The following is a 142,706-nucleotide window of genomic DNA, read 5'->3' as shown; positions in this document are numbered from 1 at the left end:
GAAAATGACATGTATTCATAACTTAAGAAGGGCCTTCTTGTGTAGGGGTAAAGGAACATAAATGACCCACATGAATTATGGCAAAATTGATGAGACCAAATTGTACCAACTACCCCGATTTAATGCATTCCTAAACGTAGGTACCGTTTTTTAATGTGTAAATCGTTGTTGAGATTCCATATCTGGATGAAAGGACGGAACCCCACAATTCAATCTTGAATATTTTTACTAGATATGGAGATTGGTTTCTGAAATGGGCCATAGCAAAATGTGGTAAACCTTTATTGGATGCTTGAAACGTACTCGTTCATTTAATTTTAGTCACTTCACTTAGAATTTGTCTTTTGTCTCAAAACATTGTCACTTCGATTTTGTAAACCAATTTTCCTCACGAGAAAATATTTATAGCGAGTTTTATATAACAAGGCATCAGTTACTATAGCGAATCACTACCAATCAATCATGGGTCACTATTAGAATGATTTCATGCTACAAAAAATTCAAAATCAGAGAGTGAAAATCGTATCAAAATATGAAACTACGGACGGTCTCCTTAATTTTTCCTTATGAATGTTATCTAATGTATGATGAATGGAATTGGAGCAATGTAAGGGATGCAATGAGAGAGGAAGCACTAGGTTTTCAAAACGTTTTAACATGTTTTATGACACTACATTAGACAACTGTGTTTTTTCCAAATACAAACTCTCAAGCATTCTCGGTTCATCGGGTCTCAATTTTGGTCTAAAACAGCAAATACAGAAGATTGAAAGCTTGCAAAAATGGAGAACAAGTAAAAATTACCCTCAAGTCGACCGATCTTCATCAATCCTAGTGCACCAACTTTAATTTATGTTTCAGTCAGTTTCTCTTCCAAAACTAGTCAAAATGTTTTCTTTTTGCTTCCATTGAACACCCTTTTGTCCAATCTTTTCATGCCAAATCGCAGCAGGCCTTGATGCTTGTGAAAGATTCTGGTTTCTGCATGTTTTGGTGAAGGAGACTCGTTCTCTAGTTCGAAGAGCTTCCTAGATGGAAAGAGACATTTGACCAAATTTTACCATATCTTCAGGATGAGAGTGACAATAATGTCAAAGCACTAATTTTTGGTGAGAGTAGAGAAAAAACTGGGCATGTTGAAGTCATGCTCTAATTCTCAATACTGATTAATTCCATGGTGCTGCTCAAGTAATGATTTTGAGCATACTTGTTGTGAGTATTAAAATCAGAATGCTGACTGATTCAGAGAAAAATCTCCAACAATGCAGGCTAACAATAACATTCAAGATGCCATAACTTTTCACAGAAGATGGACAAGAATAGAACGATTCTGAAAGATCCAAAGCATGAATTTGGCACAGAATAGACCAGACGAAGTTAAATTAGTTGGTTGATGGTAATCAAGTACTTCGATTGACCGATGGCCTTTTCCATCTAGTCGAACTCAACCCGTTGTTTTGTTTGCTGCATCTGCTCGAGGGAGAGGAGGGAAAATGAGAGTCACCTAATAGCAGATGCTAGCTAGTGTATCCTGAGGTCTATGTCAAAATTCATCCTTCAAGGATTTATCCTTTGTGATGGAAGATGCAGTGATTCCTCTGATCTTGCAGGTAGACGAGAAAGGCGAAAACCCGTTATGGAAAGCAATTGGGTATCAAGTAGACGATGAGGAGGGAATGTCGAAACCCGAAAAGGGAAGGCCACTTGAGGAGGGAATCATAGAAACCATTTACTGTACAGATCCGGACCTCCTCCAATCTCTCAAGCAAAAAGGCCTGGAAGTCACACAGGATCCCAAAAACAAGGTTTACAGGATCAAGTGCGATGCTGTCATCGTGGGCTCCGGCTGTGGTGGCGGTGTTGCAGCAGCAGTCCTGGCAGGTTCTGGTTACAAGGTGGTGGTTCTAGAGAAAGGGAACTACTACACCCAAAAGGACTACTCTTCCCTGGAAGGCCCCTCCATGGAACAACTCTATGAATCAGGAGGCGTACTAGCCACTTCCACTGGGAACGTGCTGATTCTAGCAGGGTCCACGGTCGGAGGTGGATCCGCCGTCAATTGGTCTGCATCCATTAGGACGCCCGACGCTGTCCTTCGAGATTGGGCTGAGACTCATGGGATCGAGCTCTTCAGGAGCAAAGAGTATGCCTCTGCCATGGACATTGTGTCCAAGAGGATTGGAGTGACAGATCAGTGCGTGGAAGAGGGCTTTCAAAATAAGGTCCTCCGAGAGGGATGTGAGAAGCTTGGCCTTGAGATCAACGCGGTGCCACGGAATTCCTCTGAGGGCCACTTTTGCGGCTCTTGTGGCTATGGCTGCAGGAGGGGAGACAAGCAAGGCACCGACAGCACCTGGCTGGTGGATGCGGTGAACCACGGCACGGTGATCCTATCAGGATGCAAAGCTGAGCAGCTCATCTTTGAGATGAACATTCCTGGTAGAGTGCGAAGAGAAGAAATGTATTGGAGTGAGGGCGAAATCAATGAACAGCTATATTGAAAATGTCCTGCAGTTAGAGGCCAAGGTAACAGTTTCGGCGTGCGGGGCTCTGCTCACACCGCCTCTCCTGATCGCGAGTGGACTGAAGAACAGGCATATTGGCCGCAACCTCCGTCTCCACCCAGTGGCAATGGCCTGGGGGCATTTCCCTCAGGACACAAGCTCGCAGCTCAGCGGCAGATCCTACCAGGGTGGGATAATCACGTCAGTCCACAAGGTCGTCGCAGGAAATTCAACTTCTAATGTGCAGGCCATCATCGAGACCCCCTCACTTGGGCCCTCATCGTTTGCGGTGATGTGCCCTTGGGAGTCGGGCCTCGACATAAAGGACCGGATGATCAAGTATGCGAGGACCTCTCACTTCATCACAATAGTCCGGGACAGGGGGCGTGGGGAAGTGACAAGGGAGGGAAGGATAAGCTATAAGCTCGATTCGATGGACAAGGAGAATCTCAAGGCAGGCCTGCAGCGATCAATCAGGATCTTGATTGCCGCGGGGGCAGACGAGGTGGGGATCCACCGGAGCGATGGCCTCAGGATGAAGTGTGGGGGAGGGACTGCCAGTGAGGACCAAGTGGAGGAGTTTTTGGGCAGAGTCAGTGTAGAGGATGGCCCATTGGCCTTAGGTGAGAAGTGGGGACTGTGCTCTTCTGCCCATCAGATGGGGAGTTGCAGGATGGGAATCAATGAGAAGGAAGGTGCAGTGGATGAGAACGGGGAGAGTTGGGAAGCTGAAGGTCTGTTTGTGTGTGATGCTAGCGTTCTGCCCACCGCCGTCGGTGTCAACCCAATGGTCACCATCGAGTCCACAGCTTATTGTATCGCCAAGAGAATAGCTGGGTATTTGTCTGCGCAGGGATTGCTGAAATTGCCCTATTCGAGGAATGACAATTCGATGAATGGCAAGTGAGTTTTGGGCAGCCGAGATGTACAAACCATTCATAAGTTATATAATTTGTTAAGCTTATGTATGTAAGTCCAGGTGTTGCAGACAACTTAAGGTTTCATAGGAGTCGAATAAAGAAGGCGAGTATAGAACCCGAATTGTGGATCGAGCTTTACGAGATTCTATGTAAACTTGTTCGGTACATCACACTCAATGTGAAATTGCACGATGGTCTCGCAAGATCAAGTGATTTTCTGTTTGCTCCTGCTTACTGGATTTGTTCACTCTCTTTCTTGGAACTGCTTTATGCTTCAGGAAAACATCTCATGGCTTGCCTCTGAATGGAAGTGAAGTATGACAGCTTAGCCTTAGTCTAGGCTTAACTCAGTCATCCGAGTCCGTCTCTCTAAATGGTAAAGGAACCGTCTTCACTGCTCGGAACCTCCCGACATTGTTCAAATGTTCATTCTCCAATCTGCACGTTCATTTTCCATGAGAGTTAGTGGCAGATGTTTAACAAAAATGACATTGAAATTTCTGGCTAAATCTTTGCAGACGGCCTAGGACAATGATCTCCCTGAAGTACAAGAGGAGGAGAAGGTAGCTGAAATGTACCTGTAGAAGTTCCAGTGTCCTCGACGAATCACTTCCAACGAAGCCATGAACAAATCGAGCAAACGCGACTCGACGACTCCCACTCGGAACCGCAGAACTGTCTCTACCCAAGCAAACCTCAGAACAATGTTCAAAGCCTACAGCAGCAAGAGCGACGTCTCAGTACTCGTCGAGTGTCATCACTGAGCATTTCTTTTAGTAAGGAACCTACGATGGAAATGAAATAAATGCATTTGTTCTTGAGGATTAGATCATCTCGGAGCCAAGGGTTCTTGGATCTTCGGTTGAGGACACCCCAATCTTTGATGAAATCCCAATAGAGCTGATAAAACACAGCTGCTGTTGAGGTCACCAAGACTACAACCAGCCACAGCATCCTCTCCTGATGGGCGTATACGATCCTCGCTCCGGCTGCTGCCATCGCTGAGACATACTTCCCCATGTTCGCCAGATGGTTCACATCGCCCTCATCAAACCATCTTCTCACGCACTGAGTGTCGACAAGAAATGCCAATATCTCAGCTAATACATTTGAAATTGAGCTCATATCATTTGATGACCATTTGCAGATGGATGTAGATTACCTGCATGGCACGCCAATAGTACGGCAAGAATGAGATCACGTACGCGAGTTCTCCATAGAATCGCCCTGATTTACCAGTCCTGTATTGGTGTGTTCCGAAGCTTCCAGCAAGAAAATAGCAGGCTGTCGACTCCATGTGCCTCAGTAATGGGATCTGCAGTGACAAAGGAACAAAATGTCTAGAGATTTCCAATGAACATAAGAGAACAAAACTGACTATATGATAGTGTTATTGCAGAAAAACAACGCTGACGAAAGTCACAGGATGAAGTTTATTGTACCTGACTGGTTAGTTGGTCAGCCATGAAGAAGTCTACCATCAAAACCTGCATTCAGTTGTGTCAACTTCAAACCAATCTAGAGAGAATGTGATTAAGTTGTCTATTGCAAAGTTCTTCCATGCATTTGAAGGAGCAAACAATGTACCTTAACAAAAGGAGAGCAGATAATGTTACGTATGACCCGAATGAAACAGTACCGAGTCGGACGATAGAAGACACAGAACGGACATACCAGCAACAATATGTAAATCTGCAACGGAAGGTAGAAAAATTGAGACAAAATTCTTTTAATATGTCTAAACACAACTTAGTCCTAGCAATGAAATCAGGTGAAGTTTTTGAACCAGAAGGAGGACTCCCGGAATGGCGTTGACCCTGCTCAATGGGAAACCGTTGGTGAGCAGGAGGAGGTGAATGACCATCGCACCCACCACAGTCATCATGGAGGCGATGCAGATGAGGAATGCATCTCGGTACTTGAGCGCCGTGGTGGGCGAGAATTCGCATATGAAGTTGTAGTTGATTCTAGTCCGCTTCCACATGAAGAGGTTGCATCCATACATGAACAGGTGCAAGCTGAACAATGCAAAGACACTGCACAAAAACACAGCTTGTCAGTCATATTTGTGTGAGAAATCAGTGCCGTGTACTTAATGAAATGTAACATCACACTATAGGTGCACTGAATCATCAAGTTTTGACAGAAGCTGATTAGAAACTCTTAAGCAAGACACGACGAAATGATAGAAGTCTGTACCTGAACAGAGGGTACACAATTTCCACGTAATAAGGGTAGGAGGAAATGCCGGTTAGGTGTGCTAGTATTGCGTATAAGCTAAACAAGGTGACGAAACATCCGGTGAGTAATCCTGCAGACAGAGGGTGGATCAGCAGCTTTAACGACATTGGACTTACTCCCGGTCTATTGAACTTCCGGTTATTCAAGATTTACTCAGATAAACTCTAATTATTCCACTATTCACAGCATTATCAAAACTTGAGAGAGAGTTCGCAACTCGGGAGAGATCGTTACCGACGAAGAAGGTGACCATGTGAGAATCTCTCTGCTTTTGTGGTCTTAAGAACTTCATGGCCTTTTTCCTGTCATTGTTGGTGAATTGCTCGGTGAACATGGACTCCACCTCGTCCATTAGTCTAATAACCTTGCGGAATCACATGATAACTCCATTAGTAATTCTCAGGATAACCCCAATCACCTTCAGGTTGAAGTGCTTTAGAAATTTCCCTTGTTTACTCAATCTTTGGAAAATTCTTGAAAATTCTCGATAGGATATTCAAGTTAGAGAAACCCATTTGACAGATTGAGGTTAGAATCTGGAACTGGAGCACTCTCTTATGCACGGCATGAAATAAAACATAAGAACAATTGAAGAAGAATTTTGTGGAAGAAAAGAGAAACAGAGAAAGTGGGATTTCTTCAGTTTATTGCAGATGTCTTGAATCCGCTACCCATTACCAATAGCAAAAATCTGAGACCAGGTACCTTGTCTGAGCTGACAAAGTGGGATTTCTTCACTTCTTTTAGATAATTTGTGGATGCTTGTGGACCTGCAACCTGTTCATTCAGAAATTGAAAATCGCCAATTTGGTATTGTTCTCCAGGTTTATGTTGAGTATCATGCATTGCTATAAATGGCAAAAAAGATTTTGATATAGCTCTAAATTCTTAACTGTGCTAACTCTGATTTCTACTCATATTTAATGAAATCAGAAATACAGTATAATCGCTCTAGAATATTCAACTAAGTAATTACTTATGCCAATTGTCGTTCTACAGATTATATTAAAAAGTAATTACATTATATGTTATATACAAATAACTGTTTTATTAAGTAATTTATTTACAAATATGATTAAGTATGCTTATATGATATCTAATCATATCAATGTTTTTAATACCAATATTTGAATAAAAACGGAATATTTTCGTAATACATCATAATCATGTTGATTATTGGTAATTCTAAGATATATTTAACATTAAGAGGAGCACTTTGGAGATAGCTATTACAGTTTTTGTTGCACTAGCTATTTTACATTATCCATAATACAACCCGATTATGTCATAGCTATTATAATTTATTACAGCTATCATAACATATATGTAATCGCAAGAAAACATTGTAATGGTAATAAAACTACAACAGAGATGTTTGACGTTGTAATGCGGTAGGTTGCTTCCACATATGTGCAGACAAACACATATTATATACGTGATTGGAAATTATCTCTATCTATCTTCTCTTACTCTTAATATTTTCGACATTTAAAGGGTTAAACGATCTCCGATAATACTCTGATAATAAGTCGAAAATCTAATGGTTACCTTGTGGAATTTCTTCAAGATCTTTGTGAAAGCCATCAAGTTTAATGAGCTGCCAAAATTACCGAAAATAATAGCATTTATGGACTATAATTTTCCCGGCTTTTTTACTGAAGGGAAAATATGTGGTAAAGCATCTGCAACAGATGAAAGGGGTGAAATTATCGAATAAACCTGTAATTTTTCAGCAGACAAAGCCCTCTGTAGAGCTCCACAAAAGCACCTCTGATCATCTTCTCAGCACACTGGATCTTCTTCTTGCCGGTGCCAGAATCTCCGGCGCCATCCTTTCCCGTGCTCTTGCTGTCGGCAAGGTCGTCCTGCAGCATCGACGTGAGAGCCGCGAAGGCGCCTGCTGGTGTTGCTGTGCTTGGGATCCTCTTCTTCGCCATGCCCATCCTGGGCTTCCCTCTTAGCTTTGACTTTGATGATGACCTTGTCACTGAGCTCACGTAGCTCACCCCATTTGTCTCTAGGGTGGCAACCCCATGACCTTCCTCTAAGGCTTCTTCCATGGAGCTCTTATTGAGGGGTTCGCCAAAGCTCTCTATGGATTTTAGTCAATAACACAGTGTATATGAGGAATTGTCGTCCAAAGTTGGGAAAACCTAGCTAATCACTTACTAAAGATAAGCTAATAGTCCGATTGTGGCACTGCTGTGTTTGGCGCAGCTTTGGAAATTGGCTTTGGGACTGTGAAGGCATTTGTGCCAAAGTTAAGGTATTGGCAAGTGAATTTCAAAGGCCTTTAAGCCAAAACTAGCATTTCCAAAGGCCCTCAATGCAAGTCCCACCCAGCTTTGACATTGAGCACTTTCGAAGTGCTAATTTTTCTCTTCCAACTTTATATTCACTAAACTACTAAATTCCAGTTTTCCCCTCACCAGTTTTACTACGCATGTATCGCTCAACGTCGCTTGTAAGCCCAAATTTGAATGCCAACGAGCCTCGTCAACGGAGGTCGCACAACCTCTGAGTGCTTGGCGCCTGAGGTGGGTGGCATGAGCCGCAGCTTTTAGGCACTTGAGCTGGGGTTCCTTTTTGTAACGTATATTATGATAGTTGCTTAGATTGGATGTAATTAGCCTAAAGTCTTGTACAATTACATAAAGTCATTTCCCAAATGCTGTCACAAACACACTCAAACTCAAAGTAGCTTTTGGCCTGTCCGTAAATTTCAGCCGCCAATAATATTCGAAGATTGATTATCCTATTTGGTTCAAAATCCATATTACTATAATCGATAGCTATTGTTCACATGATTCTTACATTTTTATCGAAAATTTTTCATCTATCTATCAGATAATATCTTTCTCTAGCCATTAGTTATTTTCCTTGACAAATTTATGTTGGCATCGGTGGTCGCAATAAGATGACTCAACTCTATGATCGTTGCGTATCTAGAAGTTGTGTATGTGTGTGTTATGTGATGTCTCAATTCGTGAGCTCTTGTCCTTTTGTAGTTGTACTTGTCCACATCAATGTTTACAGGTTGAGATTCACCCACTTTCTGCGACGGACCCATGCAGCTTCCTCTCTCTCTCTCTCTCTCTCTAGGCTCCACGTGGCATGACACGTGGCCATCTATATTTTCCCAGGTAGAACGACCCTTTTTGACAACTTTTTATCTAAATAAAAGAATGGGTTTCCGAAAATGTCATCCCGCCGGAAAAATCACACTTTTGACATCCAAGACTATCTGCTAGAATCTATAAAATTGTCAACTTGTTTATGAGGTGGATAAATTCCTCCCAAAGTATGGAAAAACAATGTTCCATGTTTGTTGAGTTGAAGAAAAGTAAAATAAATTACTTATAACCAGCAGGAAAATCGCACTATATTTTCAAAAAATAAAAGATAAAGAGTTTGAATCTCACCTGATGATAAATCATGATCACGGTGAGAAGAAGGCCATGATCCCGAGAGGCTCCCCTCACGATTACTATTTGCCTTTAGCGACAACGAATTCCGGCGCCGACTCTCGCTTGGTATACTCTTGAGTTCTTGCAAGGTCTGTAGCTGCTTATTGAGCTCCTCTCCCCTGTCCAGAAACTCTTTCTCCCTGCTCTCGTAAAAACGGTTCACCTTATTCAACTCCTCCTCCACTGCCTCACAGAACGCTCTCACCTGAAAAAAAAAAAATACTCAAATAATCTCATAAACATAATAGAAAAATTCAACTTTTATTATGTTATATTTTATGTATTTATATAATACTATTGTGCAGCAAATTGATTTTATTGTTCTTATTGGTATACCTCGTGTTCTTCATTGAATAGCTTAGTGAGTTCGGTTTCATACGCTTCGTCCTCAACCTGTCCATTCTCCACGTTGTCACTCGTCACCTGCAACCAAACCCTAACGAAAAATAAATTTGACAGAAAAGACAAGAAAATGGCAAGAAAACGGGCCTTTACTCAACAACTTCATTTGTCTTTTGGTGTCATTTTCCTTCTCTTTTTCGGTGCTCCACTCACATTAGCTTCGTGACACAAAGAGAGACCTACCTGTGCAAGCGTTCCTTATTGTTTCTCTTTTTTTCCTTTTTATGGCAAGCAACATATATTAATCAGAAAAACACAAAGAAAAATTGGCTTTTTTCCCCGGGATTTTTGCCCTCAAGTCCCACCTAAAACAGAAAAAATTGTAGCACACAAGCCCGGCTCAGAAGATGATCTCAAAGCGGAACAGCCATTAGATCATGTGGGTCGACAACATATGAAGAGCAGTTGTAGGAACCCGATTCCATGCGAATATTGCTCTGCTCGAAGGAGTGAATGTGAAAATTGAAGTCTCAAAAAGGGTATTTATCTCTTTTCGTGTTTACTTGATGGACTCAAAGTCGTCAATTTATGGTGTAACTTGGACTACTCTCCTTACTAAACAAAAACTTCATACGAAGCTATAGCTTTATCGCCCATTAATTAATGAAGATTCTTCTATTGAGCTATTTCAAGTAATTTCCAAAGGTCCGACGGTTTTGCCGGTTAGTGGACACAAATTATGTAAGAAGTAGAGGTAAGGGCATGCATCCAAAGGGAGCTCACTACGTTGAGAACATGTAAGATTCGCTATTATCTTGAAAGCTTGATGAGATTCGAAATGGATACCATTTTTGGGCCAAATGACAAAGAAAATGCACAACATTTTATCACTATGACAAATTTATCAAGACCTTTGAAACACATTAAAAAAAAAACACAATCTTTTACCTATTGAGATAAATGTAACACGACCTTCCAAAATTACCAAAAAAAAACTATTTAACTTTTTGCCAGCGTGAAAAAGAAAAAAACGTGTTTGGAACTTTAGGCAATAGGCCCTATTCTAGAACAAAAAAAAAAATTGTTGGGCTTTTTGCTCACCGAGGTGGAATTTTTTTTTTTTATACGCATGTTTGGAGAAAAATAATGTGATTCCAGTGTCGAGGAGAAACTATGAAATTATATTAACTGAAAGTGGACCGTACTTAGGGATTTTTCACCGGGTGCATGGTGGTGCGTCATCTTGGCAGTTTTGAAAGATGGTAGTGGATTTGTCATAGCGCTACAAGCTTTCGAGATTTTATGGACACCTCAAATTTTGGACGTTGGACCATCGAGACTCAACTACGAGTGATTGGAAGAATTATTATATCTCAGCGGTCTTGAATAGTTTATCATTATTCATTTATCCGGAAAATAACCGAGATCATCTTAACATACGCCTTTAAAACACTTAATTACACATATTTAACAAAGAAACGTATTTATTTTCAAAATATTAATAAAATTGCCTCGTTAATAAGTGTTTTGTTGGTTAATTAAGAACGTATATTAAAATACTTTGAAATATGGAAAAGTAAACATTTAGGACAAACTACTTATATCAAATGGGAAAATTCACATATTAGAAAAAAAAAAAAACACCGGAATCACTAGTACTCTTTAATACCCAACAAAAGAGAAATGGGCATAAAGTGACGAGGAACGTAAATCAAGGAACTAGGAATGTTGTAGCCCTTAGTGGAGTCCCAACACAACAGAAAAAAGACAACAAAAAAAAAAAACTTAAAATAGATTATTTTGCTTGCGGAAATAATAGAAAAATCAACATTAATAAAGTAGAAGTATTTTCCAATTGGCGATTACAGTAATAGTAATCTAAATTAATTTACTCGTACATTATAAAATTTTATAATTACTGCAACTAAACATGTGGTAGTGTAAGTGCTTAACTAATGAACATCCTATCCTATCAACTTTTTTTTTACAGATAAGAATCCCACCATCCATGATAATGGAACACATGACAAGCTTTCCCTATGTCGTCTGCAGATTTTTCCTTAAAGTTTCAGCACTTCTCTGCACGCATCTTATGTTTTATGGCAAATTAGAGCTGGCCAAACCTATTTGATAAAGATCATCTTAACGCAGTATAATTACATGCACAAATGAAAAGAGAAGGACAAAAGGAAAGGCAAGAGAAAATGAAAATGAAGACTCTTTCTCTCACACGCTGAAGTGGATTTACGCGACCAAACATACCGTGATCACTGCTTGAGCGACGCTGTTTTTGTCATTGTCTGAGCCACGAAACCTGTCTGCGAATTTCTCCGCTGCCGATCGAACAGGGTCGAGGAGAATGGAGCACGCGAGACCCCATCTGATCAGCGCATGCGGATGAGGGGTTTTGGTGGGCTTTCTGGAGAGCTTGATCTTCTTGACGTGCTTCTTCAGTTGCCAGTAATTGACGAAGGCCTCTTTCCATTCCGGAATCAGTTGAGCTTCAAGCTCCTTCGAGAACTTCACCATTTTCCGGTCTTCTTCTTCTTTTCGATTATTCTTCTGCAAATGATCGCCGTAAAGAAGAAGGAAGAAGTCTGTTTGGCCCAAAAACGAGAAGAGAAGAAGGAAGGAGGAGGGAGAAGCGTGAAGATGATTTTGATTTCCATGGTGAGGTTATTTATAGAAAGAGCAAGAGAGACGTGGAGGCAGAAAAAGGGAGGATGTTGCTTGTTGCTCATGGATCTTCTTTCTTTTTTTCGTCCATTTTTTATTTTTATTTTCCTTTTCTTCCTTCTTTTTTTCCCTCATTTTTTTTAAATAATTTTTTTTTGGGTGGGTTTTGCTGTTGTATTAATTTCAAAATAGGGTTTCTGAAATAGTAGATGAACTGGTTTGACGTCGCACCAAAAGAAGAAGCAGAACTCTGTTCACTTTATTTCTGTGATTCAAGCATTCGTTCATCCCTTTGGTGAGTTAGTCATTTGGCGAGAGATGATAGTTACTAATAATCTGTTAGGGATCGTCTATCATAGACAACCCTACTGTTATTGCACATTTCATTCATCAGAAGGCGACACGTTTTCATTTCACGTGTATTTTAGAGACCAAAAACAACGGACACCAACTAGAGTAGATCGAGAAATTGTCCATCCACTGATGTGATGAATGCAATACACATATCCCAAAAAAATATGTCTTAACTTTCGAAAATTAGGGTATGAACATAATGATCCAAAAACATGATTCGATGTATCGGGACTTTGATTTTCTAGTCAATTGAACTGAAAATAGGCAAGATGTTGAGCAATGATCTCTTTAAAGATCAAATAGGCAGCATATTTTTGCTCTCGTATTTGGAGGTCTCGATTCTCAAAGGTAAGTTGATAGATGCATAATTAGAATGACAATACATATCAACCAACTATTTTTGGTATTAGAAGAATGTGTAGGTTTCGATACTTATCAAAATTTATAAAGTTGGATTCAACCATTTCCTGAAACAATATATCTAGATAAAAAATTATTGTTATAACCCTAACCAAGAAAAAGTAGTATAAGAACTATAAAACGAGCATATTCAAAATTAAGCTTTTTGTTGCAGGATTCCCACTAGCTCTCTCATGTGGCACATGTTATTGAGATGTATAAATTAATATGGCAAATCTTAATTAAGTATAATTAATAATGATGTGACAAAGAAACATGTAGATTCTTGTCGGAAAGGGGTCAAATGTGGGTCTTCCCCACGTACTCGTCTTTTGTCTCGTGGAAGTCAACTTGGTGAAATGGGTAGCACAGAGATCGCATTGGCCGCCAGACTCTCCTTAATTCCTGTTTTTTTTTTCCTTTTTCTTAGTTTGTGTTTTTTTTTTTTAACTTTTTCTAAATTCTAATAGAATAAGAACAATATGGAGTAAAAAAATAGAAAAACAGGATAGGTGTGAATTAGTTTTTAAACAAGCGGTTTAGATTCTAATACCTGCATAAAAGAATTTCCATATCATTATGTATGTAAAATCCACCATATCAATTAGATTCAAATCTGTCCAAAAAAAAAATACATTCAAATTGCCACCACCATCAATTTTATTTGGCATATTGAAAAATCTTATTATTGGGATGAAAAAATTCTTTCGCTCAAGACAAATTTTATATGTATTGACATCTTTAGTGGATACTTTTTGTTAAGTGTATTCAATTAATATATGGAATAGATCAACATCAATATTAACATCACATTCATCCCAAACTAGTTGGAATCGGTGGTCGATGAACTCAAAAATAAATAAAATAAAAGTAAGACCAATTGAGGAAAAAGAAATAATTATATAAAAATAAAATATATAAATATATAAATTTATATAGGGAAAAAGGTCTAACAAGGACAGTATGGAACATAGGAATTCTGCCCCTCTATAATTTTAATAGCTTTCTTCCACTCCGTCCTAAAATAAATTGTACGTCAATTTATTTCCCATTTCATTAAATCTTGTTTTACCACTTTCCTCCAAGTAAGTTTCGGCAGACCTCTTCCTTTCTTCATATCATGCTCTCGGTAACAAACTTCCGCTCTTCTTGGAGCATCTAGGGATTTTCGAAGAATATGCCCAAACCATCTCAATTTATGTTCTCTCATCTTTTCTAACACCGATACTAATCCAACTTTTCGTCGAATATCTTCATTTCTTATCTTATCTATTCTTGTATGACCACACATCCACCTTAACATCCTCATTTTTGCTACTCCCATTTTATACTCATGTTGCCTCTATGCTGGCCAACATTCAGCTCCATGTAGCATTACATGCCTTACTTCTGTTATATAAAATTTTCCTTTTAGCTTAAGAGGGATTTTGTAATCACACAAAAATGCTTATGCACTGTACTATTTCATCTAACTTGCTCTGATCTATGACTTACATCCTCATCAATATCTCTCCCCTTTTGCAATATTGATCCTAGATATCTAAAAGCATCTTTCAATTAATATATGGAATAGATCAATTTTTCAAAAACACACGCATTGCGAATAAAGTCAACGCGTTAAAAATTCGTAAAATTAACTTCTTAATTAGTGTCCTCATTTTTCTTAATAAAGCCCACGCCAAGCAATTCTTCTCCCAAATGATCGTGATTGACCTAGCGAATTAGTGGTTATTATTTTATAATTGCTGATCCGACGGATGAAATAATTGTCGGCAAACTTTTTCACTTATATCCAATATTATTAAGCATATTTATTGTTGTACATGGGACTGGTAATTCTCGTCCATAAGCATTTTCAACTTTGCTCATTTGCCAGATGGGATTTAATTTTGTGCGAACGGTCATTGTAATATAAGAAATGGTCATTAGATTTACTAGGGAAAAATATCAAAAAAGTTCTAAAACTATTATAATTGTGTCTAATCAGTCCTAATTTTTTCTTTACCTATTTATTATAAACTTTTTGCAATTGCACCAATTCATTTCATCCGGCTAGCGCTGAAATATTTTTTAAAAGTTAGTTTTTTATTTTATTTTTCCTTTTTTTATTCCTCTTCCCTCTTCTTCCTCCAGCCACTCTCCGAACCTCGACGACGACTAGAGGGTCGCCCGGCCTCTCTAGGGCCGGCAAGGGTGAGCCTCGCCATGGCTGATCGAGCCTCGGCCTCGCCGGTCGTCCATATGGCTAGTTGTTAGACCTCGGGGACCGGCTAAAAGAAGAAGAAGTAAGGGAAAAAAATAAAATAAAAAAAATAAAATAAAAAATAAAAATATATTAAAATATCATGCCGCAGCTAGCAATAATTCGTCGGATGGACTGAATTGACACAATTGCTAAAGGTTTAAGACTGAATGGGAAAAATATACAAGTTTATGACGGAATTAGCATAATTGCAATAAGTCTAGGACCTTTTTGGTACTTTTCTCGATGTACTATGGTCTAAAACAAACCATCCAACCCTTACCCAAAAAAATAAAATAAAATAAAACCATCCAAAGTGCGCAACGTGTGTCAAATTCAAAAAGAAAATTAAAAAAAAAAACAACAACAGAAAATGTTGTATTAGACTACGATATGCCTATATATAACACCTATTACATATTAAATATACATATATAATATTTATTACATCCGCATCACCTTGCCAAGTGTCGTCGAACTGGAATTGAAGGGCTCGAAGACATCTTTCGATTTAGCGGGACGATTCTGCAAAATTCCTCTCTTTTTTTCTTTTTCTTTTTCTTTTTTTGCTTTTTTTAGGAGCTTAGTGGATTCTGATTTCTCAATTCTACTGTTATTGCATATGAAGCCACATTTGATCATTTCTGGATTCTAGTGTGAAGGATGTCAGCCCACGTACTTGCCACTAACAATCTGGAAGGGTTAGAAAATTTCGTAATTAAACATCCTTTTAGTATTTTAGCAATATCAATGTTCAAATTAAGGACATCTTTGTTAACATCGCCATGTGTTGCCAATGTTAATTTTTAGGACTTAAAGGTGTTCCTCGCATGGGAGATCAATTTTTAGGGACATGTTCATCGATCGATTTAAGTAAGAAATTGTTTAATTGCTTGGCATTAAAATAGCAACCGATTGGTGCAAAAAAGACTTGGATTTTGTGCTGGAACTGGGTTGGGGTGGACTAGGGGTGATGGTGGCAGAGGCGACAACGACGGTGCCGCCAGCAGTGCCACTATTGGATTTGGCGCCGGTGGTACAGTGATTGAAGTGGCATAAGTACAAATTACGGTGATGGGGAAAGAGTGGTAGTATTGCTACTATGGTGGCGAAGGCTTATGTGACAACGGCCTAGCGATATGAAAGGATGGCTCCGATTGTCAAAGGCAATTTGGCTGTAGAATTACTTACTATGATAGCTATACATACTACAAGGTTAAGGTGAAGGTACATGTCTATTTTTCATCCTAAATCTATTGTACAATGGCAACCAATTCAGTTATAGATGTTTCAATCATGTCAATTTAGTCATAAATGTCTGATGTTTTGTCAAATCATAAAGTTTTTAATTGTGCCAACTCATTCATAAACTTTTTCATAATTTGTTAATTTAACACCAAACCTTTTAATGATTTGGCAATGTAATCATTTTGGCCAATTACCCAAATAATAGGTTTATGATTAAATTGGCAAATCATCAAAAGACCTAGGATTAAATCTGCACAATTAAAAGGTTTAGGACTAAATTGGTGGCCGTACAATAGGTTTATAACTTTTTGGATAATTATTCTTAAGTTTATATGCGACTTACTTATAAACCGGCTAAAAAGTCAAGTGGTAGAAATTTCCCCTAATTAGAGATCGTCGATACGGATCGATACTTTGGAGGATATTTCAATGAGAATATCGCAATTTGGCATAATTTGGTGGAGAAGAGGATAACATGAGTGAACTTTTGAGTATTCTATGGGGTGATAGAACTAGCGTATTGATCTTGATTTTGAGATGTCTCGGTGCAATTCATTGCATGACTTTGCACTAATGTGAGTCGACCTAACTCGATGGACTCGCAGTTCTATTGGAAGGTTTATCTCAACTTAATTAAAATCCAAGTGTGAGGGAGTCAGAGAACCCCATCTTAAATTATTTAATTTAACTTGAAAAAAAAACAGATTAGTGGAGATGCAAAACACTAAAAAAAGTTCCAAATCTACACTTTCTCTTCAGTGGCTTATCATGATTGAATCCCAAAAAAGTGTGAACCTGCGGTCGCAGTTAATTCATATTTTTCATAATATTAATTTATCAAACAATTTATTTATTAATTAATTTGTTTGGAGTTGTGCTATAATCACCGTCCAAATCTCGAAGACGCCTTTTTTTTTTAGGGATATGCTTATTGAAAGTCCAAAAACTTGTCGCGAAAATGTAATTAAGTTTTAAAAATTGTCAAATTGATGCAATCGATTCCTTCCATTAACTCCATCCAACTTAGTTAAAGAAAAATCTAATGTGGATTTTTTTAATGTTTTATCTCTCCTACGTGACGATGACGTGATTAAAACAATATTATTTTGGTCCAAAGATGATTTTTAATATGTTTTTTTTATTTACAAGCTAAAATTAAAGTTAAAAAAGAAAAAAATTTTAGAACCATGTGGCGAGGGCTCCGCCCCGCCACTACGAGGAAGGTCGTATAATGGTGGGGGAATTGTCGGCGGCCCTCGCCAACCGACAAGCGAGGATTCCAGCCTGCGGCCGGATCTAAGCGAGGGCTTGTTGGCGCGTCACTAGTGGTCGATGACGAACCCACCGACCATTCCCCCTCCATTCTCGGCCCTTCCCAACAATGGTGGGGTGGCAACATCGAGAGCTGGTTCTAGCCTTTTTTAAATAAATATTTTAGCACTTTTTTCATTTAATTTAAGTAAAAATTATATTATAAATTATATTTGGATCATAATGACATCGTTTTAGCCTTAAATTTTGAACCAATTCGATAAGTTTTAGGCTTGATTACAATTTTTACAAGTATTACAATTCAATTATATTTTTGTGATAAGTTTTAGAACTTCCAAACGCGCACACGCATATATATAAGTTTCTAAATACATTGACTCTATGAGATTTTCCGAAAAGTCGTCTCATGCTATGTCAGCTTTCCATTAAGGCTTTACTTAATCTAATTTTGTAACCAACCAAAATTAAATAAAAACAAAAAAGCTTAAATCTTCCACTGACACGATCACTTCCTTTAATCTTCCACTAATTCATTACTGGTCATTTTTTAATCTGGCCAATTTTGTGTCTCGTTTATTGAGATTACTTGAACGTGGTGGACACCTAGTTTTCTCATCATCATTATCGAAATTTGCAAAAAATATCCAAACAAATATATATATATATATATGAATTATATAGAAAAGCACTAGATGGAGTCGAATTCAGTACGTAATTATATAGACATCTATAGTAATGTTTTCTTATCAAACTAGATAGAGAGCCGAAGAAAAGATATCAATTCCGAATTTGCTACCTTGGGCAGAACTTTCTCCGTAGAAGATATGATGTGATTCTCCACAATGAGAATGGAGGGTTCGTAATCATAAGCAATTCCAATTGGCTAAAACAACTTAATAGTTAATATGATTTGTATTGGCAAAACGACATATGATACACGTACGTACATGATTTTCAAGAAAGCTTCCGTCTCCTTCGTGTCTATTTCATCGTATTTTTGGGAAACAAATGTTGTTATGGAGTGAAACGATTTATATACGCTTAAAGCACGTGTGGTGCTGTGCTCACGCAAAATTAATTTAGTAATCAATTACTTGTTCCATATATTTTCAAAGGATATGTTCACTGGAAATCTTATAACTTGTCATGAAAGTGCAATTGAGTTTTAAAACTTGTCAAATTTGTGAAATCGAGTTCTTCCATTAATTTGGTCCAGCTTGGTAACGGAAAATGCTGACGTAGTTTTGTTTAGTGTTTTCCCTCCTACGTGGCGATGACATGGCTAAAACGACGATATTTTGGTTCAAATCCGATTTTTAAAATTTCTATTTAAATTAATTTAGAAATTAGCTAAAAATGAAAAAAAAAAAAGTCCAGAAGAAGAACTTGCGTCCACCATCTCCGGAAAGGGCCAGCAATGTATGTATGTATGTATGTATGTATGTATTCCTAGAAAAGAGCGTGACAGTCAAGCAGTTTGGAAGTTTAGAGGTATGACAGGTAAGAGGGTTTTAAGAAAGAAAATCAGTTAATAAGACCATAACCTTAATTCAGTGAAATGGATTGACAACGCACTGCGTACTAGTGCTTTACTCATCTGCCAATTATAAATATTAAAAAAAACAATTCTTAACCAAGATTTTCAGTGGTTTAAGTTAAGTTCTTAACTTGGTTTTGCTCGAAACTGTGAGGTTTGATGAGGATAAGTCCAGGTTGGCTTCTCCACGAAGCATTGCAAAGCCAATGAATGGTTGTCCTTACCCTCAGAACTGAACCTATCTCCCTTAAACCAATAAACAAAACTCAAAAGGAGATTTGTTGTTACTAGTCGGCCCTGCCCTGTTGCAATGTGATACGAAGCACCTCTTGGCCGCTAATGAGAAGTAGCCTTCTATTGGTCCTCATCCTATGCCGATTCGAGGGTCTCCACAGGCTCGGACCACCAATCCGACCCGATCCATTTGCATAAACCCGTCATATCCTGAGAATCCGCAGATCAAGTAGGAACAATGTCGAATACTGAATGTTAGGCGATCTCAAGATGCCGCGAGAATTGTGAGGTTGTCATTCGCAGAGAGGGTTATGAGCTGGGCAAGGGTCGTCGGCTCCTTGCCTGGGCTCGGCAACCCCTGTCGAACACTTCCGCACCATCACCGACTGTTTCTGAAGGTGGTGGGGTGGCGGCATGGCCGCTGGTTTTTCTCCTGGGTTGGGTTTTTTCTTTTCTATTGTAGCTAGTTTTTAAATTAATTTAAACAGAAATTATATCTAATATTGATTTGGATCAAAACCACATCGTTATAGCAACGTTATCGCCACATAAGAGACAGAAATATTAAACAAAGCTGCGCCAGTATTTTCCGTTACCAAGTTGGATGGAATTAGCGGAATAACTCGATTTCGTTAATTTAACAAGTCTTATAACTCGATTGTACTTTTTGTAAGTTTGAATATTCAATTATGCTTTCGTAACAAGTTTTAAAACTTCCAATAAGCATGCCCCTATTTCCAATAGTCGATTAGTGGTATAACATGTCCATTTGATCGAGGCTTGCACCATGTAAGAACTCTTCGACTAATGCATGCAAATTGGACAGTGAATTACGCCTCTCGAGGACGCCTCTGTCTCGTCCAACAATAGTAATATATCGTGTCGCAATATCTATTGCATTACTTGCTGTCAAAATCTTATCAACCGTCTTAAACCCCAGAGACATGATCATTCACGAATGTTTCTGTGTATACAATGATACCAACGACATAGGAAGGCTACTAAATAAGGGTTCGTTTATTTCTCGAAAAAACGAATGATTTGTTACCGATAATAATTTTCGTTTAATTATTTTTGTAAACGATGAAAATAATTTTGGTTCGTTCATTTTCGTAAGCATTTTAAATGATCATTGCCGAGAAACGTGCAACTTTTTTATTTTTTTCCTGTTTCGATTATCGCCATTAGGCGAGAAATGCTGGTTCGATGCTGATGGTGGAGGACTATTGCATGTGCTGCTAAAAACGACCATCCACGCGCAAAACGATCTCTGGACGCCGGCGACATCTCTTCATATGAGTGCGTTATCTGAACTTCAAAGATTAGGGTTTAAGCTTGATATGAGGAAAAATCTCAAATTAATATATATAAAATAAATTTATTTCAAATTAATATTTTAATTTATCAAAAATCTCAAAGTGATAGATTTTCCCCAAATTAATTTTTGAATTACTAAAAACCTCAAATTGATACACATATGACAAATTTATCTCATACTGATATAGATTTTCACGTGGATTTGTCATGCCAACTAAGTTATTGCCATATATCATCCAGCTCAGCAATTTCAAAGTAAAATTTGACAAAGCTAATAGAGGTAAATATCTCATGAGCGTATCGGTTTGGAGTTTTTGGTGACCCAAGAATTAACTTAGGTTAAATTTGTCATTGGTGTATCGGTTTGAGGTTTTTCGGTGATATTAACACTAAGGCTTCGTTGATTTGAAGTATTTGCTTCTTGCATCCATTGGACAGTTCGATACAATGGCTATTTCAAGAGCCTTTTCGGGCGGACGGTGAGCCCAGTCGTCGGCATTGCGACGGATCCACCTGATGCTCCAAGCCGGGGCAGCGAAGTAGCAGGCGTCCGATATCAGAGATGAACGCTGCGACAAGCCGCAGAGGCGAGCTATCTTCAGAGCTAATAGATGACTATGAAAGTCGATCAAGTATACCATATCGACCGAAGAAGAATGAATGTCCAATGCGTAAAACTCAAGTTAGCATGAATAGGTTTCTAGGCTGACTTCAGATTTAGAAGAGGGGAACACGTCTAGATGGATGATAGTGGGCTTGGAGTTGGACTATTGCTTGGCCTGGCCCGGCCCAATTTCCAATGACGAAGACCTCTCATTACTTACGTTTTATATATTGCTCTAGACTCGCGCGAGCCACATGCCATTCGTAAATAAATTTGAACATTTTTTTTTTTTATCTTTTGGGGGTAGTGTGTAATTTTTTGCTCACGACGGTTTTACGATCCTAGCCTTCGAAAGAGCTTTTTTTCTAAGAATTAAATTAGAAGATTAAAACGAGACATTTAGTTAAGCATACTTTTTTGGAATATCAAAAGAATTTACATACCAAAATATAAGGTTCGGATTTCGTATAGTCTGCTACTAGCAGTACATGCATATTTTGCATATTAATCCTCAAATTTTGTATCGTCTTTACTTTTAATTCTTGTCGCAAGGAAAACAAAAGAGAGGCCAAAGGCTTATTTGGTAACAATTTTGATTCTTAAATTCAACTATGATGAGAATTGGTTTTTTTCGATTCTGTACCCTAGACGAGTTTTAGAGAGTCAAAACACGTTTAGTAACTGTACAAAATTTATGTTCCCAAAATAGAAATGCGTTTGGTAACCGCACATAATTTCTGTTCTCAAGAACGATTTATTTTTCCAAATTTTTTCATTTAAGTCAAATAATTACATCACTACAAAATCAACATATATAGCGTCATCAATAAAATGAATACAAATCATGCATAATCTATAATTAGTCTATTTATTTCGTAAAGCATAAAGACATACGCAAGATCCTTAAGAAAGAATATAAGCTCAATAGGCAATTTACACTTGAATTTTCTCCATGAATTTCAACTTAGACACTTCTATATTTAACTAAGCCCACACTCAACCCAACCCGTATTACTTAAACTAATTTTTAAAAAAAATTATTTGTTTTTTTTTGATAAAATATATATTTTAAATAATTAATTTTAAATTAAATTATTTTACTATTATCAAAATATTATTTTTTTTATTACTAAAAAATTTTCATCAAATCAATCAAGTTTGTAGTTGAAGTATGTTCTCAAGATGCACCCACTGAGACTATGATTGTCGGAGAGGACTTTGTAAAAGCATTGATTGTGTTCAATCGGCCACTCATTTTATTTTTATTTTCTATTTTATTTTCCTTTTTCTCCAATGACCAGCCGCGGTTTTCGACAAACAGCAACAAACGGAATGTCTTATTTCTCAAAAGTAATTATGGAACAAAGAATTAACTTTTTTTTTCATTCTTATTTATGCTCCAGAAGTGTTATGAGAATATAACCAGAAAATTCTAGGATCAAAATTATTTACGTTACCAAACAGGTTTATCATCTTTTTGTTTGTTTTAGGGAATATAATCAAAGAATCGAAATTGTTGCCAAACATGCCCCAAAACCTCAAGACTCTCTCATAGGATCTATGTCCCTTGCACACTTAGGAAATTCCCCAAAATTATAACAGGATGGAAAACCTATACATCGTTCTTCGACTAAGGTTTAAGTTTGAGTATTTTTTTTATATGATTTATGTAGGAGTAGGAAAGACACGTCAAGCATATTGGGATGGGAGGCGGGGTTCTAGAGAGATTTTCTCTTCATATATCTTTAAAATTTTTAACGTGGTTACGCATTTTTTTTTAATGTAGGACGATAAAGGCTAGATGCATTCGAACATGATAAGTACCGATGAAGGGAGCAATCGACATCCTTACTGAGTAACGAACGAAGAAGAACCAACCTATTTCGAGACTTCTGATTTGGCCGTCCGCACGATTATTTATCGCAGAATTTAAACAAAATGGAGGAAGAAGATGGGCCGGTTGGTAGTCTTTTCACGTGGATATTGCATGGTGATCTTGGGACAAGTACACAGAAATTGCAGAGGAGGACTTTGAGTCAACTCACAATCGACCCGAATTGATTGCACTTGCCTTTCGAACCGTCTTCTTTACTCTTATCTTTATTTCCCATCTAACCAGAGGAAACCTCCCAGAATGTTAGTTAAAAACCCAACCCATGTATATTCAACATAGTCATCATAAAGCACATTAACAAAGCTTTTTTTTTTTTTTTTTTGAAAAGTGCAATAAAAATTCTAAAATTTGTTACCAATGTGCAATTGAGTTTTAAAGTTTTTGAAATGTACAATCAATTTCTAAAATTTGTCAAATTGACTCAATCAAATTCTTATGTTAATTTCATCTAACTAGGCTAATTGAAAATGCGGACGGATCTTATTTCATTACTATTTTAAGACACATGGCGTAGTGTGACGCCCACCAAGTGCCACTTAAGTCAAATACTCAAAAATAAAAAGATACAAACTTACTTAGATTAAAAAAAATACAAAAGTTAAAAGTTAAAAAGAAAGAAACTCAAGCAAAAAGAAGACTCACACAAACGTCTTAACCAAGCCCTTGTAGGTGATTGTCGTCACAGCCACTCGGATGGGCTAGCGGAGGTTGCCTGGGCCTTCTTGAAGTCCGGCGTCACCGGCCCCGAGTGAGGCTTGGCTACCACCCGACGAGGGCCTAGTGACCTAGATTTAAGGGTAGGCACGACCCCTGCCAAGGGCGAGTGACCCGGGTGAGGCCTTAAAAGCTCCCGTCGGCTCCAGGTAAAGGCCGGTGACCCTCATTTAGATTTGGGACAAGGCCAATAGGCCCTTGCCAAGGGCCAGTTAGGCCTCGCCTTGGGCCGACGGTGGTAGCCGAGCTTCAAGAAGGCCCAAGTAACCTCCGCTGGCTCTTCCTGGTAGCTATTGCAATGGCCACTAGCAAGGGCAAGACCAAGCCGTCTATCTGAGTCTTTTTTTCTTCATTTTTTTTTTTTTTTAGCTTTTTTTAAATCTAATTCAATTTGTATATTTGCTTAAAAAAAGTTTTGATGTGGCACTTGATAGGTGCTACATCACTACCACTTACTTTACAATAATAATAAAATAAGACACGCTAGTATTTTTCGTCAGTAAAGGACTTGATTGAACAAATTCAATAAGTTTTAAGGATTGATTACATTTTTCGAAAATTTTAGGACTCGATTATACTTTTGTTATAAATTCTAGGACTTTTTATTGCACTTATCCCTTTCCTTTGGGTCAAACGTTAAGAAGGTTTGAATCAGTCTAAATTTGCGAGGTGAGCTCCTTAAAAGAATAATCAGCACTAGACCCACTACTACACATGACACAACATTATTTGTCGATATTACCATGTGTGCCACATGGTTGCAACTTGACAATTGTATATTAAATTCTTTTTACGACATGTGCCCCGCATTGATTAGCATTTCAAAAGACTAAACTCAAAAACTTTCGCTCGCCGAAATCGCTATCATTCATATTGTTGTCATGACAATTGGTTTTGGAATTTCCCCTATATCAACTTGTTTACATAGTTAAGATTATAAAAAAAGTTTAGAATTCACACAAATTTATTTACCTGGTGCAAACAACGGATTGCTAATTCGTTTGAACCGGCCCACCACAAAAGGGTACTCGTGAAGGCAAAGAATACATCTTAATCGTGCACAAAAACTTAATAAAATCTTAGTAAACATTCTTCCATAGCAAACGAAACAATTAATAAAGGCTTACCAAAATATTTTAAAGAAAATGAAATAGAAAGAGGGAGAGAGGGAGAGAGAGAGAGATATCGGTCCATAATTCTTGATTTAGCCGTCGTCACGTCATAAATATTCGTTTTATATCGAGTCGTATCCATTCCTATTAATTCACTCCCGCCTCTTCCGTCGTATTAACGAAACCTAGAAAATAAAATACCGTCATTCTCAATTTTTTTTTTTAAAAAAATTTTCATCTACTCTTATTCCAAGTCACGAGACACGAGTATGGAAAAAGAAATGGAGGGGACCATTCTCATTCAACTACTTTCATTTCCATTAGCGGAGAAAGTGGGCCCCATAAATGGCTGTATCGAGTTTAATATTTGAATGGCTGGCGGAATTTTCTGAAGGTGGCGTTAGAATATTATTAGAATCATAAAATGTAAAAATTGCTTACGATTAAAAGATTTATGATAAATTGGCAAAAAAGGAAAAAGATTTAAGACTTTTTTGAAAATTTTTCCTGATAATTTATGTTTATTTTTTATTTTTTTCGTTTATTTTAACCGGGCGATGCAAGTAATTATTTTTTTAAAAAGTATTTTTAAAATCATTTATTTTCCAGCGAAATTTCATAGAAAATCGGTTGCAAAATTATTGCCAACCCAATCTGAAATGAGTCTGGAGAGGATGGTATTCCCTCTAAAGTCTAATCAGCGACAAAAAATTATATTTTCTGCATCTTCCCGGCACGAAGAGGGGAGAAAATATTAAGGGAAGGACACGTGTCGTCATGGGTCACTCGCTTTCTCTCTCTAGGGTAGAAACTTCTGCGTCCTCTCTTCTCCCTGACAAACCCCTCTCTCTTTCAGAGGGAGGGATCAATTATTATGAGATTTGGCAAAATGAAGAGGAGGAGCCAATAGTGCGCTTTTGGTGGGTCTTCGTCTTCGTCTGCGTCTGCATCTTTCGGTCTGACCAGTTCACTGTTCAGCAGATGCAGCCTCTCGTACCTAACCCTCCCCCCCCCCCCCCCTCCCCCTCTATTGTTTAGTCACCTCCATTTAAGTCCTCTGCTTCTCTCTCGTTCTCGTCAAACCAAAGAGAACAGGGATATAGAGAGAGAGAGAGAGAGAGAGAGAGAGAGGCTGCTGCGTGTGCGCGTGTTGTGTTTGCTCGACTTGATCGCGACATGTCGGACATAGTCCAAGAAGCATGGAGGAACTACCTCATACAGCTCCAAGCCCACCCTCTCCGGACCAAGGTTCTCTCTTTCTTTCGCGCCTCCTGGTTCTTTGCCCGTGATCTGTTTTCCCATCTCTGTCGCGCCCATCGAGTCAAAATCGCATCTTTCGTGGCTTGTGATCTTGGGTTGTCGGGTTCTTGGTCAACGCGCCGTTCTTGAGATATTTGTTGCTTGGGTGTGTTGTAGGCGATCACTGCTGGAGTTTTAGCTGGTTGTAGCGATACGATTGCGCAGAAGATTTCCGGGATCAAGAAACTTCAGCTCAGAAGATTGCTTCTGATCGTGGTATGACGAGCGATCGTCGGTCGCGCAGTTTATTTTTTGGGTTGTCAATTGATCCTTTTTGTAGCCAAATCTTGACGACGGATACGAGCTTCAGTATATCGAATTCATATGTTGGTTACCGAATGGTTTTGGCAGCTTTATGGGTTTGCCTATGGTGGGCCATTTGGACACTTCCTCCATAAATTGATGGACATCGTCTTCAAGGGGAAAAAAGGCAACAGAACCGTCGCCATGAAAGTAAGGAACTTGGGCCTACCATTCATTTCAAAGGACTTGCTATTAACTTTGACTTTGAGCCTGACGTCTGTTTTCGGATATCGATCTTAAGAAAACCGGAGTTATTTCCGAAGAACTTAACCTGTCGTGAAACGAGCCAAAAATGTTGGTCTAGCATGCCAGTTTATTTGCTTGTGCGATACATAGACTGTGAAACTTTTCTACTGATGTCTGATGGATGGGATTGATTTGCAATAGGTGTTGTTGGAGCAATTAACAACTTCTCCATGGAATAACATGTTCTTCATGATGTACTATGGCTTGGTGGTTGAAGGTATATGCTCGTATATCAGATATTTCATCTTTAGCTTTGATGTTGTTGATGCATCCCTAGTCGCTCCAAGTATCGTTCCTTCATAATTTAGCATGACCCTACCATCCATGTTTTATGGTTTTGGCTATTTTAAAGCTGCATTCCGTTGAAAAAGGTATCTGTGCCTACTGATTAGTGATCCACCACCATCCATGAGTATACTGTCATATGCAGGCATCCAGTCTCCTTGGACTTGAGAGTTTCTTCCAAGTTCTTTCTCTGTGTTTGTTTCCTTCAATTTTATTGTTGATAAGCAATAAAGGTTGACACTTCGTTCTAAGTACATTCAAGCAGTTTTTGTAGCTACATAAAAAAATTAGAAAATGGAGCATATATAGATCAGCTCCATTGAGAATGCTCTGATCTTACTATGTCGCCTCCGGGATTAGGACCTTGTTCGTTTTTAATGCATGTGGTGATTTTCTGGGACCAGAGGATAAATATTCTCCAATTTATCTGTGCGTGCTAACTCAGCTAATCTGCTTTGAATGATTTATGTAAGGATTAATCTGCTTTTAGGGTGGATTTTGCAACTGGTGGAACTATCACCATGAGATTGAGAATCTGAATTCTCGTGGTCAACATTGTAGATTTCGTTAGTTTGTCTTTTTTGGACTTTACTGAGTAGCAGTTCTTCATTTGGCATGTCAGTTTCTCTTTGTGTAAGTTCTCCCTTGTTACAAGTTGTCTGTTGCTCTTTAGTAATGAATCTCTGGAAACAATTAGCATGAAAAATGATATCAAAATTGCCCGAAATTCAGCTTCCACTTTGCCCTTCCATTACACAGTTTCCGTAATTGAATACTCTGTACCGCATACCAGAAATTTTGTTAAGCATATGCTTTGTGAAAGCAGGAAGATCGTGGAGTTTAGTCAAGAACAAAGTCCGACAGGACTATCCTTCGGTGCAACTAACTGCATGGAAGGTAAAACAGTGTTGACTCTCTGTTACTATACAAACTGGAAGTAATGTCATTAGAATGATTTTTGTCACTCACTAGTTTTTATGGTAATATAACACAGTTTTGGCCCATAGCGGGGTGGGTGAATTACCAATACATGCCTCTGCAGTTTCGCGTTTTATTCCACAGCTTTGTTGCCTCATGCTGGTAAGTTCGTCTTTTTACTTCGGCTTTCTGTTTTTCTTGAGCAAGTGCCGTTGCCTGCTTATGGTGCTTGGTCCTCTGTTACCTCCAAGGCACGAGGTGGTTTAAGAAGATATCTCTTATTTGGCATTGCTTTAACTTGTCTTGGAATCCTGATTATCCTATAGCATATGCAGAAATACAGTCTACTCATATCCAGGGGCACTGAATCAATGGGTTGATTAGTCAAGGATTGGTTATAAGGTTTCAATTGCCTATCACGAAAATACAACCGATGACTAAAATAAGCATCACCATCATTTCTGCTTGGTTGGAACATTTGCTCTAGACAGTCTGCTATGAATGAATTTAGATAGTTCCTTCCAGTTCAACACAATTTATTTGTTACTTACCACCTCCTTAATGTTGCTCTTATAAATAGAAGTATGTGGATTTTGAAGCTGTTCTTTTACATGTCTGCATCTCTCAAAGAATACAATCAATATGTTAGATGGTCAGTATTCTTAGAGTCGACACAACCATGACTTCTTATGCAAGCTAGATTTTACTGCTGCAACTCATCGATGAAAGCTAAAGCAGAAAATTGGCTAGATGTCAATGCATGTCGAGAATGTATCAAGTCAAAGGAGTGGCCACTAAGGCATGGTCTTACAGTCATGAGCCCCTGCATGCTGCTTTCCGTTAGATGATTACGGATAAGCTTTAGGGCCGATAAAAATTGTATATGTTCTTATGAAAAGTTTCCATGTCTTATGTTCTAAGCTACATGTGACATGGGCATATAAGACCGCCGAACGCCTATGAATTGCTGTTGTGTTCTAATTCACTTGTTTTCCCATCTCAGGGGAATCTTTCTTAATCTCAAGGCAAGATCAGTTACCATCAAGAAGGCTTAGGGTAGGATGACTGATCTGTGAGATGTTTCCAAGGTTGTTGTTCTAAAATACATGTGATATGGGCATATAAGAACCATAGAAGACCTACAGATTATTCGAATTGCTGTCGTGCTCTAATTCGCTTGTTTTCCTGTCTCGCGGCTAACTTTCTCAATCTCAAGTTAAAGATCAGTTGCCATCAAGATGGCTTAAGGGTGGGATGACTGATCTCTCTCCCTCTCTCTCTCTCCTCTCTCTCTCCCCATTGCTATACTTGCTGGTTTGCTGGTTTGCAAACATTCTCATACTACTTGTTGAGTGCCCTTTTTCACATGTTGCGATCTAAATTTTCGTACCAAAATCTAGGCTAATGACCTACTATGTTTATTATTCAATTACCTAGTTCGGACTCTTTTAAGTCCATATCAAATCGTTATTCTCAGTAAATGTGAATTATCTAACTCGGAGTTGCCCCTAATCAATTTATAGTAGGTTAATCAGACATTTAAGTAAAATAGTGGAAAAATTATATTATTTTTACAAACCAAAGATTATGAACTCGGGGATTTTGGGTAACATTTCCTTTCTTGAAAATATTTAATCAGGCAGTTGGATTGATTTTAATTTAAGCCGTTCATTTTCACTTTTTAAATAAAAAAGGCTAACCTAAATGTAATGCATGAATTTCTAATGCAATGACATGAATTAAATGCGAGCTATCCTAAGCTAATACATAGGAAATTAATTTAATTAACTACATGACTATTCTAAATGACATGCAATTAAATTAAGGGATTTTTAGGGCTTTTAAAGGCGGACTCGCTAGTGTCCTAGGATTGACCGGTGCCTTATCTACATAATCACTATCTTTCTTCCCAAAATCCTACCTTATTTTTACTAGTAAAAGTACCATAAAAATCCTAAACATATTGCAATTGTATAAATTCAATTTGAAACATTTCAATTATGTCAATTTAGTCCTAAACATTTTTACAATTTTTCAATTGACTCATTACGATCGATTTTGGCCATAAATTGCTAATATAGACATAGGGTATCGTCCTATAGCGACATGGACAATTTTTACAAATGTTGTAAGTGATTATTATTATCTTTTTATTATTTGTTCTTTCTTTTTTCTTCCATTCATTTTGGCCTGTGAGGGACCAGATCTGGTTGAGGGCCACCTCCCATGTGACTTGCGAAATAAATAAAATTAAAGAAAAAAAGAAAAACAAATGTTATTAAGAAATTTTTTTTTAAAATACTATAAAACTACTATTAAAAAATGTCCACGTCGGTATTGATTATGTCACGTAAGAAGATTGGCGTTCACTTTAGCAATTTTTGGCCAACTCAATTAGCAAAATGCAAAAATATTTAGGTTTAAATTGACACAATTGAAATTTTAGGATTTGATTAAAAAAATATTTAAAATAAAATTGGTACAATTAAAGTAGATTAAGAACTTTTTTGATACTTTCCTCCAAAATCGAGATTTCACGAAGGGAAAGCCTCTCACTACAGCTCCGCCCACGTACCACCACGAAGTGCACTCTTTGACGCGGCAGTTAATCACAAGCTTCTTTTCGCAATTGAAAATTAGTAAAAGAATTATGTTCTTTCAAGATTTATAAAATCGTGAAAAATAGTATATAATTTTACTTGCTAATATATTCATCGACTTATTGATTTTAAGAGATGTCGGATACTTCATTATGAAACTCAAAAACTTTGCAATAAAGAAAAAGTCGCGAACAAGTAGAAAATGAACCTAGTAAAACTACTGAGGATTTTATCTTTTTACACTGCACACATAGCATGAAAGTTCGTATTTTTGGATATCTATGTGTTTTAGTAATGTGGGCCGGAGTATGGTATGAATTGAGTACGGGTTGAATCGGGTATAAGTCATTAAATTTGTATTGCATATAAATGAATCAAGATTGATTAAAATAGATTGATTTGGGTCGAGATTTTTTAAATCCAGTTCACATATTTGACGTTCCCAATTTTGTATGCATCGCTGTATCGCACCCGCGCTAAGTGATATAACAGATTTCAGAAGAGTGTTCGGAGGAGCCCGCGAATTGAAATGACCACGTCCAATTCATCATGACAGTTTAATAAATCAATTTAAAAGATAAGAACCGGAACAGGATTCCTTTTCCCTTTGATGTTTTCAAATGATTATCACATAACCAACGACTATGCTAGGAACAGGATTCCGTGATCATCGACGGCCGAGATTCGTCGTACAATGTCGGATCATGTGAGGCGATTCAAGTCAACCGAAGCAAATGTTATCATTCATCGTACGAAACTAGTGAGCCCTTAACCGGTTTCGGCCTTGGAAGCCGAATTTCCAAATTTATGAAGGCCGAGATCGGCGTTACGCCGGATCGTTTCGTCGTCTTAACGGATCCGTGTGGACCCGTTGTTGGATAAGATTTTATCATGGTGTGATGAACGATGGTCGGTCATGCTGTTTACATTTTGGTTGTCTACTGATCCTTTTGTGGCCAAATCTGGACGAATGATACGAGCTTCACTGTATCAAATTCATGTGCTTGTCAGTTGCCTAGCTCAGCAGCTGGCTGGAAGAAGAAAGAAGAAAGAAAGAAAAATTAAAAAGAAAATTAAAAAATTAGAAATATAATTAAAAATAGTTCACGCCATTGCCAACCAACCAAATTGATTGAATTGGCATATCTGCAAAAATTTTAGGATTGAATTGACAAAAAAAAAAAATTTAGAACCGAATTAGCAAAATTGCAATAAGTTTATGAATTTTTTGTTTTTTTTTTTATTTTGCATTTTTGAATATATATATTTAGTAGTGAGAGTCGGGCAAGATATGTGTTGAGTATGAGTCGGGTCTAGGGGTGTGCAACCGGACCGGATTTACCCAGAACCCGGATCGGACCATCCGAAAAGCGGGTTCGGGAACCTGTTCCCATTCAAATCGGTCTGGAAATCGATTCTAAATTTTGGAACTGGGCCGGTTCTCAATTCCAAGTACCTAGGAACCGGACTAGTTTTGGAAGCCGTTTTTAGCAACCGTTAAAAAAAAAACCCTAGATTGTAATTTCTATTGCTCATATTAGGGATTAATCCTTTTGGTGGATAGTGAGTTTTATCATTCATATTTTACTTTGAATCATTTCATTGCTACTCATATTATTTTGCTAAGAAAAAGAAAAAGAAAAGAAAAAGAAAAATACATTCTGGAGTAGACCCCGGAACCGGACAAAAAAAAAAGGATAGATTCCAAAATAGGTTTCAGGACAAACAGAGTAGGTTTTAGGTTTCAAAATTTGAAGACCTGTTAAACATGGGTGGTTTTAGGATTTAGGTCCGGAACCTACCCACCCACTCCATGCTCATCCCTATTTAGATTGAGTATGGATCGTTGCATTTATGTTGCATATAAATGAATCAATACGGATTAAATGCGACGATTTGGGTAGGAATATTTTTCAATCCGATTCATCTATTTGATGACCCTAATTTTATGTATAATTCACATGATTTTACAGATGGTGATTCTTCGGAAATTTCTTTTGCCTATCCATCGATTGATGTAACAGATTTTAGTAAAGTGTTTCGAAGGAGCCCACCAATTGAAATGGACCATGTCCAATGTATCACGGCAGTTTAATAAATCAATTAAGTAGATAAAATAAGAGGACGTAATTGCTCTTCCCCGTCGGTGACTATATTCTTCAAAGAATCGATGTCTTCAAATGTTTCTCACTTTTCACCAACAATACTATGCTTGGAACATAATTTTCGTGATTATCGCCGGTCGAGATTGGTCGAGTCATGTTCGGCGACGTGAGTCGACCGAAGCAAATGTTATCATTCATCGAACGAAAACTAATGGGGCCTTAACCCCATTCGACCCCGAAAACCAATTTTCTAAAGGCCAAGATCGGTGTTGCGCCGGATTGTTTTGTTGCCTTTACAAGTCCGTGTAGACCATCAAATGGATGGGTCAGGTCATAAAAGGTCCGAGTGAAATAGACTTGTAACCCATTTATGATCTATTTATTGCAATGTAAAATCTAGTGACTCGTACTTGATCTGGTCTATACCCTACTCAACTCAAATTCTCAAAACATTTTCATAAAGTTAATACATCGAATAGAGTGCGGAGCGAGCGAGTGTGAGATCGAGTGAGAGCGGGAGACAATGAGAAGAAGAATCATATTTGTGTGTTGGGGTCCAAGTAAATTGTAAATCCGTTCATAAACAATTTAAGATTTATTTATAATCCATCCAACAATTATATTATGTTCAAATTCATCCAATAATATAACTAACTTATACAACAACGCAATCCATCATATATGGATTTAGAAAACGTGCTTATGATTTATTTCGACAAGTCTAGATCCGTGTTACGGCTATTTGTTTGGTGCCGTAGGTAGCGTTCTTCAGTGGCCTAAGCATCTTAGCGAACCACGTAATGTAGTTAGGTGCACAACATTGCCAAAAATAGGACAGACGGAAAAGAAAAATTGCATGTCACGATTCATTTGATTGATCTAATTACATCCAAAACGGAATCGTCTCTCTCGATTATACACGCCCATGCGTTGTCGCGGTGGCGAGGGTTGCAGACTCGTTGACACCTGCGCTCCAGATCAGGTGCTTCTCACGCTTCTCTGCAGCCGCTTCGCCAGGCCAATAGCAGGCCACCACGTCACACCTGGTGGATCCACCGAGCCAACTGCGTGGGGTTCAAAACCCCCGGGACGTGGACCCCGTCGGACTTCAGGATGCTCGCCACTTCGCCGTAGCTCCCGCTCGGCTTCCCCTCCGGGTGCTTCGGCGTCTCGTCCCGAGCCGCCTCGGGCCTCGCCCCGAGCAGCGTCCCCCTCGTCAGGAACTCGTGAGCCATGTAACCCGCCAGGAGCCGGTTGTCGGACATGGTCGGCTCTGCTGGGCCCACCTTAGCCTCGGCCTGGGCCTGGGCCTGAGCCGGCCTGGCAATCGGCTTCGTTGCGGTCAAGATAGTAGTAGCCTGAGCCGCGGCGCTGGCGTAAAACGACTCCCTTTCCTTGCGTTTCCTTGACGCGCCAGGTGTCAGGATCGTGCGGGCGTGGTAGCTCATCTCACCGCATGGAAAGGAGCCACGTGTTCCGATGGAAGGGCAGTTACGTCAATTCGTTCGTGGACATTCAGGGCAAAAACGCCAGATCGGTTTTAATGAGCTGAGCGAATACGTGCCAAATGTCGAAAACGACGTCGAATTTACCCAAATGCTCACAGAGAGAGAGAGAGATGGAATTTAAAAAAAACGAAAAAAATATCGAGATAAGATGGGGACAGGGAAGAGAAAGAGAGAGAAGCAAAGGTCAGAGAAACGAAAATAGGATCTGAGAAGTTGCAGATTTGCAGGTGGAGGAAGATGGTGGCGGATCTACGATCGGAGGTGCGGCGGAGGCGAGGCGGTGGTGCGGCGTACGAGGGCGGAGAGAGAGAGAGGGGATGAGAAAGGGAGCAGAGAGAGTGAGAGGACGGGGGAGGAGGAGAACGAAGCGGAAAGTCCAGGGCGGTTTATATAGGATGGGGGATTGCAATTACTTAAAAGGGACCCGTATCGGTTCGGAATTACGAAACTGCCATTTTGGACCTGGGAGATTTACGGTAGTTACTAATTATCAGAGATCGCTACGGTTAATGTGAAAGACGAATGGATTCTTTCTTGTTTCTCTCCGTTTTGGTCAGATACGGAGTTTGTGCAAAGGCTCTAAAAAGTCAAAGGTGAGTCAACCAAGTGAGAAGCAAAGAGAAACGACTTATCAAGAAATTTGTTAAAAAAAAATTATTAGAAATCAACATAAAATTTCATGTTGGCCATCTCTGACTACCTTTTATTTTCCTGGTGGTATCGGACGTCGAACCCTTTTCAAGGACGACCTCCCGAAACTTACCGACGTTTTATCCAAATCCATTGATACGAATTCCGTAAGAGTAAACGGAGTTCAATTGGTTCGACTAGTCTTGGATGAATGATATTTTACCAGAAAAGTAAAAAAGGCAAAAAAAAAAAAAAAAAAAAAGGAGGGGTTCAGAGTCATGCCGAAAAAGAAAAAGGCAAATGCTATTTATGTGGGAGCTGAAAATTGTATTTCAACCATTGAATATGACGGATCCCGGCCGTAAAACGACAGGTCGTGCTGCGTGCGACGGCATTAATGCTTTTTTTTTTAAATTTTAAAGGTGGACGGAATAATCTGGGCCGTTCGATGTGGGGGTCCGGGCCCACTTGACCTTACGGCGTGGACCACTTAGTCAAGATTTGGAATTAGGGCAGCAATTTTCAGGGAGGCGCAGGGGGGCAAAATGCAAAATTCCGTGTTTGAATGGAGCGAAAATTGAACGCTTAATTTTTAGAGATAATTTATTCGCATTGCTTAAAATAATCGGTCAACGAAAGATGTTTTCACATAAATTATCGTCAATAATGAAAATGTTTTCTGTTCATTCATTTCTATGAGCGACATACGAGATCATTTTTAGAAAAAAGCATTTTTCAAATAATTCGATTTTCGCAAAACGAACAGAGACTATTAATTCGAGCTCGGATGACTAAAGTGCACTGTTTAATCGCAAGGAATTATGACATCACCAATGAATGAACCTGCTAATAAATATCTTAATTTAAGACACAGCTTAGGGCACAAAAAAACAAAAAACAAAAAACTAGCCATTGATAAACATGCACAATGTTTTATCAAGACCGGCATCATTAGTATGGGTCATCTTCGTCAAGCTATATATCTATTGTTTAGTATGTCTGGAGAATAATTTAGCAATTTCATCAACCCTCTACTTACGTGGGAAATTATCTTTAGGAGATCTAAAATTTGAAATTATTTATTTCTTTTGCGATGCTTATTATGTGTTTGACCGAACAAATTCGGATGATTTCTATAATTTGTTTGACTTCTAACTATGTTAGTTTGGTCGCTTTGGTTTTGGTTACAGCTTGGCTGCCGCTAGTTGTCACTTGTCCTGGGCTAGCTCATATCGCCATCACCCACCATCCAGCTTTATATTTATTTATTTATATATATATATGTGTGCGCGTGCGTGCGAACATTTCAGCATAGCATAATTAATATTATCTATGCCGAGGTTTTAAAACTTGGGTCGTTTAATTAATTATGAAATTTACTTTTTTCAGAGCTTCCATGGTGGATTTTTTTTTTTTTGGTTGAAATCCATGATGGGTTAAAAAAAAAAGTCCATATCTTGGGTGTTTATTCAAAATTTCTGACTTGGGTTAAAAAAGAGAGTAAAAGACACAAAAAAACCTCTCCTCTTATCCACTGTGAAACATTTATTCTGATTTTTTTTTTTTGTGGCAAAACCAAAAACCTTAAATCTGTATTAGTGTGACAAATTTACCCTAAACTTGTACTCTTGTGAAACATTTGCACAAAACTTTTTTCTGTGACACAAAAAATCCACAAACTTGTATCCGTACGACATATGTATCTGAAACCTTTTTTTTTTTTTTTTGTAATAACACTAAAAGTCCCAAACTTGGACCCATGCCACACGATTACTCCCCATCAAGATTTTTTGGTTTTCATTTCTCCTTCATATTTACCACCCGTCGCCACAGCCGCCATCCTCACCAACGTCAATCCAAGGAATCGAACGAACGAGGAAGTTAAAAAAGAAAAAGAAAAGGAAAGGATAACAAGAAAAAGAAAAACATATAACGAGTCCACATATTTTTGCCACGTGAGCTCGACGTTGCACTATTTCCTTTCCATCATCCATGTAGACAGCCACGCGAGATTTTCAGTAGCTTTGGTTAACGGAATTTTGACAGAGTAATCGTGTTACATGGGTGCAAGTTTTCGGTTTTTTGATGTCGCGGAAAAATTTTCGGGATAAATGTGTTACGGTGAGTAATTGTGAGTTTTTTTTAGACAACCACGCCCCCTACGCTTTTGCAATTTTGGTATAAAATGCCAAATTAGGTGAGGGGGAGAGATCCAAATCGAGCGAGCCAGGGAGCCGAAACCTCAGCAAATTTCAAAGGGCTTGAGCGGAATGGGCTGGGCTGCCCAAATCGATGGAAGTTTGGTTTGTTTATGGGCCTTAGCTACCCAATCCTCTTCTCTCTCTCTCTCCTCTCTTGATGGGCAAGCAAAACGTTCCAAGAGTCGGCGAAATAGCCTTGTCAAGGAGCTTTCCCGCATGCCCGAGTATGGCTCAGTGAGTTCCAACTTGTCCAACTACAAGGATTCCAACTTTCGGCACGTTCGGCGGAGATAAATTGCTGCAGGTTCTTAGGGGTGGGTCAATCCGATCCCCCGATCTGCGCTCGGAGCTTCTCGAGTGATGCTTGAACTGCCGTGCTGAATCGGATGAGTTCGTTCGATTATGTTCAAGTGTGATTTAAAGAGGGGTAATCGTTGCTTAAGTAATGAGTTCTAGCATCCTTCTACGGGAAAAAGAAAGGATATGGGAAAGTTTCAATTTTTGTGTTACGTGGGTCGAGTTGTCCACATTGTTGGGCAAGAAGCAGTTCAAGTGCCAAGTGCCAAGTGCCAACCAACTTTAGCAAAAATTGCATTTGCAGCCAATTTTATGAGAGCACAAACAAACGAAACCGGCTTCTTCTTTTGTCTTAGAGTTGCTCTCTTATGACCAATTGGGTTTCAGAAGCCCTCGCCTTAAGGCGGCGCGCTTAAGAAGAAAGGAGCTCATGCGTGAGCCCCAGTCTTGCCCGATTACTCCACGCATCAAATTGCTCCGGATTCCGAAACGAGAAGGCATTTTATGTGATTGGATATTCTCACGCGGCGGTCATGTGCGGTGTAATCGGCCAACCGATGGAGCGATTGCCTGCATCACACGGCGTCGAGTGTGACGAAATTTATAGCGCGCGGGGAAAATGGGGATCGACCGGTTACATCGCCTCAGTGATGTCGCGGGATATATCCACCGTGCAAAATGTGGGCCGAGATGAACTTTATGTATCGATTTCTTTTTTTTTTTTTTTTTTTTCGCATTCACTCTCTATTTCGCCTGTGTTCTCGTGCCAAATTCTGACAAACGTAATTCTTGTTGTTTGTGACAGACGCAACAGTTTCTGAAAGGATTCCAGCAAAGTGGCATTCAATTTCAATGTACCTGCTTGACGAAGACTAAGAGACACTAAGTTGGCGAAACCTACGGGACATGCATTAATACCAGGTACTGCTCAGAAAGGACAGCTTTTGCCTCCATATATTCTTTTCCCCCTTTGGAAACGCTTTCGTCGGTCAGATCAATAGAAGAAAAACCAGAACAGTTTTCTTTACGAGGCTATTAAGAGAACATATAGAAAGCACTCAAATGACGCTTTTCTCCTTTGATTTTACGAAAGTAAACGAAGCAAAATCTGTTTCCCCGACTTCGACGCATTTTACCGAACCTTCGCTTGTTTCGTGAAAAAAACGAATAATTTTGGAATGCGTTTTCTTCACGATGATCGCTTGTATCATTCATTTTTTTTCGCGAAATAAATTCCGAGCAATCAATTGAAGGCCTTCTGAAAAAAGGAAGAAGAAATTATAGCTAGTGCAGTGCAATTGATAGCAGGGGGACCAACTGGCCAAAGGAAGGGTAGGTGGACCGACATGCCAGCAGCATTTAGCACATCAAAGGTGACCAAATCAATGACAAAAAATGTTGTTTCGTGATTACGAAGGAGGAGGCTGTTGGGGCCTTTGCGCATAGTAGACAAAGGACTCTTTTTCAGCACAGCATTCTCCTGTTTTGATGTCTTTTGCGCTTGCCTGATTCCAGATTGCTTTGGATGATATTTTGCCTTTTTTTTTTCCCTTTTTTTTTATACAGAGAATACGAATATGAATTTCAAAAATAATGATACGCGCTCATGAAAATAGGACATTGTTAGGTAACTGCCCGAAAATATCAGATTTTAATTAATGAGGATGAGCAATTTTTTTTTTTTTTTTGTATGTTCAGATGTAAGGGCACTTTAGCCTTGTGAAATGGTTTTATATGCACAATAGAATAGAATAGAATAGAATAGAATTTATCAAGAAGAGTGAGCGTGACTATACTTAGCGGGAAATCGGATTACGAAAATCGTACATTTTGCCTCGCAATAAATGCATGTCAAGATGAAAGAAAGACAAGAACTTAATTCATAGTTTTAAATTTGACCTTGACTTTAATTTTTAACAAAAGTACATTTAGGGCGCGAATACTAACCATTCTGTTCATCGAGAGCTATTTCGGGTCGGAAATATTCACTGGACAAGTTTTTGAGCAGATAAAAGTGTTTGACAATTACACAAAATTTTTGTTCCCGAAACATAAATCCATTTGATAACATCATAAAATTTTTATCGTTATCGACCGCCGGACCTCGGACGGTGAGCGACGGACCAATGATCGGCATACCGGCGGATGACGGTTGGCGACGGATGACGGGGACGTGAGAGAGAGGGATGCAAGAAAGAGAAAGTGAGCGATGATAAGAATTCTTATTTATATTTCTATTACGGAAATAAAAAAAGTAGAAAATTTCTAATTTTTGTTTTTGTTCCAAACCTATTTCTAGACAAAAAAGTTTGTTTTAGAAAAATCAATGTTGAAATGCTGTAAAAATTTCATATTGCCTTATTCAGATACATGTAATGAGAATTTTAATTTGTTGCATAGGTTAAGGATTTCAAATATGTTTCTGAAAGTCTATGGATATGTCCAAAGCTTGACAAAGTATCAATTTACTTCATGAGATCCTTTTCCCTCAAAAAAATTCCAAAATACATGGTTTCATTTTTTTTTAATGAAATTTGTTAGAAAAACTATTTAAAGTAAGTTTGCAAATCAAAATTTTTTTTTTGGACTCATGCTATTCACGCCCCTCAAATTGATTTTGACCTAAAAAAATGGTTTTAGACACGCCCCAAAGCTTAATTTGTCCAAAATAGCAGTTACTGAAGCCTCATTAAACTTCATTAATAGTAAGATCGACGAAAGAAGAAAAATGTAGTTTTAATATAAATTAATCAATATAATTTGTTTACATCAATTTTTCCTAAACTGTTGTTTCTTCTTTTTTAATGTTCAAACAAAAAGAAGTTTATATGCTCGTTGCCTTTGTTGGATTTGTAGGCGAATCGTCTAAAATTAGAGTATTCTTATATAAACTTAATGATCGAAATTCTAATTTTATACTAAAGTATATTTACTTACGGTATTTCTCTAAAATTCAATTGGGAATAACTCTTAGTAGTATACAATTATGTAGTTCAAGTCTTCTTTTTTTTGGAGAACTCTTTGGTTAAAGTTGCAAGCTCTTTGTGATTATAATGTGTAATTAGAATGCACTAATTAACAAATATTATTAACAAGGTTCAAACCCATTACAAAAAATCCTCATGAGAATCAGCTTGAACACATCATACGTAGAGGAAAGGCCATGGAGTCTGTATAAAAAAGAACGAAAAATATCAGAAGATTATGGAATAAATTATTATGTTAATTAACATGGACACTTTTTTTATTTTCATGATAATTTGTGTTAATAGTCATTTACGGCCTCTTTGGTAACGTCTCTGATTTTCTGTTTTTCTATTCTTTTATTATCCGAAACATAAAAAGAACATAAATCCGTTTGGTAACGTCTGAAAACAAAAAAAAAAAGAAACAATATCACGTGAAAAAAAAAAAATTCAGTGTAACTTAATGTTGGTCTTTACAATCAATAGGCCATAGATCCGTTGCCATCATGAGCCCATCACTCCGCTACTAGTCGTCCCCGATCACCAATCGTTTCTGCAGCTCGCGGATTTCCATCGCCTCCACTGACATTTTTATATTTAAATAAAAAAAAGGGGATAGAAATGTTCATAGTCGTACCAAACGTATTTATGTCTTTTTTTTTTAATTTCGAGAATAGAAATTTGTGTAGTTATCATCATACTCATTCTTCTATTTATAAAGTGTTTCGAAAACAGAATCAGAAAAGAACAAAATTGTTAACAAACAGGTAAAAGTTAGATGGATATCACGGCAATTTTACCTTTGGAAATTCAAGGATCAAAGGGCAAGAGGAGAGAACGATGGCGCTCTTTCGAAATCTCGATCAATGCAGAGTCTAAATTTCCCCCCTTATCAATTCCAGTTAGCCTCCTGAAGCCTCATGATCAACCCACTCAGATTGATGCTACTTCGAATTTCGCCGATGGCATAATCAAATGCCCAGAGGAGGCGTGGAGAGAGAGAGAGAGAGAGAGAGAGAGAGGCACTTGATTTTTGTGGGTGCCGGCGATTGACCGAAGTGGGGGGCGAGTCGGAATTCAATTTGGGCCCCAGACGTTCCATTCCGATCCGCACTTATTTCTAATCATGACTTTTCTCTTGTAAAAATTGTTACTTGGATCAATTTTTCAATAGTGGGGTGAAAAAGTTTGTTCATTGGGTGAAGTCTGAAGAAGTCTCTGCGTTCACACAATCTTTTGACGCTTCTGAATTTAGAGCGTTGGGATTTCGTTCTTTAATGCACACCCTCTTGACTTCTCTGCAATTTGAGCGTAGCAGAGAAGTCATTCACACAAAAAATAAAGATTTTTTTTTTTTTCGAAATAACTCTTACAATTTGAAGAGAGAGAAGGGAAGTGAAGAGCTCGAAGAAAGAGAGACAGAGGGGGAGAGAGCTTTGGATTCTTGGCTTAACGGAGGGATAATCAACTCACTTTTTGAGTTTTGTTTTTCTCCCTGATGAATTGTGGATATGAGCCGGGGATTTGATTTCTTGTGGGCTCAGTCAATGCTTTCTTGCTATCAAAAGGTGACTTTTTCGGTTAGAGCCTGTCTTGATCTTTACATAATTCCTCCTTCCCTGTATGATACTGTGCTGGGTTTTGTCGATTCTCGAATCTTTAGCTCTCAACTTTCGACAGAACTTTACTGAATTGTGGTTAAGGCTTATCATAGTTCGTGTGGGCTGTGGCTGGAGTTTCTGGGTTTTGGTTCATTATCCGTTTTGTCATGCTCTTTTGGTGATTGAAGTTGAATAATTGGACAACTTCAGGGGAATCAGTGAAGTGCTGGTTTAGATTAACGGTAGTGGGTACCTTTTATGAAGCTTTCTTTGGATTTTCGCAGCTTGTATGTTTGTTTGATGATCACGGAAGATATGTGTCCACAGATTCTCAAATTGTTGTAGGTCAGGCAGGTTTTCCACCTTCTTAGTAGATATTGAGTTTTATTTTGGTTGGGTTCTTGTATTAAGCGCTGACAGATCATCCATGTCGGTCATCCTACCTTTGTGAGTGGGACGTGTGATGAGCATCGGGATATGATGTACATTGAAGCTTGCTTCTTCCTTTACTTACGATTGATATGAATGAAACTTATGATGTTCAGATGTTGATGTTCTCTATTTTTGTCACGTTGCTTCTTCTAGCGTTGCTTCAAGTGCGATGAAACATAATGACGTCTAGGAATTGGATGAAAAAACGGAGATTCGGCATTCGAGGGAGGTTAAAGAAGATGATGAAATGCATCTTTTCCGGAGAGCAGGTACGGGTAGATGAAATGATAGACTCTTCAGAGTCGTTGGCCACTCGAGATTACTCAGCCAGTGGGTATTCATCTCGAACTGGTGAGGCAGAGCCAAAGGTGGATAAGAGCAATATTGAAGAAGCTGAATCATCTCTCCGGGAAAGCGGTTATCTAAACTATGAGGTCAGTTTCATTTCTTAAATTATTTCTTTTTCTAGGTTTTTGTGATAAACAACTTTTTTAAATTAACTCCTAAAATCTACAACGAAACCTCTAAGCAATTCCATTTTCTGTGCTAAATTGCAGAATTTTGGGCTTTCTTTCTCATCAGTTAGTTGAGTAGCTTCTTTGTTTTGGTATTTCATCCAGATAGTGATGTTGGCGCCCTTAAACATCTCTGATATGTACAGACAAGTCGCTTATTGTTGCGAGAGTACCAGGGTGATAGGCCCCGTTTACTGTCTTGAACTGAGTTGCCTTTTTTAATGCGGAGGACCCTTGGATAATGCTATAAGGCATTGTGGGAATTTGGATTGCACGGATGACTGCTGAAAATTCTATGATTGTATCTAAGAATGGTTGACTGAGAAAAGCCGATTATCTTGTAGATGTCCAGAACAAGTTTGGTTCCATCAGAGAACTATGTATTATGCTTTCCGTTGGAGTGGATCAGAATCTGATGTTGTCTTGGCAGGGCCTTGTCATACTGTTACTGCTTCTAACACATATTTGCGCAATGCATATACAAGGAGATTTGGGGGTTTGATGTTATCCATGACCATGATAGCAGGACTTAAAGCCTGCTTCATCTAGATTCTTTTAACTTGCTAAAAGAATTTGCTTGTGTAATTATATCATTGGATCTCTCACACAGGAGCGAATCATTAGCTAAAGTTCTGTTTTGATCCACAATTATTTTTCCACTTGACAAATTTTCCACAAACAAATGAAACACCAGGATTTCTTCCACAAGTCAGACAATGGATTTATTTTAGGCTTGTGGTCTTAATATTGCCTGATCCCGTGGTCATTCATGATCTGTTAGAAGTTAACTGTTCTTGTAAATTCTAGGAAGCAAGAGCATTATTGGGAAGGCTTGAGTATCAGAAAGGTAATATAGAAGGTGCACTTCACGTGTTTGAAGGAATCGACATAGCTGCTGTTACTCCCAAAATGAGAGTCTCCATTTCTAGAAGAGGCGATTATAACAGACGTCACTCGCAAAGTGATGCCGCGCCAATCATGTCCATGCATGCTGTTACCTTACTCTTTGAAGCTATTTTTCTTAAAGCAAAATCCTTGGAGCATCTTGGAAGGTTTGATGGTAATTTCTTTCTTAAACAACATTTTTCGCTTTTCTTAAAACCGACATCCGCATCTATATCATTGATGTTTTCCATAAAATCACACTATGGAGCTTGGATAAATTCATTAGATCTTTTTCGTGACCCAAAAGAAAATCAACTTTTCATTTTTAGTTCTGCATATTATCATGAGACAGCACTGAGCCTTTTTCTTTTTGTATTCTATAGACAATTTTACAAGGGATTGACTTATTTTGCAGAAGCTGCTCAATCATGCAAAATTATTCTAGACACTGTTGAATCTGCACTTCCAGATGGCTTGCCTGCAAGCTTCAAGACCGATTTTAAAATTCAAGAAATTCTCAATAAGGTTGTTGAACTAGTTCCAGAATTATTGAAACTTGCTGGAGATTTCCAAGAGGCTATATTGTTGTATCGCCGTGCCCTGCTGTATCACTGGAACCTTGAGGTAGAAACCGCTGCAAAGATACAGAAGGAATTTGCAATTTTTCTTCTCTACAGCGGTGTGGAGGCAAGTCCTCCAAATCTGCGTTCACAGATCGATAGTTCTTTTGGGCCAAGAAACAATATAGAAGAGGCGGTTCTTCTGTTGCTAATCTTACTTAGAAAATGTGCACTTGGAATGATCAAATGGGATTCATCTATCATGGATCACCTTACTTTTGCCCTATCCGTCTCTAGTGGATTGAAGGCCCTGGCTCATCAGGTTGAAGAGTTGATTCCGGGAATTCTCGAAAGAAATGAGAGGTACTGCGTCCTGTCTCTTTGTTACCATGGGGAAGGGGAGGACATGGTAGCATTGAATTTACTGAGGAATGTGTTTAGAAACAGAGAGCATCCAGATTGTATACTGGAAATGATGCTTGCTTCAAAAATTTGTGGAAAAAATGAAGTCTGTATTGAAGAGGGCATAGGTTACGCTTGCAAAGCACTTAGGGAATCACATGGGAGGTGCAGCCAGAAGGCCAGTATCTCAAATTGTTTGCTTGGGACTTTGTTATCTGCTAAGTCAAGATTAGTATCTTCTGATAGCGAAAGAACTTTGGAGCAATCAAAAGCTCTTTCTGCTCTTGAAGCTTCTGAGAGAATGATGAAAGAAAGAGACCCCTTTGTTGTGCATCAGCTATGTCTTGAAAATGCTGAGCAGAGGAAGTTGGACATAGCGCTTTACTATGCAAAGCAACTGCTGAAACTGGAGGCAGGGGCTAGCGTAAACGGATATATTCTCTTGGCTCGAATTTTGTCATCTCAAAAACGGTTTGTTGATGCCGAGACTGTTATTAATGCTGCTCTGGATCAGACTGGAAAGTGGGATCAAGGAGAATTACTGAGAACTAAAGCGAAACTTCAGGTTGCGCAAGACCAGCTAAATAATGCCATCGAGACATATAGTCAGCTTCTGGCTGTTCTTCAAGTGCAGACTAAATCTGCAGGAGTTGGAAATAAGTACAGCAAGGTACTGTTTTGATCTGCCTACACATGATATATTTGCCTAGACCTTTCTAAGGATGAGATTGATAACCTGGTGATTTAGATCTTCTGAAATGTGCCGAGATGGGAATAACTCTTCTTGCTCTGTTTAGTACTTGCAATATCTCTTTCAGCACAGAGTTAATCTCTTCCCTATAACTGATTAAAATAGTATAAAGAGACAACAGCATGTCTAAATTTTTTTACTTTTCATGTTTTGCAACTGACAGGATAGAGGGCAGCGTTACAAGAGTTTGGAATTGGATACTTGGAATGATCTAGCTAACGTGTACACCAGTTTGTCACAGTGGCGTGATGCTGAGGTCTGTCTTTCAAAGTCGGAAGCTATCAGCCCCTTTTCTGCTTCTAGATGGCACTCTACTGGTATGCTAAGTTCTCCTCTCTCTCTCTCTCTCTCTCAGTGCATCTCTGCTTTATGCATTAATTTGCAATTTTTCTTTTCTTTTCAAATGTTTATTCTTCTTTTGCTTTCTGGAAAAATCTTTATATCACCAAACTAACTGAGCTTATAAACTCAGCTTTTTGGCACATATAGCTAATTGTTCTAAAAATGATGATTCCAAGAATGCAAGTGGAAACATCTTTCACTAAATGTGTCCTTGGGTCATAAGTTAGAGAATAATTTTCACTTGACAAAAAGTTCGTAGTAATTATTTTTCTTCTTTTCTGATTTACTTAACAATTGTTCCGTCATCAATTATACTCTGACTCGAAAATGTATTGATATTTGTACTTCTGTAATTTTTAATAACCATTGCATTCTGCAATAGTTGTTTGCATGGACTTCACGTTTAAATTTTCAGTGTCTAGGCATCATCAGGGCATCTCCTAAAAGTGGCTTGTTTTTGCCAAGTCTAGACGAATGCTCTTCTCAGTCTTCATTGATGTTGTGTTCTGGCTCCTCTCAGTCTTCATTGATCTGCTTCTGGTAGGTTTACTATACCAAGCAAAAGGTCTCCACCAAGACGCCCTGAAGTCGTTTAGGGAAGCACTAAATGTCGAGCCCAATCACGTGCCAAGCTTGATTTCCACTGCTTGCATCCTTCGACAGCTTGGAAGTGGATCTTTGCCGGTTATCCGGAGCCTCCTCACCGATGCACTTCGGCTTGACAGAACAAACCCATCGGCTTGGTTCAATCTTGGGCTGGTCTATAAATCCGACCCAGGAGTGTCGGCACTTGAGGTGGCCGAGTGCTTCGAGGCTGCTGCTCTTCTGGAGGAGACTACTCCGGTCGAGCCATTTAGATAAACCTCTGTGTAGAGTGAGTGTAAATGGTTAAGAATCAGTTGTAAATTACTCATTCCTTATACACTAACTCCCATCATTGAGATAAGTGTAAAGCTGATGGTGGAAGTCAATATAGAGTAAAAGCTTTGGGAATATGGCAGAATAGGAAATTGAAGCTGAAATTGACGGTGGTTCACGGCTTTTTGTTGGTTGATATTGTGATTTTGGGATTCAGCATTTTGAAAGTTTAAATGTTAAGATTGCAGATGAGATGCTTATCAGTAGTAATGTTTACTAAGGATCTTGTCAACAAGCGCACGCATTAGACTTGTTGAGCATACTTAATGTGGAAGAATCCTTGATTATACATAGTATGAGGAAAATAGTGTTTGGAAAATTGCAAATTTACCTCTCAGATTCTGCAGTAATTCAGTAATGTACTTTTCATAGTAAGACAGACTTCATATTAAGTCTTTGGTAGACATTCGACAAAGCTATCATGTGCGTACGACTTGTAATGGAGCTAAAATTTAACTACTTTCTCCAAATGTCCAGCATCAAAACTGAGCATAACGAGCACTGCAGTGTGCTGAAACTACCATTTGAATGTAGTAATCATGTAAAAGCAGGTGCCTTCAAATGAAGAGAATATTTTGAGGTAAAAACATGTCAAGATTCAAGAAGCCCACCAGGAGAAATAAAAATGCAAAGCTTGAAATGAAAATTTTGCTCATATGAAAAAATTCAACCAGACAGAGCTAAACAAATAAACCGAAACGAGTTGAAAGAGGTCGTGCACTGGCTTGTTTTCAATGACAATTACAAGGCCAAATGGTCATTCTTTCCTTAAATCTATCCCTGCCTTCTTGGCAACGGCATCGAGTCCGTTTTTCTCGATGGTTTTCAACGCCTTCGTTGACAGCCGCAGCTTAACATAGCGCTTGCCGGCTTCCCACCAGATCCTCTTGTACTGCAGGTTTACAAACTGCAACTTCTTCGTCTTGTGGTTTGAGAAGGAGACCTTGTTTGCCCTGTTTGCCTTTTTCCCCGTCAAAGGACATACTCTGCCTGAAAGTGAATCAAAACTAATTCCATGAGGGCCCTTGCCAGCTTACGAGATAAATGGCAAAAACAGCAGCTGATTAATTTCATGCTGACGCTTGGCTGCCATGCAAGCATAGCAGTGAAACTTCCAGCAGACGGGCAAACAACTCCATGTTGGACATAGGCCAAGCAACCAATTAGATATGATAAAAATTACATACACATACACACACAGAGACGTGCACATTGTTTAAGATAATTGAGGAAGACAACCACCTTTACAGCCCCAAGACATAAGTTATAAATGAACGTCCATTGAAAACGTATAGAAGTATTCTACATTATAACCGGAGGAAACCAACTTCTACAAATAATAAGAAACACTTATTCATCTTACTACTGCATCTCAAGTGCGAAGCACCAAAGAGGAGGGCGCCCGCATCAAAGTACAGGAAACTTTAGGAAAAGACAGACTAAAAGTGACTTGTTCATCCTTACAATCATGCCGAGCCACAACCACTCCTCGGTCACTTTTTTTTTCTCCAGAATTGTGCCAAGGTCTTAGAAGTTAAACAATGGAATTCCTCAAGAATGTGAGTTCACGCAATGTTAAAAATTAAACTGCTTTTAGTTTCAAAGGTTCGTGTAAGTACACACTTATCTGAAAGGCATGAAAAGAGACCATCCAAATCTGAAAGCTTGCTAAAGGGGATTAAATGCTTCTAACAAGACAGAAGAAAGTCGGATCATGAACAATGAACCTACAAAGCGAATTGCGAGTGCTTAACACTGTTTGTTTTGTCCATGATGGAGCACATGAATGAGAAAACCTCTCATTTTTAAGGCATTTTTGCATAAGCCGATCGCGTACCAAACCTACCAATACATTGTAATTACACAGAAACATAATAAGATAAGAATGTCGCCAGCAATAGTTTCGTCCTAAGTTCCAAGACGTTTGAACCTAAAACAAGAACGAAACCAAGAAAAGCAAAGCCTTTTACAGTGATCAACAGGCGATGTTAGTATGAATAGACACCGGATTACTATTAGCCCACCAAATCGAACCAAAGAAGACTGCAATGAGAAGTAAGAGAACATTTACAGAGATCCAAATGCTGCATATTAGAACTGCACTCTGCAGAACCCCCTTGCGCGTCTCAAGATCCGAACTTGCCAGAGGCAAACGGAATTGAAGCATCTTTGAGCATGGCGAACAAGTAGTTCTACTTTAAAAGCTTATTCTTGTCTTTAATCACTACGAATGGCAACGTAAGTGGCACGAAGCAATCGAACATGACCAGAGCCAGAGAGCACTAGCTGAAACAGCTTCCAAAACTCGAAAAGACATAGCAAAGAGAATTCAAATCCCCAAATTACCCCAAGCATCGAACACGAAGCAAGCGAATAACGAACGAAACACGTATTGGCCACCATGATCGAACGAAAAAAAAGCGAAGACAAGAACAAAAACCCAGAAAACTAGATGAAAAAAGACAAAAGAAGGGCCATACGAGCAACGGGTTGTACGGCCGGCGGCGGAGCGGCTACAGGTCCGGCGAAGGGACGAGAATCATCGTAGGAGACTCTGAGCCCACTCAGCTGAGAAGCGACGAAGGCAATCTCGTACGAAGCTTTGGCCCTCGGAGGCACGAGGGTGGTTTGATTGAACTGGGTCTTGCGAAAATGGAGAGAGCAAGCGTTTCCTAACGACACTCCCGAAGCCATGGTCGCCATTACCACCGATGGACGTCAAGCGTCTCCAAGAAGGCGGAGGAAGAGGGAGAGATGGGGATAACGTTAAAAAAACGTTATCTTTTTCGAAGCTTTTTCTCTGCTTCGGTCGTGCTGTTTTGTGGAGCAGGAGAAGGGAGCGGAGAAGAGTTTTTGACTGTTTGTCTCGAGATTGGGCCAAAAATTGGAAAACCGGAAGAGTTTTGGGTTGAATATTAAATAAGATGATGGGGGCTCACTTGCAAATATTCGTGAATCTAACTCGCTCTATGTCTAAAGTGACTCAAAAGGCGAAAAAAACGTCAATCCCCATGAAAGAAAGATGAAACAAAACTTATCAAATTTGACTTACATGGAGTCTCAAGCTTACTTATTATTATTTTTTAATATAGAAAAGTGCTTCCATCATCGGTCAATTTTGGCTTTTTATCATCGTGTTAATAGCTGTTGTGACATTGTTGACATGGCAAACCGTCTCTTGCTCCACTTCTTTCCCATCTCGAAATGGAGAAGAAAGATATGGATACTACTATCGCCCTGACCGATCATAATCATAACTTAGAGTATTATCGTATACGAAAGTTCACGGAGAAGAAAAAACAGCACGAATCATTTAGAATTCGACAATTCAATAGTGATCACAATCCAAAATCACGGCATTGAAGTGCATATGGTAATAATACACAAGGCACCAAGACCAAATAGAAACATCATACAAAGTTGGCCAAGGGCACAAGGGAAAGCATTGCTCTATACTTTGAGCGCCTTTGAGAAACCAGCAGATTAGAAGGACGAGGTGCATCTTCCAGTACTTCTTCCACTTCCAGCTCAGAGATAGACGAAACGCCTTCAGAAGTGAACTGGCTCACATGACGAGAACATACAATTAGTACAGCAGACGTAAAACGGTAATGTGGAAGAACATGAAACTTTGTATCACCGAGAACTCAATTGTATCTAGAAAGGTTGAGGACAAAATAGGCAGTACCCATAGAGAGAAAAAGACACAGATCGACCCTTTCACTTCATTGGAGCAAGTTGACTGATAACACATATGTAGGAAATCCATGAAGAAAAACAGTTCCATACCACATTTTTTAGCTTCAGAACTTACTGTTGGCCTCTTAAGAAGGGGCCTTGCATGGTCAGGGATTGCACAAAGGGACTTGGTTTTCACTATTTCCCTAAAAAAATGTACCATTTCCATTGTCAGAACGTACTAAATTTAATCTGTAGGATACTAGAAACATAATGCATTTAATACGGTAAATGAGTACCATAGCTGCTGGATCTGGGACAGCTTGAACTACAGTTAGAACTTGGCCTTCTAACTTGATTCCATTTAAACTAGCACATGCTTTCAGAGTCACTGTTTAGTCTACACAATGAAAGTGCAAGTCAAATTACTCAACATCAACTGATAAAGGGATCGCCTGTAAAATTCAACCAGAAAAAGAGAACATAAAAACAAATCACAGAAAAATATTCAACAGGCACGAGTTTTACACCCGATGACCTCCCCTAAAGCAGACAACATGCCTCCATTGCAAGGCACTGCAGGATTTCTCTGAGAGAGAAAATACGGTTTCTTTTGACCGACAAAACAATGGGTTGCCGAGATCTTCGTTTTTTCAACAAGTGCAGGCATCATTTCTGCATATACGTTAGATCCAGTTTCTTGCTTTGTGCTCCCTTGGCGGGGTGGGAATAAGCATAGACATTGTTAATGTGCTCTTATTCTGCCTCCCATAGATGGATATTGAAGGATGCTATTATGATATGGAAATGGAGTCCAGCAGAGAAATCACCCCATCCAATTGTCTGCCTAACTGGATTGACATGCATTTTGTTTATAGAGCCATCCTAGCAAATTTAAGGAGCACCGTACTCTCATCTCACATGCACCGAACCCCGCCTTAATTAGTTTGGCCACGAACACCAGTTTAATAATATCTAATTTCACTCCAAAATTTTCAAGAAACTCATTGTCTTAAGTAGTGTTTGGCTCAAAGAAAGATGTCTTGAATATAATATAACTCGTCTTTAGCAAAAAATCACATTCTTCGATACGTATTATCGACATTAAAGAGAACAACAGCGCAAGTTCCGATCAGAGCCAGCAATGTTAAGCAACAGGCTGCACGTTTACAAAGTCAAGATGACAAAGTGCATCCAAATTGAAAGTTCAGGCACCATTTTCCTTTTCGCAGGTTTTAGGGACTAAAAAACTGCACCTATTCAACAAATATTTTGTTCCATTCAGAAGTTCCACCCAGCCAAAATCACTCAAGGTATGGAACAATAACTTCGATCCCCGTTTTAGTGTTCTTAAAAGTACAAATACTACAAAGGTCAAGGACAATGGTACTATGCAACGAAGAACAGCAGATGGAACAGCCATAAATCTTAGGGAAAGAAATATGCAACTTACCTCCAGGAAAGCATACCGATCTGTTGTATCATCGTTAGCCTGGAAGTGAAAAGCTTTCAATGGTCCAAATAAACTAGCAATTTCCCCGATCTGAAACACAGTCAAAATTTGACAACTTGCCCATTCATGGCCAAAAACATTTACGCATCACTGTCAGGTCCGTACATGCTACCTATGTATAAAAAGGAGAGTGTGATACCATTTCTGATGACAGGACCTCGGAAATTCCTCCAATAAAGATCTGCAGCCACAATGATGCAAAAATACGTTGTTCGACAAAAGATCCCTTAGAGAAAGTTAACAGCAACCTGTCATTATTGGGCAAACTCCAAGCTATCAGAAACCCTGACAGGAAAGAAAAGGCAAAAGTAGAAAGGAAGACAATCTCTAAAGCAAAGAACAGCAGTGAATGATGATTTTCAGTCTAGCCTTTATATGAAAGCCTGCCTTGAATGCTTCATATGCTTACTGTATTACTTATAGGATTCCCCTCTTCTGCAAATATAGCTGGACCAATGGACACTGCAAAGAAAAGAACCAAGGGTAGCCATCCTTAATTTCCATTGCAGCATGATTTCAGCCTTTGGGTTTATCGGGTTCAACTTCTATCTTGAAGAGGGAATGATGGGTATTTTCTCTCAGTCTAACACTCACTCAATGACTCGCAGTATCGTTAGTTGTAGTTTATTAATACCTCACCTACAAAATTCTTCCTTTCCAACGAATGACCGAATTGTTGAACGAAAGACAGCCCGTTCAAACATCTTAAAAAGACTTGAAAACAAAGCAGAGACACATAATAGAAGAAACTAAACAAATATATCTGAAGAAATCAAGATTATTAGACTAGTTTATGAGATCAACTCTTCAATCTGGTAAGAGGTTTAATCCTCCCCTTCAACTCTTCCATCACCTCTTCACCTCTTCCATCACAATCTTCAGATACGTCCATTAAGGAAATGAATTATGCAGATTTTACAACCAAAGATTTCCAGTATTCATGACCGAGCTTTCCTCATAGATAAGTAGAATTAGTTTATCAATGCCAAAACCAAATGCTAAAAAGCGGTAGCGGCTTAACAATGTCACCAGAGATCAACGCTCCTAGGTCCAACTCATGTACCACCACAACATCCCTCCAAGGAAAATTAACTCCGATAACACTTCAGGAGTACCAATAGTCATCATATTCATAACAAGCCAAAATTGGAATGCAATTCGACATAACAAGAAATTACCAACATCTCTTGACAGCAGACACGGCCATGGCAAGAAGCACCAGCTGTAATGTATACATCCAACATAAGAACAAATGCAAATGTATTACAGAAATGCCAGTGTTTATATTATGCTTGCGCTGGCCCGTTACCCATGTAAGACCTCAGAGCTCAAAGCCTCAAACTAACCAATAGCAATCCTTGGGATTGAGGATTCAACAAAGAATGCTAGTTTAACCAGGAACTCACAAAAAATCTCACTATCTGATATACAAGGAATTCCCTTATGAGGTGAATCATCGACAACATCGCTCGTCGAGTACGCTGCAACACCTGACGTTGCTGTTTTGCCAGGGTCACCAGTCTGCATGAAAATAGGAACTGTCTGAAAACCTACAACATGGATAGTAACAAAGATCTACCTCAGAAACCACAGATAAATTCGAACTGCGAGTCAAGCAAATACATCTATATACAGCATAAAATTTGCAAACGCTTAAAAGTTCCAAACTGAAGAAAGAGCCGCTGCCCTCAGAAATAAACACTGGAGATACATGGATATAAAGTACAAGCATAGTCAAGCACAAAAACATGCACAAACACTAACAAACAAGATAAAGGCGGAAGAGAGGAGTGTAGTGCCCTCAGAAACATTGCAAATATTTTGGCATAGACATAACCAAGCATGTGCAACTATATATCTAACAACCTAGGCATTCTCAGTTATACTTGTGCTTTTGGTAGGTTCACTGCAACATACTCATATCCGGGATCACATTACATAATCACTACCAGTGGCAGTGTTCATCTTGAGATTTAATTACAAAAGAAGTTTCTCAACTACTTCTCTTGTGGCAGCAATTTGTGCACCACTGACACCAGCATGATCCATTGCTCACAAGGAATTAAAAACCGAAACAACAATGTCAGCCTCCATTAGCCAGTTTAACATCCCTAGACAGATATCAATATATGATTGTTCCATCACTTTTGTGGCTAGTCCTACCAGAGTTCTCTGACATTAGTCAAATGGCAAAAAATACACATTTGTAGCAATTATAAGCAAAAATTTACCATTGTAGTAGCCGTGTAGAGCCAAAAAAAAAGAAAAAAAAGGATGAACCTTCAAGTTTGCAGGAACACAGCTCAAGAAATGTCAAAGGTGCAAGCTATGAGGCCACAGCATCTTTGCTACTATGGACTGGAGTTATAAGCTAAGAAAGGAGACACCAATACAAGAAAAGACTATTCTCATAGACAGAAGTGATGTTGTAATTTTGGGAATCAGCACTTTGAAAGTTTAAATGTCCAGATTGCAGATGAGATGCTTATCAAGAATAATGATTTTAATAAATGTCTTGTCAACTAGTGCAAGCATGAAAAAAAAGAAAAACTAATGCAAGCATGAGACTTGTTAAGCATGAAGCTACCATTAGAATGTAGTGATCATGTCAAAAACGTTATCTTTTTCGAAGCTTTTTCTCTGCTTCGGTCGTGCTGTTTTGTGGAGCTGGAGAGGAGAGGCGGAGAAGAGTTGACTGTCTGTCTTCTTGAGATGGGGCAAAAGTTGGAAAAACAGAAGAGTTTTGGGTTGAATATTAAATAAGATGATGGGGGCTCAATTGCAAAATTTGGTCTGTTAGGTAGAATTGTGATTCTATTCTCTTCGAAGCACTTACCATTCAGCCTTCTCACGCAATTAATGCAATGGAGTTTCCAATCACCTTTTAATTTATGCTATATTATCCTAAGTTATTTTTGAGTCTATTCGTTGATTCTACCCACGTAGCAAGTGGTACAAGCGAAAACTCGGGGGCTTCAAATGTTGGCAAACGGAAAAAATCGAGAAAGGTGACAGAATGAATGAACAAATCGCTCTGCGGCTATTAAAAATGTTTAGGATTACATTAGAAAAATTGACTTTAGGATCTCAATACATATCGTCCATACAAGTTGAAAGTTAAAAGTTTGGAGTCCATGCCATGCACAGGGATCCATCTCATAATTGGATCAATCCTTGTCTCACAATTCGTGCAATGTCGTTGTATTTGTGAATCCAACTCTTTCGATTTCTAAGACGACTCAAAAGTGAATAATACTTCAACACAAGATGAATAAAAAAGTATCAAGTATTCTCGACTTCGAGTTAAATATAGTTTATATTGAGTTTCTATCATGTCAATGTTGTTGCATATCACCCACGTGGGGAGTAAATTACAATGATCAAATTCCAATTTGATAGACTAGTCGATTTTGTGTTTTAATTCTTCCTTAACTTTTTTTTAACTCAGTTTTTATAATAAGGTGCTTCCATCATCAGAAAATTTCGAGTATTACCATTGCGTTATTGACTATTGTGACATTGTTGACATGGCCAATCGTTTCCTGCTCCACCCTTTCTCCATCCTCGAGACAGAGAGGGGATATGTAAACTATACTATTGCCCTAACCAAGCATAATCATAGCCTATAGTATCATTGGATACGAAAGTTCATTGCAAGGTGTTAGAATAATTAGATTGATTATGTTAGATATATTACGATTACCATTAAGGGAATCGTAATCATGTTCGATTGTAATTGATATTGTAATATTACATTATTATGGATAGCTGCTCTGTAAAGCCTATAAATAGGCTCCTGTATGGACAATGAAAGATGTACATGAATTTCTCAATTACATTTTCCGCTTCACTTTATCTATTCGCTTCATCTTGGAATTAGAGCCAATCGTCATTGAGCGACGTATGTTGAATAAGTTGCATTTGTTCACGACGATCGTAGCCAGACAGCAGCATTGTCCGACCACAGTGGTCTAGATCGGGCGCCGGAAGCAGGCCCCGTGCGCCTCTGCGCGCCGCTATCTTGGGATTTGCCGGAACTCGTCCGTGGTTTGTAAGTTTCTGTACAACACCTTAGTCTGGTTATTTTCAACATAAAATACCACCACCAGGTTCCTCATCACCGTACGAGTCCAACGAGCCAAACGCCGCCACCGTCCGATTATCCACATGCCCTCACGCATTGAAAATAGCCTATGCAAGTGAGATTCACTTGCTAGCTTGCCCAGCCATGCCGGCAAGAGACGTCCGCGCCACCTGCCGCCACGTGTTCGCCACATCATCAACCTACCACGTGTCCGCTAGCTATTTGCCACATCATCGTTCGTTGACTTTTGTTGACCGCCGTTGACTTTTGTTGACCGCACGTTGACCAGCGTTGACTTTCGTTGGCCGGCGTTGACTAGGCGGGTTCACTCACTTTTTTGATCGGTTCAACCCTTTTTTAGACTGGTTCTTGGTGTTTTTAGACCGATTCCTAAGGTATTTCGACGTTCCGAATCCATTTATGGCATTATTTTCTCCATATCAGCTCCGCAAGTATCGGTTTTCTTAGAATTTCGTATAGATCTATTGGTTTTTCATCATGGAGAAATTGAAAGTTTCAATTCCTATCCAAACCATTTTGAATGGACCTAATTACATTTTATAGGATCAAGAAATATCCAGTTTTACGAGAGGACGCCAGCTTTGGCATTATATCACTGGTAATCTTCGTGAACCTACAGAGGATCTTGGTGAAACAGATGATAAATTTAATGAACGCTCGGAGGATTAGGATAGCAAGAATCGTCAGATTCTTAGGTAGTTTCGAAACACTTCGATTTTATCTATCAGACTTCGGTTTGGTCGTCTTAATATAGCAAAAGAAGCATGGGTTCTACTTGCTAGCCGATATTGTACTTCGGATATTGCTCGTCAATATCAATTGTTAGGAAATCTACATCGCATGCGTCGGGAGACAGGTCGGTCAATCAATGATTTTTATCCTCCATGCATGCTATCCGGGATCAATTAGCATTATCCGAACCACAATGGGATGTAGAAATTGATGCTCGCAAGTTTTTTGCATATCGCGATCGTATGCGTGTTATGCAATTTTTGAGGGCACTTAATGATGAATTTGAGCCTGTGCAAGCTTCCCTTCTACATCGAGATCCATTACCTCATCTTGAGGTAGTTGTCTCGAGTTGTTGTCTCGAGGAAACTAGACTAGCTACCTTGAAGGCGCAACGTTTTTCACCCACAGATACAATGCTTACTACCCCAGGTTCTTCCTCCTCGCGTAGACATTATTGCATGCATTGTCATCGATCCGGTCGTCTTGCATCCAACCGTTATTGATGACAGCCTGAGCAACCTACGGTGACGAACAACCGATCCTGGTATAGAGGTCCATCTCAACCTGCACGTCAATTCACCGCTGCTATCATTGAGGGTTCCAACAAAGATTCATCTATTACTATATCGTTGGAGGATCTTCGTTCTATTATTCAAGAATCTGGTACTTCTCGCTCCTCTGTTCCTAGCACTTCTACTATGTCGATTAATCCAAGTACCGCTGATTCTTGGTTCTTTGATTCTGCCTGTTGTAATCATATGATTTCAAATTCAAATGTCTTCAAATTAAAAACATTCGCTTCACAAGTACCTACTATTCATATAGTTGATAACTCACAAATGATAGTTAGTCATAAGGGAACATTTTCACATCCAAATCATCCTTACCTAACACGTTCTTAGTTCCCAAACTCTCCTTAAACTTGATATCCGTGGGATAACTATGTGAACTTGGTTTTGAGATTCTTTTCTCTTCAAATGGTTGTCGTGTGCGGGATCCACAGACGGGATAGACAATTGGGACAAGCTATAATATGGGACATCTATTTGAGCTTGTTTCCTTACGCTTTATGAACTCTTCTGTTACTTGTGCTGCCACAGTTTCATTTGAAACTTGGCATTCTTGTTTGGGTCATGCTTCCTTTTTCAAATTGAGTCCTTTAATTTCCATTGGTCTTTTAGGTTCCGTTGACGATAAACATCATGCTTTGCCATTTGATCTTAGTGACTCTGTTTCTCATGCTCCATTTGATCTTATTTACTCCGATATTTGGGGCTCATCTCCTACTCCAACTATGGGAGGATCTCGTTATTTTGTGATTTTTGTTGATGATCACTCTCGTTACATGACTTTATCTTATGAAAAATTGCTCTGAACTTACTCATATCTATCTTAATTTTGTTGCCATGATCAAAACACACTTTTCTCAAGAAATCAAGGTGTTTCGTACCGATAATGCTATGGAGTATAGAGATGCTGAATTTCTTCGTATTATTCCCCAGAACGGTACTATCATTCATTATTCTTGTCCAGGAACTTCCCAACAAAATGGTCAAGCGGAGCGTAAGCATATGCATATCTCGGATACCATGCACACTTTGCTCATCTCACCTTTTTCTCCAAAACAATTTTGGGGAGAAGCTTGTCATACTGCTCTATACACTATCAATCGTATTTCGTCACCTACTATAAGTAACTTATCTCCTTATGAATGCTTATATTGCAGTACTCCTAATTATAATCTTCTTCAAGTTTTTGGCAGTTCTTGTTTGTGCATTTACTTCCCAAGGAACGTAAGAAGTTAGAATCTCGTGCTCGCTTATGTTGATTTCTTGGGTATGGTATTGAGCACAATGGGTATAGACGCCGGGATCCTGTCTCTAATCGTCTACATGTTTCCCGTATTGTTATTTTTTGGGAACACAAAATGTTCTCATCTCTTCGTTCCTTTAAGTTATCTCCAATCGTTTACTTTTTCACCAATCCTTCAATGGAACTATTTCCGGAAGATGACACACTTGCATCTTCCTCTTCGGAATTGTCTACTTCTAATCATAATGCGGGTACATCAGGCGATCCTATTTCGGCAGCTCCCGACATGTACGCACCATCTGCGGATTCTTCATCCTTAACGCTACATTCTTCTCCCGTTCATCTTTCTACCCGCGTAAGTCAACCTTCCGTTCGACTTCGTGATTTCCATTGTTATTCCACTATTGCCTCATTTCATGAGCCTCGCAGATATAGAGAAGCTTGTACTACTCCTCTTTGGCAGCAAGCAATGGTGGATGAGTTGCAAGCGTTAGATAAATCTCATACTTGGGATCCGATTGATTTGTCTCTTGAAAAATCTGCTATAGGTTGTAAATGGATGTATAAGATCAAAACTAAGGCAGATGGTACAGTAGAACGCTACAAAGCTCGATTAGTAGCAAAAGGATTTACTCAGGAGTATGGGATTGATTATGATGAGACTTTTGCTCTAATTGCATGTCTTACGTCCGTTCGAAGTCTTATTGCTGTCGCCTCTATCAAGCAATGGTCTATGTTTCGGATGGATGTTAAAAATACATTTCTCAATGGCGATCTTTCTAAGGAAGTATATATGGAACCTCCTCTTGGATATACTACTTCTGACAAAGTATGTCGATTACGTTGAGCACTATATGGACTCAAGCAGGTTCCTCATACATGGTATTTTAAGTTCGGTTCCACCATGGAATGCCTTGGTTTTAAATCTAGTCCTTATGATAATGCTCTCTTTGTTCAATGAACATCTCGCGGGTATATTGTGCTCCTTTTATATGTAGATGACATGGTCATTACCGGCAATGATCATACTGGCATTACGAAGCTTCAACAGTATCTCTGTCAGCAATTTGAAATGAAAGATCTTGGTAAACTCAGTTATTTTTTTAGGCTAGGAGGTTAATTCTGATTCCTCGGGGTATTATCCTTCTCAAGCTAAATATGCCACTAATCTTCTTTCTAGAGCGGGACTTACTGATAACAATATTACTACTACTCCCAGTGAAACTAATGCCAAATTTAATGACAAAGATGGGACTCTTCTTCCCCTTCCCACTCTTTATCGGCAGCTAGTTGGCAGTCTTGTATATCTCACTATCTCTCCTCCTAACATCGCTTATGTTGTTCATATTGTCGGGCAGCTCATGACCGCTCCTCGAACCACTCATTTTGCTGTTGTTCTTTGAGTTCTTCGCTATGTCAAGGGCACCTTATTTCATGGTCTTCACTTTTCTCGCTCAATCGCCTTGGAGTTGAAGGTTTATTCTGATGCTAACTGGGTAGGAGACCCTCTTGATCATCGCTCCACTACTAGCTACCGCTTCTTTCTAGGTAACTCACTTATCTCATGGCGTAGCAAGAAATAGACTATTGTTGCTCGATCTAGTACAGAAGCAGAATATCTTGCTCTTGCCGATGCAATAGCAGAGTTGTTATGGTTAGGGTGGTTACTAGAAGACATGGGTGTCTCTCATACCGGTGGAACAGTGCTTTATTGCGACAATTGGAGTGCTATCCAAATAGCTCATAATGACGTTTTCCATGGGCGCACCAAGCATATTGAAATGGACTGTCATTTCATACGCTCTCACGTGCTTCGGGGTACTCTTCATCTTGTCTCAACTTCATCGGCTAATCAAATTGCTGATGTATTCACTAAAGCACATTCATCCGGGCACTTTCAAGATCTTTTCTCCAAGCTCTAGGTGACTTCTATCGGGTCACCTTGAGTTTGAGGGGGATGTTAGAATAATTAGATTGATTACGTTACATATATTACAATTACGATTACGTGAATCGCAATCGAGTTCGATTGCAATTTATATTGTAATATTATGTTACTATAGATAGCAGCTCTGTAAAACTATAAATAGGCTCCCGTATAGACGATGAAAGATGCACAAAAATTTCTCAATTACATTTTTCGCTTCGCTTTATCTAAAGGCAGTACAAATCATTCACAATTCGACAATTCAATAGGAAGTTCAAGTCGAAAAGAATGACTTGGACATTTGATCCCAATACAAAATCACGAGATCGAAGTGCGGATGTTAATAATACACAAGCCGCCAAGACCAAACAGAAACATCATACACACTTGGCCAAGGGCTCAAGGGAAAGCATTGCTCTATACTTTAGGGCTTCGAGAAACCCGGAGATTAGGAGGAGGAGGTAGATGGAAAAGATACGAGCAAAAGTGAGAATGTTGGTGAATGAAAGAACACCCGCAAGAATCTTAGATCAGCCAAAAGAAACGACCTATCCTCCGAAATCTAGGACAAAATTCGGAAGTATTTCTTGAGATGAAGAGAAGAAAAATATATTTCTCTCAATTTAAGGGGGTAGCGGCGATGAAGGTAGACTCTACATTAACTTCGATTGGCTACCGCCGAGTAGGCAAGTATAATAGCCTTCTGCACCTTAGGTGAGTTATCGGAACTTCGACTCCTATGTTATCGATCGTAGCTTCGCACAGTATCTTAAACTGACTTATCGGCAGTGTAACCTTGATTTAAGACACTGTGCAACAAAAAGTACCTATGAATTGCCATTGCACTATGGATTCATCAGGGCTCTTGGGAATAAGTGATGATAGACCTAAAAACCCTAAGTTCAGACCCAAAGAAGGCAGAACTCCAGCCCAAGAGAAATGATTCGACATCCAAAGATAGGAACTCGAATTGGTCAGCATTGTCTTTGATTAGTGACAAAAATTAAGCATAAAATCCAGAGGTATCAGTGAAACAAAACTTACTGGTTCGGAGGATCCAACTCCAAGTGATATATTAATGGAGGGTCAAGTCACGCCAAAAAGAGGTGTCTAGACAGTCATTGACATTCAATAAGTATTAAAGTTGCTACTGTAGTCTGCTCAGTTTCTTCTACCAACCGCGGGGGGCGGGCGAGTAAGTGGCTTTCCGCTCCAAAGTCCATGCCCGAACGCCTATGACTAGAGAGAGAGAGAGAGAGAGAAGGTAAAGTTTCTTCCCTCACTCAAGCATATACTCACTTCTACTCTACTTACTCTGTTGTCTACCAATTAAGATTCAATGGGGATTGAAGAGCTCATCAGAGGCTCTACCAAGACCTCTTCTCACCAAGGCCCAGACTACTGTCTACAGCGAAGACAATGGCACTTCGACACTAGGATACCTTTCGGCGCAGCAGAAGCCAGAATCTGCAACTGTCAAACCTCGTAATATTGAAGCTTTGTAACGGCAAATACCACATACTGGCCATATGTATGACATTGCATTAAAAGAAATTGAACTGCAGAAGAACTTCTAGTTTGAGAAAATCTGTCCTCGAAAGTCCAAGGAACCTACCTATCTCAAACATGCATCCCTTTTTGGCGAATATCCCAGTCCAGTGGTATCCACAGGATACCAGCGGGTATTTATACACGGACTTCTCACGAGCTAGATCCCTATCTGAATGAAAAGGGTACACGTAAGCAAAAAAAGAACCCAAACCAACATATTGACCTGTTAACCCCATCGGAGCGTTCCTTAAATAAACAGGAGTACAGGTAATGCAAATGACACAGTCCTCGCCTGGAAACAAACACAAGTGCACGGGAAATTCCATAATGCCTCTTTTCTTTAAGTAGAAGTAGAGAGGGACAAAAGGCACAGGCCGAAGTTGAAAAATCATTCCTCATGTACGTAGTGCACATTAAACGTTTTTGTAGTCCCTATCCCTCCTAAAATCTCCCTACTCTTCTTAAGCCCTCAAGGCCACTTCATGCAGTTTTAAGGCAACCTTTTTGGTCACAAACCTCCACAAGGAGAATAATAGGCAAAACCCCCAATTCTATCATGGCACACGCCAGTATGTTACAATGTCAAAATGTGAAAAGGCAATGCCAAAATTCTAAGTCCAATGCCACTTCAGAATGCTGCGTCTAAATAAGGTGAAACCAATCCCTGACGACCCACCAGTAGATGGATGTAAATAGTCACAACAGCAATCAAGTTCACCGTCTCATAATTCCAACAGAGAGGTCTTTGATGCATCTTTATGTATGCAATACTTTGGGGAATTAGACCTTCTGAGATAGTCAAAACTGTAGCTACTTGCCATTCTGCAATGTTCATCCTCCAAACTTTCTCCTGTAGAGATCAAGAGAAACGTATTCCACTGTCATGGGCCGCTCGTCAAATAAACGTCCATGCAAACTATGTGCTGCCATGCTTGAGCACTCGATTCTTTTAAACTCCACTAAAACACAACCTGGCTCAAAAACCTGTTCAATACTGAGATCATCACCCTTAGCATCACTGTTCTGAATGATATCTGATTCCATATTCATGTTCCCTTTAGGTACTTCAATAGTTTCTCTAATGGACCAATTGCTTTCCTCTGGAAGCACCTTTTCTTCAACAAGTGATTTCTTTTCTAAATGATCATCCTCCATCTGAGCAATGTCAGCATCTTCATCATCCTGATTATCTGAGTCACCATTCACAACGTTCAGCTGTTCCGGATTTTCTGAAGTCAGCATATCTGTAGATCTTGCAGAGGTTATGTCACTAATCTCCACTTGTGCATCAGGTGGAGCAATCTGAGGAGAATCATTGTCAACCACATCATCCACAAGATTGCTTTTATTGGTGTCACTGCTATTAGTTGCCGGAACACCATCTTCTTTAAGTTCATTGGCATCACTAGGGATCTCAATTTCATCGACTACTCCAGCTTCTTGGCCAGCAACTTCTTCTGAAGTCTCCATCCTGTTGTCATCACTTCCCATTCTTTGTCCAGTGTCATCAGAGACTACACAAGGTTCTGAGATAGTCGAAGGGCAAGGACCAGAATCATGCTTCACGACATTCACAGATTTAATGGTACCAAACCTGCGGGACGCAGATGCACCACAATCATATACAGATGCAAAACCTGACAGATCAAGACACAAACTCAGAAAAGGAAAATCTTTGCCAGACCTGGCACACTCCAAACGTACATCTTCTAGTACTTCGTCCACTTCCAACTCAGAGAGAGACAAAACGCCTTCAGGAGCGAACTGGCTCACATAAATAGAACATACAATTAGTACATCAGATATGGAAGAATATAAAACTTCTATCACTGAGAACTCAATTATATCTAGAAAGGTTTGAGGACAAAATAGGCAGTACCCATAGAGAGAAAAAACACAGAGCAACCCTTTTACTTCATTCGAACAAGTTGACTGATAATACATATAGGAAATCTATGAGGAAAATAAGCTCCATACCACATTTTTTAGCTTCAGAACTTCTGTTGGCCTCTTAAGAAGGGGCCTTGCATGGTCAGGGATTGCACAAAGGGACTTCTTTTCACTATTTCCCTGAAAAATGTACCATTTCCATTGTTGGCATGTACTAAATTTAATCAGTAGGAAACAAGAAACATAATGCATTTAATACGGTAAATGAGTACCATTGTGGCTGGATCTGGGACAGCTTGAACTACAGTTAGAACTTGGCCTCCTAACTTAATACCATTCAAACCAGCACATGCTTTCAGAGTCATTGATTGGTCTGCATACTGAAAGTGAAAGTCAAATTACTCAACATCAACTAATAAAGGGATCGCATGGAAAGTTCAACCAGAATAAGAGAATATAAAACCACAAAAAAAAATTCAACGGACATGAGTTTTACACCCGATGACTTCCCGTAAAGCAGATAACTGCAGAATTTATCTGAGAGAGCAAATACGGTTTCTTTTGATCGACAAAATAATGGGTTGCCGAGATCTTTATTTTTTGAATGAGTGTGGAGGTCATTTCTGCATAACATTAGATCCAGTTTTTTGTGCTTCCTTGGCGGGGAGGGAATAAGCATGGACATCGTTAATGTACTCTTATTCTGCTTCCCATAGATGAGCAACCACTGAAATTGAAGGATGCTATTATGATATGGAAATAGAGTCCGGCAGAGAAATCACCCCATCCAATTGTCTGTCCAACTGGATTGACATGCATTTTGTTTAACGGGCCATCCTAGCAAAATAAGACCACTGTACTCTCATCTCACATGCACTGAACACCGCCTTAATTATTTTGGCCACAAACACCATTTTAATAATATCTAATTTCACTCCGTGATAGCTGTCATATCGGACAAATGCTCATTGCCTAACCATCCACAAAATTGTCAAGAAATTCATTGTCTTAAGTATTATTTGGCTCAAAGAAAGATGTCTTGAATATAATATAACTTATCATTAGCAAACAATCTCATCTTCAATATGTATTATCAACATTAATGAGAACAACAGTGCAAGTTCCGATCAGAGCCTGCAATGTTAAGAGACAGACTGCACATTTACAAAGTCAAGATGACAAAGTGCATTCGAATTGAAAGTTCAGGCACCATTCAACAAATATTTTGTTCTATTCAGAAGTTTCACCCAGCCAAAATCACTCAAGGTATGGACCAATAACTTTGATCCCATTTAAGAGTTCTAAAAAGTACAAATACTACAAAGATCAAACACAAGGGTACCGTGCAACGAAGAACAGCAGATGAAACAGCCATAAATCTTAAGTATGTTCAAGTGCTGGAAAAAGTTCATTATAAAGAGAAAAGGAACATATTAGGGAAAAAAAAAAATACGCAACTTACCTCCAGGAAAGCATACCGATCTGTTGTATCATCATTAGCCTGGAAGTGAAAAGCTTTCAATGGTCCAAATACACTAGCAATTTCCCTGAGCTGAAACAGAGTCAAAATTTGACAGGTTACCTTTTTATGGCCAAAAACATTTATGCATCACTATCCAGTCAGTACATGCTATATATGTAAGGTTTATCTACTTACCCTTTTTGGACAGGGTATTCCTAATAAGGTCCTCTCACAAACAGAGAAATGGGAGAAGCAGAGGAAATAGACAAGCAATAGCAATCAGAGCAGCAAAATATCTAAGCACAGAGTGATCACTTAAATTTAATCACATTTACGAAAAGAAGATTGTGATACCATTTCTGACGACAGAATCTTGGAAATTCCTCCAATAAAGATCTGCAGCCACAATGATGCAAAAATACATTATTCGATGAAAAATATCTTAGAGAAAGTTAACAGCAACCAGCTCAATCCTGTCATTATTGGGCAAACTCCTAGCTATCAGAAACAGCGACAGAAAAAAAAGGCTAAATGAGAATGGAGAGACAATCTCTAAAGCAAAGAACAGCAGTGAATCATGACTTTCAGTCTAGCAAATATATGATAGCCTGCCCTGAATGCTTAAGATGCTCACGGCAAATATAGCTGGACAATGGAGACTGGTAAGACAAGAACCAAGGTTAACCATCCTTAATTTCCCTTGCAGCATGATTTCAGCCTTTGGGTCTATCTGGTTCAACTTCTATCTTCAGCAGGAAGTGATGGGTATTTTCTCTTAGTCTAACACTCACTTAATGACTCACAGTATCGGTAGTTGTAGTTTATTAATACCTCAACTACAAAATTCTTCCTTTCCAACGAATGACCGACTTGTTGAAAGAAAGACATCCCATTCAATTATCTTAAAAGACATGAAAACAAAGCAGAGACAAATAATAGAAGAAACTAAACCCATATATCTGAAGAAATCAAGATTATTAGACAATTTATAAGATCAACTCTTCAATCTTTTAAGATGTTTATTCTTCTCCTTCAACTCTACCATCACCTCTTCAACTCTTCCATTACAATCTTTAGATATGGATTAAGAAAATGAATTATGCAGATTTTACATCCAAAGATATCCAGTCTTCATGACCGCGCTTTCCATATTAATAAGTAAAATTAGTTTATCAATGCCAAAACCAAATGCTAAAAAGCTGTAGCAGCTTAACAATGTCACCAGAGATCAACACTCCTAGGTCCAACTCATGTACCAGCACAACATCCTTCCAAGGAAGATTAACTCCAATAACACTTCCGGAGTACCCCAAATCTTCATATTCACGACAAGCCAAAATTGGAATGCAGTTCACCATAATAAGATATTAGCAACATCTCTTGACAGCAGACACGACCATGGCAAGAAACACCAGCCATACTGTATACATTCAACATAAGTACACATGCATATGTATTACAGAAATGCCAGTTTTTATATTATGCTTGCACTGGCCTGTCACCCATGTAAGACCTCAGAGCTCAAAGCTCAAAGCCTCAAACTAACCAATAGCACTCCTTGGGATTGAGGACTCCACAAAGAATGCTAGTTTAACCAGGAACTCATGAAAAATCTCACTATCTGATGACTACGATAAGATATACAAGAAATTACCTTATGGGGTGAATCATCAACATCATCGCTCGTCGAGTATGCTGCAACACCTGATCTTGCTGTTTCGCCAGGATCACCAGTCTGCATGAAAATAGGAACTGTCTGAAAACCTACAACATGGATAGTAGCAAAGATCTACCTCAGAAACCACAGATAAATTCGAACTACGAGTTAAGCAAATACATCTATATACAGCACAACATTTGCAAACGCTTAGAAGTTCCACACTGAAGAAAGAGCCGCTGCCCTCAGAAATAAACAGTGAAGAAACACGGATATAAAGTATAAGCATAGTCAAGCACCAAAACAAGCACAAACACTAACAAAAAAGATAAAGGCGGTAGAGAGGAGTGTAGTGCCCACAGAAACATTGCATATATTTTGGCATAGACATAACCAAGCATGTGCAACTATATATCTAACAACTTAGGCATTCTCAGTTATACTTGAGCTTTTGGTAGGTTCATTGCATCAAACTCACATTCAGGATCACATCACCATCACTACCAGAGGCAGCATTCATCTCGAGATTTAAATTACCAAAAAAAAAAATCTCAACTACTTTTCTCGGGACAGCAATTTGTGCACCACTGACACCAGCACGATCCATTGCTCACAAGGAATTAAAAACCAAAATAACAATGTTAGCCTCCATTGGCCAGTTTAACATCCCCAGACAGATATCAATATATGATTGTTTCATCAGTTTTGTGACTAGTCCTACCAGAGTTCTCTGACATTACTCAAATGGGGAAAAATACACATATGTAGCAATTATAAGCCGTGCAGAGCTTTAAAAAAAAGCAGGGATGAACTTTCAATTTTACAGGAAAACAGCTCAAATAAATGTCAAAGGTGCAAGTTATGAGGCCACATCTTCGCTACTATGGACTGGAGTTATAAGCAAAGAAAGGAGATACCAATAACAGAAAAGATTAATCTCATAGACAGAAGTTGATGACTTGACACAGTAAATTCTAGAGCTCTAAGCACACAAGCCACTGAAAGTCAGATCACTATTCATACCCAAAATCCAAATAGTCACAGAAATCTCCATGATAGCATGCTTTACATAACAAACTCATCCAAGAATTATGAGTATCACCTATTCCATTGTATAAAAACCTTATACTGCCAAAGTTTTGGTTTCTCTCACATTTTAGTCAGCGTCACGCAACTATACAGGAAGGATACAAACGAATAAACACATTTTTGAAAGATTGGTTCCTTTATACTATGCCAAAAAGGATCTTAAGTTGGGAGGAAAAAAGATGCTCGCTTTAAGTTGTAAAAGGTAGCCCAAAAGAGCCTTTTTTGAAAACCATCCTGTGAGCATGGCCTCTCTTTTACCCCTATTCGAAATATCAGACTTCATGAGACCAGCTTGAAGCTCGAAATAGCTGCAATTTTCTTTTCAGGAATCGCAAGATGTGTTGACATTGTGCACTTACCGTTCATCATCCAAAAGTGAAATGGAATTCAATGCTTTTTCAATGCCTAAGCAAACATCTGATGATGATTAAAAACGATAATTTCCCAGCCCTGTGCAGCAGATAACCATGTATAGGTCTGAATACCAACTACCATGAAGGATTCGTGTAATGTCTGCTTGTAATTCTTGCTGTTATGGAAACCAGAGAAACTTTTGTTTTTGAACTTGGAAACATATTTTAGCATAGGACTAGTTTTCATTCGGCAAAGGTACACTATAAGTGTCAAAAATTGTGTACGACGTTCACTGTGCCAAAATTTTCGATCGGATCACTTAAGCGCCAAATCGTAGAAATTACTTAAGTACCAACGACGAAAGATTCCCCCCAAGGCATTAATTTTTAAATTCTTAATTTTATGTGGCAATTTTTTTTAAAAAAAAAATCAGTCCACATGGACTTTTAAACTTAAAAAAAAAAAGTTATTTTTTTTGAAAAAATCAAGTTAAATTTAATTTGCTATCATCTCGACCTAAATTTAAGAATGTTGAAATCATTGAAAACCTCACCAATAACTGAATAAACATGAAGTAATCCTTACTCCAGTAATTGGAACACAATTAACATGGGACAATAATGGGAAATTTTTCAAAGATAATGGTTCTCTATTAGACCTACTTATAGAGGGTGGAGAGCAAAAAGGTCCAACAAGATGCGAGGAGGAGGAATTATGTAAACTACCCACTGGAATATGTGGCCGCAATAAAAACATGAAAACATTAAAATATTGCTACAAAAAGATGGCTATGATGTTCACGCAGAGTATCATTAAGGAAACCCTAAATGATAAAGCAGAAATTAATCTCTGCTTAACAGCCAAGCATGAGATCGAAGAAAGGGTATGTGATCACCTAAATCAAAACATAGAGAATTTCGAACAGCAAAATGTTTCCAAAATGACTTAATACTTCACTGGTTTTACTGCAGAAACTCCCCCAAAGGGACTATATATATATATACTATTTTTTTAATGGAGGACAACAGATCAATTTGTGGTATTAAAATGTTTGCAAAGAAAAGGAGAGGTCATATTTGAGCAGCAGGGTTCAAAACCGGAATCCATTGACATGTTTGAAAATTTGTGACAATTTCTAATAACAAATCATGCAGCTGACTTCTAACAACTCAGAAAATCAACAATTATTTCCACAATCATAAACCCTAATCAGTTGAAATTTTTGTCAAAGGATGGAATAGTAAAAAACTATCGATGGATGAAACTTCTTCCCAACACCCTGCCCCCCTTATTTCTCTTTTCTAGAGGATAAACTTATTTTGTTACGATGAAGATAGCCCCAGAATTTCCAAAAACTATCTTCAATATCCAATCAACAAACACAAAACAAAACGAGATAGCTATCTTCTGACAGATGAGACACCCAAGGCCAAAACTGATAAGAAACCTCAAGCACATCAACTGGTCACTACACCTGGAAATCTTCTTACTTAGGAGTCAGCTTCACCATCACCATCCAGAATGTGACTTATGAAAGAACCAAGATAAACACCCTATTTAAGAGATTCCAGCTTTCAGTCAGAACACTCACCAGATATTCAAGAAAGCATGTACAGAGTACTGAAATGAAGGCCACAGTTCCAAGTATCACGTTACATAAGCCATGGCAATCAATCTCGAACAGTGATAAAATTTCCCTAAGATCCCATCCCCCAAAAAATGAAGTTCTTTGGAGAGGCACATTTTCTAACTATACAAAGAAAGACTGCAAGCAACTTACAGAGATAACATTATTCAGTTGGATAGTTGGTAGTCGTTACACTTCATTTACCCTAGAGAAACCAGAACAGCTAGAGAAGAGGTTTTTTTTTTTTTTTGGTTTTGGGCGTGGGGGGGGGGAGGAGGGAAGGAGGGAGAGAATCTGTAGCTAATTCTCCTGAATATGTATAGTCCAAAAGGAGCTCAATTTCTGCTAAAGCATAATCCCACATCACTTGATCATTCGATTTGATCGCACCTTATATGCATGTCCCTCCACTAATGGTTTAAGTTTTGGGTTGGACTTTCTAATAGAAACAATGGTAAAGCATCCTCACTATGGATATTATCCAAGAGAAAGTAAAATTTCCAATTGGCTCTTAGTTAGGGGCTTAATATATAAACATATGTTAAAGTTCATTGGATGCAATTGTGGTTGTACTATTAACTGTGTTTTGCAGTAGCAGTGCAATGAAGTGTTTTAACTTGCATATTTGGTAATTCATGAATGCTTCAAAGTTGCAGCATCTTCAAGCTAGATGGGACAACTTCCTAAAAGCTGCTATAGGATACTGCAGCTTAGGAGTTGCTAAATACCTTAGAAAAAAGCAAACCACCATTTGGCCGGTCTCACCAATGAAATAAATGAAAAAGATCGTCACATGCCTAGAGTCTTTCTCCATACAATATAAGTCCAGACTTGACTAAGACAAGTTCTCTTGCAGATCCCATTATATATGCATTAAAGTCCTAATTAACATTTCCATTATACTGCAGTCAAATAATACAACATAATGCAAGATGTACTATTGACTAAACAACCTCTCGCATATATGGGTTTCTTACCCAATATGCAGGAGAAATTGCCAAACACAAGTAGTCTCCCAATTAGTTTCTTTTTTAATTAGGCCAATTAGTGAATCTCTAAATTAACCATAGCATATGCCCATATATGAGCATATAAAGAATTGTCTTTAGCTCTTGATAATCTACATAAAATAACCCGTTTGTTAAATCCCAAATAAACTCGCAGAGAAGCAACTGTTGTGCCCTTCAACATCTTCTAATAAAGTCCTTATCCAATGCTAATTAGTCAACAAAAATCTTAAACTCCATATCCAAGTCCACTCGGTTGTACTACCACATTTTGTGGTATGCAGCATGTGTCTGCCGGAATTTTGTTGACTTCATGCTTCTGACTCCCAATCAGAAAAATAACCGCATGTAAGAAATGAAACTAGATGAACCTCGTAATCGGATTTCAAGACTTAATGAGACCCACAAGTTGTAATTATCTAATACATGCCGACCCTGCACACTGAAGCACACATAAAAATGTGGGAAAGGAGACTGCACGAACCTTCATACTCAGGGGCACTCAACTTCTCAAAGGCCACGATTTCCTAAACTAATCTAACTAACGGATCTGTCTAGGCTTTTTCATTCATTTCTCTCAGATATTTTCACGCCCTCAATACCAAAAGAACGAAAATTCCGATGATCACCTCTTGCACATGCCAGTAATATCGTGGAAGTCTTTAATTAAGACAGAATGATATAGCAATATGTGGACAGACATGTAACCATAAGGACGTATTAAAAGAAAAGAAGGGAAAAAGAGGATCTTACAGCCACTTCAACAAAATCTTTGGGACGTCTAATTTTCAACATGGAGCCACAAAAGGAAGCTCCATCAAATGAAAGAGCAGCTGAAGCATCCTCAGGAGTGAGAAACTCAACTAAAGCTTGACCCTTCTCCTTGTGTATCTGCAAATTTTACAAGTCAAGCAGCACAGATCCTCAATGATATAAAATACCCAGTCATTTTTTAGTTTGGAAGCTTACAATACAGCTGATGCATGGTTTGGTTCCCAGAATATGATTAACACCTGAAGACAGCAAATAATTATTGAGACATGACATAATGGTTTTCTCAGAGGCTGAAGCTGGTATGTTTTCTACATAAAGCCTCCTCATAGGCCGTGTGGACTCTGTCAGTTGAATTGAGTCAATGGAGGCAGTGGCCTTTGTGGGAAGAACATTTGGAGAAGCACCAGGTAGAGGTTTCATGGTACTTAAAGCAGCAGAAACAGCACTGGCCAACTGATGCGCACTTGATGGCATGGCTTGATTTGAAGATTGAAAACTATGCAAAACGGATGCAGTAAAGCCATCTTTTACACTCGTTGGAGGAATATCCCACCCAGCATTTTTCCTCTCTGGAGATCGTTTAGCAGGGGAAGGAGTCTTAATAGCTTTTTCAGTTTTCCTCTTTCTTGGAGAGTAACCACCAAGTCCACTAGCAGGCTCTCCATGTCCATGGGAGTGATTGCTTGAACCATTACCAGGAAATCTGGTCCTGTCAGCATCAACGTGGTGTCTTTCAGATCTATCTTTGAAAGAACCAGAGGACGACTCCCCATGTTTCCTACCATTGTACACCAGACGTCTGTGCCCCTTCGGCGAGAGTGAAATCGATCTTCTGTCCCTTCCACGTTCTCTACTCCTTGATCTTTTCCTTCTGATATTTACTTCATCATCACGGGACCTTGTTAGTTCTTTCCGTTCCTTTCTATCCAAAATTTCTGAATTACGCACTCTTCTCGGATCAAGTTTCTTTGAAATGTTCCTATCTTTGATATCCCTCTCATCTATATCCCGGTGCTTTCTCTTACTTTCTCTCTCAGATTTTCCTCTATTTCTCTCCGTATACCGTTCATTGACATCTGGCTCTCTTGGATGCCCTTTTGCACCTTTGTCTTCAAGATCATTTCTTGCCCGTTCAACAGGTTTGCTTCTGTCATGCATTATCTTATAATTCTCCTCCCTGCTATCCTTGTATCTGACTTCACTTTTTAGTCTACTCTTAAATTTACCTTCTAACTCGCGACTTCCCCTATCGTTCCCTTCCATGAGAATGTCTTCCTTAACGGAAGCACGCCCTTCTTTATTTCTGGATCTTGCTCTAGGTAAAAGCTCCACTTCATGGGTGCTTTTGTCTTTGTTTCTTGTGTAACTATCTTCCCTTAGGTAATGGGAATTTGGCTCCTCTTTACCTCTAAACCTTGATCTTGCAAGATCCACTGAAATTTGTTTTTCGTTACGCAGGGAAAAACGTTCAGTATCCTTGAAATTTTTTTCAGATTCATGCTGAATAGGCACATTTTCAATAATCTCCCTCCTAGAATTCTTATCCTCTTCTGCATCTTTGTGTTTCATAGTTTGAGACGATTCCTTGCTTCTTCTCATCTTCATTATATCTTCGAAGCATAAAGGCCTGGTCCGAGCAGCAGTGCTATCTTCCTCGCCATCATGTGATGGCTCTTTTTCAACCCGCCTTTCCTTTTGTCTATTAGATCTGGTCATTTGGGCTTAAAGAAAATCACAGAGGTGAATCCTGACGATAGAACTTGTGTTGGAGATCTTTAGCCTGTTAAAAAGACAGAGAAAAAGGTAAAGAGCATATTAGCTCCTGAATTGAATATCAGGCTCTAGATATACTTACAAGAAGGATTTATTACCAAGACCAACTATCTACAATACGAAATCTGCCAAAAATCCATCCATAATAGTCTGCTGAGAAAAAAAATAGTCCTACTAAAACTGAAAACAGCTTGCCACTGTAATCGAGATAAATATGGAACACAGAAAATTACACCCAGCATTCCAATGGAGAAGTGAGTGCAAATAACAATTAGACATTTGATACATGCGGCCATGGCAAATTCTAGAGCCATGCTCAAATCATGATTCTTGCACTCCGCAATAACGAAGCAAACCAAAAGAAAAAATGTAAGAAACAATAAGATTAATATAAGCATTCAAGATTAAAGCAGAAGCATTATCTGAAAAGGAAAAAAAAAACACTAGAATATTTTCCAGACACTGATTGATAATTCAAACCAGTTAGCCAACTGATAGCACGACATAAAAAGCAAAAATGGGCTTCATATTACTATAAAGGTTCCTCAAAGAGAGAGGGCAGGTTTGAACAGAGTAGTAAACAATACTGCTTTGTAAAGACTGAAGAACTTGCAGAGACTAAATCAAACCTTCGATGAATTGATTTCCTTCTTAGACACATGGGAAAAAGCACAGAAGATAGGATATGATCATGAAGTATAATTGCTATTGCTTCAGCAGAGACATAGTGCTCTACAGTCCAACGCAGGCAATGTCCTCCAAATATTGAGGCGACATTGCAATTTCTGTGGTCATACAAGTGCTTTTGTACTTAACCATAATGTCTCAAATGCCCTATAAAAGGTTTGTCCAAAAAAAAAAAAGGGACAAAGAATCATGACTTTTTTTTAATCAAAATGACAAAGGATGACAGATCTGAAATATTACCTCATTTTTACAATCTTGGAAAAGCCAGCAAGTAAGATGATCAAGTTTCAAATGGAAAGAAAATCAGAAGTCATCCTACACTTTTCTCCAAACGAGTTTAATAGTCAATGTAGTATTTTCATAAACAGATCTGGAAAAATAAAGCGAAAAGATTTCCCCACCTTTCAAAAAATTGGCTCATTCTGGTGGTGCAAGAATTATGTCCGATTAAAGAAACAAGGGACTCCAGCTGTATGGCCACAACAAGAAGCTAATGATATTTTGACATGATTGACAACATAAAAGCACTAATCTTGTCCGCTAGATGAAGGCTCACTTGTGCACTCAAAACGTACTAACACTAGACAACTACGAGACAGTACAGTTACAATAGCCACGTGGAAGCAGCCTGCAAAAGAAGTTACATAAATCTGTCTTATACAAACAAGCTGAGGATATCTTTTTGTATAACCAGTTTCATTAGTTTAGGAAAACTCATCTTCTACTAGGTCTTAACGAACACCTTTTCAAAGAAATACAACTAAGAATTTTCTACTTTCAATGGTTTAAGACACGGTGCTTCAAAGAATACACTTTCCAGAACAAAATTTTACTAGATTCTTCCTGTAAGAACACAAAGCGGCCACAAAGATGCTTTCCGAAGAGCCCCTTTCCAAGGTGCTGATCTAACAAAGCCAAAGGATATGCTGAAAAGCCTCACTAGAAATCACCGCAAAAATGCAAAAACTTCCCGCGGGCAAGTAGTACATTCATTTACCATTGTCTTGCTTTTCAGAATCTACTAGTAATTGCTAACCACAAAACGATTAGTATATTCCGATAGCAGGCAAACCCGCCTCACAGGTTCATGCAAAGCGTTGGTTCTCGTATTGAAAACAGAGAAAATTGTGAAGCTGCTCTATGAACGTGAGTATAAAGGACAAATTTAACCACCCATGTACAATCGGCCATTAAAACTAGGCTCACAACATCTCTTATCACGAAGGGATGGAATTCAAAACTAAGCATGCGCAAGCAATCATACATTCAACAACAGTGCCGAAAGACGAGCTAGGGCAACGCATTGCCGAGACATTCCGCACCTATTCTTTCCCGAAAGATGGGGGCGAAAAGAAGGAAGAAGAAATCAAACGCAGGCCTTTCAGCGAAAGCAAGCAATTCCGCTTCTGCGAGAGGAAACAAAGAGAAGTCAAAGTCCGAACCTTTGGGGAGAAAAGCCGTCGGCGAACTTTTGGGTTTCGTCGGAAGAGCAGTTTGTCACGGTAGAGTGAAGTGGCGAGCCGGAGGTTGAAGAAAACCTAAGGATGGCGGAAGCAGAGCGATTTCATTTTTTTCGTTTTTGGGCGAGAAGCAGAGCGAGTTCACATGACTTCTCCTTTATGATAGGGATCGAACTACGCTGTGCTATGAAGCTCTAAATATCCAATTAGGAGCTAATATCACCAAAAATTTTAAATTAATATATTTATGATAAATTAATTTTTTTATCACAAAAAATATTAAATTGATATATTTAAAATAAATTTATTTCAAATTAATTTTGTGACTACTAAAAATTTCGAATCGGTACACTTGTGATAAATTTACCATCCATTAATTTATGTTAAATTAGATTAATACCACGCAAATTTCAAATTGATCCACTGCGATAAACGGAGGGTAAAAAACCCCACAGTGATATACTCACTAATTGTCACTTGTCATTCAATTCAATAATTTGACGGTGAACTTAATGAAAATTTTTTACAAATATAACATTGATATTTTGATAGTTGAAAAATTACTTTGGGGTAAATTTATCAAAACTGTATCGGTTGGAAATTTTTCGTGGTACTAAATGATTTTTATTTGATCTCAACAAGATTGTTTTCACTTTTTAGATGATGAATATAAAGAGATTTCTCTTTTACTTTCTTTCGTCTCTTGATATGGCTTGTTTGTGAAAATTAATAGGAAAAACAATAGTCTCCGAAAGAAATTGTAGCAGGCCGAGTTGGCTTTAAATATAACTCGCACAGCATTGCTATTTTTTAAGGAGTATTCTTTTAACAATTTTTACTCGTCTTGCTTTCAATTAAGATTTTGCTTTTGCTTGATTCAATATCATGAGTTTTGGTTCAATAAAAAATATTAGTTGTAATGAGTTTTAATACAAACTCCTATTGAACATTGATAGCATTTTTTTTTTGTAACTCTTGCTAATAAATATTTTATTGGAATATTATTTTTTTAATATTATAATAATGTTGTTGATCACCTATAAATTTTTTCCATAACATATACAGAGACTATTAAGAATTTTCTAACTATAATTGAGTCCTTCCATTTTACATGAATATATAAAATGAATTGTGAATTCTACCTTTATTTTGCCCAAAAAAAAAGATGAATTATATGAAAAAAGAATGTAATTTACTAGAAAAAAAAAATGAATCATATCTAACTTTACACACGGAAAAAATTTTAAGGCGAGCGACGCATGAGTATGCTACTAGTATTTTAACAAATGATAAAAAGTGATATTATACCGAACGTGAATTATCATCAACAAGGGAATAATCATTGTTAAAGATTTGCTCAATTCATTTTGCACTTCATCATAAAAAAACTCGTTTAATGAGAAAATCAATGCATGGCTTCAATAAGATAATTTGAGGAAAAGAGTTTTGTCCGGGAAAAGGTAAATAATTTTCTTACTAGATACGATACATAAATTTGTCCATAGGAAAATTTTCAATTATAAAGATGAAAGGGAAGTATCAAGTTAAACTCGAAGCACTTTTCCTAGTAAATTTGTTCTTCAGGCGAGATTTACTGTACCTTCGGGCTATCTAGTTCCCTACATCAATAAAAGTTGAACTAAGTAGCAATATCATGAAAATACAGTATCTTAATTGTTGTTAGGGTTAATACCATGAAAAATTCAAAATTGATACATCTATGACAAATTTACTTAAAATTATTTTTTTGACTATGAAAAGCCCCAAACCGGTACACCTATGACAAATTTACCTCAAACTATTTTTTAACCACCAAAAACCTTAAACTGGTACTTTTGTGATAAATTTACCTTAAACTAATTTTTTACCAAGAAAAAATAAAGTTGGTATACATGTGACAAATTTACCCTCCCGTTAAATTGGATTAATATCATGAACAATCCCAAATTGATAAATATATGACAAATAGAGGGTAAAAATCTCAAACCGGAACACCGGTAAACTGCTATATGCCATCCAACTTAGCAATTTAATGGTTAGATTTAACGAAAACTAACCGAGGGCAAATTTGTCATAGGTGTACCGGTTTATGGTAAATTTATCATAAGTGTACCAGTTTGAAATTTTTTGTGGTTAAAAAAATAATTTATGGTAAATTTATTACAAATGTATCGGTTTGGAGTTTTCTGTGATTTTAACCCTTGTTATTACTGCATCAAAATCTTATTTAAAAAGTTACAAATTTTAACAATATCATGGAAATATAACATCACAGTATCATCCAAAAATCCATGACAAATCAACTTTCAAACGCAAGCGAGACACAGGATTTTGACTACTATCAAGAGGAAAACCTCGAGTAAATTTATGTCTATAGAACCAAATTCAATCTCAATCTACATCGACATTGGCGAAATCCAAGTGAACCGATGCTACGCAATCACAAGAACCATACATTTCCACCTGGCTGATTTTCGAGATCCCATGGACCAACAAGAAGAAATCTTAAAAGATATTGTTTGTCTCTAAATCATGGCGACATTGATTTATATCTATATCGCCTCTCGGGATCAATGACTCTGCAATTCAAATCACCATACACTCCCATACATATATATATATTGGGTGTCAATAATTTATCTTTAAAATGAATTTTCTTTTCTACCACTAATGCTATTTATCTGTAGAATTTGTAACTTTATTTTTTTTTATCAGGAACTTTAATTTCAATGCCACTTATTTTTATATTATTTTTTTATCAGGAACTTTAATTTCAAAGAATTAGGAATTCATAGTGTTACGGTTTCATATTAGATATTGTTATGAGTTTGATTTTATTACTGAGTCCAATTGCTCTATCGGAGTAATTTTATTTTTTAATGCATATGTGGAATGGTAATATCGATATACATTCTAATTTTGATCATTTAGGTATTATATTTTGTTTTTGCTCTTGGACTAAATGGCTTTTATGTTTCTCTACTCAATTTTTATCATGGTTACAAGAGGACTATCACGGTCATAACATAATACGACTAAGTAGCCCATGAACCCAAAATGAAAAAAAGTTTTCAAAAAGCAGTTACAATGAAAAGGGCAAAATGACACATTAAGTGTCAATATTTATATACGACGCTCACTTTGATGTTAATAATTTTTTTTAGATCACTTAAGTGCCAATTTTTTAATAACAAATTATTTAAGTGCTAACTCCAGAGAAGTCGCCGGAATTTCTTGCCGTCGGCACTAAAGTGATCGTTTTTTTTTTCCCGATTAGGCACTAAAGTGATTTTTTTTAGATCACTTAAGTGCTAATGTTCTTTTTTTTAAAAATGAATGTTGAAGTGCTACCTCACCATGGAATTTCTCGCCGTTGGTACTAAAGTGATTTTTTTTTTTCGATTTGGCACTTAAGTGATTCAAAAAAAAAAATATTGACACCAAAGTGGGTGCCATACACAAGTATTGATACTTAAAGTATCCTTATACCCAATGAAAAGCTTGAAGTACCGTGTCATATATCAATGCAAAAGCACGAAGTCCAAGAACAATTTAGACAGAATTTGCCAGCAGAAAGTGCGGACAATGAAGATTTAATTGGTTTTAATGGCAAATGGGCAAAATAGGATTTTCCTTACCTAGAACTGGAAGTAAGAATAAAGAGCTTTCCATTGGTGCAAAAGTTGAGTCAATTGGACACTGGACGAAAAATTTACGAGCGATCACAAATTGACTAGTTCTTTCAAAATAAATGCAATCATACATAAAAGAAAGACAAGGTCAAAAGGAAGTTAGGAAATTAAGTTGTTTTCACTCCAATGTTTATATTGTCCGAACTCCCTTTCAATGAAAACAACTTCTTCCGGAGATACTTCGTAGAAGATCAGCCTAATTAATTGCACATTATAAACTTAAGTTATAGAGGATACTAAATACACACTGAAAGCAAAAGGGACTTAAATAACCATGTATCAATATTTTTAGCGGTGTTGTGACTCCGATGGTGTCCCTACATTGCTTCTTTAAATAAATTGTTTGGAATATCATACACTGAAAGTTTGACTAGTGAAATTTTCATAGACGTAAAAAATTCAAGTCAATTGGATGTAGGATGGAAAAGTAATGAGCAGTCGAAATTGAGTCTTTTTTTCATCAAATTCTACAAAAAAGTATTAGCGCCATTAGTTTGTTATTGAAAAATTAGAGGTGCAATAACAGGAAAGAACAAATTAAAATCCTAGTCTCTAGCTGAATAGACATTCCATTTTCTTATTGGTATTTTGGAAAAAAAATTAGATGTTCTGGAAAAAATTAAATCCTTGCATGAGTTTTAGAAAATCAAAATATGTTTGGTAACTATACAAAATTTCTGTTCTTGGAACAGAAACGCATTTGGTAATCGCACAAAATTTTTGTTCTTGGAAAGAGTTTCTCCTCACAAAATTTTTGTTTCTAGAAATAATTTCTCTTCCCAATTTTTATCATTTAAGTCAAATAATTACGTAGTTAGTTTGTGAAATTTCATCCTACATTTCGAATTAATTGAAGATTAATTTAAGGCTTTCGCTATTTACACCCCCTTATTAGCTCCCGACATCCCTCATATTGTGGATTTGACTACATTGTCCCTTGCGCATCCCATTACTAATTTAATGTCATTTTTGCCTTTTTTTTTTCTTTTCTTTTTTTTTTTCAATTTACTAAAAGATAAAACTGCCCACATTCCTTCCAAATAACTTTTTTTTCACCCTAGCCTTTTTCATTTCTAGTTTCCTTCATGCATGTTTTCTTTTGAACTTATTCTCCATTATTGTAATTTGAGTAAGCACCAATCATACATTAGAGTAAAGAAATATTAGTTTTATCTGTAAATTGTTTACTTTATTTCCATAGACCGTTCTCATGATCGTGGATTTTCGATTTTGATTTTCAATACAAGTTTACGATAATTTACTCAAAGATTGATGATGTATGTGTTATATACAATTTAGCCATCTTTCATTATATTACTTTTCTTTTCACGGATAGTTCTATAAAATTCTGATGCATTTAGAATTGACAAAAATATGTGTTTGCAAACGGTTTGAAAGGGTTGTCTTATAATGTGATTTCAATCGTTATAATTTCTTATAAACAGCTAATTATACCAGTAATCAAGGCAAAGATAGTATTATATGTAATAATGTCTAGGGAGTATTTTCATATGCATTTGTATGATAATAATGAATATATAGAATTTTTTATGTGCTTCTTTATCATATTTTTAATATTTTTGAAAGTATCATTTAAAGCATCATGCGATGATGGCACAAATAATAAATGGTTATAGGACTACCAATTCACCGAACAAAATGAAATTTGAGCAGTTAAAGTATGCATGTTACAACTTAATGACACACATTAATGTGATAATTGAACGAAATGCGTACAAGAATTAGTAAATGGCTATTTTCACTCTTACTTATGCTTAGGTTATTTTTTGTAGTTTCTTAGTGCAAAAAAAAAAAGAGAGAGAGAGAGGGAGAGAGAGAGAAACATCAACTCATTAACACAATTATTCGTTAGCTATCTACTAAATAAACTATTTCTTTTGGAAGATGAGAACACCGAATATGCTCCAAAAGGAGAAGAAAAGGAAAACTAAAAAAAGAAGAAGAATAGAAGGCAAGAAATAATATTAAATCAAGAGTGGGCCCCATATTTAACCTTAATAAATATTGTTTGTTAGGACTAGGAGCATGGGTAGTTTCTCTCTCACAAAATTGAAACAAAAGAAAGCAAAGAAAAATAGAGAAGAAATAATCTTAAGTTAAGAGTGAACCCGTAAGGATTAATATGTCAAATCAATGCAACAAGAATTAGAGAGTGTCGGGAGCCAACAAGGGGGTAGAAACAATGCGAGCCAAAATTAATTAACAAATGAAAATAAAGCTACCTTAAAACTGCTTTTGTCATATCATTGGAGGAAAATTCCAAATAAGGACCCTAAGTGCCCTCATTTTCTCAAATAAGGGCCCAAAGTGCCTTCATTGTATTAAAGAAGGTCTTGAAATGACTATATTAGTCTCAAAAAATGGCTTGAGTCACTTTAGTTAGGGGCATTTTAATCATTTACTATTTTATTTTATATTTTCCTTTTTCTATTTTTTAAGAGATTTTTTTTAAATAAACAATTAAAAAAACAAAAAGACACAAGCATAAGGTTGTGACTGTAACGACCCAAGAACTACACTTTATTATTCTACCCCTATTTAATGATTTATTATTTTCTGCCAATATTTATTCTTTATTTGCAGAAACTTGAGTAAACGACCTAAATTTGACGGATGTAGCAGCTTCCAAGATATTTACAAACCTAGTTAAAATTTTATATATGCACCAAGTATATCTTACAATATTCATTACTTTCCCTTCAAAAAATTTACAATCAAAATTTAGGAAGGTCACCCCGACTACTACTACTTTGTCCCTACGTGACATCCTTAAATTCGACCCTATTTAGGATGTAATGAAATGATGATTTTAATTGATGCATTGTTAGTAATCTCGCTCTGAATTGATCGCTCATGAGAGGTTAACCAAAAGGGAAAGGCTATTAAGGATATAGATACGCTCGACTTGAGAACTCAACTATTGATTGACAATTCGACCATAAGGATTGACGAGGGACAGTTTTGAGCCATTAAGGACCGATCAAGGAAAGGCTATAGAACGTTTCAACAATAGTATACAATTGGATCGCAGGTGATTTCGCCTAACTATTGTATGGATTGCAAAAGATCCTAAACCAATTCCTAATGATCGAGTAAATTGAAGCTAGTGATTGACCCCTAGCAATTACATGAAAACTAGGTTATCCATGGTTCGAAATAGCTTAAACGTAGATTGATATCAAATCAATTACGGGTCGAGTACGTGTAACTCCTAGAAGCCGCCTGTTAGCTCGAGATGAACTATAGTTACGATCGATCGATTTTGACCATGAGTTAGAATTCGAATATGGGTATTGAATCTTCGAGAATCTCATAACTAAATTATTGGACGTCGCCTCATTGAACTGTTAATTTATCGATTTTCTCAAGACTCTCGGATTAGGGATCAACGGACTGAGATTTGGAGACTACGAGGGAGTGGGCCAGACGAGGATACATTGGGCCCAATGTAGTTCGGCCATTTTGGCCCAAAAGCAACCTAAGTGAGCCTTGTTGAGCCCACTAAAGCCCATTAAGGTTTCTAAAACCCATTAAGCTTTTCTAAAGCCCAAACTATATTCATTTGAGCCCAATTTTAATTTATACGAATTCGTACAAAATACTAGCTCAAATACGCATATAGTACTTCATACTATACTTTACGAAATTACGAAAATGCCCTTGCCTTATGAAAAGATCAAATTGCCCTTCTTGCATTATTAGTAAAACAAGAAGCATTAATTGGGATAAAGACTTTTGTGGCATGTCATTTATGAGGGTTTTCTATCTTGAGCAAGGCTTGTCCAAGAATATATATATTGCAATTTTTGGCCAAACCTCTCCATCCCGAGCACTCTCTCTCTCTCTCTCTCTTGATTTTCTGCGCGCGTCTGAGAAGAAATCGCTCGTTTGAGCTCGTCGGAAGGGCGAATTGAGCTTCGTTTTCTCCTATGCAACCGTGAGATCGAGGGCAACTCAGATCTGAAGGCTATTTATCCAAGAAATTGTTGTACTTTCACGAAATTGTGCTAGACAGAGGCTGGTTGGTGAGACCCAATCCGTTCTTGCTTTGATTTGAGCTCTGTCAAGCAAAACCAGCACAACCGAGTTTGTGTAGATGCTGTTCGGTGGTCCTCGGTGGTTCCGTGTTAATTTCGGACCAAGCCACGCATAGCCCTCCTCACCCCCGACACGCCGTTGTTCTCGGATTTACAATTAGGTGAGTTATCGTCCTAATCCCTTTATTAGTATGTTAAACTTGATTAGGATTTGTTTATATTAGTCTAAATATGCTTAGTACTACTACTGATTGGAAAGTCCCAATTGCTCTAGGACATCTGAATGCTATTTTCGGGACATCTTCACCTAGCAATGAAAATCTGATTGTAACCCAATTAGAATGTATCCAATCCATTCCAAGCAGCAAGTTATATGAACCATCCGATTCTATTACAAAAAAGGTGGTCTTCGACATCCTGGACCCTATGGTTAGATCAAGCACAACTGCTCCCTTGACTTCGGTGACTTCTCCAAGAAAGCCGGACAACCGAACGTTCGACGAGATGATGTCCTCATCATCTTTCCCCAACTTCTTAAAATACTGGTACGATATAAGATTCAAGGTTGCTCCTGCATCTACAAAGATCTTACCGACAAGAAGACCATTGACTCTGCCCGAGATAACCAAAGATTTCATGTGCTTGGCTCTTTCCAATGGTACCTTCTCAAACTTGATGGCCTCATCATCAAAAAATTGAAATTCTACTATCGCTATCTCTTTCCCCGATATGTGCTCAAGATCTTTTTCCACTATTGAACATGCCCCATACTCGGGTGGGAGCTTTGCATGAACCATATTGATCCTAATTGGAGAGTGAGACTCTTTCGGCATCTTGGACTAGCCTGCTCAACAACTCTTGCTATCCTCCCGCTATAACTTATGATTCCTTTGTTCCGACTTTCCTTAGTGCTTTGGGTTAAGTGCTACAGTGAACTACCCAAAGCTGATCGTTTGACGTGTGTCTTAAATATCTTTCCTTTTCCATTTCCAAATTCGGGACGAGAACAACTTCCCAAATCATATATAGAGGTAACTCTCCCCGCCTTAGCGGTTCCTTCTCAATAGAACTACGTCTCCAAACCCAATTGCCTTTTCTACTATAAGGCCTGGATGTTGAAGCTTGTAATGCCATGCCTCATGTTCGGTTGTTCATGAAATTCCTCTTTGTTGACACCCGATTTTTGATCAAGTGTTTTTTTTTTATTAGTCTAGTCTTATAAAAATTCATAAAAATTCATAAAATTGAAAAATCAAGTTTGGAAGCCTTGGCCAAGCATAAGTAACCATTCTTGAACAAAAAATAATTTTTCATATTTCTCGCACTTTTTTAATATTTTCAGAAAATAGGAAAATACAAGAAAATTCACGAAAAATACTTCCCGAGGTCACAAAAATATAGAAAAATGTTCCATATTTTTCTTTTAATCCTCTCTTCATATTGGTCTCAAGAAAAATTAAAAATTGGATTCAATTTTAGGTGTTTCTTCATAACACCGAGAGTTGAATTTGCCTAAAAAATCCGATTTGAGTCTTTTTATTTGCAACTTTTAAATGTTTTGAGTCAAAACATTCAATTATGGTCATATGCAGTTCCAATTTGACCAATTTCACCCTCAATTGCACGAATTGCATGGATTGGGCAAAATACCCAATTAGTCTTTGCAATTTAATCCATGGGATTTCTAATTTTTGAAATTAATTTTAATCTAGGGACTTTTATGTGGCGTCCCGGGCTCGCCACATAGACTAACGAGTAATATAAAATTGAGTAGTTAAAGATAAATACACATATAAGCAACCAAAACACAGTACTTTATTTATTAGAGAGCCGACGAACGTCGGGTTAGGTTTTAACTATATGCCAAGGAGAGCTATGTAGGGAGGCCTTCAAAAAGTTGCCCGCTGCCTCTACCCAGTACACACAAAAATAAATCGATAGAAACACCTGTTTCCCCGAAACTCCCCATCTAAAAGTCGGTTGGATCGTAAATTCACGGGTCGGCGTGTCTTGTGCTAACAACTGGTACTCTCCATATGGCTCCTACGGGGCCACGTAGTCAAATGGCGGTGGGCCCACATAACCTAGCCCGTCCTCCCGGACTCCATAAACCGCCACATAGACGTGGAGGAAATCCTCCACGTCCAACCCACCGTTCACTTGAACGGTAACCGTACCACGAACCAAGTCAAACCCGGGAAGTCTCGGACTTATATAAGGCTCCATGCTAATGAAAACCTCCGTGGGCAAGCCATAGAAAACCATCCGAGGGCTACCCATTACCTAAAAATATCAATAACAAAGGAGTGAGATAAACTCAGCAAATTACGCTTCTAAAAATACCAACTAATCTACACAATGGATGAACAAACGATAACAAGCAGACAAATCCATAAGCTTTAACCAATCGATCGGACTTAGGAAAAATAAAAACGGAGATCAAACCACAAGTGTTGACGTAAAAAGAACATATGTCATGCATCGGGACATGGATTTGACTTGCGCAAGTAACTTATGGTTGTTGGTCTCCACCAACAAAGTTCGAGCGTTTCATTCATGCAAATCGAAATTGTCTCGTTCCACCTCGGAGACCGACTCGGATACACAGCAGAGCCACCCGGTCACATAGCGGGGTCTTCCATAAACTCCATGGGTATGTACACTTGAATGCTCAGCCCGTTCTCGAATGCTCGATTGGATCACATGCATGACAAGCAATATGTTATTCATACACATAATCGAGGTATGCTATGCCTCACTAGATCAACAAAAGCGTTCGCGTCGCTCACTCCTAATAACCAAGATGATAGGCCAAAAAAGGAAAAAAAAAATACAACTTGTTAATAGAGCTCTTTGAAATAATTTTAAAAGACCACACCGGATGACCACTTTGCTTGACTACCATGGATAAACTAGTCGTCAAATAACACAACTTCCTACAATGCCATAGGTTGAGTATAAAGAATGTCCAGGTCTCTATCAATGCATAAAATTAATTTGCTAAGCTTCTCAACTTCCGAGTACGAAGAATTTAGTCTGCTACAATCGGATTCCGAACTACACTCAAGATACTCGGCTTGGTCCCTCCACGTTAGAATCCCACTAATGCTTCCACCACATCTCACTTCTATCATGGACCAAATTTAGAACCTCCTTTATTCCATTGATTCACTTTCTCAACCTAACGGTGTTAAGACCAATTTAAGTCACTTCATTATGCATCCACAAGATCCGAACCTGTCCTTGTCCATTACGTTGAGCTACCTCGTACTTAATTCCGAAAATTTATCACTCGGTCTCCTTGCCCAACATCTCCAGAATTGCACCCCGCAAAATCAGACACATGCATCAAAGTTTCACGCTTAACTTCTCACCCCTCCCTACTTCGGGTGACGAGAGATCAGACCCACAAAAGGTCGCCTCCGTGGCGACACGGTTTCTTAATTTGAAAACCCAACAACCCGATTCATGTACTCGCAACCAGCTTTAAAAATTCTAAATTTCGCCATTTGAAGCTTGTACTAGCCGAAGTGAAGCCCCGCCCAACTCGCCATCGTCCACAAGCATTGTAAAGATTAGGGAGTGGTTTTAGAAAAGTAACTTGCCCGGGCTTGCACGACCACCGAGTCCTTGCTCTCATCGATTCGAAACGAAGTCGCCGACCTCCCTTGCTGGTAAAGGAGCTCACACGTAGATGAAGACACGCTGGTTTTCCTTCTGCGACATCCACGAAGAAGACAAGATATGTCTGCTGGACTTCCTCTTCAACTCTTTCACGTGTACTAGTTGGGCCTTTCCCCCTAAAATACTGACTTGGGCTACTATTCACTGTTGGGTACGTGATTGGGCCCGCCTCTCATGACTCAAGCTTGCTAAAATAAAAATAGCCCACTACAAATGGGCGAAATTGGCTTAGGTGGACCGAACTTTAGTGGGTCCACTCGGCAACCCTACTTTTTTTTTAATTATTATTATTACATACTCGGGCTCCGCCCATTTCTTAGGCCTATTGATTTAATCCAATAAGTACTTTGGGATTCTGCTAACTCTCATTGCACGAGCCAGCTTTCCAATCCGTTTCGTCCAATTTCTATTTATTTAAAACTATTTACGGGGGTGTTACATTTCATAACAAAATTGGACTACCTCCCAAAGTTTTCATATGTTCTGAATCGATTGGCGGGGGTAATTTGATCCAATTTGGTCATTTGGGCATTCGATTGAACTTTTTCCCGATTTGCAATTTTAGAAAAGTTTGGGGTTTTTATAGAAATTGGTTAAAATTTTTTGGGGAAAATCACATTTCTAGATAGTATTTGAGCCCATGAATTCAATTTTGAGGTTTAATTGCAAAAATTCCCCATAGATTTGGATTAATTTTGAAAATTGCAAGTCGGGACTGGTTTAGACCGGTCTGATTGCCGGTTGGACCGGTCGAGTCGGTCCAAAACAGTGTCGCCTTCCCCAGCCTCTCGCGCCATTTTTGCAGGTTTAAGAATTGAGTTTCGATGATCAAATTGAAGATCAATTCGGGCCTAATTGGATGGATTACTGTGGGCGTTTCGTTCCTTGAGCAAATGCACGTCGATTGAGACCAACGATATGACCGGTGGTATTTGGAGGAGCACCGGCGAAGCGATCAAAGTCTCATCGCATGGAAAAGTCAACATTCTTAAAACCGAGTAAAATTGGTGCTCGTTCGCGCTTGACGGAGGGTCTAACGGACCTGGATGGAATCCCAACTAATTCCGTCGTCGTCCGACGACCTAATGGCACGTGTAGGGCATGAAATTGGAGTCGGCGAGGTCCTCCCCGATGCGCCAAAATTTGAAAGTGGTATAAAAGGTCGAGAAGCTTCGCGAAGCAAAGGGGAGGCTCATTCGGTTCGTAACGGACTCACGGAGAGAGAGAGAGAGAGAGAGAGAGAGAGAGAGAGAGAGAGAGAGAGAGAGAGAGAGATCGTCTTCCATCGCCATTGTCGAGGATTTGAGCTCGGAAAATTGAAGCGCCGGTCAGGCCATCTCAGGCTGAATCAAAGCTTCTGAGTGTCACCAGAAGCTCGTCCGAAGTTCCAAGAAGCGATCGCACCAGCTCAATTAATCCGCAACCTCCGAAATCGGTAAGTCGAGCTTTAAATCTCTTCACCGTGCATCGATAGCGATTTGCTCAAACGATCATTATTCTGAGAATTAGTGTGTGTGTTTTGATTCTTGAACATCACCGACCACGATCGCATCTCACTTTTGCATTGATTTTGCTCGAAACACCCGAGTCGAGCCTCCAACCCGTCATGGTCCGGCCGAGCATCGGTTAGGCGTTTCTAGCCATTGCGAGCTCAATTGGAGCTCGAGGTAAGTGTTCTGAACTCCCTATGATGCTTGTGTGTGACGGAATTGATCTATTATGCTCTATGTTATGGATTGAGCTCTGAGATGTCGTTACGTGCGTGATATGATACTCGTGATTTAGCCGATAAAATAGCTTGATTATGAGATATGTTAATCTAGAGGTTCGGGCAATTCGATTGGTACTGGTTTTGTGTCGTTCCGTCGAGATCTCACCGTTAGATCTCACCGGAGAAATGTCAACCATTGATTACGTCGTCGTCGAGAGGTTGAAGACGAAGCTAAGCTGGTGAGTCAACGAGTCAAAGTCCTAGGTGTCGAGTGGTCATTGGTCCAGAGTGTCACCGAGTCGGCTGGTCGTTAGATCGGTTTAGTCGACTCAGCAAATCGGACGGCAAGGATAAATCGAGTCTTTTAATTGTAGACCGCCCGATTAGGTTTTTGAATTTTCGATTATTAGATAGAAAATAAAAAATGGAAACGGCGCCGTTTAGGTTAGTGAGCGAGCGACGTCGTTCAGAGTAGGCGTCCAATGCGGCGTCGTTTAGGCTTTAGAGGGAATGAACGGCCCGGATCGAGTCTAGGATTAATCGTAGCCGTTCATTCGGTCTCAATGCGGCGTCGTTTTTGTATACAGGGCGGACATGATCGGGTGTGGCGAGGTGTACGTACACTTAAGCGAGTGAACGGCCGAGATCGGTTCTAGGTTTAATCATAGCCGTTCGTTTAATTTTTGCATTTTCGGATATTAGGAAATTGTTTTAAAAAATCAAAAAATTCAGAATAAATAGGATCCGGCATCGTTTTAGTGGAGAACAGGTTCGAGTCGGGTCAAGGTCGGGTTGACCGGGCGTTGACTGAGTTAACCCGGTCCGAGAAATTAATAAAAAAATCCATAAAAATTTTCTAAAAATAAAAAAAAATCAATAAAATTCATAAAAAAATCCAAAAAATTTCCAGATTTTCCCAAAAAATTTCCAAAAAATGTTTAGGTTGATTCGGGACTCTTATAGTCTGGATAAAAAATTTTTGAAGTTCCGAGGGTCGATTTATATCGATCCGAAAATTATTGATTTTCGAAAAATAAATAAAAATTCCAAGAAAATTAGAAAAATTCCAAAAAAATTCTGAAAAATCACAAAAAATGGGAAAAGACCACATTCAATTGGCCCGACCCTATTTTGTGGTTTTTGGATCCCGAACCTTCAAAATGACCATTTTACCCTTCTGAGCACTTGGCCCCAAAAATTTTCCAAACCACTCCGGAACTTGCGCGGATCTTTCTCTGGGCCGATGGGGCCGTATTATACATGCTATGCTCGTTTGATTTGCTTGATTTGATTTGTGATTATTTTGATTGCGCATTTTATTTCTTGATTGTGACTGATAGGATAGTGAATTCCCGTCTGCATGATACTCTAGATCGTTAGAGCCTACTTCGCCCTAAATTTCATCTGCATGAATTCCTAGGTTAGAAAATCACTCAACTTCGGTAACCGAAAGGGGGTCGATGTGAATCTCGACATAACCAAGTCCCTGGACCCACTTCTCCGGTTTTCGTGGAATCGAACGGTTTCTCCCGACCGCTTGATAGGGTTCTCGATCATACCCGCCAAAATTTGATCGGTGGCGACTCCATATAAACGTACACCGTGCACATACCACCCGACCACACTAAGGTTGATCTCGATTTATATATCTTCTTCCCGTTGCGATTCGAGTAATGGGTCTTGGGAGTGACTCGCGCATGAGATCCACTATCAACTGGGTCGAAGTGCGGTTCGTTAACCCCGTTTGGATCAACATTCCCCCCGACGAAACCAATTCGCTCGGGAGGGTCACGACACTCTTTTGCCTTTCATTCACTAAAAGCTCCTCTTAATGGTTTTGTAAGACGCTTGACCGGGTGGCCTAACTACTGACCATTTCTCTTCAAGAGAGTTGTATGGAACCTTAATCGCCCCCTTCTTACGTATGTCCTGTGGAACTGGATTTGGTGGTGGATCATCAAACTCATCTCCCCAACCGGTTGGTTTAACTGGCAATGACGGAGGTGGCTAATCAAATGTATCCCCATAGTACATAACATAATCAAACTTCCCACTAGGCTCCCCAAGCAGGCCTACTCTGGGATCTTCTTCTTGATAACGTTGCCACAAATTCTTCTTCTTCTCAAGCTTTCGTGGGGTTTCGTCTTCTTTGTGAGCTCGCTTTTCGGTTTCTTGGGCTGGAGGAACTTATCTTGGTGGCTTGGGGTAAACCTCTTTTCTATCGGTCCGATCATCGGTATCTTTCCCCTCAAGCACCGGCACTGGCTATGTTGGTTGGGCTTCTTCTTTCCTTGATTGAATAGAAGAATGCCCGGTTGACACTATCTCATACCTTATCTGTGGTATACTCTGCGTGCGAACAAACTGTCCCGATTTGTATCTTCCTCTTGCTCCTCTCATAAACTGAAACCTTGGAACGTCCGAACTCCTATTTGTCGGCTCTTAGTGACAACGCATACAAAGTCTCCTCTCCTCATATCTAGATGGTTCATGGATATTAACCATGCCTATCATCTTCGGAAATGGATATGTGTTTACCTTCATTGGAACCTTGCCTTTGTCTTCAACAAACTTAATATTGCCTTGTCGAATTGCCTCTTGGATTATCTTTCTAAAGACAATGCAATTCACGGTGTCATGGCCCATAGAATGATGCCACTTGCAGTACCTCTTGTCAACCAACTCCTCTTTAGGTGGGATTACTTGACTTTCAGCCAATTTGATCGAGCCATCTTTCAAGAACAAGTCAAATATCTCATCCAATTTAAAGATGTCAAAAGAGTAGTTGTTCGTCTCATTAGCTTTACGCTTTGAGATGTCTTTGACTCTTGTTGGCTTGAGAGCTGGACAAACACAAGGTTTTTCCAATACTATAGTTGCAACTGCTATCTCATTCTCTTCTTCGGGATAGTCACCGAACTCGGTACTTTCCACAAGAGCTACTGTTTGCCGATTGTACTTCATCGGCTTATTGTCTCTTTCTTTCAACAAATGCTCATACTTGGAAACTCGAGCAGTTAATTGAAAAATATCATCAAAGGCTTGTCCCTCAAACCTTTTCCTTAAATTAAACTTTAATCCATTAAAGGCCAAATCGGTGAATTCTCTCTCGGTAAGAGAAGTCAAACACCTCTTCTTGGATTTCTTAAAATGAGCAATGAACCGATTAGCTGTCTTGGTGTTGTATTGATACATCCTTGCCAAATCGGCTACTGTCACCTCTAGTACCAATCGGTAAAATTGAGAATGGAACGCGCTTTCCATCTCGGTCCATGTTTGAATAGAATTTGCGGGCAAATTGCTATACCAAGTGAATGATGTTTTTGATAAGGACAATGGAAACAACCTCAAACTTAGATATTCATTGATTCCATCCTCCCCACATTGTGCTAGAAAATGGCATACATGTTCCACTGTTGATTGACCTTCTTCTCCTATGAACACAGCAAAGTCTGGTGTCTTGAAACCCCTCGGGTATGGTATATTGTCAACCCAATCGGGATGTGGCTTCCTATACACAGGTCTTAGAGCACCTCTTTTCGCCCCCAATTGTTGCATCACCAATTCGGCCACCCGGTCTGGATTCCATAGCCTCAAGTTCCGTTGGCCCATCCAAGGACCCTACTCCTTAGGGTTAACCGGTTAGGGTCTATCTACCCCTTGATGTTCCACATTGAAGTTAATTGGTAGCGTTAGTATATACAGTGAGTTCCCCATCATTGGTGGATATGGTTGGGCTGCAGAAGGTCTCATAAGCTCCACATTTGGTACATTTAGTGCTAGCTGTGGATTTGGAACAGTGGGGTTGACCACATTAACTTCAATGGGGCCGGTTTGAGAGAAATTATAACCACTCACTCCATTCGCTAAATTTGTTGGTGTTGGATTCTATAGCATTGGTACAATTGTCACGGAGGGTTGTAGATTCTGCCCCCACTACTATTATATCCAACATTTGGGTGGTCCCGATGCCGGAGGGAATGGCATAGTACCCAAAGAATTCACAAAAAAGATGGAACTTGAGAAGACGAACTAGGATGCAATATTACCTCATTTGTGGCGTTGACCACCATAGGCCTTATCACGCCGGTCATATGTCGCACCATGTGATTAGTGAGTTCATTTAGTTGTTTCTCAAACATCCTCTTCATCGTAGCCACCAATGTAACATTGAGTGCTAAGGTACGAGTCTGTTCTTTAGTTAACTACCGTGGAATATCGGCATTGCGATGGGGTACGTCTTTAGCCCGATTAGCCGTTCAATGCTCTAAACATGCACCATCACATGGATTGTTGACATTATCAACTTGTGTTCCTTCCGGTTGATTCCTAGTTCTCACCATTTCTCCAAATCTCACCACGAGAGTCCCACAGGGCGTGCCAAAAAGATGTTCGCTCTTTTTGCAACAAGGAAAATCTTTCACCGAAATTCATTTTTTGATTTTTATTAAGAAATTTTTGTGGTTCAATTCTCCAGGATGTATTTGATGAAGAACAGATCACCAAGAGACGGTGTGGAAATGGGTTTGAAATAGATGGATTGAAAGTGGACTTGAGATCAACAAAAGTCCGAGTTAAGTTATGATACTCCTAAGAAACCAGTACATGGCTAGGAAATAAACTTGGCTACTAGAATTGAAAGTGCAAGAAACTTAAAGTGCGACAAAAGTTAAACTGCAGAGGAAATTGAGTGTTTTTTTTTATGTGTCGTTGATCTCCGTTTCCCTTCTTTCTTCCGAATATTTGTATCTCCCTTTGCCTTGTAACTGCTCAATCGCTTATCTTTGTATTTTCAAATCTCTAATCTTGGCGCTTTCAACAACTACCCCTTCCCGCACACGTTCTTCATCACTTTTGTCCGCCAAAACTTGATCTTCAACTGTCACAATGACTTTGAATTTGAATCTTTTTTAATAACCTCCCATGATCTGTTCATACCCATTAATTTCGTTTCCTGCTTGTAACTTCCCATTGACGTGACTAACTTAGTTGTTCCATGGCCCTCTTTATGCCTACAACCCTCCACCGTTAGCCTTCTGTGATTTTCGGGAAGTTCCCGAATCATGACCACATACCGAATTTTGGACTTAATGACCTCGCTACCCACTTCCCGAATATCAGGTTCTTGCAACTTTTGGCATACTACGGCCGACTTACCGAATTTCGGAAAGCCATTCGTTGCTCCCGATTTACCGATTTCAGGACATATTTGGCGATGGCCCCCATTCGGTTCTTGTTATCATTTTGGTGTTAACACAAGCTAACTACTTTTTGAGCAAATCATCCAGGAACCAAAGCTCTCTCAGAGTTTAGACACCAGAGAATCAAGAACCACTTGCAAACAATTGGCCTGCACCTTGGCAATGATTTTCTAAGCAATGTCGTCCTTAATTTACGACAAAAGAGCAGTCTCAGAACCTGTAGATATCAATTGTTACATAGGAAAGTGTCTCTGGAACTCGACAAAGGCGGAAATCCAGTTGATTCACTGTGTCTGGACCAAGAACACCACCAATTTTTAGACTTGGTAATAAATTTAACAGCTAAATATGATTTTCCTTCAGCTATGTAAATCCAAGCGCAGGACTTACATGCATCATCTTAACAGTAAACGAAGTTCATACAAATCTGAAAGAGCAGCACAATACAAATGCATCAACCCCGGTCCAAAGTCAACTAAGCATTGCAGGAACATGGATAGGACAACATTTGCTGGTGAAGTGATTATTCTAGCGCGAGCAGAGATCTAACCTCAAATGTGGAGAAGACAGCGTACTGAAAGCAGCATAATGGTAAGCTACTAATGAATGATCATAATAGACTCTGGACGCTCTTATTTCTTCTTCCAAATCCACAAGATCATTCAACGGCTCAAGATGGCCAGACCTCCCCAAGAAAGTAAACTAGAACCAAAACAGTAAAACTAAGTTTACCGGAACAACTCTTAAAGGCTCTAGATTCTTGATGGCTCACAGCCGAGATAGGGAGAAACAAGAGTTTCCAAATAGATAGGAGATTCAATATTGGTGTCGCTCTGGATAGGATAATCCTCGTAAGTATCATATTCTGGATTGAAAAGAGTCATTTGGTTCATATCAGTCAGGAAAAAGATTTTGCTGCTCCTTGTGTACGAGAGAATTTGCACATTTCTGTAGATAGATATGCCAACAGTAACAAAACTGAACAATTTTGTCCATGATCCTCCTTCAATTGTTATCTAACCCTTGAAGCGGTCATTTAAGATGGGGCCATGGTATATGAACAGATTGGCCCCGCGAATCCCGAGTCCCTCGAAAAATTTGTACCCATCCAGGATCGCAAGCACCTGCTGGAATTTCTCTTCCGACAAATTGAATGAGATAAGCACATCCTCGCTCTTATTTCTACTCTTGACGCACCAGTGTAAGGCACCATTCCAATAAACCCCAACTTTGGAAATGGGGCAGTAGCATTCTTGTTGGACTTTCATGTCTTCCTCCAAGAACCGGACTCAAGCGATTGTTGGACTTGTGTCTTCCTCCAAGAACCGGACTTGAGCGAAAACATTACCACTTGCCGCTCTTCATAACTGCCGTCAGATCGAGAGTCATATCCGAACCCAATGACTGGCTCACCATCTTCAAAAAGATCGGTATCCGGCAAATCCCTACACTCCTTGGTGGTCGAGTTATATAGGATAAATCCACTGGAAACCAATAAACATACCAAGCCATCGCAAGACCCCATGAGGTAGGGCTCCCAGCTAGGATTGTCCATTCTCAGCTCGTGAACCTCTACCACCACGCGATCATCATCGCCGCCAATGCCGACGTCGAGAGTTTCGTAGTCTATGGTCTCGAGTCTCTGGCTAAGAAAATGAAATAAGGTCCACCTTATGTCATTATTTAAGAAAATGAAGGCATTTCGGATCCTTATTTAGAATTTTTCCTCAAAATTTGGAGTACTCCAATACTTGAAAAAATTGTAGGCCATTTGCCAATTTTTTTTTTTTAGAACTTTAGGAAAATGCATTACATTTTGAAAGCCTCTAAAATTTCTTAACTCAAGGCCGCTCAATTAAAATTTTGAGTTTTAGCATTTCCAAAATGTTAATGCATCTTTTTTCTTTCCATCCTTTTGGTTTGCAGAAAAGGTTCGTCCTTTCAGAAGGCTCTATCTCCATCAGAAAAAGCTTTCCATTTCGTTCCATTTTCGCTTCAGAAGAGCTCCATTGAGCACAATAAAGAGGCCTCTCACAAACTACCCGAGAGCACGGTTGAGCAGGGTTCGTTGTCCATCCACTCTTCGACGGCTTTAATCCACCGCTCGACCACCGGTCTCCTCTCTATTTCCCGTTCTGGGCCTCGTCCGACTCCTGCGATGAAACCTCATCGCCCTGTACATCCCTGTGGATAGGCACCTTGTTCATGATTTTGCTCTACGGTTACGACGTGTTCTTGTCCTTCGGTCACAACAGGTTCTCTTTATACGGACAATTTGTATATCCGGTCACGACTGATTATGACTGTAGATCGAGTTTTACAGTAGATTTAAATTTGAAGAAGTGGAAGGAGCAGGTCTGTATGAGAGATCAGAGGGCGAAGTCTTGTTATCGGATTGGTTTGAGAGGATTGAATAATCATAGGCAACACATGTTTCGCGAATTCTTTCTTGCAAGCATGGTTGCATGCCATCGTTGAGGGATTACTTCCTCTTGTGTTCACGCGTAAGATTGCTGAATCACCACTTCGAATGTAAATGCGTCGGGTGAACTTTGATTTAGAAGGATTGATTCTAGTGTTACGAAGATGGAAAATAAATAATTTTGGTAATTGGCTTTCCTCATCGGATTCCACAGCTTATTTATATAATGTCATTTTCCTATTATATATTAAATTTATTTTCAATTTATCTTTCTTCTTTATATCTAGACTCGCACGCTAACCCAATATTTTCTGAGCTAGTTGTCCTGGAACCAATGCCCTCTCAAGAGTTTAGATACCAGCGAAATCAAGCAACCCTTCCAAACAAACTTTACCCACAGGCACATCGGCAATGATTTTTCCAAGGAACTTCATCCTTAATTTCCGACAATAGAGCAGTCTCAGAACCAAGACAATAATATCAATCATTCCATAGGAATGCATCTCCGACAATGCCAGCAATTCCGCTCATTCACTTTATCTGGATCAAGCACACCGCCGATTTTCCGACTAGGTATAAAAGATAACAGCTTCATATGATTTTTCCTCAGCTATGGAAGTCCTGTGCTTACATGCACCATCTTAATAACCATAAACGGAGTTCATACAAATCCAAAAGAGCAGCACAAAACAAATCCATTAACCCCGGTCCAAAGTCAACTAAGCATTGCAGGAACATTGATAAAGATTTGCAACCCCTCGCGGCATACTCTGAACAGAACCGATATACACACTATTAACCGATCTCACACATCAACCCATGTTCTCTCTGCGGCGAACATATCTTGTTCTGTCATTGTATCTTGGCCTGACATTAGTTCTCTGAGGTTGCGGCTCCACTCTCCTTTGCCTCTCGGGCGATCTTTGAACAATCTCTCCGTTAACAAATAACTCAGCTACAACACATAGCAAGACCACGGTATAAGTTAACCCTTCTATGACATCAAGATCAGCTAGAAACTAACATACTAGAAAGTCCAGAGAAAAAGGTAAATTGGATTTATGAAAAATGTGCTCCATATTTAGAGATGGCATACAAGACATGCTGCCACATCTTAATAGCCCCAGATTAGTACCATGCCTTAGAAATACGACAGACCATGCTGATGAGCCTTCAATGTTTCCATTTTCAATGTTTTCGCAACTCCATCACACATGGAGCATCGAAAACCTTACCCCAGTTACGATACAAGTCTGAGGCATGAAAGTTCAAAGGACCCCATGTGGTGGTATTAAGGAGAAAAGAACCATTCTATACATGGAAATTAAGTAAAAAGGGTAAAATGACCATTTTTATCATCTGCACTGAGTATAATCAATCCATCACAATCTACCACAACCCACACTCAACTGCATTTCTACTGAGACTCCACAAAAAGGACTTCTAAACAGAATGCTTTTACCTTGATGTATTTTCTTAATAAGCCTATGACAAACCAAGACAATAGCGCTTTTCAAAAAAGTGATCTTGACAATTTCTCTCTAGCTAATGATTTTTCAGAACCATAAACAAGAACGGTTCTAATGTTTTTAAGTGGAGAAGAGACCTTTATATAATGTCTATCAGACGATAGTTTCCATATTCATGTAATGGCAAGAAAAATCAACTTTTTGCACTCGTCCCATTGGACAAAAAACAGAACAAAAGCACAAACGACCAAAAATAATTTTGAAGCCAAAAAGAACATTTACAAAAACAGTTGACTTTATAGTTTGCCAAACAAGCCCCGTAATAATAAATATTTTTCAAAATGGAGAGCTCTATACAGTATCTTAAAGCATTGCCAAAACAAGGCCAAAGTATTTCCCTAGTGGAATCCAAAGAAGTGGCACTGCGGTCACATTAACAACGACATCAAGCAAGTCCATCAACAAATGCAGTAACAAGGATATAGCTTTTCAAAATCTCATGCACACGCCTCCTTATCAATGTAAAAGTCATTTTTTCAGTATGTCTACAAGAAATAAAGTCTGTTTTCTACTGTGCAAAAATTCATAGAAGTGCACTGTCACAATTAACAACCGCATTCAATCATCCTGACCAGAAAAATTTATTCAGCTCCATTGATGAAGTCAATTTCATCATGTACAAAAGTATTCTTAAAAGCGTATAAATCACTTATTCTGTTTACAAAAACTAAGACCCATGGTTCAGTGTGTCAATCAGTTTGCAGCCAGCAAAATAAGCTTACTTGTTAAAGACTGTCTAAAATTAGTGAGACACTAGTCACTATAAGATCCATAATCAAACTCATGACAAACTCAAAATATAGTGTAATAATGAAGTGTTTATGTTTCATCACTGATCTGCAGATCCATGAAATTAGAAAGCTAAGGATAGTTAAACAGAGACATTTGATATAAGCCCATTAGCATAAATAGCTAAACATTGTTGAAAGGCTCCTAAGCTTTGCCAAGACGGACTAACACGCAGGCAGATGTTCCTAATTGACATATTTTAGTCATTCATCACTAACAACACTCACCCAAGCGATAAGACCTAATCAAACTTGCGATAAAACGCAATTTAGTGTAATGATGAAGTGCTTCTGTTTCATCTCCACTGAACTACAGCTACATGTAACTAGAAAGCTGAGGATAGTTAAGATAGACATTTAATATTAGTCCATTAGCATTCAAAGCTGAACATTGTCAACAGACTCTTCAGCTTTGCCAAGATGGACTATCACGCAAGCAGATGTTCTTGATTGACACATTTTAGTCACTCAACACTAACGACACTCAACCATGCGATAAGACCTAATCAAACTTGCAATAAAACGCAATTTAGTGTAATGATGAAGTGCTTCTGTTTCATCACTGAACTGCAGCTACATGTAACTAGAAAGCTGAGGATAGTAAAGAGAGACATTTGATATTAGTCCATTAGCATTCAAAGCTTAACATTGTCGACAGACTCTTCAGCTTTGCCAAGATGGACTATCACGGGCTTAGATGATCTTCATAAGCATATTTTTGTTATTCATCACCCACAACACACACTCATAGTCACTAGGCAAACGTCATATATGCATAACCAGTCATTACACTAAAACCATCCTATGTACACTTCACATGAGTAATTCAACCATTAATAATGACACAGTAGCAGCACAAACGCAGCCTTGAACTTGTCATTGTTGACTACAAATGCAAAGTATATGACTGATTGAATAAATTAACGTATATTTCTATACTTGAACACAAATAATGGAGACATACCGGCTTTTAAAGTGAGAAATTTCTTCTTTCAGTTCATTAAATGCAACAAGGTGTGTCATCCAATTTTTAAGACTGCCTCCGGTAAAAGCTTATAGCACATTGAAAAAGCCATAGCTTTGTCTGATCAGGATATTCTACGAAATTCTATAACATATGCTTTCCCACATCTAATCTTTCTTTGAACATTCACGCCGACATCTGTAGGGCACCACAACATGCAATGTGGGAAAAATGTTAAACCATTATCTATTCTTGAAATATACTCAAGATCTAAGGAAAAATTGTAGATCCCTATTTTAACTGTTAATATGTCATTACCAAACTATATGCCACATTGATAAAATAAAGGATAGATCGTGATTCATCAAAAAGGCACAAGCTTTACCCCCATAGTCCTTGTACTCAGGATCAACATAGGAGTCTGGAAGCACAAACAAGACCCCAGGCAAACCTGTTCACAAATACAAATCATCTCAGAGCTGAGGAAAAGACCAACTTAATGAAACCAGATAAAGAGAGAAAGACAAATAACCTTCAAGCTTGTTTGATGTTTCCTCATCAATCTCACAGCCGAACCCCAAATATCTCTCACAGGACACGTTGTATATCTTCTGCTTTGCTTCCTCCTCACTGACACACATTAGCAAGCACAAGCAACACTAAAATAAGCCTAAAGCCCCGACATTTCATCATCCAAATTATTAGCACATCTGATACAAACTCACTCATCAAGATCACATAGCTTTCAAATGTCAAACACAACCAAACACAGGGATTATCAATCCAAAAGGGCTAGCCTAAAAACCATAAAAAAGGACCTCCAATCAGTTCATACAGTAAGCACTACGCGAGGCAAAAGAAACAAATTTGACTTCTTGACTTTGTGATAAGTACAGTCCGTATCAGAACCAACCTCATTATCCGCACCAACATTTCGATCAACAATCTGAACTCTAGTAAACTTATGCCAAAACTCCTTACATTTTGGGTTTTCTACAGGGGTCCCTATGTAATTAATCACGCCACAGGAGTGTTAAGAAAACATTTCACATTAACAAAGGTGTCCGTAACCTTACGCACATCCAAAAGTAGGCATCTCCACGCCTTTCAAACAAGTTACTCTACGTCAATGCAACTTATCCTTTCTCATATCTTCCAAACCACGACAAAAACAGAACAATGAAAAATCCACTACCTCCCGACAACTTTGGCTAGGGTTTGGACATAACAATCGATCATCTGCTGCTTCGTGGCGTTTTCACCCCCAGGCTTGTCCATGACGATGAGCCAGTGGTTGTAATCGCACCCCGGGAACAGCGGCGCCATCTCCGTGGGCGGCCGGTCGCTGAAGTTCGAGCCGGAGTTCAGGGGCGAGTACGCGGAGCCCCCGGACCGGTTCACGCGGCACCGTATGGGGGCGAACCGAGTCTTGGCGGCTCCGAAGGAGGCCGATCCGACGGCATGGGAGAGAGGGCCGAGAGCTCGGCGGTGGAAGAGGAGGGAGGGGAGCGCAGGAGGGGAGGTGACGGAGGTCGTGGTCGAGAGGAGGCGTTTGGTGAAGAAAGAGAAGACGGTAAGGCGGCCCGCGGCGGTTCCGGACGCGGAGGCGGAGGCGGAGGCGGTGGCGATGGCAATGGCGCGTGCTAGTGTTTGGGCCATGGTTGGGAGAGAGAGCTTGAGCTCGAGAGAGACTGCGAGGGTTTTACAAGGGTTTGAACCGATCGGTTTCCATTCATGAATTGGCGGTTTCAATTCGTGGCAACCCCTGAACTGGAATCGGCCCTTTAAGGGACGGTTTCAATGCCGGAACCGACGATTCCGCGCCGGTTCAAGGATCGGTTTCTATTCCGATTTTTATAATTAATTTTTAAATAATAAATTATCAAATATAAATTATCATCAAATTGTATATTGTAATTAAATTTGGGGGAAAAAAAAAAGAAGGGGAAAGAATTTAAACTTAATAAATTATCATTAAGCGGCTACATATTTTCTTGGGATAGAAGAATCAAAGTCCATATAGTTCTTTTACTTTGATAATCCCAATTTACCTCATCATCAATCGTCGCTATCTGTTTTGGTAGTCATGACGGTGGTATTTCCATTATTATCATCGAAGAATTTGGCTTCTGCGTTGGGATCTATTTCTTGTTATCGAAATTAAGCCTTTGTCCAATTATCGAAACAAGCTTGAGCCTCCACCGAATCAGGATGTAATTTTGAACGTCGGACGTCCAAAATTAATCCTCAAATACTAAATGTTTGTTCAACCACAACCGTTGAATAAGGGGTTGCTAAAATCTGTCTTGCAATGAGAGAGAGTTGGGAATTGAGTTGAATGCCTATTCCACCATTCTAGAATTGGAAAATCTGTGCCTTCGAATTCACAAAACTTAAAAGAAATGGTTAAATAGATCTCTATTTTAAAAATATTACATGTTGCTCCCTTTTATCTTTTTTGCCTACTTATCAAGATTTTGTACCCTCTACTAATTCTACTTCTCTCCCCACTTTGTACTTCACTAGATTAGGAAGATCCACTATCACGAAAATCATATGTACTACAAAATTCACTATACAATTATACTATTGCGTCTTTAACCGCCGCTTGTATAATTCTAACATTTACTGTTTCATTCAAATGTAAACATTCATAATAGTTATTCGGATAATCACCTAAACCATCTAATTTCATATGTAGATCGAAAACAAAAGCAACTAAATAAATAGGAGGAATTTCAGTATAATAAAGCCGTCATTTTCCTCGCATTGCTATAATAGTCGGATCTAATTGATCATCTTTTTCATATTCTTCAAAAATACCAGCAATATTAACACACTCTATTAAAAATAAATGCATAGTAGGATAATAAACACCAGATAAACTATAAGTTGCATTGTTAAAAACTTTTAAAAAATCGAAAAAATTTTTACAAATATCTCAATCTCGTGCAAATAACTTAATTTCGGAAATATTATTCGAAATAAACGCACATAACAAAACTTTATAAGCAAAAAATTGATTAAGCAACTCGTAGATAGAATTCCAACAATCGGAACATCTTTTGAAATTTTTTTTGGTGTTCTTATATTTGCTTTACAAAATCTATCCCAATTTTCCATAATTTGGGGATGTTTTAATAAAAATTGAATTGTTTTCTTTATTAGGCTGAAAAAAGTATCAAGAATTCGTAAACCATCTTGTACACATAAATTTAAAACATGGTAAACACATCTAATGTGAAAAATTGTCCATCAAAAGCAGGTTTACAAATTTTTTCTAAAGCGGGAATGGAAGCGGTATTTACCGCGGCATTAGCAAAACCAACTGAAAAATTTTTATTAATCAAATTTTATTTTTCTAAAACTTGCTTAATTACTCTATAAATATTATTGGTCGTATGTCTACCATCAAAACTTGAAATGCAATAACTCTTTTTTGAACATTCTAATCGTTACCTATCCAATGGCATGTGATAAACATATAAGAATGAGTTTGCCAAGGATCACTCCAAATGTCGCTACCTATATGCACACATCCATTGAAATTCGTAAAAAAGTTTTTCGAATCTTTTTTTCTTTTGTATAAAGCCCAAAAATTTCTCGTTTAAGAGTATTTCTTGAAACGGGTTTTGCTTGCGGAGTACATGCAGTGTTTATAAAAAAATTAAAACCAAAATTTTCACCAACATTAAACGGTAAACGATCAATGGTAGCATATTGAGTTAATGTTCATTTATAAACTTTTTCATTGTAACAAAATAAAGGAGGATTGTTATGATTGGCGTACTCAAAAATTTGTTATTGGTCGGTGTCGATTCCTACATGTGTTGTATATTTTGACCTTAGATGCCATTTAAATGTTCGATAGCCGCCTCCACCTATAAAACTGTATGTTGTCCCACGATATTTACATTTTACTTGATACTTATTTTCGCCTAAATGTTCCTTCGTGAAGTGTTTTCATATGTTGGATGTACCCTCTCATTTTGGCTCCTGTATTGTCGAATTTTCTTCGACACCGATAGGAGGATGAAAAATTTCTTGCGTTGGGACGTATTCGACGTTGGGAATAACGTTAATATTATCATCCTCGCCTACCCAACATGCAAATTCATGAGGATCATATTCATGAGGATGAAGATAATCGGATTCTTCTATCCGCATTGCGCTCTTTCCCCTGTCACAAGATCTATTTCCACTTGCCATTTTTTCTTAGAGAATTAAGCGGAAAGCGGATTCGGAAAATTGAGAAAAATGAGTCGAGATTGAGAGAACCGAGAAAATTGAAAGGATTGAGAGAATTAAGAGAATTTGTGAGAAAAAATGAGAGGGAGGAGAGGTATTTATAGAGATTTAGGATAATTTTAATAAATTAAGAAAAAAAATAAGGATCCATCTGTTGCATTGCAACAGTCCAATCGGGCCCGTTGGCTCTTTCCCCTTTTTCTTTTTCTTTTTAAGCTTAGCCATTGGGCCTAAGCCCAACGGCGACTTAAGTGGCTCGGAATCGGCCCGTGAGACGGGCCGATTTCGATTCAGAATCGGCAGGCCCGATCAATCGGCCCATTCTTCCGGCCCAAATCGGCCCATGGCCACCTCTAGGAAGGAGGTAGATATATGGTTGCATTTGTTTATTTATTTATTTTTGTTTTATCTCGAAATATATTCGGAAAATGTCTCCAGACAAAAAATTAGGAGATAAAAATAAAATGAAGCTAGGAATCTTTCATGAAGAGCTACATTATTCAAAAATTGATTTGCAAAATACTCCGAAACTCAACTCAAATTTATTCCAATCCAAGCACTTTACATTAAATCGAGTATCTCATTAGTTTAATCTACTAATTAAAATTTTACCCGTTCTAATTATATATAGGAAAAGATACAAATTAAATTATTTCCAAATTATGTTGTATTTTTAATCTTGAGTATAAGCCCAAATCCGGGTCGGAACTTAAAATAGTCATCTGACGTCCGGAAAGGATGAAACTATTCTCATCCTCTAACCGACTAATTTCGCCCCATTTTTACTAAACACGAAATCGTCTTTAATTATCTACGACTCCATTTGTTTCGTAAAAAATGTAAGATTTTTAGAAAACTATTCTCTAGAAATTTATTTTCCGGGAAAATGACAATATTTTTTTTTTATGTTTGGCTAAAGTATAAAAAAGATCCGAGAAATGTTTTTCATCATTTGGTGTGGACAATTGAATTTGATTTTCTTCCACGGATTCCTTTTAATAATTTTTTTTGTTTTCCATTTTATATTTTATATTTATATATTTTTATTTATATATCTTTTTCTTTTTCCCCTTTTCTTCTTTTATTTTTTATTATTTTTCCTTCTGATTTGGACCGGTTGTCGACCATGGTGACGGGCGACGACCGACTATAGTTGAGCTCTAGGCTTGGCCGATCCCAGCGATCTCGGCTAAAGTTGGAGCTCGCCGGCCTTGGCCAATCTCAAAGCTCGAAGCTTGGGGCTCGCTGAACCGTATCTAGCAAGCTTGGTGGCAAGACTGGAAGCTCAAAGCTCGGTGGCGAAGCTGGAAGATTTGGCAAGGCTGCTTGAAGTTCGGGGCTTATTGGCTTGGATTTGGCGAGCTCAATGACGAGGTTGGAAGCTCAAAGCTCGGTGGCGAGCTCAATGGCGGGGATGGAAGATCTAGCGAGGCTGGATCTGGTTCTTATGGCAAGGTTGGAGCTCACCGACCTCAATCAAGCCCGAGATCGTCGAGACTAGCCAAGCCTTGAGCTCACCGGCTCGCGTTATAGCCTATTGTCGAGCTGCCTGCCGTTGCTAAGGTCCGCGATTGGCGAAGGAAGGAGGAAGGAGTGGGGCATGGAGGAAGGAAGAAAAGGAGAAAATAAAAAAATAATAAAGAATCAACTAAAAATTAGAAAAAAGAAAAATGGAAAAAATTAACTTTTTTTGGATTTTTAAAAAATAAATAAAAAGTAATAATTTTATAAAGAAAGAAAGTGTGAAAGAGAGGAGGAAGGAAAGATGAAGAAAATGTTTTCCTTCTCTCAAAAAAATAAAAATATTTTCGGATGTTTTGTTCATGGGTGAAAAATATTTTTCTAAACTAGCTTGTTTTTCACGATCCAAACGTCGAAAAATCGAAAAATGTTTCCCTGAAAGTTATTTTTCGCAAAACAAACGGAACCTAAATGATATGTAAAATGACAAACCTCAAATCCATCCACTTTCATTCTTTTTTATTTACGATAGAGTTGCCATAATTGTGAATATCCATATTTTTCTTTTTTGATTTTTTAAAAATGGGCATTGTATAACCGTGCATAATTATGAATATCCATATTTTTCATTTTTATTTACGATAGAGTTGCCATAATTATGAATATCATGTTTTCCTTATATATATATATATTTAGGTTTTACTTTATACATTTTAACTTTGCTGAACAAAGAAATCTCCCAAAAAACACGGTTAAACATTTCTATTTTCATATTTATTTTAGCATGCATGTCACCACCAAGCTATTTTCTTATCATTTGTCCTTTAGTATACACGCAATGGTTTATGCAATTAAACGGAGAAGAAAAAAAACATCTTTAAAGATCTGCTCAAAATAAAATCACAATTACATTTCCCAACGCAAAAAATTCCAAAGATCAACTTAAATAATACCAACACTTTGCATAAAACAAGAAAACATCTTCAAGAACAACTAAATCTCATCCGTTTTAAATTGACAAAAAATTACTATTGGTCATGGAGTGTCCATGAAAACATGGTAAGATGCCTCTATGTGCATAATCTTTTTTTATGCCATTGTTTTCAGTATATTTTTAAAGTACTCGTATAATTTCTTAAATGCTCAGTGTAAAAATGTATCGATGATGGTAGAAAAATACCAATTCTTGGAACATACTCACTTTTGTCCTAATGAGCACTTGCATATTTCTATTTTTGCAAATCCCATCCACACACCTCACATCGAAAAGATCAGAATGCCCCTCTTTGCAATCTCGTTATCTTTCTTAAGGTTTTGATTGTATGGTTTTTAGATGGTTTTAGACCGTTTGAGATAGGTGTGAAAACTTAGGATAGGAACACAATGATAATAAATGTGTATGTTCAAAGTGGTATTTAAAAAGTAAAACTCGAAAAATAATTAGTATTCTCAAAAGTAGAGGTAAGTACGTGATCATCAGATGAAATGCGAGATACGTTCTCGATATTTTTCCAAAATGATGAGACTTGTTCTCTTTAGACTAATCAAACAATTTACTGTGAAAGTGAGCCTTTGAGATAGAAGCGACGAAGAAATGGTGAAAAAGAGGTTAATTGTTATATTCTAAAAAGTTGTAAGTTCAACTTGAAGGAAATTCACAATCGAAAAAAAAAATTAAGGAGATCATGAAAAAATAAAATCATAAAGGCTGATTTCGTCTGCCTAGTAAAAGAAAAAAAAAGTGGATTTTGTCATATAAGTGATTACCACTGACACTAGCCATGGCCCAACCCATTTTATATGGTGATTTTAGCTGATCGTAAAGATATTCGAATTTCTTTGAAGTGTAAAGAATCCATCATTTTAATATAGAATATATGGATAAACGACTTACGTCCGCGTGATCATACGGCTTTACATGATATTGAATTAAAGAGGGGATTCATGCGTAAGGTGTGTGACAAGTCGAGTGTCGGTGCATTGTTCAACTTTATCAGCCGAATAGCCTTTGTCCTAACGTGACTCTTGAAGAATGTGACGAGGGACTCTGGCAAAACTACAAAAGCTGATAAAATTTGTTAATTATGAAATGTAGGGAAAAGGACAAAAGAAGGGTTTTTTTCCAATTTAATTTTCTAAAAAAAATATTTACGAAATGACATCCGGATCCTCATCCTCCTTCATTTCATATATCTTACTAATTTTATTTTATGAATATTTTTAATTAATTACGTAATTACAACATTATTTTTTAATGATAGATCATACTAATTTGTTATATTAATTATTACTAATTATGTTATAAAGATAAGCTTCACAAGAAAAAATTATAAATAAAATAAATATAAACATGTTAAAAAAATACGAAATAAACTAAATATTATAAGTATAAATAATTAAAACATTTAAAAAATGAAATTAAAAAAAAAAGCCCAGCTGCTCGGCATCCCAATTGCCGAGCGAGTGGGTCGCTTGGTAGTTTGGGCTGTCGAGCGGCTAAGGGCGGGCCCAACACAAGCTTCTTGGCAGCCCAGGCTGCCGAGTGGGCCTTGTTTGGCAGCTTTTTTGGAAAAAAACCCGAGTCAAGCTCCATGAGGAGAATACTGAACCCACATGCCATATGCACTACATATGTCAGAGAGCCTTGAGAAGAGGAGCTTCCAAATGGTTGACAAAATGTCAGAGAGCCTTAAGAAGAGGATACAGACTCTATAGCTTTTTTCGATGCACAATAAAGATACGACTAAGTATGCTACGTGAAGAAACTCTGACGAAAATAGTATGATCTTGAGAGGTCAATCTATTGGATCGATATGGTCCGTTTCGAAAAGTTTGAAATGTCACATCCGGTTCTTGCCATGGACGATCACTTCAAATCGGGCTCTGATCCTGGTATGTGTGGTTTGCCCTTGACCTTTATAAAAACTTTACATGCTATTTATAGGAGTAACAAGAAATATCTATATCTTGTCAATTGCATCCTTTCGGACTTTCCTTGCTGAGGATTGTTAATGAGTCTATGTGGGGAAGGGAATGCTAATTAAGCATTTTGTTTGGGCTAGAGATGTTAACTGAGCATTAAAGTTCTTGCCAAGTTAAGGAAAAAACAAAACAAAAACAAAGGCATTACTTTGGGGTTTTTTTTTCCAACTTAATTTTTTTTAAAAAATATTTATAAAATTATTTTTTAAAAAGATATTTACCGATTTGGGTCTCGCTCGACAGCCGAGCTACCGAGAAAGGGCTGGGGGGCCAGCCACCAACCCACTTGGCAATTGAACTGTTGAGCGGGAGGCGAGCCCTTCGCTCGGCGGTTCAACTACCAAGCAAAGGGGGGGGAGGGGGAGATCCCTCTCCGTCTTTGTGGAGGGCCCTCCCCCCGCCACCCTCGCTTGCTACGCGGGGGAGCTGGGGCTCCCCACTCTCGGCGGTTCAACCGCCGAGCGAAAGTGGGGGCCCCCAGCTCCCCTGCATTTTACGCGCCGTAGGCTTATAGGTGAGGCGTTGTAGGCTTGCGGGTTACGCGGTCTCGGCGCCCGCCGCCTCTTCCCTCTCCCCTTCTTTAAAATTTCATCTCCCTCTCGTTCTCTCATTCTAAAAATTTTCTCCCTTTCCTAACGCTTTTTCGCTCTCCTTCTCCTTAAGATGTTCTTCCTCCATCTCAGAACGTTTTATCATTTGTTCTATCCTTTAGAAGCTCTCCCTCTCCCTTAGACGCTATTGTTGTCCTTCAAACGCTCTCCCTTAGACGCTTTTCTTTATAGTTAAGTATGGATTTTTATTTATATGATTTATATGTTGTTAGTATTAGGTTTTTATGTTAATATTTTCGTAATATTTAAATTAATTCGGTACTTTTTCCTGACAGTTTGAGCTCCTCATTCGGTACGTGCGCTCACTCGATAATTTGAGGCAAATTTCGTTTTCATTATTTTTTGTAGTTTCGTAAGTATAGATTTATTTATGTGATTATTATTTATATCTAAATCATCTATGTTACATATAGTTTATTAGTAATTTGTTTTAAATTTTTGCAAATGTAAATATTGTTTAAAAATATTTACTATTTTAGGAGTTTAAAATGAATTTTTGGGAAAAAAAAAGGTTATCAGATAGACAATACGAGAAGCACGTGCCGAATTTGACTTGATTAAAAAAAATTTAACTAGATTGGAGCAAATTTTTTTATTTACCTTGTCTCCAAGAACGCTATCATGTTCTCCTTCATAGCTTTCTCTAGCTAGAGCCGCTAGAGAAAGTCATGAAGGAGAACACGATAGCGTATTTGGAGACAGGGTAAATAAAAAAATTCGCCATAATCTCGTTAAATTTTTTTGGGACTCATTTTTACAATTATGTCCATATTCATTTCTAGGTGATCCGATGGCTCGAGAATCGCAGGCCGAATTTGACCCGGTCCGAAAAATAGTTTGTTAAAATAATTTCAAAATTCTAATAATAAAAAAAATAAAAAAATAAAAATGGTTAAAATCATAGAAAAGAAAAAAAATCGAAAAAATTCATTGAAAATTCGAAAAATTCATTGCTACAATGGCCACAATCAACTGGCCTTGGACTATTGTGGATATTTGGCCCCCAATTTTTTAAAAAAATAACAATTTTGCCCTTCTAGCAAAATCTCTCCCAAAAAAATCAAAAGAATTCTGGAAAATCCCCAAAAATAGTAAATGACCACAATTAACTGGTCAAATCCTAATTTCGATAATTTGACTTTCCATGCTTTTGAAAATGATAATTTTGCTTTTTTGACAAATTGGCTCCCAAATTTTTCCTATTTGCCCATGTACTTTGATCACACATTATCAAAGCCCTTAGGGCTATACCATACATTTATTTTATTTGATATATTGATTGTTATAATGTTAATTTGTTAATGTGTTTGGGAAAATATTTACTGAATTGTATGTGCGAAATAATTTGTAATTTCTTTATTTAGCGTAATGTCATCTATATTATTTGCGATTGTATACTGGGGAGATAGAATAGTGCAAAAAGAATATGGACATGATTACGAAGGCGGACAATCTACCATGTTGGAGTTTGCAAACATATCGACATTTGATGAGATCGCGTTGAATATAACACACAACCAATATATTCATAAGTCGATATATAGATTCCCGATTTTAACACCGGATTGTGTCATATACGACATTGCGGAAGTGCATAATGATGGTACCGTTAGGATGATCAAGTAATTTGTACTTCGATCGGGTGCTACGGGATTTTTACGATTTTATGCAACCGTAATCGAATACCAAGTGATAAATGATTCGGTTGGGGAAGGTTCTAATATTGATGAAGATGACGTTGGTGTGTATAATCAGCACGTAGACCCCTATCATAATGATGATAATGACGGAGATGATACCGATGAAGAAGATGATGATTGGATGGATACCGATGACAGTGATGAGAAAGATGTCGGAGGTGATAATATGGATGCTTATTACAACACCCATTGTAGCAATCCCATCTTGTCGTTGGTACATCCGCCGCCACATTCAAAAATCGACTTTGATATGATGCAAGTCGATACAAGAGCCAAGCCGGGACGTATGTTATTTGATCCATCAAAAGAATTTGATGTTGGCACGTTATTTCCATCACAAGACGCGTTACGGTTGGCTGCGAAAGAGTACTCTACGATAAGAAATCATCACTTTCACAACGATGTCACAAATAAGTCCCAATATGTGATAGGGTGTGGTAATCGGAATGAATCGTGTGATTAGAGGCTCCGCGCATCTAATAAAGCAGGTATCCTATTTTGGAAAATAGTTAAGTACAATGGACCACACACATGTAGTCTTGTGATGGAAATAACGTGCCAACATCAAATTCTATTGATGAAGATGACGTTGGTGTGCATAATCAATACGTAGACCCATATCATAATGATGATAATGACGGAGATGATACCGATGAAGAAGATGATGATTGGATGGATACTGATGACAGTGATGAGAAAGATGTCGGAGGTGATAATATGGATGCTTATTACAACACCCATTGTAGCAATCCCATCTTGTCGTTGGTACATCCGCCGCCACATTCAAAAATCGACTTTGATATGATGCAAGTCGATACAAGAGCCAAGTCGGGACGTATGTTATTTGATCCATCAAAAGAATTTGATGTTGGCACGTTATTTCCATCACAAGACGCGTTACGGTTGGCTGCGAAAGAGTACTCTCTGATAAGAAATCATCACTTTCACGGTGATGTCACAAATAAGTCCCAATATGTGATAGGGTGTGGTAATCGGAATGAATCGTGTGATTAGAGGCTCCGCGCATCTAATAAAGCAGGTATCTTATTTTGGAAAATAGTTAAGTACAATGGACCACACACATGTAGTCATTCTCAAATGTCACGGAATCATTGGCAACTTGATCGGAGATACATATGCAGCCGGATAAAAGTGATGGTCACCGCCCAACCGGATATCAGAATCAAGGCACCGATGACATTCAAGACAAGCTGCACTTTGAACCTATTTATCGTAAAACCTGGGCAGCTAAACAAATGGCAATTACCGAAGCTTTTGGAAGATGGAATGAGTCATACGATATGTTGAGAAAATCCATGTGGATAGGCACCCTGTTCATGATTTCGCTCTACGGTTACGACATGTTCTTGTCCCTTGGGTCACAACAGGTTCTCTCTTTATACGGACAATTTGTATATCCGGTCATGACTGACTATGACGGTAGATCGAGCTTTGCGGTAGATTTAAATTTGAAGAAGTGGAAGGAGCAGGTTTGTACGAGAGATTAGAGGGCGAAATTTTTTTTGCATATTCCTCGTCCCAATGGGCATGACTTTTCATCTTTTAAGAGTTCGATTTATTTTCAATTTATCATTCTTCTTTATATCTAATGAATAAACTCCCACGATAACCCAGTATTTTCTGAGCTAATCGTCCTGCCCTCTCAAGTAGTTAAAATACCAGCGAATCAAGAAACCCTTCCAAAAAAATTTTACCCACAGGCATCTCTGCAACGATTTTTCTAAAGAACTTCATCCTTAATTTCCGACAAAAGAGCAGTCTCGGAACTAAGTCCATCATATCCATCAATTCATAGGAATGCATCTCCGAAGCTCGACAATGCCTGCGATTCAGCTCATTCACTGTGTCTGGATCAAGCACACTGCCAATTTTCGGACTAGGTACAAAAGATTAACAGATTTATACGATTTTTCTCCAGCTATGGAAATTTGCGCACGGGACTTACATGCATCATCTTAATAACCATAGTTCATACAAATTCGAAAGAGCAACACAAACAAATCCATTAACCCCAGTCCAAGGTCAACTAAGCATCACAGGAACATTGATAAAGACCTGCAACCCCTCGCGGCATCCTCTGAACAGAACCAATATACATATTATTCACCGATTTCACACATCAACCCGTGTTCTCTCTGCGGCGGACATATCTTGTTCTGTCATTGTATCTTGGCCTGTCCTTAGCTCTCTGAGGTTGCGGCTCCACTCTCCTTTGCCTCTCGGGTGATCTTTGAACAATCTCTCCGTTAACAAATAACTCAGCTACAACACATAGCAAGACCACAGGATAAGTTAATGCCCGTCTATGACATCAAGATCAGCTAGAAGCAAACATACTAGTAAGTCCAAACAAAAAAGTGAATTGGATTTATGAAATATACGCTCCATATTTAGAGATGGCATCCAAGACATGCTGCCACATCTTAATAGCCCCAGATTAGTACCATGCCTTAGAAATACGACAAACCATGCTGATGAGCCTTCAATGTTTCCATTTTCAATGCTTTCGCAACTTCATCATATATGGAGCATAAACTTACCCCAGTTACCATACAAGTCGGGCGGGCATGTAAGTCAAAGGATATCCATGTGGCGCTATTAAGGAAAAAGGACCATTCTATAAATGGAAATTAAGTAAAAAGGGTAAAATGACCATTTTTATCATCTGCAATGAGTGTAATCAATTGATTGCAGTCTACCACAACCCACCCTCCACCGCATTTCTGCTGCGACTCCACAAAAGGACTTCTAAACAGAATGCTTTTACCTTGATGTATTTTCTCAATAAGCCCTATGACAAACCAAGACAATAGTGCTTTTCCAAAAAGTGACTTGAAAATTTCTCACTAGCAAATGATTTTTCAGAATATAAAAAAAAAACAACAGTTCAAATGTTTTTAGGTGGAGAAGACACCTTTATATAATGTCTATTAGACGATAGTTTCCACATTCGTGTAATGGCAAGAAAAATCAACTTTTTGCACTTGTCTAAAAACAGAACAAAAGCAAAAACAACCAAAAATAATTTTGAAGCCAAAAAGAGCATTTACAAGAACAGTTGAATTATATAGTTTGCCAAACAAGTCCACAATAATAAATACTTTTCAAAATGGAGAGCTCCATACAGTATCTTAAAGCATTGCCAAAACAAAGCCAAAGTATTTCCCTAGTGGAATCCAAAGAAGTGATACTGCAGATTCACAATCTCATGCACACGCCTCCTTATCAATGTAGAAGTCATTGTTTCAGTAGGTCTACAAGAAATAAAGCCTGTTTCTCTACCATGCAAAATTCATAGAAGTGCACTGTCGCAATTGACAACCGCATTCAATCATCCTGACCAGAAAATATATTCAGCTCCATTGATGAAGTCAATTTCATCATATACATAAGTATACTTAAAAGCGTATAAATCACTTATACTGTTTACAAAATCTAAGGTCAATGGTTCAGTGTGTCGATCAGTTTGCAGCCAGCAAAACAGGCTTACTCGTTAAAGACTGCCTAAAATTAGAGAGACACTAGTCACTATAAGATCCATAATCAAACTCATGACAAACTCAAAATATAGTGCAATGATGAAGTGTTTATGTTTCATCACTGATCTGCAGATCCATGAAATTAGAAAGCTGAGAATAGTTAAAAAGAGACATTTGATATAAGCCCATTAGCATAAACAGCTAAACCTTGTCAACAGGTCCCTCAGCTTTGCCAAGACGGACTACCACGCAGGCAGATGTTCCTAATTGACATATTTTAGTCATTCATCACTAACGACACTCACCCCAGCGATGAGACCTAATCAGACTTGCGATAAAGCGCAATTTAGTGTAATGATGAAGTGCTTCTGTTTCATCTCCACAGAACTGCAGCTACATGTAACTAGAAAGCTGAGGATAGTTAAGTGAGACATTTGATATTAGTCCATTAGCATTCAAATTTGAACATTGTCGACTGACTCTTCAGCTTTGCCAAGATGGACTATCACGCACGCAGATTTTCTTAATTGACACATTTTAGTCATTCATCACTAACTACACTCACCCATGCAATAAGACCTAATCAGACTGGCGATAAAACGCAATTTGGTGTTATGATGAAGTGCTTCTGTTTCATCTCCACTGAATCGCAGCTACATGTAACTAGAAAGCCGAGGATAGCTAAGAGAGACATTGATATTAGTCCATTAGCATTCAAAGCTGACCATAGTCGACAGACTCTTCAGCTTTGCCAAGATGGACTATCACGGGCTTAGATGATCTTAATAAGCATATTTTTGTTATTCATCACCCACAACACACACTCACACACTAGGAAAACATCATATATGCATAACCAGTCATTAAACTAATGCAAAGTATATGACTGACTGAACAAACTAACGAATATTTCTATACTTGAACATAAATGAGACATACCGGCTTTTAAAGTGAGAAATTTCTTCTTTCAGTTCATTAAAAGAAACTAGGTGTGTCATCCAACTTTTAAGACTGCCTCCAGTAAAAGCTTATAGCACATTGAAAAAGCCATAGCATTGTCTGATCAGGATATTCTACGATATTCTACAACATATGCTTTCCCTCATCTAATCTTTCTTTAAACATTCACGTCGACGTCTGTAGGGCACCACAACATGCAATGTGGGAAAAATGTTAAACCATTATCTATTCTTGAAATATACTCAAGATCTAAAGAAAAATTGTAGATCCCTATTTTAACCGATAATATGTCATTACCAAACTATATGCCACATTGATAAAATAAAGGATAGATCGTAATTCATCAAAAAGGCACAAGCTTTACCCCCATAGTCCTTGTACTCAGGATCAACATAGGAGTCTGGAAGCACAAACAGTACCCCAGGCAAACCTGTTCACAAATACAAATCATTTCAGAGCTGAGGAAAAGACCAGCTTAATGAAAACAGATAAAGAGAGAAAGACAACTAACCTTCAAGCTTGTTTGATGTCTCCTCATCAATCTCACAGCCGAACCCCAAATATCTCTCACAGGACACGTTGTATATCTTCTGCGTTGCTTCCTCCTCACTGACACACATTAGCAAGCACAAGCAACACTAAAATCAGCCTAAAGCCCCTACATTTCATCATCCAAATTATTAGCACGTCTGATACAAACTCACTCATCAAGATCACGTAGCTTTCAAATGTCAAAACACAACCAAACACAGGGATTATCAATCCAAGAGGGATAGCCTAAAAACCATAAAGAAGGACCTCCAATCAGTTCGTACAGTAAGCACTACGCGAGGCAAAAGAAACAAATTCGACTTCCTGACTTTGTGATAAGTACAGTCCTAATCAGAACCAACCTCATTATCTGCACCAACATTTCGATGAACAATCTGAACTCTAGTAAACTTATGCCAAAACTCCTTACATTTTGGGTTTTCTACAGGGGTCCCCATGTAATTAATCACGCCACAGGAGTGTTAAGAAAACATTTCACATTAACAAAGGTGTCCGTAACCTTACGCACATCCAAAAGTAGGCATCTCCACGCCTTTCAAACAAGTTACTCTACGTCAATGCAACTTATCCTTTCTCATATCTTCCAAACCACGACAAAAACAGAACAATGAAAAATTCACTACCTCCCGACAACTTTGGCTAGGGTTTGGACATAACAATCGATCATCTGCTGCTTCGTGGCGTTTTCACCCCCAGGCTTGTCCATGACTATGAGCCAGTGGTTGTAATCGCACCCCGGGAACAGCGGCGCCATCTCCGTGGGCGGCCGGTCGCTGAAGTTCGAGCCGGAGTTCAGGGGCGAGTACGCGGAGCCCCCGGACCTGTTCACGCGGCACCGTATGGGGGCGAACCGAGTCTTGGCGGCTCCGAAGGAGGCCGATCCGACGGCATGGGAGAGAGGGCCGAGAGCTCGGCGGTGGAAGAGGAGGGAGGGGAGCGCAGGAGGGGAGGTGACGGAGGTCGTGGTCGAGAGGAGGCGTTTGGTGAAGAAAGAGAAGACGGTAAGGCGGCCCGCGGCGGTGCCGGAGGCGGAGGCGATGGCGCGTGCTAGGGTTTGGGCCATGGTTGGGAGAGAGAGCTTGAGCTTGAGCTCGAGAGCGACTGCGAGAGTGAAATGAGGGTTTTACGAGGGGATGGATAGAGGAAGGAGATAGTTATATGGATGCGTTTATTTATTTGTTTGTTTATTTTTGTTTTATCCTGAAATATATTCGGAAAATATCTCCAGACGAAAAATTAGGAGATATAAAGAAAATGAAGCTGGGAATCTTTTCATGAAGAGCTACATTATTAAAAAATTGATTTGCAAAATACTCCAAAACCCAACTCAAATTTATTCCAATCCAAGCACCTTACATTAAATCGAGTATCTCATTAGTTTAATCTACTAATTAAAATTTTACGCGTTCTAATTATATATAGGAAAAGATACAAATTATATTATTTCCAAATTATGTCGTATTTTTAATCTTGAGTATAAGCCCAAATCTGGGTTCGAGCTTAAAAGGGTCATCCGATGTCCGGAAATGATGAAACTATTCTCATCCTCTAAATGACTAATTTCGCCACATTTTTATTAAACATGAAATCGTCTTTAATTATCTACTACTCTATTTGCTTCGCAATCAACGTGAGATTTTTGGAAAATATCTTCGCGAAATTTATTTTTCGGGGAAATGACAATATTTTTTCGTGTTTGGCTAAATTATGAAGAAGATTCGGGAAATGTTTTCGTCGTTTGGTGTGAAAAATCGAATTTGATTTTCTTCCACGGACTCTTTTTAATAATTTTTTGTTTTTATATTTTTCATTTAAATTTTTTATTTTTTTAAAGTCAAAATTTTTAAATTATATATCTTTTTCCTTTTTCCCTTTTCTTCTTTTGATTTAGGCCTATCGCCGACCACGGTGACGATCGGCAACCGCTCGTAGGCGAGCTCTAAGCTTAGCCAATCCCGGCAATCTTGGCCGGAGCCGGATCTCGCCGGCCTTGGCCAAGCTCGAAGCTCGAAGGTTGGGGCTCACCGACCTGGATCCGGCAAGCTTGGTGGTGAGATTGGAAGCTCAAAGCTCGGTGGTGAGGCTAGAAAATTTGATAAGGCTACTCGAAGCTCGAGGCTCGATGGCTTGGATTTGGCGAGCTCGGTGTCGAGGATGGAAGCTCAAAGCTAAGCGGTGAGCTTGATGGCGAGGAGGGAACATTTGGCGAGGCTGAAAGGAAAACATTTTCGAGGGTTTTTTTTCATCGGTAAAAAATATTTTTCTAAATTAGTTTATTTTTTGCGAAGCAAACGTAGGCTAAATGATATGTAAAATGACAAAACGCAAGTCCATCCACTTTCATTCGTTTTTATGTACGATAGAGTTGCCATAATTATGAATATCCATATTTTTATTTTTATTTATTTTTTTAAAGTGGGCATTGTATAACCGTGCATATAAAAAAAATCAAGTTTTCCTTTTTATGTCATTGTTTTTAGTATATTTTTAAAATGCTCGTATAATTTCTTATATGCTCAGTGTAAAAATGTATCGATGACGGTAGAAAAATACCAATTCTTTGAACATACTCACTTTTCACCTAATGAGCACTTGCATATTTCTATTTTTGCAAATACCATCCACACACCTCGCATCGAAAAGATCAGAATGCCCCTCCTTGCAAACTCGTTATATTGCTTAAGGTTTTGATTGTATGGTTTTTAGATGGTTTTAGACCGTCTGAGATACGTGCAAATAGATGTGATCGGATCCGGTTCCCAAAAAAAGTGGAACCGCCGGTTCCGGTTCGGAACCACCGGTTCCTAGGCCCAATGGCTCTTTTTTCCCGAGCCTTCTCCTTTTTTTTTTTTATTTAAAAACAGGGTTGGAACCGTGAGCCCGGTCAATGGGCTGGTTCTTGGCCGGTCAACGAGCAGGTTCTAGGCCCCAGTTCAATTTGGCTATGTCTAGGTGCGAAAACTCGGGATAGGAAGGCAACGGTAATAAATGTGTATATGCAAAGTGGTATTTAAAAGTAAAACTCAAAAAAAATAATTAGTATTCTCAAAAGTAGAGGTATGTACATGATCATCAGATGAAATGCGAGATACGTTCTCGATATTTTCCGACTTGATCTTTCCAGACTAATCAAACAATTTACTATAAAAGCGACCCTTCAACATAGAAGCGACGAAGAGATGGTGAAGAAGAGGTTAATTGTTATATTCTAAAAAGTTACAAGTCCATCTTGAAGGAAATTCACTATCGAAAAAAAAAAATTAAGGAGATAGTGAAAAAATAAAATCATGAAGGATGATTTTGTCTGCCTAGTTAAAAAAAAAAAAATTGGATTTTGTCATTAAGTTATTCGAATTTCTTTGAAGTGTAAAGAATCCATCACTTTAACATAGAATAAATGGATAAACGACTTCTGTGTACCATTGTCACTTTGTTAGGCATATGCCAATCTAAGGCTGCTCGACAGCGTCTCCCGATCTTTCCGACGAGATGATGTCCGCCTCGAACCTCGAATCGGATGGCCTCCGCACAAGGCCGAGACCTTATCCGCGGTCGAAATGCCTTGAAGTGAACATGTAATCAGACCATCCAGCAGCCTATCCTTTCCCATACGTTCCCATGAGTCTGGCTCCATGTAGGAAAACACTGAACCCACATGCCATATGTACATCTTTATCAACCACACAAGAAAGGTCCTGGAAACATCAGGCCTGATGCAAATTTACCAACTGAGAGCAAGAAACTCGAGCACGAAAATTTTTGCTCTATACAAAGCAAATTTTTGCTCTAGACAACCACTAAGAAAAATAAAATTTTCTGATTACATTGGGAAGCTCGCACTCTCAAACAAAACAACCTGCAATGTAGTTCTGTATATTTCATTCCAATGATTCTGCAGCTCCACACACAGAGAAGTGCAGAACAGGTGATGAATGAATATTAATGTGAGTCCATTAGCATTCAAAGCTAGACATGGCCCGTTTAAGACTATTAGCTTTGCCAAGATGGACTGCAGACAACTGGGGAAAAACACATACTAGCGACCATCCATGAATTGTCCAAATTCATTCACATTGGATATGACATGAACTGCTTTATATTCACATAAAGAAGTGATGAGCCGCACGCATGCGAACGAAAAGATCATTCCAAGGGAAGCACGTGTCAATGTTTGTGAGCGTGTACACACCTGTCTCTGTGTCAAGAATGCAGCTGAGCTGCTTTAATACCACAATTTACTCCCATGGCCTCTGGCAATCTGTAAGTATCAGCTTTTATATAACCTAATTTACGGTTAAAAAGTAAAAATCTAAGACCCCCTGCTTAAAGTTAAAGTTTTGCTTAAGATGAGACATGAATATCAATCCTAATTATGTTCAACCCAGGGACATTTCTGCCCCGAAAACTAGTACTAAATTGCATCTCAAGAATGACCATCAGATAACATAGCGTATGAATCACACATTTCGTACACATTCAGAATGAGACTACTCGAAGAATCGCTAGATTAGCCAAAGAGTCAACAAATTCAGTTGATTGGCCCGGACCTAAGAACTTCGAAGCATATAAGTTTCACCTTCACCAATCTAAAGCTCCAGTAAAAGAAGAAAGCATAGAACACTTACGAGAGACATTCACTCACATTCAAAGCTACATATTGCCATTAAAATTTGTAGCTTTGCCAAGATGGACTAGTACGCTTGTTGAGAATGCTCGTGGGCCTAAACCTCTTTGTCCATTGTAACAAGAATGCATAACATTGAGCAAAAAGGTAATAATAGGTTATCATTATCCATGCTTGTGTTCGAAAAAATAAGACTTGCTATCAAGTTCCAGACAATTAAGAAGAGTCCAGAGAACCATTCCTTAAGGAGGGTGTTACGCTGTACACCTCAAGTCATTCATAAAAGACAAATGGGTACCTGCCAAAACTATTGAAACCTATTAATGTACAAGCTAGGATATAAGCTGAACGAAGTTTGTGTTTGCATTGCAGGTGCAGGTAAAAGGTGATGTAAGGTAGCCGGGAAGGTGCCAATACGAGTGAACCTTCAACTCATACATAAAAGCAGAACAAACGAGCCTTACCACCATAATCCTTGTATTCAGGATCAACATACGAGTCCGGAGTCGCAAACAACACCCACACGCAACCCTGTCGAAAGAAATTATTCATGGCTTTTAGGAGATAAAAAATAAGTAGCACAACTTAGAAAAGACATTAAGAGGAATGGAAAAGGAACAAATGAAGCAACCTTCGAGCTTGTCGGATGTTCTCCTCTTCAATCTCACACCCAAAACCAAAGTATCTCTTAAAGCAGACATTTGTATATCTTCTTATTTGCTTCCTCTTCACTGTAGCCATTTACAAACAAAGCAGCGTGGACAGTCAACAAAATCTTCCAAATAAAAACCAAACAGGGAAAAAAAAAATGTCGAGCATTCAGACATCATCATAGAAAACCACGAAGACAAAAGCTTACAACTGCTGTAAGCTTCAAAAACATTCATTTGCATAAGATTAGCACAAACCACAAGTAAGAATGAGAAGAGAACGCGGACCTCATAACCTGCCAGCAACTTTAGCAAGGGTTTCAACGTAACAGTCAATCATCTGCTGCTTCGTAGCTCCATCGCCACCAGGCTTATCCATGACGATGAGCCAATGCCGGTAATTGCAGCCCGGAAACAGAGGCGCCATCTCCGGAGGAAATTACATGCGGGAGGTCACGTCGGAGTTCGCTGGCGAGCAAGTGGAGGTATGGGATGGGGTCACGAAATGCTGGCCCGAAGCAAACCATGTTCTGTTGAGGCTGGTGGAGGTAGTCGCGAGCGCGATGGAAGAGGAGGGCAGATGATCTCAGATTTTTAACTTTGAAACTCCAACGTTGCTTTCCTTTCCTCACCGTGGGGTGGTGTTCTTAGGCTTAGGCAAGTTGTTTTTGCTCAAAAGAAAAAGATTGAAAGATCCTAAGCTTCTATGGAAATAGCATTTTGGGCATAACAGATGTATGCGCATGTTTAAATGGATGTTGCGCGCACCCCGCATTATCGAATCATAAGAACGGATTCCATCGCCCTGCTAATAACGATTCGATACCGTACTTTTTCAATGTGGAAAATGAAAAATTGTCAACCTTTTTAGGTAAAGAACAAGCAAAGACATAATCCAGACTATGGATTGTCGAAACTCCAATTAAGAAGAGCTTCATTTTTACCTGCACAAGAAGGGTAAATTCATTCACTGCTGTTTTGGCATTATCGTCGGAACTTTTCCTGAAGGCATGAAATCTGCGCGATTCTTTTCACGGAAAGTTCGACAAACTATCGCGACGACTTGACCTGCAGTTACCAACGGAATCAACAGACTCCTCGAACAAGCATAGATACCGAGCTATGCCACGAAAAAAAAAAAAATCGCCTCAAGGATCAATCCAATGATTCTATAGGTATCAGCTGAAGAGGTGTCATCTGATAAAATATTCTTCCTCGTATTGCAGCTTAAATACACAGCACAACATTGTTAGAGGAGTATGTTATTACATACACGACAAAGCCTAAGGGCAATTCCCAACAGTGTAGACGAGGAAACCTTATTTTTTCCCTTAAAGAGCTTTGCCCTGCTAGACCCGTTGCTTGCATATTCATTTTTCTCCATGCAAGTGTAGTCAGGAAACCATATGCTCCGATTTCTGCGAGAAAACAATTTCCAACATGTGACCTGATCATAGTATAGATGCAAGTGCAAACATGTTTAGATCATGCCAATTTAGAAGACGTCCAATCATTTTTGTAGAACTGAATGTGTCAGAATATGGCCATTGCTTAACTTATTGCACCGCAAATGCTGAAGTTAAAAGCCAGTAGTGTGAATCACGCACTCCCTTTTCCTCCGAGGTCTATAAACCTATCACTAGAGACCTCATGAATAATTGTAATTACAATGTGAGAGGGACCGCCATAGTTTTTCGCTTGACTGCCTATAATTTGGTCATTAAACCTGCTCCGAACGAGCAAGTGCATGTTTATGTAGGTGAACCATGTCTGGTTCTTTGTCCGAATCAAACTTGCCAGCGTGTCTTCCTCTTTAAGAGAGACAATACCTTTAGGTTGAGAAAGGCGCATATTGCAGTGAACCTTACCCAATTCAAAAGAAAGCGGAACAAGAAGAGGATGCACCTAAGAAAACATTCTAATCGGTAAAACTTTCTGAAGAATAACAACATTTACCAACTTCCCCAACCAGCCTATGCTCATGGCAAAGGTAACTAAGTAGTGGGAATTAGGTGGCCGGGCAGTCACCAATTCTATCCTTGTTATCCAAAAGGCAAAGGAAAAAAAGACCTTTTAGATTTCTTTTTGCTGTATGTCAACAGTTTGCAGCAAACCAAATACGTACTTAAATTTGGAATTCGCATTCAACAGAAGAGAGATTATTTCCATAGGCATTTCGTAAAGTAGTGAATATGTATTTGACTCCTGTCAATTGCTATGGAAACCCAGATATTACTGTGATTTATGTGAGCTTGAAAGGAAAAGAAGGTGCTACTGTTCCATTGCTTGTGGAAAGCATCATAACGCATCAATTGCTACGGAAACCCAGATATTACTTGCATCATCTCATCGTTAGCCTACAGGATTGACACCAACTAACCTGCTCAGTGTAAGGCAAATACTTCCCGTCAAATGTCAGAACAACACGGTCCTTCCCATCCACACCTTTGACTTTGTCAACCGAGCAGTAGAAATCTATGGCCGACATTCTGCAAAAGAACGTAAATGGAAATAAATTCAATGGGTTAACAATTGAACAAAGCTGAAATAGATAAACATCCCAGTTCCTAATATGCTATTTTTTGTCCCCTCGATGAGGAATAATCATCGCATGAGACCAGCAGCGAGGCTGCTTCTTAGATCGTCTTACTGGTCAACTCAACCAAGCAAACCAAGGAAAGGTATTTTGTATCATTTGAACGTTCTACACAGAATCTCGTATCAATTTTTCACAAATATAAATTACATGATTTTCACTGAAGTGGGGACCCATCATAAGACATTGGCAGGTCAATAATAGAACAGTCCTATTTCAAGCTGATGACTGTTATCATTGCTCGGGGCGTGCATCATTCCAACCTACCCACTTCCTGTTTTCATACCCACAAATGGATTGTGTACATCCAACATTGAGCTACTTACAGGCTCGTTCATCAGGAGACCTAATAGAGGGGCTAAAATCATGCCATTATCATACCTATGCAGACACTAAGGTCAAATTTCATCGTACTAGAACAAATGATTTGTGCATGGACAAAGACGCAGGTTTCCACAAAGAGAATGATACAGTTAGGAATGTAGACTCACATGCCATCACCAAACTCTTCGTTTATAACTTCCTTGATGCTTTCTCCGAAATGCATCACCGCCTCATTCAGCCTGGGAATCCGATAGCCAAAGAAGTAGAAATTAAAGCATTAGCCATTGCCAAGATTCTGGTCAGCATCACAGACTATCTATACTATAAATCAATCGCAAAAAAAGTGAGGTTCGGATTGGCGAGTTTTCTGGTTGTATCTCCTGAAACCACAGCTTCAGACAAGAGAAAAGTCGAAATAACCTCATCTGGTGTTCTATGAAATTCCACAGCCTAAACAGGCTGCCTTTCACTATGAACGATCATCAAAGAACATCCTTAATCAGAGACAAACACGAAGTTTGCTTGTAGTTCAAGAATCAAGACTGTTCTGTCGAGCCCAACTCAGTTTCCAGACGCAGACAAAGCTTAAACAGAGTAGTCTCCCGCAAAGAGCAAGTCATGAATCAAATCAACTGTCAACACCAGATAGCTGGAACTACCACTTCAGTTGATAGCTAGAGCTTTTTTGCTTCAACTCTGAATCAATCTACACCGTGCTAAGCATTGCACTTCAAACCGATTCATCTACATCTTACATCAGATAAACAACAATCCATGAAGGGATGGACATGGCCGCACTACAATCCTAGAATATGCTAGGAACAAAATACAGCTCATGGTTAAATTCGTTCGTGACACAACCGAATGACCCGTCATCTGAAATTTAAAGAATCGAAGACCCATATCCTTCAAAGCACAAAGCCACATAGATTAACTAAGATAATTCAAAAAATAATTACTGAAAAAAAAGAGAAATTTCGAGCATAAGGAACAAGTAATAATGAAAAGGGGACCTGTAAACGGTAGGTTCTTGAATCAAATTTGGGTCGTAGGACCTCATGGGAGGCTTCATCATCTCACAGAGGAGGTCCTCCGGCAGGTCGGGCAGGGCCGCCCGGAGCTTCGGGGCAGTGTCGGGCTTCAGCTGGGCCTGCCGTTTCAGCAGCTGAGCCACGTAGACGTTGGTGAGGCCGGTCTCTTGCGCTATCTGATTGAACGACTTGCCGGACTTGTGCTTCGCCGCTTGTAGCCGACCCACCATGGTGGCTTTGCTGCTGTTGCTCGCCTCCATCTCCCACACTCAAATAATGGCACAGAGCATACAATTATCGCTAGTTAGCTACGTGACGTCTTCTTCTTCTTCTCTCCCCCCTTTATTTATTTATTTATTTATTGTTGTTTTTCTATTCATTCAGAAAATATTCTTAGAATGATGCATCTGAGTTTGAAAATTTCTTTCTCATTTTTCATCACTTTGTTTTTTTTCGGCAAAGTAAAGCATGAATGCTAATATTTACATACGTCACTCACTTTAATATTAATATTTTTTTGGATCACTTAAGTATCAAATCAAAGAAAAAAACGATCATTTAAATGTCAATTCCGGCAAAAAATGATCACTTAGGTGTTCATTCCGACGAAACAGTACAAATGACATTTTTTTTATTTCCTAATATTATGTGGAACTTTTTTTAAAAAGTCTGTCCACGTGGCAATTTTTCTTTTAAAATTCAGTCCATGTGAACGCCACGTGGACTTTTAAACTAAAAATTAAGTTAATTTTTTTAAAAAATTAAAATTAAACAAAAAATGACTTAAAAAATTTTTAAAAAAAAAACACACGCACACACACAAACTTGTAATTGCAGCGGCGAGAGCCGTGAGCCCCCAACGCCACCGCCCACAATCGTCTGCTGGCGATGGGTGGAGGGTGCTCCGGGGGGGGTCTCGCAGAGCCCTAATGACCCTTGTTGAAGCCTCGCAGAGTGGGCGAGGCCGCGCCTCTCCATGGGGTCTGCGAGGCCTCGGCCGATCACGGCCGTGCATTGCCGACTACGCGAGGTCAAGCCTCACCGTGGGGTCTGCGAGGCCTCGACGAGTTGTTGCCGGGGCTCCGTGACCCCACCTCCCCTCGAGCATCCCACCACCCGTTGCCGGCCGATGATGGTGGTTAGCGGCGAGGGCTATGTGAGCCCTTGCTTCTGCAACTTAACTTTTTTTTAAAAAAATTTTAGCTTATTTTTAGTTTTTTAGATTACTTTAACTTTTTTTAATATTACATGGATTTTTTTTTATTGATTTTTCATTTTTTTTACTGACTAGGATACTCGGGCGAGCCACACATATGCCACGACAGATTTACGGCGAAGCTCACCAGAGTTGGCACTAAAATAACCGTTTGTCAAAACAATTAGCACTAAAATGGGTGTCGTATGTCTTACAAAAAAAAAAAAAATGGGCGTCATACATAAATATTGACACTCCTAATGTATTTTTGCCTTTTCTTTCGTATTAGGGGTGTGCATGGTCCGGGCCGGTCCAATCTTGGTATGGAACCGGGGATCGGACCGATAGTCTTGGTTCCCAAATTTTTGAGACCAAGGACGGGACCGGGGCGGGATCGGCGGTCAAGTCCGATCCTGGTCCCGACCCAAGGGGATCGTTAAAAGCTAGCCCTTGAAATATGATATGCTTTGATTACATGTTAAATTACAATCTATACCCCGGTTGAATAAAAAAACACGCCTGGTCTAGTTTGCTCACATTCATAATGAAGGTGTGTCTTCACATAATGGTAGGTTTAACAATGACATTGGTCTAACCGTTAACACAATAGAAATATATAAAAGGCGTAATCGAAAAAACTTAGCCGGCGAAGACATACTAATAGTAATGTTGTTCACTAAACGAATTCCACATCCAAGCAGTGTATCGAAACAAAATACATGATTACTCATTGAAATGAACAACCGAAATGCATGAACAGTAAGGAATTGCTACCACTATATTAAATAAACCGATTAAATCATGTCTTTCTGGAAAGAACATGCCGGCGTATACTCACCACACAATGCACTGGAAAAGACGATAATAAATAGGATATATCGCACTCATAACATTGAGGGGTTGTCCCAATTTCAAGAATGTATAGCCTAACAATGAAAATGGCTTAAGAAATGAACATTGAAAACAAATGAAAGTTTCATTTTGTTTAATTATATATATTATAGGTGGTCTGGTCGGGCGGTCCGGGCCGGTCCCATCCACCTAGAGCCGAGGACTGGACCGCCCGGTTACCGGTTTCATTTATTGGGACCGGGGACTGGACCGCCCCTCTCAAGGACGGGATCGACCCGCCCGGTCCGGTTCGGTCCCGGGCCGGTCCGTGTCGGTCCGGTCCAGTTTGCTCACCCCTATTTCGTATGTCATTTGTATTGATTTAGTTTTAACACATAAGTAAGTTTTAACGTATGAGGACAAGATTCCATATAAATCCAGTAAGTTTATATTTGATGTTTGCAATCTAGTCCACATTTTTGTCAAAATCAAAGAATTTTTATTTTTAAAATTTCTTTGATTTCATATTTGAACGTAAAGTAAATACCATGAGCAGTTTAAATGTTCATAGTGCAAGCGAGTTGAATAAGACCATCCCGATTATGCCAAATTTAACGTAAATTGAAATGACGGACTTTTTCTGTATAAATTAACAAACAATGAAAAAAGAAAACACGAAGTAATAGTCTCTTAAATTTTTTTTTTTGGTTACCAAAAAAAAAAGTGTGTAAAAATGTAAAGACTTTGCTACGTGTACAATTTTTAATTTTGGTAAATTGATTTATTTAATCAATAGAATAGAGTTTTGATATCATGTCTATTTGTGTCAAATAGATATAAGTGCAACAATGTATGGTTGGTATTCATATAAATAGGAGGTGTATGTGGAGGTTCAGTCACCGCTGCTACGTCGATGATTGGTTAGAATTATCACGTTGGAATTTTATGTAAAAATTTAGGATAAATTGATAAAATTAAAAAATTTAAAGTTGAATTAAAAATTTGTACAATATATGTTTAGGTTTCATTGGACGATTTCTCCCACTATAGTCCTTTTCCAAACTTGCCCCCGGTGTCCAGCTGCATACGAGATAGAAAAATATCAGATGAATGGGGAAGGCAATCCTTCGAAACATGGAATGACCGAGAAAATATTGGGTACCCACGGGGTGCCAGCTCATTTTTACCCAGGTCCATTCATTGAGCGACGCGTGTTTAATGGGGCCCAAATTTAAGATTTTTCAGCAAACTCTCCCTCGCTCACTTTCCCTCTTCCGTAAACACCCCTCCACCTTCTCTCGCTTCATCTGTCTTCTCCGATGCTCTTTCTCTTTCCTTCAGAAACAGAGGCCGAAATCTTCATGGTTATCCAACTCGCTCTTTCCTTCTCATTCACGCCTGCGACGACGCACTGCTCTGTGGTGAAGAAACCACGCCGCCGCCTCGTACATCGCCTTCGCCGTCGCCTCCGACGAATCACCAAGCGAAGGCAAAGGAGGAGCCCTAACAAAACACTGGGAACAGTGAATTCCTCCATCAACAAGGTCCAGGAACTCGTAGTACCTTGGGTTTGGATAGGAGAGAGAATAAGTTGAAATTAAGGGGAGACTCTTGCTCGGGGCTCGCCGACGGAAAACCGTCTTCCCACATCATCTTCGCCAATACACACCTTAGAAATAGAGGGGCCTTGTGCGATTTTTTTTGTTTTTTTTTGCTAAATCGTTCGCGAAAGAAGAAAATGTAATAATTCAGAGATCTTTTCTTTGATTTTTGTTGCCATGTATGAATGTGTTCATATTTTCTTTGCGATTCGATTCTTGGTTTATATGGATTGTGGAAGTCGGTCTTTCCTTCCACTGAGATCTCTGCGGAGTAGTCGACGGAGGCCGAGATCTTGGTACGGGGGAGTAAGAAGGCGGCGGCATGCTGGAGATCGAGCATCTCGCCGCCGAGCTTGTCTGGTGTTGGGGGGGGCGGGGGGAACCGTGGGAGGTGGGTGAGGAAGACAGAGGAAGAAGAAAGAGGAAGGGGTATTTACGGAAGAGAGAAAGTCAGAGTGGGAGAGATTTCTTAAAAGTCTGAAATGTGGGGTCCATTAAACACGTGTCGTTAAATGAATGGACCTGGGTAAAAATGTGCTGGCACCCCGTGGGTACCCAATATTTTCTCGGAATGACCACCAGGAAAAGAGAGACTGAGACCGGCCTTGCGGACGTGGGCCTTCAACGCAAGAGCTTTCTATAAAAAAAAAAAAAAAGTCTTGTTATAATTCCGACACGAAACACAATTCTGACTGAATCATATATCGAGCCGGTTCACCAAAATTTATGATCTTTCTCAAAGTGATGTTTAATGTGTGCACACCATCTTTAATCTAAACCGTCCCTAGCTTCTTATCGCAAAAGAAATCCGTAAAGTAATCACGGATCGGTATGTTGTAGTGAATATGTACCCGAGCTCTATACACACCGCCCGTCACACCTTGGGAATTGATTTCGCCTGGAACATCCGACCGATGATCACCCATGACTTCTGCGTACCACGAGTGCCACAAAGGCTTTTAGTGGTCTTATTGACGCATACCATGGTGGGGTCTTCAACTAGGGTGAAATCATAATAAGGTAGTGAGAATATAATTAGGGATGATCAATTCTTGGGTGATCCATTTTTTGACTAGAAATCGAAAACCGGACTACGGAAACGGGTTTTCGAGTGATTCAATACCGGTGACGCCGAGCCTCACCTAGCGAGCTTGAGGCCGAGACTCGCCAAGATAGCCGGAGCTCGCCAGATCCGGCGAGGCCGGGTCGAGCTTGTCGGCCCATGCCTATGGCCGATCATCGGCCATCACCGAGGGAAAGAAAAAGAAAAAAAGAAAAAACAAATAAAAAGAAAAAGAGAAAAGAAAATATCATAAAATATTAAAAAGTTCGAGGGGAGCATTTGCGGAAAATGTCTTCAGCTCTTCAGATTGAGAAACTCACTTTCTTGATTATATGCATAAGTATTTTATTGACGGGAAAGTAGTTTTAGTTAACTTGCCGTTTTAGGCGAATTAAATGGGTGAAAGTTTAGAAAATGGATTCTCGAAAGACACTTTCATTCAAACCAACACACCGTTAAGTTTGTTTGGGTTCGTTCAGAGAACCTTCCCGTCTATGCGAAGGTAATAATCAACAATTTCTATTCATATATTTTAACTTGAAAAAAATTAGACGAAGTTGATTCGTCGAAGTTGAGATAGACGTTCATCTGTTGCACTCTCTCTACATGTATTCATTCGGCCAATACCACGAACTTTCCCTTACCAACAAAGCTTTGTTCCTTTTTGTCTCTGGACTCTTCAAATTAGCCATTCTGGTATGGCACGTTACGACAGTCATAGTAGAAACGATATCTCTTTCTTCGATATGTTCACAGGACAACCTTCGCCGTGCCCCATTTTGCTAATTATAGGACTCCTGTCATGTTTAATATGCCTACCAAGGTATGTCTCCTATATTTTATCTGTGAAGTCGACAGGAGAGAACATGGGTTGGGTTCTTCCTACAATTCCATTAGCCATCGTGGTAATCGTCCGTTGTTGTTCGACTATGGATGGTGTTGACACATGATTTTAATCCCTTTTATTTTATAAAATTAATTAAAAATATCATAAAATTAAAAAATCAACTTTGGAGGCCTTGGCCAAGCCTAGAGAACCAATTTTGAGCAAAAAATAATTTTCACTTTTTTTTTCGAATTTTTAATATTTATGCAATTTGAAATAGCCCAAAAAAGGAAAAAAAATAGCATTTGTGCCCATAAAAATCCGAAAAATAGTCAGTATTTTTATTTTAATTTGAATTACATTTTAGCCATTTTAGTTCACAAAAATTCTATTTGAGTCATAATTTCTCTAAATCATAAAATTTCATGCCTTAATCGAGCTAAAAAATGAGTAATTAATTAAGCTTTTTCCCATCACTTTTTAGAGCCTGTCATGACATTTATTTCAAAAGCTTTTTAATTTTACCATGGTCAAACCTATTTCACCTTTTTGGGGCATAGTCATTCTCATTAGTTATCGCGCTAATTGTCTTCTTAATCAAGATTATCACAAGAGGCTCTAGAACCTTCTCATGTCAAGACGAAATAGACAAGATGACAAAATAGGTGAGTTGTCAAGAGAATAAGGGATATTCCCTCTTGTGACATAAGGAATTTATAGGGATTACCAACCTAGGGATTTATGCATGATGACTCATAGGATTCTAGAATGGTCCCTCATTTTCACCTCATGTTGGCCGAAAATCCTAAGGAGAGGGGGCTCATTTGGTGAAAAAAGGGGCTCTCTCTCTCTCTCTCTCTCTCGGCTCTCACCGCCCGACACCGTCACCTTTAGGCCGCCCTACCGCCTCACCGGCAACCCCTCTCGGCCAACCACCACCACCGTCTTCCTCTCTCTCTCTCTCTCTCTCTCTCTAATCGTCGTCCTCGCACCAACCCCTCGCAGAACCGCCGCTCGCCGAGCCCCGTTGGAGGCCTAGAGCCCCTTGGCTCCATGACCAGCGTTCGGTGCTCCCTTAACCTTGGCGAGCCCATTTTCGACCCTCATCGGCAATTTCTCTCCGATTACGACGTCCTACAACAGTCTTTTGTCATTCTGGTGCATCTACTCGGTCCATAAAGGTTTGTAATGAACAGTGAAGGGGTTGGATTCAATATCTTAACTTATGAACTAGCATGTGGAGAATGGATTATTAGTCTAGCCATGAGGTGAATCAGAGGCTTTAATTGATTGATATAGCTGATTAGTTAGTGGATATGATGTTGCTATGTTTTTTGTGCATGCCTATGGGTGTCGGATGATTATATGGTGCATTATGACATGTTTGTGTTCTTGGGTCGGTGTGTCCGATCTTGCTGTAATGTAGATTTGAGAGTCCAAACGTAACTATTTTGTGGATTGGTGTTTTAAAAATTCATAGAGCACGTCTCGAGCTTTAATTTGATATATTATGGCCTCAAAATGGACACCTCTCGCTATGTTAAAAGGGTCTTGTAGTTTGAAGCTTGAATTTGTGAATGTGTGGTTTTGACTTTGAGATTGAGTTTTATGACCTGACCTTTAGTGCTTCATGATTTTTCATGGATTTTTGTAGACTTTGTTTCATAAAAATGTCTCATAAAAGTCGTTCATAACATTCTAATGCATAATATATAAAAAAATCCAAAAATTTTCATGCATGTCTCATATTTTTAATGCATTTAATGAAATCGTGCATTTCTGTGACTATTCTGGAGTTCGTGTCTCATTTAGTGCATGTCTATCTTAAGTTGAAAAAATTGCTTGTTTAGAGTCTTTATTTCCAAAATCACAAAAAATGAAAGTTGTTCATAGTGTCTTATTTAGTAGACTGAAAAGTTTGATGCATTAATTAAACGTATTAAGTGTACATTTGTGATTAATCTCGAAATTTGCCTACTCTTGTGGAATTTAATGTTATGCTTTGCGGCTTAGTGCTCATGAAATATGATTTTTCACTTTAAAATGGAGGCTTTTTCAATAAAAGTGTAAACATGAAAGTTATCAATGACATGTTTTCCCATTCATACAAAAAATTTCATAATTTGTGCGTGCATTTATGATTATTGATTTTTCCATGAGCATGTTCTTGGACAAGAGGGTCTAACTTGTATTTTTCGTGTTAATGCATTAGAAAACATAAAAATTGGTCTTAATGAAGTTCAATCATTTCTTAAGCTTTCTTTGAGTGCTTGAATTGTCTTAATCGGACATTGTCTTCATTGGTAATTGAGCCTAAACATGATCAATTCAATTCCCTAAGTGATCCTTGTGTGGGCTCACTAAGTCTCTTGTGATTGTTTGGCGTTTAAGGCTCGAAAAGCCTAAGTGCATGGTTTAATTAGGTGCCTTTGCATGTGATTTGATAGATGGATGTTAGGATCGATGCATAACATGTGGGTAATCAAATGGGACCCTTAAAATCGAACCTTCCTTAAGTGAGTCGACTAGGTTAAAATGGGTAATCGCGACGTGTCCATACAAAGGCCGATCCCGAGGCCCACTCTCGAGTGATTTGGATTGTCTCGTTGATTTGTGGATATTAATATGCTTTGTAAATGAGATCATGCACGTTTGATTGTGTTATGTCCCGATCCTCGGGTACGCCACAACCCTACCAAAACGCCTCAGGTCCTAAGGACGACGTCCCAAGCATGCCATCGACCCATTCCTTTTGACTCTTTATTAAGCACATGTGGAAACATATAACTCCCAAACAACAACAAATAGCAGGGATACAAAAGTAGGAAGTACATCAGACAACTTAGTCGCGAAAGATTTTCATTTCATTAGCAGATACCTATTAACCCTACGGAGCTGCTACACTATACAACCCCATATTTCGGGGTGGCTCCCTAAGACCAATAAAAGGATAGGTGGGTTGCGTAAGGTTAATGTCCTATCTACTTCGAAAGAGGGATTATGTCACCCTCGTCCACACGTCTCTTTGAACCTCCAATACTTTGGTCCTAAAAAAGGTTAACAATAATGGGGTGAGAAATAAATCTCAATGAGTCAACGCTTAAGCCCGATTAAGGCGTTGATTCGCTCAGGGCAACCTAAACATATAGCAACAATCGATAACGGATCAATAGCGTGCGATCTATATAACGCTCTAGCTATCACAAAAGTAGGCACAACCCAATAGTACATTCTCAATCACATGCAAGCTTACCACACTTTGGTTCACACGTAATGCAATACTCGACACGACTAAATAGTCATGACAATCAAGGTAAACAACCGTAATACCACGGCTTGCATGCATAGACCCCATACGTATTCCGGTTATTAAGGGCCATTCGGCCCCGCACAATAGATAATTGGTGCCTAGCACACTAGGCAATTGGTCATTACTTATGCACTGAACTATTAGGTATTCCTATGAGGAGCATCGGTGCGTCACAAGTTGTATCGACATCCAATCAAACCTGTGTCATGGATTAACGTGCATTTGACAAGTCGTGTGATTTTGATCGGCACGGCACGAGCTTGTCGAGAAACCATCATATGACCACATAAGCACATCAAACAAACAATCAATTCTTATCTTTTGCATTTAGTTGAACGCTCACACGGACGTGCTTAAAGAATGCTCACACGATCATGCTTAAAGACTCGCCGCAAGGCCATTTTCATGCTTAAATATGCAATTTGATCCACATATGATCGTATGAATGCACAGTTCATCCACAAGACTTTATAACCGATACGGGGTGATCACATCTCATATAAATACATATATATGCACTCATAACACTCGGTAGTCAATTAATACACCCAATAGCCACTTGGTAGTAATAAATAAATAATTAATAATTAACTATCTCGACTGCAATTATTTAGGCCGATCGTAATTAATTAATCCGACTACACATAGTGGAGCCTTTATTACCCAACCGGTTCGATAATCCATCGTCCACTCGGTTCTAGCCAATCACTCGCTCGCAATCGAACAATCACAATCAATCACCAAATACGATCTAATAATCAATTAGCCATAGTCCACCTAACTAACCAGACAAACTTATTTAATCGTGGTCATTTAACCTAATCCGACTCACTAACTAAATCTGACCACAATTAACCACCTAAATCGCAATTTACATCTATCCCTAAATGCAATTAGCGACCTAACCAAGGATTAGGGGCTAACTCATAATTAATTGACGTTTGATGACAACTTGGGCGCGGCGGCACGAGGGCGACCACGGGAACAATTTGTGGGCACGACGACGACTCGACGACGGAGCGGGCGGGTGGCTCAAGGGTTAGGTTTGGATCTTGGGTTTTGGGCGGCACGGCAACAACTTGGCGGTGGCGGCAGCTTAGGGGTTCTCGGTTCACTGTGGCTTATAGGTCAACGATGGCTCGTGGAGTTCCGCTTCGGGCCAGCCCACGGTGGCTGGTAGCAACAAGAAGAAGGGGCTATTGAGTTGGGGTTTCGGGGTTGAAGCCTTGGCTCGAGGCCTCGGTTGACGGGGTCAACGGGGTCGACGGCCGGCGGGCAGATGATGATGATAGTGGATGGAGGTGGCGACGGGGCCGTGGATCGACAGAGTAGCCGCCGATTTGCGGGTTTCTTAACGGGCGAGGTGAGCTCGAGTGAGGGCGAGGCGTGCGGCGGTGGCTCGGGTTCATGGAGCTCGGGGTTGGCGGCTTGCTATGAGGTGGTAGCTTGGCAATTGCGGGTGAGGCTAAAGCCAAAAGGAGGAGGTCGAGGTGTGGGTCAAGGATGGGGGCCATGGATCTTAGCCGACCGGGGTTCAGCAACGGCGTACGGGGGCTACGGGTCTTGGAGCTTGTCGCGACCCTCCGGAAATTTTTCCGGGCGTAATAGGGCTAACGAGCCGATCCCTTAACTTTTTATAACCCCGGTTGTCGGCGGGGTATTTTCTAGGATCGCGGATCCCTCCCAAGACCCATTACTCGAATCGCGATGTCGGGTAAAATTTATCGAATATCGAAATTGACCTTGTGTGGTCGGGTGGCATGTGCGATGTGTACATGCAATTTGGAGTCGCCACCGATCGATTTATTGGAAGGTACGATCGGAAAACCTTACCGAGCGGTCGGGAGAAACCGTTCGGTTCCGCGAAAACCAGAGATTTTGGGTCCAAGGACTTGGTTACGCCAAATTTCATATTTGACGCCCTTTCGGTTACCGATGTTGATCGTTTTTCTAACCTAAGAATTCATACGGATGTAATATCGGGTGAGGTAGGCCCTAACAATTCTAAGTTTTCATGCGGATGGGAATTTTCTATCCTAATCAATCACAATCAAAAATTAAAATGCGCAATCAAAACAATTACAAGCAATCAAATCAATCAATCAAGGTTTGACATGTCTAAAATGGCCCTATCGGCCCACACAAAAAATCAAATTTGGGTGTCGGGGTGATTTGGTAAAAATTTGGGGTGGAAGGCCCGGAAGGGTAGAATGGTCATTTTTGGGAGTTCGGGACCCGAAAATCACAAAATTTCAATTTGGCCAGTTGAATGTGGCCATTTCCCATTTTTTGTGATTTTATGGAATTTTTCTAATTTTTTCTATTTTTTTGGAATTTTTGTTTATTTTTTAAAAATATTAGGAATTTTCCGGATCGAAATTAATCGACCCTCGAAGTCTCAAAAAATTTTGATCCAGACTTTATGAGTCCCGAATCGATCTAGAATTTTTTAGAAATTTTTTTATGAAAATCCGGGAATTTTTTGAATTTTCTAAGTATTTTTGCAATTTTTTTGAATTTTTGGAAATTTCTTTTTATTTTTTATTAAAGAACCGGACCGGGTCAAACCGGTCAATGGCCGGTCAACCCGGTCCGACCGGACATCGAACCCATCCACAACACAAAACGTCAACGTATATGTACATTCTATATTTTTTGATTTTTTTAATACCAATTCCTAATATCCGAAATATAAGAAAATGAATGGACGGCCGAGATCAATTTCAAAATCAATCTCAGCCGTCGACTCGACTCAACATAAAACGACGTCGCATGTTAACATCGAACGGACGGCCAAGATTAGATTCCATTCCCGGACTTCATCTCGGCCGTCAACCCCTATTAAACTAAACGACGCCGCATCACTCTAATAGACGGACGGCCACGATTAAAACTAAACTAGATCTGGACCGTCTATCCTATTTGAAGCCAGAAATGACGACGCTTTATCCTCTTCAAGCAAAACGGTGCCGTGTCGGTTAAAGCAATGAACGGTCACGATTGACTCCAGATTTGATCTCAACCGTTCATTCCTCATATAGCAAAAACGACGACGTAACTCCTAGACTAAACGGCGTTGCTTTTCATATTTCCTATTTTCTAACAAATAATCTGATTATCTAAAATACAAAAATGAAGATCTAACGGTTCGAAATTAAACTCATCTATTTATGATGATCGTCCGATCAGATCTGACTCGGCTCGTCGCGCCAACGGCCGAGCCGAGTCGGCGACCACTTGGACCAACCGGAACATGACACGTCGCCCGCCGACCGTTTGACCACGCCACGTCAGCTTCTTCTTCCTCGCCGCGACGACCGGAAATGAACGGCCGGGAGTCTCCGGCGAGATCTAACGGCGAGATCTCGCCGGAATGACCTCGGACCAACGGCGATCGACTCGCTCAAACTTCCCGATCAACATATCCAAAGATTAAGTAATTTCACCCACAGGATCAACATATATCAAGCTTTCACGGTTTCACAATGGCGTAACTCGATCACACGAAATAGAGCATAACTATTCGATTCAGCCACGGGATTCACTCGAGGGAGGTTTAGAAACCTTACCCGCAGTCGAGATCGACCTGGTTTGGCCTAGAATCGCCTAGGCAAGCTTCGACGTTGTTCGGCCATGAAGGTTGAGGTTGACGGACTCGATTGCAGGTATTCGTGGAAAATCGATGCAAAATGGAAGTGCAGATGTGATTAGTGAAGTTTCAGAACAAAAACGTACACAACAATTTCAAGGATCGTGCTCGGACAAGTGTGACGCCATGGATGCACAGTGATGATATTGGAAGTTCGACTCACCGATTCCGGAGCTTGCAACTTGACCGAGCTAGCGCGAACGAATCCTTGAGTTGATACGAAGTCGTTGAACTTGATTGCGGGTCTTGATTCGGCTTGGATTGATCTCGCGAAGAACTTGCAGACCGAGCTCAAACCTTCGATCGCTCGGGCGAGAAGGTGAGCTCTCTTTCCTTCTCTCTCTCTCTCTATTTCTATTCTATTGTGAGAAGAACCGAATGAGCCCCCTTCTTTCGTTCTAGAATCATCCCAGCCTTTTATACTCGGATTTGAAAACTTGGCGCGTCGGGTGCTTGAGTCGGCGAGGCAATCACGTGTTAGCCACGTGATTTTCGGTCACCGGACGGTGACGGAATCGGTTGTGATTCCGTCACCGTCCGTTAGACCTACCGTTGAGCCAAAACGGACGAGAATTGCACTCAAACTTGGAAATATTGACTTTCGGACGCCGGCGCCTTTGACCGGCGATTCCGACGTGCTCCGGCGGTGACCGGCCCCACCGTCGGTGGCGATCGACGCCTCTTTCCCCGAAGAACAAAAGCCCTACAACAATTAGTCCAATTAGGTTGGAATTGAGCTTCAATTTGATCATCGAAGTCCACCGTTGAACCTGCAAATGGCACGGGTGAATTTGGGGAAGACGACACTGTTTGGACCGGTTTGACCGGGTCCGACCGTGGTCGAGACCGGGTCCGAACTGTTCGCATGTGAAATTCCCATAATTTTCAAAATTAATCACAATTGATCGGGAATTTTTGCAATTAAACCTCAAAATTGCAATTAGGGGCCTGGATATTATCTAAAAAAGTGTTTTTGCCCAAAATATTCTATCAATTTGCACAAAAGCCCCAAAATTTTCTAAATTGGCAAATTGGGGAAAAGTTCAATTGAGTGTCAATTCGATCAAATTGGACTATGAGACCTATGCCAATCGGTTTTAAATGCATGAAAACACAGGGTGACAATCCAATTTTACTATGATAGTCCCTCAATTAAAAGTAATTTCAAAAATTGAGAAATTGAGGGACTAAATTGCAAGATTCTTTAGAAATTTTGCCCAATTCATGCAATTCGCGTAATTGAGGGTGTAATTGATCAAATTGAAGTTCAAAAGGACTACAATTGAATGTCTAGACTCTAAATGTGCAAAAATTGCAAATAAAAAGACTCAATTGGTATTTTTTGTGCAAATTCAACCTTAAGCGTTGTGAAGAAACACCCAAAATCGAACTTGATTTTCAATTTTTCTTGAGGTCAATATTAAAAGGAATTAAAAGAAAAATATTGGATATTTTTGTGTATTTTTGTGACCTCTAAAAGTATTTTTTTATGATTTTTCAAAGATTTTTCCTATTTTTCGAAAATATAAAAAAATGCGAAAAATATGAAAAATTATTTTTTGTTCCAAATTGGTTCCTTAGGCTTGGCCAAGGCTTCCAATGTTGATTTTTTAATTTTTTGATTTTTTGTGAATTTTTGATAAATCTTGGAAAATAAAATTAAAAGAAAATTGATTAAAAATCGGGTGTCAACAGCTGCCCCTCTTTGAAAGCAATCTCGGTTAGAGGTTGCTTTCAAAGACAAGGTGACACCTGGATCCTTAATCGACTCTGCTGGGGAGAAATCTAAAGAACTAGTCTTGACATCCAATTGCCTTTCCTTCGCGGTTTAAAGCTCTGACTCCGTGGGGAATTATTTCCAATTTATGCTCATTTCATGTGAAATAGAGATGAGAAGAGAGAGAGACTTACCTGTAGCTCACCTATCTATGGTTTGAGATTTGTTGATCCGAGGTTGAAAAATTAAATGTACGGGATTACCTGTGAACGGTTTGGCGCGATTTTGCAATGGTTAGCGTCCGTCCGGTGTTGAGTGGTGGTTTGAAGATTTGTGGGGAAGGTTCACCCTTGTAACAAAGGGGTTTTACCTATTTAAAATGGGTTTGACTATCCACTAGGGATTCATCATTTAAAAAGGGCGAGATCGGCTTTCATCTAGGAAGCTACTCACCGTCCGAAAGGGGAGGTTCACCCTTGTAACAAAAGGGTTTCACCTATTTAAAAGAGATTGGCTATCCTCCATGCGGGGACTCACCATCTAAAAAGCAGATCGGCTTTCGTCTCTCCAGCTACTCACCGTTCGAAAGGGAGGTTCACCCTTGTAACAAAGGGGTTTCACCTATTTAAAAGAGATTGGCTATCCTCCATGCGGGGACTCACCATCTAAAAAGCGGATCGGCTTTCGTCTCTCCAGCTACTCACCGTCTGGAAGAGAGGTTCCCCCTTGTAACAAAGGGGTTTCACCTATTCAAAATGGATTGGCTATCCTCCATGCGGGGACTCACCATCTAAAAAGCGGATCGGCTTTCGTCTCTCCAGCTACTCACCGTCGGAGGGGGAGGTTCACCCTTGTAACAAAGGGGTTTCACCTATTTAAAAGAGATTGGCTATCCTCCATGCGGGGACTCACCATCTAAAAAGCGGATCGGCTTTCGTCTCTCCAGCTACTAACCGTCGAGGGGGGAGGTTCACCCTTGTAACAAAGGGGTTTCACCTATTTAAAAGAGATTGGCTATCCTCCATACGGGGACTCACCATCTAAAAAGCAGATCGGTTTTCGTCTCTCCAGCTACTAACCGTCCGAGAGGGTGCCATCTGAGGACCTAGGTTGACTAGTGTACCTACAAAGCTCAAACCCTATTTCAAATTTTCAAACAAGCAGATCGGTTTTCGTCTCTCCAGCTACTAACCGTCCGAGAGGGTGCCATCCGAGGACCTAGGTTAACTAGTGTACCTACAGAGCTCAAACCCTATTTCAAATTTTCAAATAAGCAGATCGGTTTTCGTCTCTCCAGCTACTAACCGTCCGAGAGGGTGCCATCCGAGAACCTAGGTTGACTAGTGTACCTACAGAGCTCAAACCCTATTTCAAATTTTCAAATAAGCGGATCCGAGGAACTGGGGATGCCAGAAGACCCGCAGAAAATCCAAATTAATCAAATTTTAAAATGCAACTTTTCCGAGGATTTGGGGTCACCAGGGAACCTGCAGAAAGTTCAATCAAACATCATTAGAATGACAATTCTAAGTCCTGGGGAGAAACTTAAGAATTCCGGACAAGTTTTCAAAGTGTATTTGCGAAGGAAATGTATCCAATCACAATTTCAAATTTTTACCGAGGATGGACTTTGAGTGACACATCCCGAGTGTTCTACAAAAAGATTGTTAAGTTTTTCAAAAGGGTTTTCCTTCATCCAAGAGGGCTTCTCACCATTTAGGAAGGCTTTTCTTGAAATTCAAATCTGCTCACAGGAAACCTAACCTTGAGGTTTTCGGGATCATTCGAGATGTATACAATCCGACTAATCAGAGAAGGCATTTTAAAAGGGACCGTAATTCGGGCCAGGTCAAAGGCTTATCAATGGATATTCAATTTAAGGTTTAGAAATGAATTTTGATCAAAAATAGCTTCTTCGGGTCTACAAGTCAAGAACCCCGAAGATGATAAGACAGGATTGTACTTACCTCTTTAAGCGGTAGCTTCCTGTATGATTTCTTGCATCAACCTGAAACACCTCTTAGATCAGAAAAGTTTTGGTGACAGGTTGTATTTTGGCTTAAGGTGGGCTCTTTAAGGACGGCTATATTTTCAAAGAGGGGTGAACTTTGGTGATCACCTTGACATTTTTCAGCATTTATTTGCTTTCTTTGCAATAGATTCATGATCATTTTTCTTCAATTGACTTTGAGGATTTTCCTCTTTTCATCTTGATGATTTTTCTTTAGGATTTATCTCTTTCCAGGGTGCTCTTTTCATGGGCTTTGGCCTTGCTTTTACCAGGCACTTTGCTTTTTCTAGCCCTTTCATCAATCTTTGCATTGATCGGCTCTTTTGGAGACCGGTATCAAAATTCAAAGTTCTTCCGATCATGCTTTTTGATTCATTGCTGGTTATTCCTTTGTTTGCCCCAGTGTGGGGAGGTGATCACCAACAAGGGTTTAGAGATGAATATTCAAAGGCTCAAATTGGCTTTTCAAAGGGTAAGTGTTTGGTATATAGAAATGAAATGCCTTTCTTCACTTTGAGGTGTTCCAAATCTCTGCCAGAAATCACCTGAAGCTATCACAAAAAGATTGATGCGGGTCAGTACAATAAAGTCTTACCCGACCTTTTCTCCAAGAAATCATCCAATGAACCTCCAAATATGCCCCGGTGCGAGGTGGTTCTTGACAGGGTTATATTCAGAAAATTCTCCCTTTTTGGCTCAGAGTGGTTATCAAGGGATACAAATGTGTATGGATAATTTTGAAATGGAAATGCCTTTTCATCATTTCAATCCATGTAATCAACGCGAATGACCCCTACGTCCCGAGGTTAAGATCTTTCACTCTATCACTCTCACTCATCACTCAAGTGTATCAAGGACGTGTTTAGGGATAATGTTTGCCTCTTTTCATCCGAAGGATCATTCTCTTGAAAAACTTTCAAAATATGCCATTTTATAGAAACTCAGGGCGTTTTCATCAAAATTCATTGTTTGCAAAACGTTTCATCAAAAAGGGTATTCAAAAGACGTTTCTGAAATCTGAAGGGAATGTCCCTTTGAAAGGGTTTTATGGCTTTACAAATCCAAAAAAAAAATTTAACTTTAACCATGACAGTGTATGAAAATACTTTGTGAAGGAGGAGAATCTCAAACCTGTCTTCTTCAAATATTGACTTTTATCCCCCGTAAAAACAAAAGGAAACAATCAGTTCAAGATATTCAAAATTTCAAAACCCGAAGTGATTTCTTCTCATCTCCTTCGGACGTTGATTCCCGTACCCTGTAAAAACAAAAGGAA

At 39.0% G+C, this 142,706-nt stretch overlaps 10 protein-coding genes, 3 long non-coding RNA genes and 2 pseudogenes across 25 annotated transcripts in view; 4 read left to right on the top strand and 11 right to left on the bottom strand.

Moving 5' to 3' along the window:
* LOC115753950 overlaps positions 1–80 on the bottom strand; it is a 468-nt gene extending 388 nt beyond the window's left edge. The window contains exon 1 of the long non-coding RNA XR_004016927.2: positions 1–80. This exon is cut by the window's left edge and continues 47 nt beyond it. This is a non-coding gene — a long non-coding RNA (uncharacterized LOC115753950).
* LOC115753949 (long-chain-alcohol oxidase FAO1-like) overlaps positions 1–3,613 on the top strand; it is a 17,200-nt gene extending 13,587 nt beyond the window's left edge. Inside the window, 2 exon segments of the mRNA XM_048273127.1 lie at positions 1,611–2,443; positions 2,445–3,613. Coding sequence (XP_048129084.1) covers positions 1,611–2,443; positions 2,445–3,411 — 1,800 coding nt within the window. The 3' untranslated portion in view covers positions 3,412–3,613.
* The window catches only part of LOC115753955 (peroxisomal membrane protein PMP22), a 491,710-nt gene extending 462,320 nt beyond the window's left edge, over positions 1–29,390 (top strand). The window contains exons 2-9 of one of the 3 annotated variants that reach the window (XM_048273231.1): positions 26,234–26,325; positions 26,494–26,592; positions 26,728–26,829; positions 27,067–27,142; positions 28,037–28,107; positions 28,205–28,290; positions 29,132–29,155; positions 29,348–29,377. In XM_048273231.1, the coding sequence (XP_048129188.1) occupies positions 26,254–26,325; positions 26,494–26,592; positions 26,728–26,829; positions 27,067–27,142; positions 28,037–28,107; positions 28,205–28,290; positions 29,132–29,155; positions 29,348–29,375 (558 nt within the window). In that variant the 5' untranslated portion in view covers positions 26,234–26,253 and the 3' untranslated portion in view covers positions 29,376–29,377. Of the gene's footprint in view, positions 1–26,233; positions 26,326–26,493; positions 26,593–26,727; positions 26,830–27,066; positions 27,143–28,036; positions 28,108–28,204; positions 28,291–29,131 lie in introns of all 3 variants that reach the window. The other 2 variants (XM_048273226.1, XM_048273227.1) reach the window with 2 other exon arrangements.
* On the bottom strand, positions 3,698–12,097 carry LOC115753970 (phosphate transporter PHO1-like). Its single transcript, XM_048273233.1, has 15 exons — positions 11,749–12,097; positions 9,469–9,555; positions 9,088–9,337; positions 7,385–7,757; positions 7,214–7,262; positions 6,371–6,442; positions 5,900–6,029; positions 5,624–5,735; positions 5,211–5,460; positions 5,012–5,116; positions 4,867–4,911; positions 4,587–4,739; positions 4,214–4,492; positions 4,003–4,139; positions 3,698–3,862 (listed from the first exon to the last, which is right to left on the bottom strand). Exons 1-15 carry the CDS (start codon positions 12,001–12,003, stop codon positions 3,772–3,774), a joined length of 2,388 nt encoding a protein of 795 aa, XP_048129190.1. The 5' UTR covers positions 12,004–12,097; the 3' UTR covers positions 3,698–3,771.
* Positions 29,391–33,675: 4,285 nt separating the features above from the next.
* Positions 33,676–34,711, bottom strand: LOC115753957. Its single transcript, XM_030692830.2, has one exon. It carries the CDS (start codon positions 34,279–34,281, stop codon positions 33,871–33,873), a length of 411 nt encoding a protein of 136 aa, XP_030548690.2. The 5' UTR covers positions 34,282–34,711; the 3' UTR covers positions 33,676–33,870.
* A 6,529-nt stretch (positions 34,712–41,240) lies between these two features.
* Positions 41,241–47,044, top strand: LOC115753954 (protein NPGR2). 8 transcript variants are annotated; one of them, XM_048273131.1, is made up of 7 exons: positions 41,243–42,003; positions 42,150–42,278; positions 42,382–42,902; positions 43,791–44,043; positions 44,284–45,500; positions 45,745–45,898; positions 46,468–47,044. In XM_048273131.1, exons 3-7 carry the CDS (start codon positions 42,648–42,650, stop codon positions 46,782–46,784), a joined length of 2,196 nt encoding a protein of 731 aa, XP_048129088.1. In that variant the 5' UTR covers positions 41,243–42,003; positions 42,150–42,278; positions 42,382–42,647; the 3' UTR covers positions 46,785–47,044. The 8 variants fall into 8 exon arrangements, with proteins under 8 accessions (XP_048129095.1, XP_048129088.1, XP_048129086.1 ...); XM_048273129.1 differs by having other exon boundaries at positions 42,099–42,278; XM_048273130.1 differs by having other exon boundaries at positions 41,243–42,015; positions 42,116–42,278.
* Positions 47,045–47,378: 334 nt separating this feature from the next.
* On the bottom strand, positions 47,379–49,684 carry LOC115753956 (50S ribosomal protein L28, chloroplastic). Its single transcript, XM_030692829.2, has 2 exons — positions 49,322–49,684; positions 47,379–47,831 (listed from the first exon to the last, which is right to left on the bottom strand). The coding sequence occupies exons 1-2, from the start codon at positions 49,542–49,544 to the stop codon at positions 47,599–47,601; spliced, it is 456 nt and encodes a 151-aa protein (XP_030548689.1). The 5' UTR covers positions 49,545–49,684; the 3' UTR covers positions 47,379–47,598.
* A 681-nt stretch (positions 49,685–50,365) lies between these two features.
* LOC115753958 lies at positions 50,366–50,874 on the bottom strand. Its single transcript, XR_004016929.1, has 3 exons — positions 50,819–50,874; positions 50,631–50,725; positions 50,366–50,401 (listed from the first exon to the last, which is right to left on the bottom strand). It is a non-coding gene; the product is annotated as an uncharacterized LOC115753958 (long non-coding RNA).
* Positions 50,875–62,498: 11,624 nt separating this feature from the next.
* Positions 62,499–76,081, bottom strand: LOC115753952 (splicing factor U2af large subunit B). Of its 3 annotated transcripts, none has more exons than XM_030692819.2 (10): positions 75,921–76,081; positions 72,215–73,778; positions 71,999–72,136; positions 67,166–67,246; positions 65,866–65,907; positions 65,512–65,601; positions 64,322–64,429; positions 64,137–64,229; positions 63,844–63,923; positions 62,499–63,753 (listed from the first exon to the last, which is right to left on the bottom strand). In XM_030692819.2, the coding sequence occupies exons 2-10, from the start codon at positions 73,733–73,735 to the stop codon at positions 62,991–62,993; spliced, it is 2,916 nt and encodes a 971-aa protein (XP_030548679.2). In that variant the 5' UTR covers positions 73,736–73,778; positions 75,921–76,081; the 3' UTR covers positions 62,499–62,990. The 3 variants fall into 3 exon arrangements, with proteins under 3 accessions (XP_030548679.2, XP_030548678.2, XP_030548680.2); XM_030692818.2 differs by having other exon boundaries at positions 72,215–73,799; positions 75,922–76,081; XM_030692820.2 differs by having other exon boundaries at positions 72,215–73,784; positions 75,922–76,081.
* Positions 76,082–94,654: 18,573 nt separating this feature from the next.
* Positions 94,655–117,145, bottom strand: LOC125312486 (multiple organellar RNA editing factor 2, chloroplastic-like). 2 transcript variants are annotated; one of them, XR_007197570.1, is made up of 5 exons: positions 116,626–117,145; positions 115,962–116,059; positions 115,815–115,880; positions 113,061–113,273; positions 94,655–94,784 (listed from the first exon to the last, which is right to left on the bottom strand). XR_007197570.1 is itself a non-coding variant. In XM_048274844.1 (4 exons), the coding sequence occupies exons 1-4, from the start codon at positions 117,063–117,065 to the stop codon at positions 113,131–113,133; spliced, it is 747 nt and encodes a 248-aa protein (XP_048130801.1). In that variant the 5' UTR covers positions 117,066–117,145; the 3' UTR covers positions 112,891–113,130. The 2 variants fall into 2 exon arrangements, 1 of the variants encoding a protein (XP_048130801.1); XM_048274844.1 differs by lacking the exon at positions 94,655–94,784 and having other exon boundaries at positions 112,891–113,273.
* LOC125314626 lies at positions 95,029–96,056 on the bottom strand (annotated as a pseudogene).
* Positions 97,282–101,694, bottom strand: LOC115753951 (multiple organellar RNA editing factor 2, chloroplastic-like). Its single transcript, XM_030692816.2, has 4 exons — positions 101,184–101,694; positions 100,521–100,618; positions 100,374–100,439; positions 97,282–97,662 (listed from the first exon to the last, which is right to left on the bottom strand). The coding sequence occupies exons 1-4, from the start codon at positions 101,645–101,647 to the stop codon at positions 97,520–97,522; spliced, it is 771 nt and encodes a 256-aa protein (XP_030548676.1). The 5' UTR covers positions 101,648–101,694; the 3' UTR covers positions 97,282–97,519.
* Positions 97,698–114,343, top strand: LOC125313883. Its single transcript, XR_007197572.1, has 3 exons — positions 97,698–98,715; positions 103,714–103,718; positions 114,264–114,343. It is a non-coding gene; the product is annotated as an uncharacterized LOC125313883 (long non-coding RNA).
* Positions 117,146–120,234: 3,089 nt separating the features above from the next.
* LOC115753961 lies at positions 120,235–121,855 on the bottom strand (annotated as a pseudogene).
* A 569-nt stretch (positions 121,856–122,424) lies between these two features.
* On the bottom strand, positions 122,425–125,549 carry LOC115753980 (cyanate hydratase). The gene is made up of 4 exons (XM_030692852.2): positions 125,210–125,549; positions 124,364–124,435; positions 123,657–123,765; positions 122,425–122,694 (listed from the first exon to the last, which is right to left on the bottom strand). Exons 1-4 carry the CDS (start codon positions 125,485–125,487, stop codon positions 122,671–122,673), a joined length of 483 nt encoding a protein of 160 aa, XP_030548712.1. The 5' UTR covers positions 125,488–125,549; the 3' UTR covers positions 122,425–122,670.
* Positions 125,550–142,706: the final 17,157 nt, after the last annotated feature.

This window comes from Rhodamnia argentea, chromosome 1 (assembly GCF_020921035.1).
Source record: "Rhodamnia argentea isolate NSW1041297 chromosome 1, ASM2092103v1, whole genome shotgun sequence".
Lineage (NCBI taxonomy): Eukaryota > Viridiplantae > Streptophyta > Magnoliopsida > Myrtales > Myrtaceae > Rhodamnia > Rhodamnia argentea.
The sequence above is the reverse complement of the archived record's forward strand: the minus strand, read 5'-3'. Positions and strand labels throughout refer to the sequence as shown.

Coding starts and splice junctions, on each gene's coding strand:
- LOC125312486 (XM_048274844.1), bottom strand. CDS start 117,065: ATGGCCCAAACCCTAGCACGCGCCATCGCCTCCGCCTCCGGCACCGCC. Junction 116,060..116,625: donor CTAGCCAAAGTTGTCGGGAG/GTAGTGAATTTT, acceptor AATGTGTGTCAG/TGAGGAGGAAGCAACGCAGA. Junction 115,881..115,961: donor GACATCAAACAAGCTTGAAG/GTTAGTTGTCTT, acceptor ATTTGTGAACAG/GTTTGCCTGGGGTACTGTTT.
- LOC115753951 (XM_030692816.2), bottom strand. CDS start 101,647: ATGGCCCAAACACTAGCACGCGCCATTGCCATCGCCACCGCCTCCGCC. Junction 100,619..101,183: donor CTAGCCAAAGTTGTCGGGAG/GTAGTGGATTTT, acceptor AATGTGTGTCAG/TGAGGAGGAAGCAAAGCAGA. Junction 97,663..100,373: donor TGAGTACAAGGACTATGGGG/GTAAAGCTTGTG, acceptor TATGTGTTGTAG/CTGAGTTATTTGTTAACGGA.
- LOC115753952 (XM_030692819.2), bottom strand. CDS start 73,735: ATGACCAGATCTAATAGACAAAAGGAAAGGCGGGTTGAAAAAGAGCCA. Junction 64,430..65,511: donor ATCGGTATGCTTTCCTGGAG/GTAAGTTGCGTA, acceptor TTTCACTTTCAG/TATGCAGACCAATCAATGAC. Junction 63,924..64,136: donor TTCTGAAGCTAAAAAATGTG/GTATGGAGCTTA, acceptor TATGTGAGCCAG/TTCGCTCCTGAAGGCGTTTT.
- LOC115753954 (XM_030692822.2), top strand. CDS start 42,648: ATGACGTCTAGGAATTGGATGAAAAAACGGAGATTCGGCATTCGAGGG. Junction 45,501..45,744: donor TTGGAAATAAGTACAGCAAG/GTACTGTTTTGA, acceptor TGCAACTGACAG/GATAGAGGGCAGCGTTACAA. Junction 45,899..46,467: donor TTCTAGATGGCACTCTACTG/GTATGCTAAGTT, acceptor TGCTTCTGGTAG/GTTTACTATACCAAGCAAAA.
- LOC115753970 (XM_048273233.1), bottom strand. CDS start 12,003: ATGGTGAAGTTCTCGAAGGAGCTTGAAGCTCAACTGATTCCGGAATGG. Junction 5,736..5,899: donor CATGGTCACCTTCTTCGTCG/GTAACGATCTCT, acceptor CTCTGTCTGCAG/GATTACTCACCGGATGTTTC. Junction 4,140..4,213: donor GCATTTATTTCATTTCCATC/GTAGGTTCCTTA, acceptor TTGCTGCTGTAG/GCTTTGAACATTGTTCTGAG.
- LOC115753980 (XM_030692852.2), bottom strand. CDS start 125,487: ATGGAGGCGAGCAACAGCAGCAAAGCCACCATGGTGGGTCGGCTACAA. Junction 124,436..125,209: donor CAAGAACCTACCGTTTACAG/GTCCCCTTTTCA, acceptor TCGGATTCCCAG/GCTGAATGAGGCGGTGATGC. Junction 122,695..123,656: donor ATTTGCCTTACACTGAGCAG/GTTAGTTGGTGT, acceptor GTTTTCTCGCAG/AAATCGGAGCATATGGTTTC.
- LOC115753956 (XM_030692829.2), bottom strand. CDS start 49,544: ATGGCGACCATGGCTTCGGGAGTGTCGTTAGGAAACGCTTGCTCTCTC. Junction 47,832..49,321: donor GGCCGTACAACCCGTTGCTC/GTATGGCCCTTC, acceptor ATTCACTTTCAG/GCAGAGTATGTCCTTTGACG.
- LOC115753957 (XM_030692830.2), bottom strand. CDS start 34,281: ATGAGCTACCACGCCCGCACGATCCTGACACCTGGCGCGTCAAGGAAA.